The 118,072-nt window shown below is 41.6% G+C and overlaps 1 protein-coding gene across 1 annotated transcript; it reads right to left on the bottom strand.

Annotated features, from left to right (window-relative positions):
• Window positions 1-51,789: 51,789 nt before the first annotated feature.
• On the bottom strand, window positions 51,790-111,431 carry LOC140186138 (uncharacterized). The gene is made up of 5 exons (XM_072240049.1): window positions 111,397-111,431; window positions 82,416-82,528; window positions 75,729-75,907; window positions 73,532-73,687; window positions 51,790-52,822 (listed from the first exon to the last, which is right to left on the bottom strand). The coding sequence occupies exons 2-5, from the start codon at window positions 82,526-82,528 to the stop codon at window positions 52,659-52,661; spliced, it is 612 nt and encodes a 203-aa protein (XP_072096150.1). The 5' UTR covers window positions 111,397-111,431; the 3' UTR covers window positions 51,790-52,658.
• Between the last annotated feature and the right edge of the window lie 6,641 nt (window positions 111,432-118,072).

Genomic DNA, 118,072 nt, shown 5'->3' with positions numbered 1-118,072 from the left:
AGTCGCTGGATCGGAAAGGCCTGTTCCACGCTGTATCAGTAAATAAAATAAATCAATAAATCCCCAACCTGTTTCATAACAAAACTACAACAGTGGGATAGAATGGGCTGGGATCTCACAGTACCATTCTCTATTAACTACGTCAATTCTAAGTTAAAAAATTAAATTGTATAGGGGATATAAATATAATAATTTAGGGTCGAACAATATAATTAAAATGATAACTTATACTGTTAATGAATGTTCTAGTAAATGTAAATTCTTAATAACCCAATATAAAGTATGCCTGTCAATAAAAAGTAAAATTCCTTATCTAAACTGAAGATTAAATTTAATTCAATGTTGTCCAAGTGATAGTGGGTCTGTACCACAGGAATAGTCTTGTACCTTCTTTTTCATCTCTGTTCACTTTTGAGTTGCTTTCTTAAGAGCTATGCTCTGTGATTCAATCAGTCAGTTAATGAATACATGATATTTGCTTTATAATCATTACCTTTCCACTTTGCAGTCTCTTTCATAGAACCCAGTCAAAAGCTTATAGCATCCAGGCAAACTCCATTACCGATTTTCTTGAAACCAAGTTATATGCTCAAATTATATAACTTGGTTTCAAGAAAGGTATATTTGTCAAGCAAGATCATCCATATTTTAGGCTAATGTTGCATTGCTATTCTTTCTTTTTGGCTATATTTATCGCTATATGTACAGGTATCTGATGCTCAGAAATGGTGCATGAATACAAAATTCCTCCAACTCATAAGCTTCTCCTCACCAGCAGCCCCTTGACTAGGCTCTGACATTGGACTCCACATAAAGTACAAAATTGCTGCAGTTTTCCATTGTTTACACTTGTTGAATTGGATTGCTGTACTTCTCCTAAATTTAACCCGGTATTAGAACATATCTGCTCATTTGAATGGCGAAGATCGAGGTAAGTATGGGCTAACTCTAGGAAATGAACTGCTTTCACTTTTATAAATGCCTATAAGTTGATTTTCAAAATCAGATTCAGATTTAATATCAACAGGATATGTTGCGAAACTTGTTGTTTTACGGCAGCAGTACATTACAATACATAATAATAAATACTATAAATTACAATAAGAAATATATATTATAAAGAAAATTAAATTAAATTTGTAGTGCAAAAGCCGGCTGTGGCGTAGTGGCATCAGCGTCGTACTTCAGATCGAAGGTTCCCGAGTTCGAATCCAGCTGGCTCCCTTGCACGCTTTCCATCCATGCTGGGTTGAGCATCGAGCTAGCATCTCGACCTCATAAAAATAAGAAAGCCTGCTAAAAATATGCTATCATATTGGCATCTCGATGACTCCACTTGGAGTTAAAGGCTTTCTTCTTCTTCATGTAGTGCAAAAACAGAGGAAAAATTACTGAGTAAGTGTTCATGGGTTCATTGTTCTTTCAGAAATCTAATGGCAGAGGGGGAGAAACTGTCGCTGAACATTGAGTGTGTGTCTTCAGGCTCTGTAACTCCTGCCTGATAGTAGCAATGAGAAGAGGGTATGTCCTGAATGATGAGGGTTTTTAATGATGGATGTCACCTTTTTGAGGCATCTCCTTTTGAAGATGTCCTGGATGCTGGGGAGGCTAGTGCCCATGATGGAGCTGGCTGAGTTTACAACTTTCTGCAGATTTTCCTGATCCTGTCCAGTGCCTCACCCTCCCATGCCAGATGGTGATGCGACCAATTAGAATGCTGTCTACAGTACATCTGTATAAATTTGTGCGTGTCTAGTGACATACTAATTCTCTTCAAGCTCCTAATGAAATATAGCTGCTGTCATACCTTCTTTGTAATTGCATCAATATGCTGGGCCCTGGATAGACCTTCAGAGATGTTGACACCCAGGAACTTAAAACTGCTCGCACTTTTCGCTAACCCATGATGAGGACTGATGTGTGTTCCCTCAACTTCCCCTTCCTGAAGTCTACAATCAATCCTCAAGGATGCATGCTTCCTTGAGGTGCGCCAGTATATATTGAGAGCGAGGAGGAGATGTTACTTCCAATCCGTACAGAACCAGTGAGGAAGGATCCAGTTGCAGAGGGAGGTACAGAGGCTCAGGTTTTTGAGTGGGGCGATGATGGTGTTGTTCAGAAGTTAGAAAACTTGCAATGGTAACCATACCTCCATAGTATCATAATGAATGGCATCAAAAGTACACAAGACTGAAAAGAAAAAAATACTAAAAGTTGAAGGAGATGGGAGAATCCAATTCTGATGATCATATGTCAGAATATAGAAATTAGTAATATTATGCAAGCTCATTCAAATGCAGAGATGTCTATCACTTGGGTATTCTTAGCTCAGAGACAGCCTATATTTATGTTAACTTCTTATGTGGGCATTGCTGGCAACCTCAGTGTTTATTGACCCAAATGAAGAACATAGTTAAGTTCTGGTGTGTCACGTGTTAAATATACTCCGTATATGATGGTAATTTTCCTTCCCTAGATGGCATTGTGAATCACATGGCTTTTTACAGCTGGTACACACATCATTAGTTACACAGATCTAATTATTTGAATTTAAATTCAACTCTTGTATTTGTGAGGTTCAAACTTGAGTTTAATTTGATACTAATTTGTATGTGATGGTCCCTTTAAAGAGCACAGTGGTGAAGGGAGGAGACTGGACGACTGCCTGGTGGGAATATGAGTAGAGGTAGAGGATGAGAGGAGGATGTAAGAAGTCCTGGCAGTTGGTTATTGCATGTTCAAGCATGTAAGCTTAAGAGCTGCTTTGCTAGGGGCTTTAAAAAAGTGTGGATGACAACTTAATATTGCATATACATTAACGTCATAGTCTGCTGTTCTGGATACTTTCAGTGACTCTTAATTATATCTCGTCTAACGTCTTAACTAAAGTAACAAACAGAATATACATATGACTCTTAATTGATAGCATCCTATGCATCAGAAGTTTTCATACAATGGTAAACCTTAAGAAATCCTAGAGCAATTGTAACTCAAAAAATCTGAGCCTAATTTTTCATTGCAATTTCATGTTCTTACATAAAGGAATTCTGACCTTGTATTTATACAGAAGGTTCCATGGAATTACAGAGAACTGCAGAAATGATGATTTGTATTTAGTCTTCGTTTCCTTTGTGCCAAAATCTGTCATTTGCACCTGCGACTTCTATGAGGTATGGAGGATTCCCTCAGTTGTCAGAAGCCACCTACACATAACTGACATTTGATTGAGTCTGGTTTTGTGTAATTTGGGTCATATTTGTCTCAAAACGACATCTGACAGCTGAAATCAGATATCTTGATTTTCTCTGTAAAAGGAAGAAAACCATTTACAAGAAGCCACTGCCTTGAAGTCAACATTTAGGGGCAAAAATAAAATAGATTTGCTATTATACCATATGTCTACCCTTTATATCTTCACAAATACATTGTTGAAGATGCACATTAAAATCCAAGCATCATAGCTACAGAAATTAAGTTCAATTAAATAAATCTAGATTTATTTTCAAATAAAGCACTTACGCTAAGAATACAGTAGCTATGAAATCCCTACCCAATGTTGGCAGAGCCCAGCAATGTAGTTTTCTCTTAGCTGTCAGGCAAATTCTGGGATAATTAGTCATAGTGTATCAGGATGCGCACTGATTGATGGCCTAGCAAGCAACATCCACATCCTGTAACCAAATCAATTTTAAAAATTGAAGTCGATATGCATATACCTCGGTTTAACTACAATCTACAAAAGCCCACGTTATATACATTAACTCCACACTTATGCCGACTGATTTTTGTTTTGCTGTGATGTCAATTGCCATCTAATGATAATGTTTCCTACTTTCTGGTAAAGGTTGTGAGAAGGATGATGTACCGTTGAGCGCTAGCATTCACAATTTACATATATTTGAACTAGCTGTTTAAATTCACCAATGAAGACAGAGTTAGATTAGAGTGGAAAATCTAAGTCTGATTTGGACTCACGACGATACAGCAATGATATCTGGGGATTCCACTTTTTTAAAGCCACCCTTGGGAAATATTTCTGCTGAGGGTTCTTTCTGGACTTTGGAGTTTTTCTAAGTCTCAGTATTACATAGGGTTAGCCATTAGCGCACCACATTACAGTGCCACTGATCACAGATTGGGGTTCAATCCTCACCGTTGTACTTAAGGAGTTTGTGTGTTCTCCCTGAGACTGTGTGGGTTTCCGCTGGGTGCTTGAATTTCCTCCCACATTGCAAGGGTGTAGGGTTAGGGCCAGTGAGCTGTGGACATACTATGTTGGTGACAGTAGCAGAGTGACACGCCTGGGCTGCTCCTATCACAATCATTGGACTGTGTTGTTCATTGACGCAAACAACGCATTTAGACCATAAGACTGTATGACATAGGAGCAGAATTTGGCCATTCAGCCCATTGAGTTTGCTCTGCCATTCCATCATGGCCGATCCCAGATCCCACTCAACCCCATACAACTGCCTTCTCACCGTATCCTATGATACCCTGACCAGTCAGGAAACTATCAACTTTTGCCTTAAATATACCCACAGACTTGGCCTCCACTGCAGTCTGTGGCAGAGCATTCCACAGATTCACTACTCTCTGGCTAAAAGAATTTCCTTCTTACCTCTGTTTTAAAAAGTTTCCCCTCATTTCTGAGGCTGTGCCCTCTAGCTCAGGATACCCCACCATAGGAAACATCCTCTCCACATCCAGCTTACCTGGTCCTTTCAACATTTGGTAGGTTTCAATGAGATCCCCCACCCCCTAATATTCTTCTGAATTCCAGTGAGTACTGGCCCAAAGCTGCCAAACACTCCTCATATGTCAACCTCTTCATTCCCAAAATCATCTTCGTGAGCCTCCTGTAGACTCTCCCCAATGACAACTCATCCTTTCTGAGATATGGGGCACAAAACTCTTCACAATACTCCAAGTGTGGCCAGGCTAGCTCCTTATAAAGGCTCAGCTTTATGTCCTTGCTTTTATATTTGATACCCCTTGAAATAAATGCCAACATTGCCTTCTTTACTACAGACACATCCTGTAAGCTAACCTTTTGGGAGTCTTGCATGAGGGCTCCTAAATTCCTCTGAACCTCTGATGTTTGAACCTTCTCCCCATTTAGATAATAGTCCACACTATTTTTCCTTTTACCAAAATGCATTATCTATACATTTCCAAACACTGCATTCCATCTGCCATTTTTTTTACCCATTCTTCCAACTTGTCTAAGTCCGGCTTCCTCAGCACTACCTACCCCTCCACCTATCTTCATATCATCTGCAAACTTTGCCACAAAGCCATCAATTCCATTATCCAAACCAATGACAAACAGTGTGAAAAGTAGCAGTCCCAATACTGACCCTTGAAGACCATTAGTCACTGGCAGACAACCAGAAAAGGCACCCTTTATTCCTACTCGCTGTCTCCTGCCTTTCAGCTATTCCTCTATCCATGCCAGTATCTTTCCTGTAATGGCATAGGATTTTATCTTGTTTAGCAGCTTCATGTGTGGCACCTTATCAAATATCTTCTGAAAATCCACGTAAATGACATCCACTGCCTCTCCTTTGACCACCCTGCTTGTTACTTCCTCGATGAACTCTTAAACAGATTTGTCAGGCAAGATTTCCCTTTACAGAAACCATGCTGACTTTGACTTATTTTATCATTAGTCTCCAAGTACCCTGAAACCTCATCCTTAATAATAGATTCCAACACTTCCCTAACCACTGAGGTAAGGCTAACTGTCTATAATTTCCTTTCTTTTCCTTTCCTGCCTTCTTAAAGAGTGGATTGACATTTGCAATCTTACAGTTCTCGGGGACCATGCCAGAATCAAGTGATCTTGAAAGATCATGATCAATGCATCTGTTATCTCTTCAGCAACATCTCTCAGGACTCTGGGATGTAGTCCATTTGGTCCAGGTGACTTATCCACTTTAAGATGTTTGAGTTTTCCTGGCACATTTTCCTTTGTAATAGGAATGGCACTCACTCCTGCTCCCTGACACTCACGGACCTCTGGCACACTGCTGGTGTTTTCCACAGTGAAGACTGATGCAGAGCATCCATTAAGTTCATTTGCCATTTCTTTGTCCCCCACTACTACCTCACCAGCATAATTTTCCAGTGGTCCGCTATCAACTCTCACCTCCCTTTCACTCTTTATAAAACTGAAAAAAACTTTTAGTATCCTGCTTTGTATTATTGGCTACTTTGCCCTCATATTTCATCTTTTCCCTTCTTATACATTTTATAATTGCATTTTGTTGGATTTTAAAACTTCCCAATCATCCACTTCCCACTCATTTTTGTTACCTTATATGCCCTTTCCTTGGCTGCTCTGCAGTCCTTAATTTCCTTGTCAGCTACCGTTGTCTAGCCCTGCCAATTGACAACTTGTTCTTCTGTGGGACTTATCTATGCTGTGCCTTATGAACTTTTCCCAGAAACTTCACCCATCCCTGCTCTGTCATCATCCCCACCAGTATGCTCCTGCAATCCACCTGGGCAAGCTCCTCTCTCATGCCTTTGTATTCCATTCTGATACTGATACATCTGACTTATGCTCCTCCCTCTCAAATTGCAGTATGAATTCAATCATATTATGATCACTGCCTCCAAAGGACTCCTTTACATTAAGCTCCTTATTAAGATCTGTTACTGCACGACACCCTATACACCCTGAGTAGGCTCAAGCACAAGCTGCTGTAAAAAGCCATCTCGTAGGCATTCCCTCTCTCATGATCTGACACCACCATGATTTTCCCTATCATGTGTATATTGAAGGGTATGACATTACCCTTATTACATGCCTTTTCAAGTTATCTTTTTTGCAATCGCAGCCCCACATCTTGGCTACTATTTGGAGGCCTATAAATGGTTTCCATAATTTCTTTTTTTACCTTTGCAGTTTCTTAACTCCATCCTCAAAGATTCAACATTCCCTGACCCCCATGTCACCTCTTTTTAAAGATGTAATTCCGTCTCTCACTAACAGAGCTACACCACCACATTTGCCTGCCTGCTGTCCTTTCAATACAAAGCATATCCTTTGATGTTAAGCTTCCAAATATGGCCTTCCTTCATCCATGACTCAGTGATTCCCACAATGTCATACTGACCAGTCTGTAATTGCACCAAGAGTTCATCCACCTTATTCCAAATGCTACACACATTTAAGTACAGCATCTTCAGTCCTGCATTCTTTGCCCTTTTGAATTTTGCCTCTGTGGTACAATTTAACTCTTTGCTCTCTCTGCATTTGTACCCAGTTATTGGCTTGTCCTTCCTTACATTCATGTTATATTCATCATCTACTTGTCAACCTGCTGGCTCATGCTCAGCTCTATCATCCTGGTTCCCATCCCCCTCCATAGTAAACCTGCTCGCAAGAATATTGATCTCCCTCTCATTCAAGTGTAACCCATCTCTTTTGTACAGATCACAACTGCCCCAGAAGGGGTCCCAGTTGTCCAGAAATCTGAATCCCTGCCCCCTGCTCCAATTCTTCAGCTACGCATTTATCCGCTACCTCGTTCTATTCCTATCGCGTGGCACAGGCAGTAATCCTGAGATCACCACCCTTGAGGTCCTGCTTCTCAGCTTCCTTCCACACACCCTGTGTTCTTTTTTCAGGACCTGCTCCCTTTTCCCACCTATGTCATTGGTACTAATGTGTTCCATGACTTCTGTCTGCTCACTCTCCCTTTCAGGATATTATGAATGCATTCAGAAACATCACGGACCCTGGCAACTGGGAGGCAAACAACAATCTGAGTTTGTTTTTTGCGTCCACAGAGTTGCCTATCTGTTCCACTGAGTCCACTGTTACTGCTGTCATCCCCTTCAGTTCCCTATCCTTTTGAGCCTCAGGGCTAGACTCAGTGCCAGAAACACAGCAGCTGGCACTTCCCCCAGGTAGGTTGTCCCCCCAACAGTACTCAAAATGGAGTGCTTATTGTTGAGGGGGACGGCCACAGGGATGCTCTCCACTATCTAATGTTCTCCCTTCCCTCTCCTCTCCTGACCATCAACCATTTATTTGTCTCCTGTAGCCTTGGGGTGACTACTTACCTGTAGCTCCTGTCTATCACTGCTTCACTTTCCCTAACAAACTGAAGGTCATCGAGCTGCAGCTCCATATCCGTAACATGGTCTCTAAGGAGCTGCATCTCAATGCACCTGTGCAGATGTGGCCAGTGAGGAGGCTGGGAGTCTCCTGGAAATCCCACATCTGACACCCAGAACACAACACTGGCTCTGTAGACCCACCCCCCTATTCTCAGTTAATTCAGGAAAAAAAGAAATAAGAAATAAGGAATGAACTCACCTGCTTACCTTGCCTCCACCTGTTCTCACCAAAGCCTTACTATTTTGACTCAGGCTACTCCAACGATGACTGCCCCCATGATGACTGCTCCACTAGACAGTACCCCTCCTTTATTGAGACTGGGCTCTTAAAGTCCTTCGTCAGAGCTGCGTGGGAATGCTTCTGTTGCGTCCATGCCGTACTCCAATCACTGTATGTTTTGATGTACATGTGACAAATAAAGCTCATGTCTCTAACATCTTTAATGATGACATTTCAGCTGGATCTCGGGAGCAGTAATTTGTGTGGTGCAGGATCCTGCAGCCGGATGGCTGAGAGGGAAGCAAATGAGGGGGAATTTGGAGAGGGATGCAGATTGTAAGATGCTTCACTCACTGCACAGACTGTAAGGCAAAGGTTTGGTTTGGTTGTTATTTCCAAAAATCTATGTTTTACTAGTGACATCAGGCTGTTGCAGGTATTGGCAGTACTCTGAAGACTGCAGGACCTATGTCCATATGTTCTGGAGGTATGTGCAGTGCCTCAGTCTTGGCGGCCAGCAAGAATATGAGACAAGCTATAGATAAATTATTTGTAATTATTTGAACGTTATTGTAATAACACTAACTAAGAGGAGCATGGAAGTTCTAGCAGTTCTGGGGGACTCACCATGTGGTATTCTTGGTGTTATCAGAACAACCATGCACATTGGTCAAAGGCAAAGATTTTTATCAAGGTGCTGCAACGGTAAGCTATTTTTGCAAGCTTCCTCAACTTTTGTGGGAACCTGCTGTAATGTTTGCATCCAACCTCTTTGGGTTCCTTGGATCTTCAAACAGAATGATGAGGTGATGACCAGAAGATAAGTGAAATCATCTTCAAACTTTCCTGTGCCTGCTGTCAGAACCTCAGCTGTACTTTGTGGCCACTTTATTAGGTACACCTTTACAGCTGCTCATTATCATAAGTTTCTAATCAGCCAATCATGTGGCAGCACCTCAATGCATGTAGTCAAAGTCAAAAGGTTCAGTTATTGTTCAGGGCAAACATCAGAATGAGGAAGGAATGTGATGTAAGTGATCATGACCATGCAATGATTGTTGGAGCTGGTCTCCTAGGGTTTTCACACATAAGTCATTAGAGTGTTTATTATTATTTTATTTTTTCTTAGCTCGAGCTGATAAAACCTGAGTTATGGACATAGACAAACATAGAAACATAGAAATCTACAGCACATTACAGGCCCTTTGGCCCACAATGTTGTGCCGACCATGTAACCTACTCTAGAAACTGCCTAGAATTTCCCTACCGCATAGCTCTTTATTTTTCTAAGCTCCATGTACCAATCTAAGAGTCTTTTAAAAGATCCTATTTTTAGCCACCTTCATCACCGCCGCTGGCAGTGCATTCAATGCACCCACCACTCTGTGTGTGATAATCTTACCTCGACCACCTCCTTTGTACCTACTTCCAAGCACCTTAAAACTATGACCCCTTGTGTTAGCTGTTTCAGCCCTGGGAAAAAGCCTCTGGCTATCCACACAATCAATGCCTCTCATCATCTTATACACTTCTATCAGGTCACCTCTCTTCCACTGTTGCTCCAAGGAGAAAAGGCCAAGTTCACTCAACCTATTCTCCTGAGATATGCTCTTCAGTCCAGGCAATATCTTTGTAAATCTCTTCTGCACTCTCTCTATAGTATCCACATCCTTCCTGTAGTGAGGTGACCAGAACTGAACACAGTACTCCAATCGGATCCAACTAAGGTCTTATATATCTGTAACATTACCGCATGTCTCTTGAACTCAATTCCACAGTTCTTAACAACACTGTCAACCTGCGCAACAGATTTGAGTGTCCTATGGGCATGAACCACAAGATATCACTGATCCTTCACACTGCCAAGACTCTTACCATTAATACTATATTCTGTCTTCAAATTTTACCTACAAAAATGAACCACTTATGAGTTGAACTCTGCATCCTATTGATATCATGCTGTAACCTCTGACAACCCTCCCAGACTATCCAAAAAAAAAACCCAACTTTTGTGTCATCAACAAACTTATTAACCCACCCTTCTACTTCCTCATTCAGGTCACTTATAAAAATCGCAAAGAGGAGGAGTCCCATAAAAGATCCCAGTGGAACTCCACTGGTCACTGACCTCCATGCAGAATGCAAACCATCTGCAACTACCCTTTGCCTTCTGTGGGCAAGCCAATTCTGGATCCACAAAGCAAAATCTCCTTGGATCCAATGCCTTAGTACTTTTTGAATAAGTCTCACATGGAGAACTTTAACAAATGCCTTACTGAAATTCATATAGAGTCCATCCACTGCTCGACCTTCATCAATGTGTTTTGTTACATTCTCAATCATGTTCGTAAGGCATGACCTGCCCTTGACAAAGCCATGCTGACTATCCCTAATCAGATGCTGTCTCTCCAAATGCTCATAAATCCTGCCTCTCAGGATTTTCTCCAACAGCTTGCCCACTACTGAAGTAAGACTCACTGGTCTATAATTTCCTAGGTTATCTCTACTTCCTTTCTTGAACAAGGGGACAATTTTTGCAACTTTCTTTCCTCTGGTTCTTCTCCCGTCCCTATTGATGATGCAAAGATCATTGTCAGAGGCTCAGCAATCTCTTCCCTCACTTCCCACAGTAGTCTGGGGTTCCCGAGTTCCTGCCTAATAGCATCATATTTCTCCCTAGCCCAATTAAAAGTTTTCCCAAACTGTCAGCTCCTATCCCTCTCTAGTGCTATGGTAAAGAGATAGAGTTGTAATCATTACCTCCAAAATGCTCTCCCACTGAGTCTTCAGCCTCCTTCCTAACTCCCTAAACTTACTGTGCAGGACCTCTACCCCTCTCCTGCCTATATCATTGGTACCAACATGTACCACAACCTCTGGCAGCTCACCCTCCTCTTCAAGAATTTTCTGCAGACATCCTGGACCCTCACACCTGGGAGGCAACACACTATCCTGGCATCTCTTTTGCTGACACAGAATCTCCTGTCTGTCTCCTAAACTATCGAGTCCCCTATGAGTATTGCTCCGCCTGACTTCACCCTAGCCTTCTGAGGCTCAGAATCAACCACAGTGCTATTGGTCTGGCTTCTGCTGCCTTTTGCAGGTAGATCATCCCCCTCAGCAGTATCCTGTTGCTGAGGGGAATGGCCACAGAGGGACCCTGCGCTGATTCCTTTCTCCCTTTACCTCTCTCGGTCTTCACATATCTACTCCCCGAATTCTGTACTCTTGGTGTAACCACCAGCTCAAAAGTCATATCTATCAATTGGTGTGCCTCCTGGATGATCCTTAATTCATCCAACTCCTTAATGAAGTCTTTCATGAGCTGGAGTTGGCTGCACTTCCCACAGGTGTAGTCATCAGGGAGACTATCAGGTTCCATAAATTCCCACATCCTACAGGAGGAGCATTCCACTGCCATATCTGCCATCCTGCCTGCACTGAACGATGGACAACCAAAACCAAATCTTCCAAGCTGTTTCTTTGGTCTCAGCCTCTTGAGTCAAAGCCAAACAAACTCATTTCTCAATTGCTAGGAACTTTCTTACTATTTTAGTGGTGTTTATTATTGTGGCTTTCTGGAGATTCATATAAATATTTTTGTGCAGGCCGAAGTGTTTAATGCTTTTGTGTAGTGAATTTGGGATGATACCAGGTGTAGATATTACTACCGGGACAATGTACAACCTGTTCATGTTCCATGGTCTTTTAATTTCCTCTTTTAATTTAGCATATAATTCAGTGTTTTATACCCGGACAGTTATTATGCATTGTCCTATCTGTAATAATAGATCAGTTGTAATATAATTTTGATTGTAAGACCATAATATACAAGAGTAGAATTAGGTCAATTGCTCCATCAAGTCTGCTGCAGGATCTTGTAACGTTTTGGATTGTGTCAGGTTTCTCTTGGCATTTTCTGCATTTATTGTTTTGAATTTGTTGGCCAATTATTATGTATTTTTGATAATTTTTTGTGAACCACCTGGGCCTGTATTGCCACAGGGAACCCTTCTGTTTCTGGGAAGTGGTCTCCAACTCTGAACCAGGCATTATTCCACTTCCTCCTTCTGTCCTAGATAGGCCTAAATCAAGTGGTGATATAGAAAACTGTTCACTGTTCTCTCACTGATCCCAAGCCACGTTTGAGTGTCCATTTTTTTCTAACTCTCTGGATGTCTATACAGTAGTAAACTGCGTGTCTCTATGTATATAAGTTGAGATGTGTTCTATATTGAGTTGGAGTTTATAGCTAAGCTGGGAGGAGTGTAGTGTATTTAATATTGCTATAATATTTCAGTAATATTGTAAAAATGTTGTATTTTTTGTTTACATAATTCATTTGTGGGTTATATGTAAAGGTACATGAATAGCATATGTCATTATGCCACCATATCATATGCATGCATCTCGCTTAAGTTAAAATGTAAACTAATGTACATGTGAGATTGTGGCTCCATGTTTTCTCTCAATTAGTTTTATGTTTTGGTGTTATAAAATATAACACTGTCTAGTTCCAATAACGTACTGCTTTGAATATAGAAAAGATGCTTCTTAAATTTGTAATAAAAAATCTTTGCAAGATTGGACGTTAAGATGCCTGGTCAAAAATTTGCAGAGCAGGTTTAAGGAAGATTTTAAAATAAGAGGAATGGAGGTAAAGGCAATATTTTGTTCAATAATTTATAAGGTAGTATTAAAGGGCCCAGTCTATCACAGAAAAATTCCTCCCCACTGTTGAGCACATCCGCAATGAGCGCTGCCACAAGAAAGCACCATCCAAGTCATGCTCTGCCATAGGGAAGAAGGTACAGGAGCTCATCACCAGGTTCGGGGACAGTTATTACCATTCAACTATCAGGCTCCTGAATCAGCGTGGATAACTTCATTCACCTCAATACTGAACGAATCACTAAACACAAGCTTTGGCTCACTTTCAAGGACTCTGCAACTCATGTTCTCAGTATCTATCTAACTGTCTATTAATTATTTGTTTTCTGTGTATCTGTGCAGTTTACACTTTGAAATCTAATTGTCCTGGAATTTTAAAATATGGTGACATATATGTACTTTGCTAATAAATTTAAATTGACTTGGACTTTGGATGGGGCTTTGGGTATCTCAAGTAAAAAAAAGTGTCGTCATTAAATTTGCAGGAGTCAAGGACAGCAGCATCCGCTGCAGGGTTTTCCAGTTCTTTCAGCAAAGTTCTAAATGAAAAAAAACTCTGCTTTACACCACCAAGCAAAGATAACAAAGAACTGAGAACATATTATGCAGCTCATTGGTTTTTCATCGCTTGACCTAGGTTATTTGATAAATCTGGATTAAGATTTATGCATACAATGTCATGCCACAAAGTAAAAGAAGAATGTTGTTAAACTAGGAAATTGTTTCAATAAACAACTCTTATATTATTATTATTTCTGTGGAGAGATTCATCATGCAAGACCCTAGAGAGTTTAATGTCTTCCTAAAAAACTTAAAAATGCATTTTTCCTTCTTTAGCGTAAATATTATTCATGCCATTATAAAATTTATTATCCACATTCCATTATAAAATATTTTAACTAGGTTCAGGGAAACTGACCAAGAATTTCCATTGAAAATTAGCTGGGATTATGAGAATGCAACTCCCAAGTCAATAATAAAGTTCCTAGAATTACTAGTAACAAAACCTTATTTAATTACTGTCAGTTGTTACATGATGTGATACCGATTAGCCAACACCATTATTATAGCTAACACATGTTACTGTAGTAACATATTGTGCCACAGAACTAAGAGATCAAAATGTTTTTCAAGAAAATGAAACAGCAAGAAGTAAAAGGGGACTCTTTGAGGCTTGGTATCAATTTTGGGCAAGGGTCTAGCCTCTGATTTTCAACTGCTGAGTTCCCTGGTCCATACAACAAGCTTATACAGTATACAGTGGCATGTAAAAGTTTCGGCACCCCTGGTCAAAATTTTTGCTACTGTGAATAGCTGAGTGAGTAAAAGATGACCTGATTTCCAAAAGACATGAAATTAAAGATGACACATTTCTTTAATATTTTAAGCAAGATTACTTTTTTATTTCCATCTTCTACAGCTTCAAAATAACAAAAAAGGAAAAGGGCCCGAAGCAAAAGTTTGGGCATCCTGCATGGTCAGTACTTAGTAACACCCCCTTTGGCAAGTATCACAGCTTGTAAACGTTTTCTGTAGCCAGCTAAGAGTCTTTCAATTCTTGTTTGGGGGATTTTTGTCCATTCTTCTTTGCAAAAGGCTTCTAGTTCTGTGAGATTCTTGGGCCGTCTTGTATGCACTGCTCTTTTGAGGTCTATCCACAGATTTTCGATGATGTTTAGGTCGGGGGAACTGTGAGGGCCATGGCAAAACCTTCAGCTTGCGCCTCTTGAGGTAGTCCATTGTGGATTTTGAGGTGTGTTTAGGATCATTATCCTGTTGTAGAAGCCATCCTCTTTTCACCTTCGGCTTTTTTACAGACGGTGTGACGTTTGCTTCCAGAATTTGCTGGTATTTAATTGAATTCATTCTTTCCTCTACCAGTGCAATGTTCCCTGTGCCACTGGCTGCAACACAAGCCCAAAGCATGATTGATCCACCCCCGTGCTTAACAGTTGGAGAGGTGTTCTTTTCATGAAATTCTGCACCCTTTTTTTCTCCAAACATACCTTTGCTCATTGCGGCTAAAAAGTTCTATTTTAACTTCATCAGTCCACAGGACTTGTTTCCAAAATGCATCAGGTTTGTTTAGATGTTCGTTTGCAAACTTCTGATGCTGAATTTTTGTGGTGAGGATGCAGGTAAGATTTTCTTCTGATGACTCTTCCATGAAGGTCATATTTGTGCAGGTGTCGCTGCACAGTAGAACAGTGCACCACCACTCCAGAGTGTGCTAAATCTTCCTGAAGGTCTTTTGCAGTCAAACGGGGGCTTTGATTTACCTTTCTTGCAATCCTACGAGCAGTTCTTTTGGAAAGTTTTCTTGGTCTTCCAGACCTCAACTTGACCTCCACCGTTCCTGTTAACTGCCATTTCTTAATTAATTTATGGACTGAGGAAACAGCTACCTGAAAATGCTTTGCTATCTTCTTATAGAAACATAGAAAATAGGTGTAGGAGTAGGCCATTCGGCCCTTCGAGCCTGCACCGCCATTCATGGCTGATCACCCAACTCAGAACCCTGTACCTGCCTTCTCTCCATACCCCCGATCCCTTTAGCAACAAGGGCAATAAAACTCCCTCTTAAATATAGCCAATGAACTGGGCTTAACTGTTTCCTGTGGCAGAGAATTCCACAGATTCACCACTCTCTGTGTGAAGAAGTTTTTCCTCATCTTGGTCCTAAAAGACTTCCCCTTTATCCTTCAACTGTGACCCCTCATTCTGGACTTCCCCAACATCAGGAACAATCTTCCTGCATCTAGCCTGTCCAATCCCTTTAGGATTTTATATGTTTCAATAAGATCCCCCCTCAATCTTCTAAATTCCTTCTAAATCAATCTTCTAAATTAACTTTTGCCTGCTTTGTGGGCATCATTTATTTAAATTTTCAGAGCGCTAGGCAGCTGCTTAGAGGAGCCCATGGCTGCTGATTGTTGGGACAGGGTTTGAGGAGTCAGGGTATTTATAAAGCTTTGAAATTTGCATCACCTGGCCTTTCCTGATGATGACTGTGAACAAACCATAGCCCTAACAAGCTAATTAAGGTCCGAGACCTTGGTAAAAGTTATCTGAGAGCTCAAATCTCTTGGGGTGCCCAAACTTTTGCATGGTGCTCCTTTCCTTTTTTTCGCTCTAAAATTGTACAAAACAAAAATAATACACTAATCTTGCTTAAAATATTGAAAAGAATGTTTCATCTTTAACTTTATGACTTTTGGAGATCAGTTCATCTTCTACTCACTTAACTATTCACAGTAACAGAAATTTTGACCAGGGGTGCCCAAATTTTTGCATACCACTGTATATACATATATATATATTAATCGATATAAAATTCCCATAATTACAAACATAGGGCAGAGAGGGGTGTGACTAACTAATGGAGCCCAAAAGGTTAAAATGGACAAAGAAAAAAGATCAGGGAATATTGGGAAGACGGGATGGAGCAAGGAGAGAGGATAAAAATGAAAGGGAGTACTGGGGGAATGCATAATAGTGCAGCTCCTGAGGATCAGAGGAGAGAGTTAGGAGAAGATCCAAAGGACCACAAGGATATCAGTGGGATGAAATGTAAACTAAGTCTATTTTCAGAACACTTTTGTCTCCAAGGCTGCAGTTCTAAGTCAGACCTTCCACCCTCACCACCGAAGAGGCCCCAGCCTTCCACTTAAGACCTGCTTCAGTAACAGTATGAGCTTTCACAACATGATAAAACTTTTGCACAGTCCCCATCACTCAAACATTCTACACTGATTAGTGTCATTGCATATGCTTTGACATTCATACATACATGCATCTTTTATGCAAAAGGCTCAGATTCAGTATCCATTGTGCAACCTTGCACAGGGAATATCAAATAGCATTTAACAATTAGATACTTCATAAAATTCTTAGGCCTAATACATTGAAATATATTATTCTGCAATAGAATTTAAAGTCCCATTTTTTTTCTGCTTGGCCAAGGCAGGGAATATAAGAAGTTGCATTCTCATACACAGAATAAATTATGGATGTTAATACCTGCATAATAAGTTGTGTTCCATCAACCACATATTCATTCACGTCTTCAGTTCATACTTGAAGTTGGAGAACACAGCGTACTTTATAAACCAGGAATCTAGCTGTACCAGGTACATTCACCCAGCCCCTGCCAGTTTTTTATCATCTGTCATTTTCAGCTGAACTTCACTTTAAAGTTGTCAAAGAATTTTTACATACATAGAAACATAGAAAACCTACAGAACAATACAGGCCCTTCGGCCCCCAAAGTTGAGCTGAACATGTCCCTACCTTAAAAATTACTAGGGTTACTCATAGCCCTCTATTTTTCTAAGCTCCATGTATCTATCCAAAAGTCTCTTAAAAGACCCTATTGTACCTGCCTCCACCACCATTGCCGGCAGCCCATTCCACGCACTCACCACTCTCTGTGTAAAAAAACTTACCCCAGACATCTTCTCTGTACCTACTCCCAGGCAGCTTAAACCTGTGTCCTCTTATGGCAGCCATTTCAGCCCTGGGAGAAAGCCTCTGACTAGCCACACGATCAATGCCTCTCATCATCTTATACACCTCTTTGAGGTCATGTCTCATCCTCCGTCGCTCCAAGGAGAAAAGGCCAAGTTCACTCAACCTATTCTCATAAGGCATGCTCCATAATCCAGGCAACATCCTTGTAAATCTCCTCTGCACCCTTTCTATGGTTTCCACATCCTTCCTGTAGTGAGGCAACCAGAACTGAGCACAGTACTCCAAGTGGGGTCTGACCAGGGTCCTCATTAATTTAGTTTCTAGAGGTACCTGACTGAACACTTGTTTTAAAGCAAACACTATGAGGGAAGATTTTATTTTTTTATTTCTGCAAATAAGTTATTCAACATGATTTCTTAAAAGTGGGATCTCTGTTAGCCAAGTTGGGAAAAATTAATGAGGAAGGAACAAAATGCTGGTGGAATGCAGCAGGCCAGGAAGCATCAGAGGTACAGTCGACATTCCGGGCCGAAGGATCAGGACAAAGGGTCTCAGCCCGAAACATCGACTGTACCCCTTCCTATACATGCTGCCTGGCCTGCAACGTTCCACCGGCATTTTGTGTGTGTTGCTCGAATTTCCAGCATCTGCAGATTTCCTCGTGTCTGAGGAAGGAACAAGATGCTGGAGGAACTCAGTGAGTCAGATGACACCTGATAGGGGAAATGGACCGTCAACTTTTCTGGTCAAGATACTGCAGCTTGGCAATACCAATGCTGTCATCAATATAGTGGAAGTAAGTGGGGAAACAGTGCCGGAATAGGTTTGGAACATAAACTGCTTCACTTAGTCATGGAAAAGGCAGGGGTAGCTACAACCCATATGAATTCCCATGGTTACTCCCTTGATTTGGAAAAAGTGGGATGAGTCAAAAGTTTAAACATGAGGATGTCTGCTGATGCTCAGAGTCCAAAGCAAAACACACGAAATGCTGGGGGAACTCAGCAGCAAAGGCAGCATCGATGGAAATGAATAAAAAGTTGACGTTTTGTGCCAAGGCCCTTCTTCAGGATGAAATGGAAGGGGGGAAATGCCAGAGTAAAAGGTGCAGGGAGGGGAAGGAGGCTAGCCGGAAGATGATAAGGGAAGCCAGATGGGAGGGAAAGCGCTGGAGAAGAAGGAATCCAATAGAAGAGCAGAACAGACCATTGGAGAAAGGGAAGGACGAGGGGACCCAGGAGGAAGTGATCGGCAGGTGAGAAGAGGCAAAAAGCCAGAGTGTGGAATAGAAGAAGAGGGGATATGAAGGGAAAAAAATACCAGAAAGAGAAATTGATATTCATGCCATCAGATTGGAGTCAAATGTTTGCTCTGGATAAACATAAGTTGGGCAGAATTAAAGATAGACCTTTAATTATTGACAAGATTTGTTCTGAAGTGATAAATTCTCAATTTACTTTTATGTACAGGTGGTGTTGAATATTTTACCTTTTGCATCCATTGAAAATCATAAATTGCAACAACCAAGGAACTCTTGCAAATTTAAATCCTGAGCGATACATACCTGAATCAAGCACAAGATCAATTAATTTGAAAACATTGTGGATATAGGGAAGATAAATTACCTGAAAATTGACAAAAAGGATCTTCATGTGGAAACGTCAATAAAATATTGATGTTTGTTAATTGGCCTTAAAGTTCAATCTGTTTTTCAAGCTCAAATGTTGGAACAAGAAGGACTTAGACAGATTAGGGGCATGGGCAAGAGAGTGGCAAATGAAATACAATGTTGGAAAATGAATTGTCATGCACTTTGCTAGTAGAAATAAATGTGCGGACTATTTTCTAAACGAGGGGAAAATCCAAATATCTGAGATGCAAAGGGACTTGAGAATCCACAAAACCATAAGACCATAAGACATAGGGGGAGAATTAGGTCATTCAGCCCATAGAATCTGCTCCACCATTCCATCATGGCTGATCCCACTCAACCCCATACACCTGTCTTCTCGCCATATCCTTTGGTGCTCTTTGAGTCATTGTACGGTACACCCTAAATGTTAACTGGCATGTTGAGTTAGTGGTGAGGAAGGCAGATGCAATGTTCACATTCATTTCAAGAGGTCTAGAATACAATAGCAGGGATGTGCTGTTGAGGCTTTATAAGGCACTGGAGAGGCCTCACCTTGAGTATCGTGAACAGTTTTGGGCTCCTCATCTAAGAAAAGATGTACTGGCATTGGAGAGGATTCAGCAGAGGTTCACAAGGATGATTCCGGGAATGAAAGGGTTATCATCTGAGGAACATTTGATAGCGCTGGGGTTGTACACACTGGAATTTAAAAGGATGAGGTGGATCTCAGTAAAATCTTTCAAATGTTGGAAGGCCTGGACAGAGTAGATGTGGAAAGGATGTTTCCCATGGTGGGAGAATCTAGGACAAGAGGGCACAGCCTCAGGATAGAGGGTCATCCATTTAAAACAGAGAAGCAGAGAAATTTCTTTAGCCAGAGGGTGGTGAATTTGTGGAATTTATTACCACAGGCAGCTGTGACCAGGTTGTTGGGTGCATTTAAGACAGAGCTGGATCGATTCTTTATTGGACATGGCATCAAAGTTTGTAAGGAGACGTCTGGGGAGTGGAGCTGAGGAGGGGAGAAAAGGATTATCCATGATTGAATGGCAGAGCAGACTCGATGGGCCAAATGGCCAAACTTTGCTCCTATGTCTTATGGTCTTCATGGTCTAATTTCATTATAAATTCTCAGTTGTTATGGACATTAGTTAGTAAATTCGCCATAATTTAGTTGTCTGTGCCTCTTAGCAATAGCACTTTTCTTTCAAAGGTCTGTGTCCTCCAGATCTTCAACTAAAATATTTTACACTTCATCAAAGTCTGGCATTCCAATTTTTTTTGTAAAGGTTACCATATAATAGAAAATAAAGTTAAAATAACATATTACACAAATAAAGAGAACATATAAAATGGTAGGGGATATCTGAATGGCTAACTCATTTCTGACTGACTTTATTTCATCTCAAAACTGTTTTCTCTCTTACTAGTATGGGATATCAACAACATAATTTAAGCATCGTCAATTTTACTTCATATCATCAGCATTTAAATCTTAAAGGAATCGTGGAAGTATTTATGAATTGAGTGGAAGTACAATGTAAATATAGCATTGAAAAAGATAAGGCCAGTATCAGAAATGTCTGTCCAAAATTATTTTTGCATTAATCAGTATGAATTTTGATAAATCTTATATTACAATGAATGAATCATCGATTTGTCTCCCAAGATCAGATTGAACTTAATTTCCTGTTTGGCAGCAGTCTCCAAGTGTCTTAGACCACTCCCTTTCAGGGTGTGTAAGTGTCTGTGTTTGCTGAACTTTAGGCGCCATTCCATACAATGCCCAAAGGCAAACATGTTGCTACACATTCACAGCTTCAGTATGTAGCTGATGTTATAGTACGTTGTGTTTTCTAACTAGACAGAGGAAAACGCAGTGATTAAAAATAAATGACAGAGTCAAATGTATAGTTTCCAATAGAAATATTTATGGTATCATTTGCTGGTACAATTAATTGAATGGAATGGATTGTGATAGGATTAAATGCTATTTAGACATGTACATTTACAGAGTATTCATTCTGTGCTCTAGTAGCTAAATTATGAAGTAAGCTTTCCTTCCCAAGTATGCTTTGCTTAACATCCCTTAGTCTTGCTATTGTCCCTACAATTACACATGCCTCCAGTGACATAATCTCACTCACAACTCCCTTCACCCATCTTCGCAATGAGCTGGAGAGCATCAGGGTTTAAAAAAATGATATTCACACAAAACAGCCCAACACCCACACATGAGTAAATGTTCAAGTTGTAAATATATAGTGGCAACTATTGCATTGGAGAGGGAGATTCTTTAAATTCACCTACTCCCTGGATTCCTGTGGGTCAGGAAACTCAGCAGTGACAGTAAGAAGGGAGCTGATTGCTTCTCAGAATAATTGGCCCACTGTACTGGATACAGAGTTTTTTTTCAGCTGCGATCTTCATAACGTTCTCTGGCCTAAGTTACCAGAATTAAATTGTTTCATATGGAGTGTCAATGAGAACAAGAACATCAAGTTCCTCTCCAGAACACGTCACCCAGCTGAGACATATTTCCTCATTCTTCCCTTACCTCTGCATCATAATTGTGCAACTTTCTGACAAGTATCATCATGATAGAGCATCTTCACTCTTAGTCCTGTTCTTTCTGACTAAATAATAGAGCATAAATTCATCTTCATTAATTTCAGAAAAAATGTACACATAAATAACAAAATATATATTAATATTAATCTCAATAGAGCATAAATTCATCTTCATTAATTTCAGAAAAATGTAAACATACATAACATATATTAATATTAATCTCAAAATATCTGGTTTTCAGTAATTGTGTTACACTTGTCAGCCTGAGTTGAAGCCAGGCTCAATTATAGAGCACATCAGACTTCAAACTTCTTTGCTAAAGTTCAGGACAGACATATCAAGTTCATTCCCTCCACACCTCCCTATCCCATTAGCAAAAGTTTCTGGTTTCCTTCTGCCTTATTAATGAATCCAATTGCACCCAGCTTTCCTTTTATTCGCACAATGCTTTCTTTATCATTTAAAATTGGTTAACAAAAATGGCTATTTGCTCAGAATACAATCTTCTTGATAAGTATGATATTTCTTTTTTAGTCCTTACATTCCTTCTAACAATGGGAATAGATTTATCAAGTGGATCCCACTACTATCAGATAAATCAAATAGAGTAAATTTTATCAGAGTAAACTTATCTTCTGTCTCCTAATCGAAATAAGACCAGTGTATGTAATGCAGGTATAACATCTTAGGTAATAATGCTGTGTCCTAATCTCTCTTTCAGTGGTGTTTATAGTGCTAACCAGCCAAAACGAAACTATAGGCTCCTCTCCTTAGCTCTGACTCCCCTTCAATTCAAACTTGCTTTTATCATTCCTTTAATCAAACAAACCTTTGTCTTTGCAAGCTCCTACATCATGCCCATCCTTTTTCTCTGCCCCAATGTTCTTGAACATGTTGTCACTACCCATATCCATTATCATGTCTCTTTTGGTCTTTCTTGATACTTCCCACAGCATTGAAATGCCCTTGACTAAATTCATGAGCAATGTGCTGTAAGATTCCAATACATGACCCTGGTTCTTCTAGTTGGATTCTCCACCGTCTTTGATATGTACTTTTAAATAGATAGATGGATAGATAGATAATTTATTGATCCCAAAGGAAATTACAGTGTTACAGTAGCATTACAAGTGCACAGATATACAAAATACATAAAAATACAAATACTAGAGGACAAGTAAGAAAGAATAAAAAACTAAGTTACCTCAAATAGTCTAACAGGAGGGAGGCCATCATTTCCCCAGCTATAGAGCGTAATGACCAGAAGTAAGAATGACCTCATATATCACTCTTTGGAGCAGCCCAGTTGTATTAGTCTATTAAAAGTGCTCCTCTGTTTAGCCAAGGTGGCATGCAGAGGGTGAGAAACATTGGCCAGAATTGCCAGGCTTTCTGTAGGATCTTTTGTTCTACCAGCCTCCAGTGTGTCCATTCTGACTTCTATAACAGTGCCAGCCTTTCTAATCATTTGATTGAGCCTGTTGGCATCACCCATGTTGATTCCATTACCCTAGCACACATGCATTGAAGATATAGTGGTGACAACAGATTGGTAGAATATGTGGAGGAGAGGCCTGCATATTCCAAAGGACCTCAGTCTCTTCAGGAGGTAACAAACATAAGAAACAAAATGAGAGTCATCCAATCAGCCCCTCATACCTTACCTGCCATATACTAGGTTCAGGAATAAGTCAAATCTTGAACTCAACATCACTGTTAATCTCCATAATCCTTGAATTTCTTTTCAATATGATGCCAAGGTGTGGTCTCTATTGGAGTCACAGCTCTGACATTTTTTGTTTAGTTTTTATTAGGTCATAGAGAAGGGTTTTGGTATGGGAAGTTAGGGGTAAGGTTAGAGTTTAGGGACAAGGCTATGGGGGGAATTAAATGACAGCAGTGTGGGTGTGATTGGATGTTGGGCCCACAGACCAGCAAGGCATTTGGATTCCTGTCATTGGTGAGGCCTGAGTTTCAGGTGTAGTTTTCAGTGTCCCGTAATCCAAGGATCCGGCATTCAAGGCATAGTTTTTGGAGTCCCATCATTAATGAGTCTGGTGGTCAAGGCCTGGAGTTTTGGCCCTCATCCAGGGTCCTCATCTATTGTCATTGGGGAGTTCTAGGTTGATACTGAAGATCGGTCCAAAAGCCGCTCAGAAGTCTGGATGAAGTTCAAAAGTCAATTGGAGGTTGGAATCAAAGCTCAAAGGTTGATTGGAAGTCCATACTGTAGTCTGAAGGTCATTTGGAAGTCCAGAGATCAAGGCCCAATGACTTCCAGACTTGCATGGATCACCAGCCTCTGGATCTACCAAACTAATGGGTCACCAGTCCTTTGTCCTCAGTGTCCACCATTCAAGGTCGTGACCACGGGGATCACTGGTCTTCATCCTCAGTGCCTGACGTTCTAGAATCCAGTTCTGGAATCTAATCAGTCATTGTCAAACCAATCATAAAGCAAAGGATCCAAAAAAACCAACAGATTAGAAGTACAATTCTGAAGACGCCAGTCTGGCTGTGGTAAAGTCATGTCAAACCCTTTACTAAAAAAATGAAAATTACACCATTTCAGTTCTTTCCCACTTCCCCTTTGAGGTTTCTCATACTTTGCAATGTGATTGTTTAGTCATCTGCAGCAGATCTGCCTGTACCTTGAAGGCAAATGGAGGTGTTTTTGTTAAATAATTTGATTAGCAGTTATTTTATCAGTACCTGAGCAATGAATACCATAATGGTAAGCTTCCTGTAATGAAGTTTATACTGTGTTAAACACATTTATAATTCACTTCTCTCAAAATTGAACGTAATTTAAAACATTTAAGATGGGAGTAAATGCCCTTTATAGCTTGTTGATATCATAACACTAAAATGATATTCTTGAGTAAAGCAGGCCATTTAGCTTTAACCTGGATGGAACTGCTTCCAGTTCGGTTCTGAACCAAACATTTCAGTTTCTGAACTGGGTGTCATTTAGTGCAAATAGTGTATATATTTTTTGGTGTAAATATAGTCATGATCTTCCATTTCTTTCTATGTGTCACAATATTAAGGCCTCTTTTATTTAAATTCATTTTTAATCATCAGTGAATTAATTTATGATGCCAGCCTTGTAACTCTTTTATTCTTTGGCAGTCCCTTAAGGTTCTGTAGTTCCAAAGTAGGTGATGAGACTGATATGGGATCTGGAGACTCTATCGTGAATGTGCAAAAGGAGCTCAGTATGGTGGCTCTTAGGAGATAGTGCACAATTTCCAACATTTTGCTGGGCTTCTGCTCTTTTTGAAGGGAATGAAGGATGTCAATGTGATTTTGATTGGCCTTCCTCCATTTAGAGCTGTAATTGTCCAAGGATTTCCACAAATTGCATGCTTTCAAGGAATGTTTGAGAACATTCTTGATAGGTTTTCTCTGTTCTTCTAGTATCCTTGCCATAATATAATTCAGAATACTGTCTGCTTCTGACATGGTCTGCACACCAGAGTTAGTGTAATATAGTTAGAGCTTCAGTGCTGGGAATGCTAAGCGAGGTGGCTGACATTGGTTGACTTGCTTTGCCTGTGGAGATGGAGGACTTTGCAGAAATACTGTTGATGGAACCTATGTAATATATGTTTTAGAAGCAGAGGTTATTACTACCCAATTGAACATACACTTTGTGGCAGGTTTGAGATGTTTGCACACTATTTTCCTTAGACATCCGAAGGATTTGCTGACACTGAAAGTGATGGTGAATTTCATTATCAATGACTACCTTCACCGAAAGGTGACTATTGACAGTGGAGAGGGCTCTACATTTCTCAGTATCTCTTCCTGGATCTTTACTGTCAGGAGGCATTGGAGTGTAATGGGTGAAATGGGGAAGAGAGTGGTGGACAATTGGTAAAAGAACCTTTATGTTGTGGATATTTAGTGTATGGCCATGTCCCACACCTTTAGCAGATCAGTCAACAATGACTTGTTCATCCTCTGGAATAATTATATGCAAGCATCACTGACAACTGAAGTTGTAGTTGCCTTGGTCCTAGAATGGAGTTTCCCACTTTTTCTGTAGCTTGGGAAGCTTGTTGGAATTGAAATGTTACATTGTGGCAAGGAAGATTAAGGAAAGTGTTGGGAGTGGTGAAATAGTCTTGCTTGACACTGGTTTGCACTGAAACTGAGTCTGTTGTAAACACGTTGGCTAGGAATCACAAATTGCATACTATCATGTGACCATGTGTCTATATTTTGTCACCAAAGCCACATGTTCTGAATTTCAACCAACTTAGACACCATTCAGCTACTAAATGAAAAAAATCCACAATATAGTCAGCAAAGGAGTGATATTATAAACTTGTCTAGGTTTGGAGCTGAGGCCAGTTTGTCCAATGTTTTCACTGTTAAATGCAGTCTTACTATTCAGGATCTTCACCATCTTTCTCAAACCTGATATATTTTTCAAACATAATGAGCTTCTCTAAAGCATCAAAGCCTACATTTCCTCAGCTGCTTCATGAAAAGGCTTGATTATGGATATATTCATTTTCCAGTTTCATTATGATGATTCTTTAAGTCATTTAATATAACATGTCATGAAACTCGTTGTTGTGTGGCAGCAATACAGTGCAAAACATAAACATTGCAATAAACTACAAATTAATAAATAGTACAAAAAGTGAACGGCAAGGCAGTGTTAATAGCTTCACGCACCATTCAGAAATCTGATGGTGGAGGGGAAGAAGCTGTTCCTAAAACATTGAGTGAGGGTCTTCAGGCTCCTGTGCCTCCGTTCTGATGGTACTAATGAGAAGAGGGCATGTTTTGGATGGTGAGGGTCCTTAATGATTGATGTTGCTTTCCTGAGGTACCACATCTTGAATATGTTTTTAACGATGGGGAGGGTTGTGCTCATGGTGGCACTGGCTGAGTCTACACTGTTTTCATACTGTGCATTGGAGTTTCCATACCAGGCAGTGATACAATCAGTCAGAATGCTCTCCCTAGTGCATCAGTAGAAATTTGCCAGGGATTTTTGGTGACCTACTAAACCTCCTCAAATGCCTAATGAAATATAGCACTGTTGCACTTGCTTCATGATTGCGTTGGACCCAGAATAGATCCTCTGAGATGTTGACACATAGGAACTTGAAGCTGCTCACCCTTTCAACTGCTGATTACCCAGTGAAAACTGGTGTTTATTCTCATGAGTTCCCCTTCCTGAAGTCCGCAATCAATTTCTTGATCTTGCAGATGTTGAGTGCAAGGTTGTTGATGAGACACCACTCAACCACCCTATCCGTCTTACCCCTGTACACCTTCTTGAAGCCATCTGAGATTCTGCCAACAATAGTGGCGTTATTGGCAAATTTATAGATGGCATTTGAATTGTGCCTAGTCACACATACATGGGTGTAGAAAGAGTAGAGGAGTGAGCTAAGTACACATCCTTGAGGTGTGCCAGTGTTGACCTGTTGACCAGAGACAACCAGCTTCCCTACCATCAAGGACATATATACAGATAGGTGCCGGAAGGGGGCCAGTAACATCATGAAAGATCCCACCCACCCTGCTCATAGGCTGTTTGTATCACTCCCATCAGGAAGGAGGCTGTATAGAATCCACACCAGGACCATCATACTCAAAAAGCAGTGAGCTTCCACAAGCAGTAAGGCTGTTTTACACTTGTGTGGAAATGATATTAAGCAGTCTTGTATCTTGAACCTTGTATCTTTATCAGTGAGAAGGAGCTGTCATTACCAGTCCACACTGACTTTGGCCTCCTGATGAGGAAGTCAAGGATTCAGTTGCAGGGGGAGGTACAGAGGCCTGGGTTTTAAATCTTATTGTTTAGTGTTGAGGAGATGATGGCATTGAATGCTGAGCTGCAATCAATTAACAGCAGACCGACATATATATTGCTGTTGTCCAGGAGCTCCAAAGCTGAGCGGACAGTCAATGAGACTGTGTTGTAGACCTGTTGTGGTGGGTGGGCAAATTGCAACCAGTCAGCATCCTTACTCTCACAGAAGTTCATTCTAGCCAGGAGCGCAACCTCTCGAAGTATATCATTGTTGTAGATGTGAGTGCTATTGGGAGATAATTGTTGAGGCAGTTCACTCTGCTCTCCTTGGACACCGGTATAATTGATGACCTTGTGAAGCAGGTGGGATCTTCCAACTTGGCAGTGAAAATCTGAAGATCGCCTTGAATACTCCAAACAGCAATCAGCACAGGTTTTCAGTATCCTGCCAGATACAACATTGGGGCCTGATGCCTTGCGAGGATTTGTCCTCTTGAAGAATGGTCTGTCATCAGTCTCAGAGATGTGTTGCAGAAGATCTCCAGCAACTACAGAATCTCTTGTGTTTGAGTTCTAACTTATTTCTGCTTTATACATAGAATAATGTGACAAACATGAATTAAGGAGTTAATTCTATTTAGACTATAAAATCCAAAATCTCTGCTTAATTTAGTCCAAATATTAATTTTTGCAAAGGTATCAATTTGTTTAGTGGTTTTAACTAATAAAAGCAACATGTTTCTAATGCTGAAATTAAACCAGAAAATACTGGAAAACGGAATAGGGAAGGGATATACGACAGTGGCATTGGATTGCAACCGTTCTTGGTACATTAAATTAATGCTGTGTTTAACTCGAACACCCATTGTTGGTAATAGACTCATACAGCATGAAACAGGCACTTTGACCCAATGTGTCCATGCTGAGCAAGTTTTCAACCTGAACTAATTCTATTTGCCAGCATTCTGCCCATATCCCTTAAATCTTTCCTATCCCTTAAATTTTTTCTATCCATCCACTTAAACATCTTTTAAGCATTTTAATTGTTTGTGCTTCTACTACTTCCTCTAGTAGTTTGTTCCACATACTCATCACCCTCTTTGTGTTTCAGGTCTCCATTTAATCTTTCTCCTCTCACCTTGAAACTATGTCCTCTAGTTTTAGATGCTGAGGAAAAGACAGTCACATTTCACCTTATCTCTGTCCCTTATGATTTTATATACCTCTGTGAAGTCATTTCTCACCCTTTTACATTCCAGGTTCAACCCAGATAAGTGTGAGGTGGTTCATTTTGGTAGGTCAAAATGATGGCAGAACATAGTATTAATGGTAAGACTCTTGACAGTGTGGAGGATCAGAGGGATCTTGTGGTCCAAGTCAAAGTAGTCCAAGGACACTCAAAGCTGCTGCACAGGTTGACTCTATGGTTAAGAAGGCCTACAGTGCATTGGCCTTCATCAGCCGTGGGTTTGAGTTCAAGAGCCGAGAGGTAATGTTGCAGCTATATAGGACCCTGGTCAGACCCTATTTGGAGTACTGTGCTCAATTCTGGTTGCCTCACTACAGAAAGGACATAGAAACCAGAGGAGATTTACAAGGATGTTGCCTGGATGGGGAAGCATGCCTTATGACTGGATTGGGAAGCATGCCTTATGAGTATTGATTGAGTGAACTCAGCTTTTTCTCCTTGGAGCATTGGAGGATGAGAGGTGACCTCATAGAGGTGTACAAGATGATGAGAGGCATTGATCGTGTGGATAGACAGAGGCTTTTTCCCAGGGCTGAAATGGTTAGCACGAGAGGGCATAATTTTAAGGTGCTTGGAAATAGGTACAGAGGAGCTGTCAGGGGTAAGTTTTTTACGCAGAGAGTGGTGAGTGTGTGGAATAGGCTGCTGGCAATGGTGGTGGAGGCAGATACAATAGGGTCTTTTAAGAGACTCCTGGACTTGTACATGGAGCTTAGAAAAATAGGGGTCTATGGGTAACCCTAGGTAATTTCTAAGGTAACAACATGTTCGGCATAGCTTTGTGGGCTGAAAAGCCTGTATTGTGCTGTAGGTTTTCTATGTTTCTGTTTCAATGTTAGGGAAAAGAGCTCCAACCTATTGAGCTTTTTCTTATAGCTCAAGCCACCCAGTCTTGACAACATTTTTGTGAATATTTTCAGAACCCTTTCCAGCCTAATGGCATCCTTCCTATGGCTAAACTAGCATAAATGTACTCAATACTGCATGCGAGTCACCAATGTCTCATACAGTTGTAACGTAGTGGCCCAATTCTTGTACTCAACACACTGACCGATGATTTACGTGTGTCAAATGCCTTATTTGCCGACCTGTTTACCTGTGTCACCAATTTCAGGAAAATATATACTTCTATTCCTCAGTCTCTCTGCTAAACAACACGCCAGGGCCCTGCCTTTTACTGTGTAAATTCTGCCCAAGTTTAACTTACCAAGGTACTTGACTTGGCCCTTATCTGAGTCAAGCTCTGTCTACCATTCCTTGGCCCACTTTTCCTGTTGTCCTAAATCTTGTTGTTATCTTACATTCGAACTTGTTCACTCTCCACTATACCACTGTTTTTGTGCTATTCACAAACCTAATAACAATGCCAGTTACATTGTCATCCATGTAGATGGCCAATAAGAGTGGAGCAAACACCTAATCCCTGTGGCACTCCTAGTGTTGTGGGCCTCCAGTCTGAGAAACAACTCCCCACTACTATCTTTGTGATCTCTTTCAACCCTTCAACCTTCAACTTCTTCAATTCTGATTTGATTATCTTTGAATTTAATCGTGCCACTAAATGGCAGGTGCATCTTTAGTTTCTCTCACGAGGCAAGAGAAGAGATTGCTGAGCCTCTGGCTAGGATCTTTATGTCCTTGTTGTCCACGGGAATGGTACCAGAGGATTGGAGGGAGGCGAATGTTGTCCCCTTGTTCAAAAAAGGTAGTAGGGATAGTCCGGGTAATTATAGACCAGTGAGCCTTACGTCTGTGGTGGGAAAGCTGTTGGAAAAGATTCTTAGAGATAGGATCTATAGGCATTTAGAGAATCATGGTCTTATCAGGGACAGTCAGCATGGCTTTGTGAAGGGCAGATCGTGTCTAACAAGCCTGATAGAGTTCTTTGAGGAGGTGACCAGGCATATAGATAAGGGTAGTGCAGTAGATGTTATCTATATGGATTTTAGTAAGGCATTTGACAAGGTTCCACACTGTAGGTTTATTCAGAAAGTTAGAAGTCATGGGATCCAGGGAAGTTTGGCCAGGTGGATTCAGAATTGGCTTGCCTGCAGGAGGCAGAGGGTCATGGTGGAGGGAATACATTCAGATTGGAGGTTTGTGACTAGTGGTGTCCCACAAGGATCTGTGCTGGGACCTCTAGTTTTCGTGATTTTTATTAACGACCCAGATGTGGGGGTAGAAGGGTGAGTTGGCAAGTTTGCAGACGACACAAAGGTTGGTGGTGTTGTAGATAGTGTAGAGGATTGTCAAAGATTGCAGAGAGACATTGATAGGATGCAGGAGTGGGCTGAGAAGTGGCAGATGGATTTCAAACCAGAGAAGTGTGAGGTGGTACACTTTGGAAGGACAAACTCCAAGGCAGAGTACAAAGTAAATGGCAGGATACTTGGTAGTGTGGAGGAGCAGAGGGATCTCGGGGTACATGTCCACAGATCCCTGAAAGTTGCCTCAAAGGTGGATAGGGTAGTTAAGAAAGCTTATGGGGTGTTAGCTTTCATAAGTCCAGGGATAGGGTTTAAGAGTCGCGATGTAATGATGCAGCTCTATAAAACTCTGGTTAGGCCACACTTGGAGTACTGTGTCCAGTTCTGGTCGCCTCACTATAGGAAGGATGTGGAAGCACTGGAAAGGGTACAGAGGAGATTTACCAGGATGCTGCCTGGCTTAGAAAGTATGCATTATGATCAGAGATTGAGGGAGCTAGGGCTTTACTCTTTGGAGAGAAGGAGGATGAGAGGAGACATGATAGAGGTGTACAAGTTAATAAGAGGAATAGATAGAGTGGATAGCCAGTGCCTCTTCCCCAGGGCACCACTGCTCAATACAAGAGGACATGGCTTTAACGTAAGGGGTGGGAAGTTCAAGGGGGATATTAGAGGAAGGTTTTTTTTACTCAGAGAGTGGTTGGTGTGTGGAATGCACTGCCTGAATCAGTGGTGGAGGCAGATACACTAGTGAAGTTTAAGAGACTACTAGACAGGTATATGGAGGAATTTAAGGTGGGGGCTTATATGGGAGGTAGGGTTTGAGGGTCGGCACAACACTGTGGGCTGAAGGGCCTGTACTGTGCTGTACTATTCTATGTTCTATGTTTGAGATATGGGGTTTCCATCCTGAAGCTTAACATCTGTATATATTTCCTTAAGGAAAAAGATTCTTTCTATCCTTAAAGCCTTCTTCTTTAAACGAGCTTATGTCACTCATTGCTAAATGTTTTGTGATTATGCTCCTGAGAGGTGGAACATTTTGCTGCGTTGAAGAATCTATGAAAAATGTTCTTCTGTTTGTTCTTGATATGCCGAAAAATGCCCTGCTGAGTCTAATCCACACAAGATCAGTAGTTTTGACCCTTCATTTACTAATTGCTGACTTCTTACCCAGTTCTAAACCTGAATCTTTATCTGGAATATAAATGTTCCTCAGGAGCCAAGGTGTTTCCATCTCATTTCTCAATGTCTTCAAAAGAAATGCGGAACTTGGAACACAATTCCCTCTTATTTTACAGGTGCCCTTTTAAGTTCACCCAGAAGCAATGAAAATCAAATTGTACTTCCAAAAATACATAATATAGTTTTTGTTGTGTTCCAATCATAATGGCTTTTTTTTGACATCTTTCAAGTGTAATGGAAAATAATGGTGGCAGATTTTTGAATTTACATGTTAAAATAATATCAGTATATGTTAATACATTACATGCATTGATTTGAATTGATCGTATTTATCCCTTTAAAAGTCCCCCTGATTCTGTACTGAGAGTATATACAAAGGTCAATGTATTATGTTACACATCAGCACAGAGCTGATCAGATTAGTTAAAACAACTTAGGTAGGGGTGTGTTTTGACAAACTACATAAAAGTGTGAGAGAGACATGTTTAGTCAAGTCATGTGCTATAATTTCGTGTGAGCCCCTTTTCAATGTACCTCCTGTTCGGGTGAGTCATTTTTGCCTACAGCCGTATCACTTGAGATAGAGGACGAATTATATGTTAACCTGCAGGTATTCTTCAGTTTTGTTCCATTTGACTCAAATACCCCAATTACAACAACGATTGAAAGAAATAATATGAAGACAAGGCAGCTCTCTGCAAACGCTAAAATTTATCAGCTTAATCTGGAGTAGATAATTGCTAATGTAACAGAGATGTTATCCACTACTAGGTACGTTAATGTCATGTGAAGTGATTCATAAAGCATGAAACTACTAGTCAGGTTCACAAATGAATTCTTTATATTGTTTCTGACCACTCCTCCCTCCTTCTGCCTAGATGCAAATCAGGTTAAGTACACACAGAGTGCATTCTACTTGACCAGAGTTGAAACTCTGCATTTCCGTTTCGAGAGATTACAAGGCTAAAGACACACCCAATTTAAGAAGTGTGGGAGAGAAGGACCTTTGATCGCTACATCTGATTTCAAATTTAGTGATGGTAGAGGGTGTGAAAATTCGTAAGGGATATTTGGTAAATAACTTAATTGAGGTCAATTACCATGCTGTTTAATATTAAATAATACATCAAGTGTCCTAAAACAAAAACAGATAATGCTGGAAATACCCAGCAGGTAAGGCCACTTAGAGGAAAGAGAAAAGGGTCATTGTTTCAAGTGGAAAATCCTTCATCAGAACAGAAAAGGAATGAATAAAGAATATAAGATACAGATAGATGATTGTTACAGATGAGAAATCAAGTTGCCTGATGTTGTAAAATTGAGCATTGATCCAGAAGGCTGCATTATGCTCAGATGGAAAATGAGATGCTTGCAGTGAGCTTACAGGAGGCTGCAGACTGAAAGATCAGAATGGGAGTAGAGTGTGATGAGGAATTCAAGTGGCGTCAATGGGAAGTTCAGGGTTGCCTCTGGTCTAATAATTCTTCAGCTAATCATTCTCCAGTCAGTCACATGGGAGAAAGGTTAAGGCTGACCTTAAGTAACTTTATATTGAAGAAGTTTTGAAGTAACAAGTTGTAATGTACAAGATTAAAAATAAGCCAATGAATTAAAATTTGTTTCTAAGGGAGTGAGACTGAGGTCATTGATCAAATGTAATGAGTGGGTGAGGGTATCACAAACAAGAGAAAATCTGCAGATGCTGGAAATCCAGAGCAACACACACACAATGCTGGAGGTACTCAGCAGGTCAGGCAGCATCTATGGAAAAGAGTAAACAGCCGACATTCCTGATGAAGGGTCTCGGCCCAAAACATCGACTGTTTACCCTTTTCCATAGATGCAGCCTGGCCTGCTGAGTTTCTCCAGCATTTTGTGTGTGAGTGGATAAGGGGTTACTCTCTTGATCGTAAAGATACAGTATAGTTTTTGAATAAATTATGCCAATATTGTACAAATTCAAACTATGTCTGACCATCTCTATTAATCCCCACAGACTATTATGAAGATTTCCTTTCCAATTTTTTATTATTAATTTTACATATAAGAATACAGAGTACAAGAAAAAAAATCAATACAATATACTAAATCGCATATAAAGACTCCTTACCCTATATTCATACAGATTAATTAATTCGTAACACTGAAATATAGTAATTTTATTATATTAAAAAATCTAACCCACTACCAAGACTGAAGCTGATTAGTAAAGAACAAAAGGGAAAAATATTATTAGTCATCATCTGTGCTTTAACAGCAAATCAAAGGTTTTGAAAATAATTCAAAAAAGGTCCCCACAATGTTTGAAAGTCTTGGCTAGATTCAGAGATTTAAAAACAATCTTCTCTATATTTAAACATGTCATCATATCATGTAACCATTGAGTGTGAATAGGAGGGGCCACATCTTTCCATTTAAGCAAGAGTGTCCTTCTGGCCATAAGAGAAATAAAAGCCAAAATGTTGCAAGTCAGATGACTCCAAAATAATATCCTTTCTTCCAACAATAGCAAATAAAGCCATCAAAGGATTAGGCTTAAAGTTTACTTTGAAAAGTATCGAGAAAGTTTGAAATACTTCTTTCCAATATTTTCGAAGGTTCGGACATGTCCAAAACATATGAATGGGTGAAGCTTCTCCATTATTACATTTATCACAATACAGAGATATATCTAAATAAAAATAAGCCAACTTATGGGCCCTATGGACCACTTTAAATTATAGGAGAGAGTGGCAGGCACATAACGATGAAGTGTTAACCAATTTAAAAATTTGATTCCAAGTTTCCTCAGAAATTGAAGTCTGTAAATCTTGTTCCCAAATATTTTTAATTTTATCTAAAGGAATATTTCTCATTCCCAACAGCATATTATAAATATTAGATATTGATCCATTATAAAAAGGTTTCAAATTAAAAATTACATCTAGTAGATTATTATCAGGACTTTTAGGAAATGTACTTACTTGAGACCATAAAAAATCTCTTATTTGTAGGTATCGAAAAAATTGAGTTTTGGGTAAACTATATTTAGTTGACAGTTGTTCAAACGAAAAGAGACATCCCTCTACAAACAAGTCCTGAATCTATCCCATTCTTTAAAAGCCACATCAATCATAGAGGGTTTAAAAAAAAATTAGAAAAAATGGGACTCGGAACAGAAAATCTCAATAAGCCAGAAGTATTTTCACAATTGTATCCAAATTCTCATAGTGTGTTTAACTACCAGATTATCAGTTAACTTACTCAGAGACAAAAGAATTGAGGATCCAAGAAAAGAAATAATAGAAAATTTATTAACAGAGTTAGCTTAAAAAAAAACCCACATCGGGCAACCCTCACGATTAATGTAATATAACCAAAATGTAAGATTTCTTATATTAACTGCCCAATAATAAAATCTAAAGTTTGGTAAGGCTGATCCTCCATTCTTTTTATCTTTCTGAAGATGAATTTTATTTAATCTAGAATGCTTATTCTTCCACATATAAGAGGATATGATAGAGTCAAGAGAATCAAAGGAAGATTTAGGAATGAAAACAGGCAATGCCTGAAAAAGATATATAAATTTAGGTAATATATTCATTTTAATAGAGTTAATTCGGCCAATCGGCGATAACAAAAGAGGCGACCAATATGATAGCATCCTTTTTACGTGAATCAGTAGGCTAAGAAAATTTTCTTTAAATAGACGCTTATAGATTTTAGTAATTGTTACAACTAAGTAGATAAATTGGTTTCTTAGAATTTTAAAAGGAAGTTTAGAATTTGTTGGTATCAAATTATTCAAAGAGAAAAGTTCACTTTTATGTAGGTTTAATTTATAACCTGAGAACTGGCTATAACAGGAGAGTAAAGAAAGCGCATGGGGTAACAAAGTCTCAACATTATATAACCATATAACAGTTACAGCATGGAAACAGGCCATCTTGGCTCTTCTAGTCTGTGCCGAACGCTTACTCTCACCTAGTCCCACCGACCCGCACTTAGCCCATAACCCTCAATTCCTTTCCTGTCCATATAGCTATCCACTTTAACTTTAAATGACAACATCGAACCTGCTTCAACCTCTTCTGCTGGAAGCTCATTCCACCCGGATACCACTCTCTGAGTAAAGAAGTTCCCCCTCATGTTATCCTTAAACTTTTGCCCTTTAACTCTCAACTCATGTCCTCTTGTTTGAATCTTCTCTACTCTCAATGGAAAAAGCCTTTCCACGTCAACTCTATATATCCGCCTCATAATTTTAAATAACTCTATTAAGTCCCCCCTCAACCTTCTACACTCCAAAGAACAAAAGCCAAACTTGTTCAACCTTTCTCTGTAACTTAGGTGATGAAACCCAGGTAACACTCTAGTAAATTTTCTCTGTACTCTCTCTATTATGTTGACATCTTTCCTATAATTCGGTGACCAGAACTGTACACAATACTCCAAATTTGGCCTTACCAATGCCTTGTACAATTTCAACATTACATCCCAACTCCTATACTCAATATATATATTTATAAAGGCCAGCATACCAAAAGCTTTCTTCACCACTCTATCCACATGAGATTCCACCTTCGGGGAACTATGCACTATTATTCCTAGATCCCTCTGTTCTACTGCATTCTTCAATGCCCTACCATTTACCATGTATGTCCTATTTTGATTAGTCCTACCAAAATGTAGCACCTCACATTTATCAGCATTAAACTCCATCTGCCATCTTTCAGCCCACTCTTCTAACTGGCCTAAATCTCTCTGCAAATTTTGAAAACCTGCTTCATTATCCACAACTCCGCCTATCTTAGTATCTTTTTTTTACCGTGCCCATGGTCTGTTCTTTATCAAATTATGGTATTGTTTTGCACTGCTGTAACTATATGTTATAATTATGTGGTTTTGTCAGTGCTAGTCTTTGGTTTGTCCTGTTTTTGTGTGATATCACTCTGGAGGAACATTGTATCATTACCTAATGCATGCATGCATTTCTAAATGACAGTAAATGAGTACTGAGTGTCCTCATAATCTAATCTAATCTAATCACCTGCATATTTACTAATCCATTTTACCAGCCCATCATCCAGATCATTAATGTATATGACAAACAACAGTGGACCCAGTACAGATCCCTGAGGCACACCACTAGTCACCAGCCTCCAATCTGACAAACAGTTATCCACCACTACTCTCTGGTGTCTCACATCCAGCCACTGCTGAATCCATTTTATTACTTCAATATTAATACCTAACGATTGAACCTTCCTAACTAACCTTCCGTGTGGAACCTTGTCAAAGGCCTTACTGAAGTCCATAAAGACAACATCCACCGCTTTACCCTCGTCAACTTTCCTAGTAACCTCTTCAAAAAATTCAATAAGATCTGTCAAACATGATTTTCCACGCACAAATCCATGTTGACTGTTCCTAATCAGACCCTGTCTGTCCAGATAATTATATATACCACCTCTAAGAATAGTTTCCATCAATTTACCCACCACTGATGTTAAACTCACAGACTGATAATTGCTAGGTTTACTCTTAGAACCCTTTTTAAACAATGGAACAACATGAGCAATACGCCAATCCTCCGGCACCATCACCATTTCTAATGACATTTGAAATATTTCTGTCAGAGCCCCTGCTATTTCCACACTAACTTCCCTCAAGGTCCTAGGGAATATCATGTCAGGACCTGGTGACTTATCCACTTTTATATTCCTTAAAAGCGCCAGTACTTCCTCTTCTTTAATCATCATAGTTTCCATAACTTCCCTACCTGTTTCCCTTCCCTTACACAATTCAATATCCTTCTCCTTAGTGAATACCAAAGAAAATAAATTGTTCAGAATCTGCCCCATCTCTTTTGGCTCCACACATAGCTGTCCACTCTGATTCTCTAAGGGACCAATTTTATCCCTCACTATCCTTTTGCTATTAATATAACTGTAGAAACCCTTTGGATTTATTTTTACCTTACTTGCCAAAGCAAACTCATATCTTCTTTTAGCTTTTCTTATTTATTTATTAGAAATAAGTAGCAGTAGATCATCAGCATACAGCAAGACTTTGTGAATAGCGTCTCTCCTTAAAATATTGGTGATATCATTAGATTCTCGAAAGGCAGTGGCTAAAGGTTCTAAGGCCAGATCAAAAAGCAAAGGGCTCAACGGACAGCCTTGTCTAGTGCCACATTATTATGAGAATTAGTGATAACCCTAGAGGAAGGAGCTAAATAAAGTAATTTAATCTATTGAATGAAAACAGGTCCAAAACTGAATTTTTCTAAAGTTTTTAATAAATAATTCCATTCAACTCTGTCGAAAGTTTTCTCAGCATCTAGGGATTCCACACATTCTGATATCATGTTAGAAGGAGAATAAATAACATTTAATAACCGACGGATATTAAAGTGAGAATATCGATTTTTAATAAATCCAGTTTGGTTGTCGGAAATGACAGATGGTAAAATATTTTCAATCCTATGGGCCATGAAAATTCAACTGTGATTACTCATAGATTATCTGAGGAAATACTTTTGAGCTTAAAAGTTAACTGGCATCCCCATAGTGAAGGGTCTCGGCCTGAAATGTTGACTGTTTATTCCTTTCCTTAGATGCTGCCTGACTTGCTGAGTAACTCCAGCATTTTGTGTGTGTTGCATAATTTAGAACTTAATTGTCAGAAAAAAATGTAGATCAATAATAATCAATAGACTAGGCATAGAGATTAACTATTATCTATCAGTAAAATAGAACATAATCTCTATCCTTTAACCTTTTGTTGCACTGCTAAATAAGAAAGTTATGTTGTGAAACATTTTAAATTGCATAATTGATACCTTGTATTTAATGTAAGGATTGTAAGGGATAAAATTGGTCCTCTTGAAGATCAGAGTGGTCGGCTTTGTGCGGAACCAAAGGAAATGGGAGAGATCTTAAATAGGTTTTTTGCGTCTGTATTTACTAAGGAAGCTGGCATGAAATCTATGGAATTGAGGGAATCAAGTAGTGAGACCATGGAAACTGTACAGATTGAAAAGGAGGAGGTGCTTGCTGTCTTGAGGAAAATTAAAGTGGATAAATCCCCGGGACCTGACAGAGTGTTCCCTCGGACCTTGAAGGAGACTAGTGTTGAAATTGCGGGGGCCCTGGCAGAAATATTTAAAATGTCGCTGTCTACGGGTGAAGTGCCGGAGGATTGGAGAGTGGCTCATGTTGTTCCGTTGTTTAAAAAAGGATCGAAAAGGAATCCAGGAGATTATAGGCCGGTGAGTTTAACGTCAGTAGTAGGTAAGTTATTGGAGGGAGTACTAAGAGACAGTATCTACAAGCATTTGGATAGACAGGGGCTTATTAGGGAGTCAACATGGCTTTGTGCGTGGCAGGTCATGTTTGACCAATCTGTTGGAGTTTTTCAAGGAGGTTACCAGGAAAGTGGATGAAGGGAAGGCAGTGGATATTGTCTACATGGACTTCAGTAAGGCCTTTGACAGGGTCCCGCATGGGAGGTTAGTTAGGAAAATTCAGTCGCTAGGTATACATGGAGAGGTGGTAAATTGGATTAGACATTGGCTCAATGGAAGAAGCCAGAGAGTGGTGGTAGAGAATTGCTTCTCTGAGTGGAGGCCTGTGACTAGTGGTGTGCCACAGGGATCAGTGCTGGGTCCATTGTTATTTGTCATCTATATCAATGATCTGGATGATAATGTGGTAAATTGGATCAGCAAGTTTGCTGATGATACAAAGATTGGAGGTGTAGTAGACAGTGAGGAAGGTTTTCAGAGCCTGCAGGGGGACTTGGACCAGCTGGAAAAATGGGCTGAAAAATGGCAGATGGAGTTTAATATTGACAAGTGTGAGGTATTGCATGTTGGAAGGACAAACCAATGTAGAATATACAGGGTTAATGGTAAGGCACTGAGGAGTGCAGCGGAACAGAGGGATCTGGGAATACAGATACAAAATTCCCTAAAAATGTCGTCACAGGTAGATAGGGTCGTAAAGAGAGCTTTTGGTACATTGGCCTTTATTAATCAAAGTATTGAGTATAAGAGCTGGAATGTTATGATGAGGTTGTATAAGGCATTGGTGAGGCCGAATCTGGAGTATTGTGTTCAGTTTTGGTCACCAAATTACAGGAAGGATATAAGTAAGGTTGAAAGAGTGCAGGGAAGGTTTACAAGGATGTTGCCGGGACTTGAGAAACTCAGTTACAGAGAAAGGTTGAATAGGTTAGGACTTTATTCCCTGGAGCCTAGAAGAATGAGGGGAGATTTGATAGAGGTATATAAAATTATGATGGATATAGATAGCGTGAATGCAAGCAGGCTTTTTCCACTGAGGCAAGGGGAGAAAAAAACCAGAGGACATGGGTTAAGGGTGAGGGGGGAAAAGTTTAAAGGGAACATTAGGGGGGGGCTTCTTCACACAGAGAGTGGTGGGAGTATGGAATGAGCTGCCAGATGAGGTGGTAAATGCGGGTTCTTTTTTAACATTTAAGAATAAATTGGACAGATACATGGATGGGAGGTGTATGGAGGGATATGGTCCGTGTGCAGGTCAGTGGGACTAGGCAGAAAATGGTTCAGCACAGCCAAGAAGGGCCAAAGGGCCTGTTTCTGTGCTGTAGTTTCTATGGTTTCTATGTATGCTTAATGTATCTCTCAAAAGCTTACAGCCCGGAGCAATCAATCTATGACTTGACAGGAACTGCCAACGCATCCGTTCATGAAAGGCCTATGGATGCTCCATGAATGCAATGTTTTGTACACAGTTTAAAGTATTTGCTCGTACGCAAATTGCCAGAACCTTACATAGATAGATCTTGATTCCTATAAAACATGTCTAAATTTTGTTTTCTCTAACTGATTTGAAAACCAATTTAATTTTAGTATCTCATCATAGACATTATTTCAAACTATTGTTTACTTTAAAGAACCAGCTTCCTATATCGTACAGAAAGAGAACACGAGGACAAAGAGAAAAGAGATATTGCATCATCTCTGTTTCTTTTTGATATCCTTCCTAACCTAATCCAAAAATGGCTATTCAACAGACCACATTCCTTTGCCTCAGATTAATGTTAAAAAGCTGTCTTACTTCTTCTTTTAAATTAAGACTGCAGTCTCTTTGTATTCTGGATAATTTAAAAATAACCTAGAAGATGTATAAAGGGAACAATGTCCATAGAGTATTACTCAATGTATCAATTGACCTTAAAAAGAAAAAAATATATAGATAGAACTGTTCCCATTAATTATATTTGAACTTCAATGAAATTTTTGTATGAACATTTTGAACAGTATAGATTTCCTAGTCATTCAAAATGCATTTTTAAAGCTACATTTATAGGAATGTGAGCATCACTGATAAGGCAGCATTTCTCTAAAGATTGACGAGCTTCCTTCTTGAACCGTTGCAGTCCTTCAGAAACCACTATAGGAACGGTGATATACAGTGGATTCTGGTTAATTGGGAAACATTGAAACTAGTACGTTTAAGCAACAGTCCCAATTAGCCAAAGTTTCATGGAAATACTTAAAAAGGTATATAGAAGAAAACAAACTACAGCTTAACTAAGTAACAAATTAGGTACTTAAATGAAATACAGAAAAAGTTAGAACAGCGGTCCCCACCCACCGGGCCGCAAAGGATGCGCTTCCGGGCCGCGAGGAAGCAATATGATTTGGCGATAGGAGTCAGCTGCACCTTTCCTCATTCCCTGTCACGCCCACCGTGGAGCTTGAACGCACGCGAGGTCATTACGCATGCGTCATCCGTGTCAGCGCGGGAAGGAGATCAACTCTTTGAGCTTACAAATGACGGCCGGCTGAAAAGCATGTTTGATATAACATCTCTGACGGCATTCTGGATCAAAGTCAAGGTTAAATATCCTGAGATAGCCACGAAAGCACTGAAAACGTTGCTTTCATTTCCAACATTTTTCTGCGAAGCGGAATTTTCTGCAATGAATGCAACGAAAACTAAATTGTGGAATAGACTGGACATAAGGAACCCCCTTCAAGTATCACTGTCTCCCTCCACCCCTTGATAGGACCATCTCGTTGCAGGAAAACATGCCCAGGGCTCCCAGTGATTCAGCGATATTGGTGTGTTGCAATGATTTTATATGTTCATACGGGGAAAATATGCGCTGTGTGTTTAATATCCAAACTTTACTTAAAATGTTATGATGCTATTGACTTACTTATATAACCATATAACAATTACAGCATGGAAACAGGCCATCTCGCCCCTTCTAGTCCGTGCCAAACGCTACTCTCACCTAGTCCCACCGACTTGCACTCAGCCCATAACCCTCCATTCCTTTCCTGTCCATACACCTATCCAATTTTTCTTCAAATAATATCGATTCTGCCTCTACCACTTCTACTGGAAGTTCGTTCAATACTTACTTCACGCTCCCCTGTCCTCCCCGATAATTGACTTATCGCTATATTCATGCGAGGAAAATATGCACTGTGTGTTTAATATTAAATTCGTTAGATAAATCCTTTTAGAAACGAAATTGAGTGTATTATCCACTTATCACCTATATTCTGGTCGTGATTAACACCCCGGCCCCCCCCCCCAACAGAATCGCCAAAAACGATTTACAGGAAAAAAAATCGGCAGGTACACGCATACACACTGGTGCCCGCGCAAGGCTTCATGGTCATTGTAGTCTTTCTCTGAGTAAACACAATGTGTTTGACTGCTGCTCTTGTCCGTTGGCAACCTTCCCCTCCCCCCCCCCCGGAGGTCGGCCGGTCCACAAGAATATTGTCAATATTAAACCGGTCCGCAGTGCAAAAAAGGTTGGGGACCCCTGAGTTAGTACACTACCAATGCTACTACAGTACTATGAAACTGTGTATAACTTCCCAAGTTCCTAATAGTTATCAAGGGAGGAATTATCCAGTGTACGCTGACATGTATGGAGACTCCAGGGAAGGATAGCACCTCTGGTGAAGGGGCTTGTTGTGTCCATTCTGGGGCAGCTCACTCATCGTTGGCCCCCACCAACACCCAGCTCTCACCTGTAGCTCCAAGTAATTGTTTGCATGCGACTGTGGCCACATCCCAGTACGTTGCTTCAACAGGTGGGCTAAATCTGGTGAGAGTTGTTGGCAGGCCTCATACCCCGGTGAAATCGGGACATGCTTGTCCTAACACATGAAGGCAGTTCCAGTGGACTGGGCAGATGATATCAGCAGTGAGATCCAATGGCCAAGACAGCAGTTCTGCAACAATTTGTGAAGAGTGACAGGTATGTTAAGGCATAGAAAAAGTCATGGTTATCAACTGCAACCAAGGAAGACCTCAGTTGTGACAACTGTTCGTACCACTGGACCTTGACTGAAAATTGAGAGAGTGGAACTGTCCCAGTGCAATGGCTTTTGCACTTTAAAAACTCTCTGTACAGGTTCCACTGTCATTGTCAGATATGATGGACAACCAACATGCTGCAACATGTTCTTTTGATTGACTGTAAATGAACAAAATCAGAGTAGACACCTAGTGCAGATAATGGACCGCCTTCATACAATGCTTTAAATGATTGTATACTCCAAATTTTCTTGTAACGTTCAAGGCAATAGATGATATCTTCAAATTATTCATAGTTCTTAACTTGTTGAAGTATTGAAAATATTTCATTTTCACTCCAAGCTGTTTCTGGCATCTCCATGCCTGAATGCCTGAAACCGCAGTGAGCAAAGCAATTCTAAACAGTCTCATTGCGTATTTTTTGCCAACTATCAGTGACAAAAATCACTGTTTTTTTGAACACAAACAGTGACAACTGACACTATTTAAAAATTGTTTGCTCTAAGCACAGTGTAGTTTCTAATGGCCTCAGAAGTTCACCATCTAAGAGGACTACAATGTTGTCATGGCTTGGAGGCTTGTGTGCCTCAATGACCTGGAGAGCTATGTTGGCTGGAGTCAGGACTTTATTGTTTGGCTCTTGGTAGGATCATCCAGGCCAAACAGGTCAAAGGGTAGAGGCCAGACTAAGAGTGGTCCACCGGTCCTCTTGGTTCGGGCATTCAGCTGACTGTTAAAACAAACCTGTTACGGAAACAGCATGAAGAATCCTTCAATGTCTGAGTGCAGTGGTATTCCTGAGTCTCCACCTGGGACTTGCGTAGCTGACAGTAGTGAAAACTGAGAGGCAGCTACTGATGTGAAGGAGGAAGCCCTGGGCACCACCAGAGGTGGAATTCCTTCATGCTGTCCTAAATGCCAATGGCGTAACAGGCAGTAAGTAAGCCACAAGTTCACTCGACTGATGCTGTTTAGAAACTGTTTGGCAACAGTCTCCTGTCCCAATTAAGTGGCATAGTGCCCAAGTAAATGAAGGGAATCCCACCTATTTTCTCGATTAGTTTTTATTCTTTAAGAGTTGCCCCAAATAAGCAGCTTCCCCAATTAACTGATGGACCAATTAACCAGAATCCACTGTATTGTCAATTAGATGCTGGAGACCTGCAGGTATTGTGCTCATCCAGCTATTGTTCATGTTCTTTTTAGTGACAGAGATGACAGATTTGGGATGTGCTAGGAAAAACCTGAGCAATTGACATCAGTTCACTTTGTAGATACAGCCACTGTCAAGTGCATGGTGTTCCTGCTGTTTAGTATGCAAGTGTGGCTTTTCCTTTTTAGATATGCCTATGTACTTCCTAGCATGCCCTTACTGAGGAAAAAATTGCAATGCAACAGAGAAAGGACCAAAAGTGTGGAAATTAAGGCTTGTCTGATAGAGAACTGGTACAGATATAATGAGTCAAAAGGTTGCCCCTCCCAACTAATCTCTCTCCAGACACTTATCCCTGCAAGCAGCCAAAATACTGCACCTGACCATTCACCTCCTCCCTCACCCTCCATTCAGGGCTCCAAACAGTCCTTCCAGGTGAGGCAACACTTCAGCTGCAAATCTGCTGGGGTCACCTATTGTATCTGGTGCTTCCGCTGCAGCCTCCCCTACACTGGTGAGTCTCAACATGAATTGGGAGACTCTTCGTCAAGCACCTCCACTTCAACTGCCAAAAGTGGAACTTTCTAGTGGTCAAAGATTTTCATTCCGATTCCCATTCTTGTTCTGATGTCAGTCCACAGCCTCCTCTTGTGCCATGATGAGACCACCCTCAGGAGGAAGAAGCAACATTTTATATTTCAACTGGATATCACAAATACTGATTTTACCTTCTGGTAAAACAAATTATTTTCCTTCCCCTCTTCTTCTATTCCCCATTCTGGCCTTTTACCACTTCTCATCTGCCTATCACCTCCCCTTTCTCCTATGGTCCACTCTCCTCTCCTATCAGATTCCTTCCTCTCCAGCCCTTTACCTTTCCCACCCACCTGGCTTCACCTATCACCTTCCAGCTGTCCTCCTTCCCCTCTCCCCTCTTTCTTTATTCTGGTATCTTCCCCCTCCCTCTGCAGTCCTGAAGAAGGGTCTCGGCCTGAAAGTCTACTGTTTGGATGCTGCCTGACCTGCTGAGTTCCTACAGCATTTTGTGTGTGCTCTAATTGAGCAGATCTTGACTGACTACAGGACTTCATCTGCCAAAGGACTGTGCAGACACCTCTTCCATGTTCTATCTTTTGGGGACAGAAGTTAGTTCACCAAGTATGAGGCCAAATAGGTTTATCCCTGAAACCCTGCTGGTTTCCTTGGCTGCATAAACCTAGGGAATACACAATCCAATCTCGCCAGCTCTCCCACCCCAAATCCTAGTTTGTGTGGATGCTGGGTAATTTGCTTCCCTGATACAAATCAGTGCCAAGAAACAACAGACAGCACACTGCATACAATTAAAGGAATTATATTTATGAATCTAACTTAACTAAAGGGTTACCAAAGAAAAGAAAGTAAAAAACCAAAAAAAGGCCCATTATAATTAAACAGTTAAGTATGCCCAAGTTGGAGCTCAACACTTCCAAAAGTCACACATATTCACTGGTCCTCAGAGACCCCGGCACCTTGCTCCATCAAGTCACGGTCCCCTACAACCAGTTCTCTCCAGTGTCTTCTCTCTTCATCTCCTGCTAAACAAAAAAAAAACAAAGACCAACCTTAGTGTTCCTCACAAAACCTCCCAGTTCCACCATCCTAATTAGATGACACACATTCCTCCATATCCCTTATCTTCGACAATAACCCAAACAGGCTGCTCTTACAGAACTCCTAAAATGAAATACCTGCAGCATAGCAATAAAAATGTGAACCAGGGTGTTACATCCCTGTATTGGTTAATTCAGTAGCTTCAGTGGTGTCTCAGAAAGGCAGCGTCCATTATTAAGGACCTCCAGCACCCAGGACATGCCCTTTTCTCACTGCTACCATCAGGTAGGAGATACAGAAGCCTGAAGGCACACACTCAGCGATTCAGGAACAGCTTCTTCCCCTCTGCCATCCGATTCTCAAATGGACATTGAAGCTTTGGACACTACCTCACTTTTTTTTAATATGCAGTATTTCTGTTTTTGCACATTTTTAAAAACCTATTCAATATATGTAATTAATTTACTTGTTTATTTATTGTTTTATTTTATTTATTATTGTTATTATTATTTTTCTCTCTCTGCTAGATTATGTAACGCATTGAACTGCTGCTACTAAGTTAACAAATTTCACGTCTCATGCCAGTGACAATAAACCTGATTCAGATTCTGGTGCAGTCACAGCCAGCTCAGTAAGTGGTGGAGCCACTCCTGCTGTTGATACGTGTCCTTTCAGCGTTACTTCCAAGTGTTGCTCAACATGTAAGCACACTGATACGTCAGCTGACAGTATCCAGTAGATGATAATAATGAGGATTTATTCTTCTTCATATTTGAGCAGATGCAGTGAGACTCCATGAGGTTTGGACTTACCGACACGATTTGCGATAAAAAGCGTGGAAGTATCAACATTTATTACATTTTTAAATCAAAGAATTCTGAAACATTGAACTGTCAAGTAAACCATAGATTTACTGCTTTTTTTGTTTGCCTTCTGTTATTGCTGCTGGCATCAGGACTGCTGATTTATAAGATTAACATGTCTTTCAGTCAGTTTATTACTTTTCATTACCTGGTGGGAGCACTAATGCAGTGCATGAAGCAAACACTATGGAATAATTCTCACAAAGAAGGATGTGGATTAGGGGCCAAGGTTTCAACAAGTACTGTTTCAAATTGATTTCCCACCCATTCCCTACCAGCACAGTCACGAATTCCTCCTAAACCCATCCAATACACCAGTAGCTCGTTAAAAATTCAATAAGAACTTCGTTGTCACAATGCACAGTTTCTTCATATTTGTTGAATGCACATTCACCTCCTCTGCATTGATTGCTCCCGTGAGGTAGAGGATTTCCTTCTTCCCAGTCTCAGAACCACAATTAGGTATGGAATGGTGAAAGCATACGAAAAGACTGAGAGATATTATTGACAATGGATAAAGAAGCTGTTAAGATGCATACAGTGTCTGAGGGGAGCTTAAGTGCAAGAGTCAACAGAATACAGAAAACATTAAAGTTATCAGCCACTATTTACAACAGACTTCTTTTTAAACATCCAGACAGTACTCGATTGTAGTAATAAAATGGACTTCAAAAAAGCTGGAGGAAGAAAATTATTTCTTGGTTCCCTCTTTGAGAATGTAGCTACTATTTATATTATTTGTACACTGAAGTATATTGAACAAATGTCCATTATAGTTGCAAAGAGTAGCCAGTACAGCTCTGGCAACCAAAGACAAAAATCTCCTGCTGTTGGTTCAACAGACTTGTTACTACATCACATCTTTTGTGTATTCATCAGGAGAGAAGTTTCTACCCAGTGACTTTTTAATATTAATATTACCCCAAATCAAAATAATTAGATCTAAAACCTTAGTACCACCTGAGCAAGAATCTCACCTATTATGAAGTGTACAGAATAAATAACCTGTGGAAAGTTCATGATGTATTTTCCATATCTCCTACTCAATGAATTTGATAGAATCTGATTTTGCTTTCTCAGTTTTCTCACCTTTCTTACAAAGGCAAGCAATTTATTTCACCCTGTAAATGGTTATGACGTGAAAACCTTTTTGTCCAATTTTCTGCATTTTGAGCAACTAAGACTGAAAAGGATGCTATTATCATAAGCAAATTACACAAAATATTTCATTAATATTTTTCTTTTTATGCTTGTTTTTTTCTTCCTGTGCCCTGTGTGGCCAGAAGATCTTAGATGTGGCCCCATATTAGCATCTGGAATAAGCAGGGAAGCCCAGCTTGACAGCGGTGGGAGCATGTGGAGTGCAGGTTAACGATATGCATTATGGAAGAGGAATAGGAAGCCAAAGGAAAAGGCAGAAAATAATCAGTTCATCATAATCACAATAAGTTAAATACATATGAAATTATCTGATTGTTTGTTTATAATCGCATAATTGGTAATAGAAATAAATACAACTTTTCCATTAAACCCTCTCCCCCTGCAGCTTTCTTACCAGATGCTGCCTGGCCTGCTGAGTTCCTCAAGCATTTTGTATATTACTAAATTGATGTTTTGTTAGATATTTGTGCGTGGTATTCATAGGTTGCAAGAATAGGTCATTATCCCCATTCAAATTTGTCAAAGATTGTTGGAAAGATGGTACTCTAAGTAGCTAGAGATACTTCCAGATTACACTGAAATAATGCATTTGACAAGTTCTCTAATATTTATTGCAATGTGCACTCTTGTATCCTCCTAGCCTTATCTCGTCCCAATTTAGGTTTTGTGCAATAGCACATGAATCATGCAAACTTTGGACATTGATTCTAAATAAAGAATTGTTTATGTCAGCTCTGAACTACTCACAAGTGCTTCATCTTACTTCCCAAATTATGAAAGTGTGGCTTTCACACACGTATTTAGTTCATCACAGCATAACTATCATGTATACCATAATAGTCATCTGCTAATCCCTCCCCTCCCAAAACCTTCTGTTTTTCTCATCTCAATTCTTACACATAAATTAAAGTTTCATATCCCTAGACCATAAGACATAGGAACAGAATGAGGCCATTCAGCCCATCAAGTCTGCTCTGCATGGCTGATCCCAGTCTCATTCATCCCCATACACCTTCTCATCATAACCTTTGATGCCCTGACCGATCAGGAAACTATCAACTTCCGCCTTAAATATACCTACAGGCTCCATCTCCACCACAGTCTGTGGCAGAGCATTCCACAGATTCACTATACTCTGGCTAAACAAAATTCCTCCTTACCTCTATTCTAAATGGTTATCCCTCAATTTTGAGGCTGTGTCCTCTGGTTCTGGACACCCCCACTATAGGAAACATCCTCTCCACATACACACTATCTAGTCCTTTCAACATTCTGTAGGTTTCAATGAGATCCTGCCTGCATTTTTCTAAATTCCAGTGAGTACAGGCCCAAAGCTGCCAAATGCTCCTCATATGTTAACCCCGTCATTCCCAGAATCATCTTCATGAACCTCCCCTGGACTCTCTCCAATGACAACATATCCTTTCTGAGATATGGGGCCCAAAACTGTTGACAATATTCCAAGTGCAGCCTGACTAGTTTCTTATAAAGCCTCAGTATTATCTCCTTGTTTTTATATTCTATTCCCCTTGAAATAAATGCCTACATTGCATTTCCCTTCTTTACTACAGACTCAACCTGTAAATTAATGTTCTGGGAGTTTTGCGCAAGGACCCCTAAGTCCTTCTGCACCTCTGATGTTTGAACCTTCTCCCCATTTAGATAATAGTCTGCACTATTGTTCCTTTTACCAATATGCATTATCATACATTTCCCAACACTGTATTTCACCTGCCTGTTACTTCCCATTCTTCCAATTTGTCCAAGTCCTGCTGCAATTTCATTGCTTTCTCAGCACTACCTACCCCTCCACCTACCTCTCTATAATCTTCAAATTTTGCCACAAAGTCATCAATTCCATTGTCCAAATTGTTGACAAACAATACAAAAAGTAACCGTCCCAATACTGACCCTGAGGAACACCACTAGTCACTGGCAGCCAACCAGAAAATGTCCCCTTTATTTCCACTCGCTGTTTCCTACCTGTCAGGCATTCCTCTGTCCATGCAAACAACAGGAATTCTGTAGATGCTGGAAATTCAAGCAACACACATCAAAGTTGCTGGTGAACGCAGCAGGCCAGGCAGCATCTGTAGGAAGAGGTGCAGTCGACGTTTCAGGCCGAGACCCTTCGTCAGGACTAACTGAAGGAAGAGTGATAAGGGATTTGAAAGTTGGAGGGGGAGGGGGAGATCCAAAATGATAGGAGAAGACAGGAGGGGGAGGGATAGAGCCAAGAGCTGGACAGGTGATAGGTAAAAGGGGATACAGGAGGATCATGGGACAGGAGGTCCAGGAAGAAAGACAAGGGGGGGACAAGGGAAGACAAGCTTCATATGTGGCACCTTATCAAATGCCTTCTGAAAATCCACGTAAACGACATCCACTGCCTCTCCTTTGACCACCCTGCTTGTTACTTCCTTGAAGAACTCTTAACAGATTTGTCAGGCAAGATTTCCCTTTACAGAAACCATGCTGACTTTGACTTATTTTATCATTAGTCTCCAAGTACCCTGAAACCTCATCCTTAATAATAGAATCCAACACTTTCCTAACCACTGAGGTAAGGCTAACTGGCCTATAATTTCCTTTCTTTTCCTTTCCTGCCTTCTTAATGAGTGGAGTGACATTTGCAATCTTACAGTCCTCAGGGACCATGCCAGAATCAAGTGATCTTGAAAGATCATGATCAATGCATGTTATCTCTTCAGCAACCTCTCTCAGGACTCTGGGATGTAGTCCATCTGGTCCAGGTGACTTATCCACTTTAAGACCTTTGAGTTTGCCTAGCACATTTTACTTTGTAATAGCAATGGCACTCACTCCTGCTCCCTGACTCTCACAGACCCGTGGCACACTGGTAGTGTATTCCACAGTGAAGACTGATGCAAAGTATGTATCCACCATTTCTTTGTCCCCCATTATCACCTCACCACCATCATTTTCCAGTGGCCCAACATCAACTCTCACCTCCCTTTTACTCTTTATATATAACTGAAAAAAAAACTTTTAGTATCCTGCTTTATATTATTGGCTAGTTTGCCCTCATATTTTATCTTTTCCATTCTTATGGCTTTTTTAGTTGCCTTTTGTTGGATTTTAAGAACTTTCCATTCATCCAACTTCCCACTTACTTTTGCTACATTGTATGCCCTTTACGCAGTCCTATATTTCCCTTGTCAGCCACAGTTGTCTAGACCTGCCATTTGAGAACTTGTTCTTCTCTGGGACATATCTATCCTGCGCCTTGTGAACTATTCCCAGAAGCTTCAGTCCTCTCTGTTCTGCCATCATCCCCGCCAGTTTCCTTCTCCAATCCACCTGAGCAAGCTCCCCTCTCATGCCTCTGTAATTCCCTTTATGCCATTGTGATACTGTTACATCTGACTTATACCTCTCCCTCTCAAATTGCAGAATGAAGTCAATCACTGCTTTTTAAATCTTATGTTCATTTATTTTTTTCCTTTCCATATTAGTGTGAAATGATTTGAATAGTGCATTCTACTGCCTTAATGCTCACAGTAAAATTTAATGCCTTTATTTTCTAGGTTAAATAATGTAAAAAATCACCGCATTTCAAAATCATCTGTAACATTTAAAGTTTAATGAAATAACAATGATACAAAAACACTGGACACTTTATTCTGTTTATGGAAGTTGGTAGCAAATGTTCAACAGTACTGCCAAAATGAAGATAGAAATAAAAGACTGAATACTGGGGTCATCACAGAACTCTGGAAGTACTGTGAAAGTTCAGCAGTAAGAAAAGACTTGTAGTCCAGACTCTCTAGTCAAGATGGCACCTCTGTACAAGGCTCCTTCAGTCGACATCTTCTGGATAGATCATGAAACCATATATTTCATTTCTTTTATGTCTTTTACATTTGCTTTTCGTCTTGAATGTGACTCTGAAACCGTTGGAGCCTGAGATTTGCAGTTTGGATATCGTTTGCGTGTTCCAGCACTCCACAGTCTCCGAGAGGATTTCAGGAGGCAGAGGTGGTGAGTGCGGGCAGGATGCAGGATGGGGCATGAGCCAATGTTCAGTTGCAGTAAATGTTCCATTAAAGCAAAGAAGGAGATTGAAACATCGAAGCGAATGCAGAACTTCGGAGATTGTTTGGGTGTTTCACTGCTCTACAGTCTCCGAGAAGATTCCAGGAGACAGAGGCAGCATGTGCAAACTTCATGACAAGCAGGCTGTGGGATGGGGCATGAGCCATTGTTCGACTCCACTTTGCCAATTAAAGCTTCTATTGTCGGCTCATCAAAGTGACGAGGGAGATCGAAACATCAAGGCGAGTGCAGAAGGTGAGTGCTGGCTGTCTGGCATTTGATCACTGGGGATCACTCTGCAATCTGAGAGAGGGGAGCCTGTTGCTGTGCCTGGAGAGTGTTACCCAGGTTTTCTGTGTTTTAGATGTGGACTTTTTTTCCAGTCTTACAGTTTTTGTTATTCTATATTTTTCGTGTGTGCTCTTTCTCATTTTTTTGAGAGTGCTGGTGGGAGATTTGGGGGCCAATGTTCTTGTTCCATCTTTGTTCATTTTTTGGTGCGGGGGTGGGATTTGAAGGTTGCTGATTGTGTCGCTGTTCTTTTTCTTTCTTGGTTTCATGGCTACCTGGGGAGGAAGAATTTCAGAGTTGTATACTTTGATAACAAATTAACCTTTGAATGATAGCATTCTGAGGGAGGCTTCAATGTTAATGAGCAGCTCGAGGATGGGTCTGAAGGTTCATGGAAAGCTAAATATGCATGTAGAATCTTGCAAAATTCATGCTGATTTTAGAATCTGGTGTCACAGATAAAAGAATGTCTGAGAGTCTGGCAGCAATGGGTGGGCCTAAGATGCACTCTGAGCAATGATATGTGAATCTGGGTAGTTTCTTTTTCAAGGTGGCTGAAGTCCTGTAGAAGCCTGTGATCGACAACGGCATTCAAATTGCAGTTCTGCACAGTGGCACGTTTCCATTCTTGGAGTAAGAATTTCAGCTTGTACATTGTATACATTCTCTGATATTCAATGGAACCATTGAACCACTCTTTCAGTGGGGAATATCCAGAAGCACAAAGATAATAACTTTAACTTTGGATGCAGGTGAAAGTGTGCAGATGTAATACCTCATCTGATTTGACTTCAATAAAATAAAATTCATGGAGGTAATATAACAAAAAAAATCCAAATCCAACAGTAAAGCTGAAAGTTATTCCCATATTTGATTAAATGCTGGTCCTAATTATTCTGAGATTTATCTCCACAGATTTATTCATGAACAACTATGTCTTAAAGGTCCTCACCCTGTTATGAACTAATTGATTGCAGCCAGAAGACCAAAAGACCAGGATGGGCCATTTGGCCTATCAAGTCTGCTTCAACATTCAATCATGGTTGATTTATTGTTCCTCTCAACTCCGTTCTCCGCCTTCTCTCCATAACCTTTGACTCCCTTACAAATCAAGAACCTATCAACCTCCACTTTAAATATACCAAATAGTTTGGCCTCCACAGCTGTCTGCTGCAATGAATTCCACAGATTCACCACTCTCTGGCCAAAGAAATTCATCCTCATCACTGTTTTAAAGGGACATCCTTCTATTCTGAGACGGTTCACTCTGGTCCTAGATTCCTCTACTACAGGAAACATCTCCACCTGCATAGTATCTAGTCCTTTCAATATTTGCGAGGTTTCATTCAGATTCCCCCCCCCCCCCTTCTAAATTCCAGCAAGTATGGTCCCAGAGCCAACAAACACTCATGTTTTAACTCTTTCATTCCTAGGATCATTCTTGTGAACCTCCTCTGGATCATATCCAATGCCAGCATATCCTTACTTAAATAAGAGACACAAAATTGCTCCCAATACTTCAAGTGCAGCCTGCCCAATGCCTTATAAATCCTTAGCATTACATCCTTGCTTTTATATTCTAGTCATCTTGAAACGAATACCGACATTGCATTTGCCTTCTTTATCACCAACTCAATCTACAAAATAATCTGCATGGAATACTGCACAAGGACTCCCGAGTTGCTTTGCATCTCTGAATTTTCTCCTCATTTAGGTAATAATCTATACCTTTATTCTTTCTACCAAAATGCATGACCATAAGCTTACCCACACAATATTCCATCTGCCACTACTTTGCCCATTCTCCTAATCTGTCCAAGTCCTTCTACAGCCCCCCTGCTTGCTCAACACTACCTGCCCTCCACCTATCTTCATATTGTCTAAAAAAGTGGAAAAAGCCATCAATTCCATCATCCAAATCATTGACGTATAATGTGAAAAGAAGTGGTCCCACCAGCGACCCCTGCAGAACATCCTATTCACCGGCAGCTAACCAAAAAAAGGCCCTTTTATTCCCACTTTTTTCCTCCTGCCAGTTAATCAACCTTGTATCAATGCTAGTATCTTTTCTGTAATACAATGAGCTCTTACCTTGTTAAGCAGTCTCATGTGTGGCATCCTGTTGAAGGCCATCTGAAAATCCAAGTAAACAATACCCACTGACTTTCCATTGTCTATCCTGCCTATTATTTCCTCAAAGAACTCCAATAGATTTGTCAGTCAAGAATTCCCCTTAAGGAAACCATGCTTACTTTGGCCTACTTTATCAATGTGCCTCCAAGTACCCCAAAACCTCATCCTTAATAATGGGCTACAACATGTTGCTAAACACTGAAGTCAAAATAACTGGCCTATGATTTCTGGTGATGCTTGAAAGATCACTGCTATTGCCTCCATAATCTCTTCAGCTACCTCTTTCAGAACCCTTGGGTGTAGTATATCTGGTCCAGATGACTTACCTACCTTCAGTTCTTGCAATTTTACAAGGACCTTCTCCTTAGTAATAGCAACTACATTAATTTCTGCCCCACAACATTCTCGAATTTCTGGGTTACTGCTGTTGTCTTCCGCAGTGAAGACTGATGCAAAATTCTTATTGAGTTTGTTCGACATTTCTTTGCCCCCCATTACTACCTTTGCAGTGTCATTTTCCAGTAGTCCAATATCTACTCTCAGCTCCCTTTTACACTTTATAAATCTGAAAAATTCCTTTGTTATCCTTTTTTATATTATTGACAAGCTTACCTTCATATTAAGGGACTGCTGTGTACTTTGCTTCGTGGAAATATGGCTCAGCCCCACTATTTTGGATGCAGAGCTGTAGCCTGAGGGCTTCAACATCTACCAAAAAGACAGGACAACTGAGAGGAAGTGGAGTATGTTTTATGATGAACATCACGGTGCACAGACATAACAGTTCTGCCTCAATTCTACTCACCAGGTCTGGAACATATAGCAGTCAAGTGTAATTTAATTTATCTGCCAAGGTGGTTCTCTGCCATAATCTTGGTGGCGGTGTAATTCCTGCTCTGAGCAACGTCAGGCAGGCACTACGGAGCTGAGCACGGTGATCGACAGTCATGAAACAGTGCTTCAACAAGGCCAACTTGAAGAAGTCTCCAAATACCTACCACCACCATATCACCTGTGGAACCGGAGCAGCCAACACGCTTGGCCACTGTTATACCACTATCAGGAATACTGGCCGTGACATCCCACACCCACACTTTGGAAAGTCCAATCGCTGTACTTCTACTCCCAGCGTAGGGACAGAGACTAAAGACCACAGCACCAATTGTGAGGACTGAGAAGTTATGATCAAAGGAGGTGGAGGAGTGCTTACAGGATGGCTTTGAGTCGAAGGATTGGACAATATTCAGGGTTTCATCTTCAAAATTGACTGAATACACCACAGGGGTCACAGACTTCATCAAATCCTGTGTGGATATGTGTGTGCCTTCGAGAACATTCTGGACATACCCGAAGCAAACACATGGATGAACCAGGAGATTCATAGTCTGCTGAGGACTAGATCTGTGGAATGGAAGAGCAGTGATCCAGAACCAAACAAAAAACCCAGGTACGATCTACAGAAGGCTATTTTAGGTGTGATAAAACAATTCCAATTGAAGTTATAGACAAAATCTGATGCACACCAGCTTTGGCAGGTTTTACAAATGATTATTTCCTACAGGTGAAACGTAACATGATGAATGGCTGTAATGCTTCACTCCCAGATGAGCTCAAAGCATCTTATGCACACTTTGAAAGGGAGAATGAAATTGTGCCTGTGCAAATCCCTTCAGCAGATGGTGACCCTGTGATCACTATCTTGGAACCAATGTCAGAACATCTTTCAAGATGGTGAACCCTCACAAGGCATCAGCCCCTGATAGTGCTCCTGGTAGGGCACTGAAAATCTGTGCCAAACAACTGGACGGAATGTTCAAGAACATCTTCAATCTTTCACTGCTGTAGTTGGAGGCTCCTACATGCTTCAAAAGTGTCACTATCATACCAGTGCCCCAAAAAAGAAGGATGAGCTTCCTCAATGACTATCACCCAGTTGCTCTCATGTCTACAGTGATGAAGTGCTTTGAGTGGTTGGTCATGGCCAGAATCAACACCTACCTAAGCAAGGATCTGGACCCACTGCAATTTGCCTTTCGCCACAAAATCCCCTGCACAGCTCAAATGCTATCCATCAATTTGCCAATGACACCACGATTTTCGGCAGACTTTCAGATGGTGATTTCTACGGATATACCGTGGAAGGCATTCTAACTGGTTGCATCACCATCTGGTATGGAGAGGCCAATGCATTGGATCAGAAAAAGCTGCAGGAAGTTGTAAACTCAGCCACCTCCATCATGGGCACTAGCCTCCCCAGCATTGAGGACACTTTCAAAAGACAATGCTTTGAAAAGGCGTCATCCATCATTAAGGACTGCCGTTACCCAGGACATATACTCTTTTCATTGCTATCATAAGGAGGAGGTACAGGTGACTGAAGACACATAGTCAATGTTTCAGGAACAGTTTCTTCTTCCCCATCATCAAATTTCTGAATCGATAATAAACCCACTAACTCCACATCTTTTTCTCTGTTTTTGCTCTCAATTTACACTACTTAATTTATTTAATTTTTATATATATTTCTTACTTTAATTTATAGCTGATATCCCTCCACTCCCTGCCTATTCATCTGTCTGTCTAAATCCTCAGAGATGTTGAATGATACTTGCTTCTATCACCAACTCTAGCAACGCATTCCCAGTACCTTAAACTTAGAAGCTTTGTCTCAGCATTCCCCACCTCACCTTAAATCTTTTCATTCTGTATTTTACATCTCCAACCGAGGGAAAAAAAGATTCTTTCTCACCTATTTAATGTAATATACTTTTTAAAATCTAACACTTCAGAGAAAACTATCCAAGTTTGCCCAACTTCTCTAGATAACTAACACTCTCTAATCCAGTCAACATCCTTGTGAACTTCTTTTGCACCCTTTCCAAAGACCCCACATCCTTCCTGTGGTGAGTCAACTAGAACTACGCACAAACTCCAAATATGATCTGGGAAAGTTTTATGTAACCCTAACATGACTTCTCAACTTTTATACTCAGCACTTCAGTTGGTGAAAGGCAAGCATGCTCTGTGCTTTCTCTACCAGTCCTTCTACTTGTGTTGCCATGGGAGCCATAGACTTACACTCCAAATATCTCCATACATTGATGTTCCTAAGCCTCCTGCCATTTGTTGTATACTTCCCTTTTACATTTGACTTCCCAAAGTGTACCACCTCACACTTATTTGGATTAAACTCTGTTTGCAATTTCTCCAGTACTGTGCAAAAGTCTGAGGCACTTAGAGATAGCTAGGGTGCCTAAGATGTTTGCACAGTTCTGTATTTGTCAACGTGGAGCGGAGAGTGTGTATTCAAATCCGGCAGGAGTGAAGAATGTTGTGAATAGTGAGGGTGGGGCAATGCGGGAGGGGTGAGGGACAGGTGACAGAAAATGCGTGCCAGGGGTGTGGTGTGGCACGGGCGCACACACTGGGCAAGATCATTTGATTGCAAACAATTGGTTCATTGATCATTACAGAATGCCTCTCTGGTGCTTCATGCTCCATCTCCTCTCCCTCTTCCTTTTCCAACCATGATTCCCCTCTCCCTGTCCCCTTTCCACTCTCAGTCCACAATAGAAACCCATATCAGAATCAGGTTTATCATTCCTCACATATGTCATGAAATTTGTTTTTTGAGGCAGCAGTACAATGCAATACATAACATTACTACAGTACTGTGCAAAAGGCATCCCAACTCTATAAATAAGTAAATAAATAAATAGATATGTGCATCTGGTTATTGCACAGTACTATATTACTATACTGTATTTCCAACTGATCTAAATCCCTCTGTACCCTTTGACAACCTTCTTCACTATCTACAACCTTGCCTGTTATTGTACTATCTACACACTAACCTATCAGTCCATCATATTTTCATCTAAGTCATTTATATATACAGTGCATCTCACAAACAACAGAGGTCCAGGCGCAGGCCCCTCCAGAACAAAACCGGTCACAAACCCTACATTAAAAACTAACGTAACACCACTCCACCACTGTCAAATCCATTTTGAATTCAATGTACCAAGCTTCTGTGAGTCCCACTTGTCTTAATTTTTTGGATCAGTCTGCTATGAAGGGCCTAGTTAGATGCTTTAGTCAAGTCCATGCACACAACATCCACTGCCACAGCAGTCAACTTTCTCACCTCCTCCAAAAACTCAGTCTCCTCTACAAAACGTCATGCTGACCATCCCTGACAAGTCCAACTTTTTCCAGATGCAAGCAAACCCATTTCTAAGAATCTTTTCCAATAGTTTCCCTATCATTGATGTAAGGATTTTTAAGCGATAGAGGGAGATTTAAAAGACACTTAGGCACATGGATGAAGAAAAAATGGAGGGGTATGTGGGAGGGAAATATTGGATTAACCTTAAAAAGTTAAAAGTTAAAAAGTCAGCACAACATCATGGACCGAAGGATCTGTAGTGTGCTACACAGTTCTATGTTCTAAGTTCCACTACCCTATAATTTCCTGGTTTGGTTCTATTGACCTTCTTAAACATTCTCCAGTCCCCTGAGTCATTACCTGTGGCTAAAGAAGATATAACATTCCCTGTCAAGGCCCCAGCAATCTCCTCTCTTACCTCTTTCAATGACATGGGATAGATCCCATTATGCCATGGCGACATACTGATTTTGCAGAAGATCAACATGCTCAAGAATATTGGCATGCTTTGTGCTGATCTTACTAGCCCGCATGTTTTTCTCTCTGGTGAATCCCAATGCAAAGTGTTCATTTACTATTTCACCTATTATTACCTCTGTGGAAAGAGGAACAGAGTTAACATTTCAAGTCAAATATCCTCGTCAGAACAACTTGTAATTTTGTTTTGATTTTCAGTGACATAATGAATTATTTTTCATGTGTGCTTCTGTCTCCTTTATTTAAAGTTAAAGTCAAAATCAAAATAAAAGTCTAATTATTATATACACTAGTACACTTATGTACAGGTGCAATGAAAAGCTTAGTTGCAGCTGAATCGCTGCATATAGCAGCATATAAGCAGCACTCACAAGAAAAATGGATTAAATTTAAATTATACTCAATGTGTACAGGAAACAAAAAAATTATTGCAATTATTAAAAACGAAGTCCATTGCATGCAAAGTGTTGTTGAACTGTAGTGAGTAGGGTCATGGTTTTGGCTCCAGAACGACACATCTGAAGGGAAGTTGCTGTTCTCGAACAAGGTGAAGTGGGACTTCAGATGGTAGCTGTGAGAAGAGGCAGGGCCCAAAGGGGGGGGTGGATCTTTGGTGATGGAAATTGCCTTCTCGAGGCTGCGCTTCCTGCAGATAGTACCAATGGTAGGGTGAGATGTGTCCTTGATGTATTGGGTTCAGCCCATTTTTCTCTGCAGCTTCTTACTGTCCTGCCATACAGGAGCATGATACAACCAGTTATGACACTTCCACAGTCCATCTGCAGAAGTTTATTAGAGTATACACTGACAAGCCAAACCTCCTTAAACTCCTAAGAAAGTGAAGATGCTAGTGGGCCTTCCCTGCAATTGTATATATGTGCTAGAAGCAGGACAGGTCAACCGATAAGTTAACACCCAGAAATCCAGAGCTGTTGACTCTCTCTACTGCTGATCCTTCAATGTAGCATGTTCACCCTCTTATCCCTCCTCAAGTCAAAAATCAGCTCTTTAGTCTTATTGACAATGAGCAAGTTGTTGTTGTGTGACATAACTCAAGAAAGTGTTCTATCTTACTCTAGTAAGCTGATTCATGTCCACGTCGCCCAACAACAGTGGTGTTGGCGGTGAGCTTGAAGATGAAATTGGAGCTGTGCTTAGCCACAGAGTCATATGTACGTAAGAAAGTAGAGCAGGGGGCTAAGCCTTCAGTCTTGAGTTGCACCCGTGTCAGTGGTGCATCTATGTCGAACTTTTTCATCTATTAGGAAACATTCAGCAGTTGCAATGTTATTTTACAATTAAATATATTGTGGGATCATAGGCTGTCTAGGAAAAACTTTGATTCTGCTTGAACGTTGATGTCAATGGATATGAAATGCAGTCCAAATTGACGGATAACTGGTTGTAGAGCAGAGAACAATAGTGTTGCAATGTAGGACAACAAGAGATCTCAGAATCAGAATCAGGTTTAATAAAAGACCATGGGACCATAAGCTATAGGAGAAGAGGTATGCCATTTGGCCTGTCGAGTCTGTTTCGTCATTTCATCATGGGGGATCCAATTTTCCTCTCAACCCCAATTTCCAGCTGTTTTCCAGTATTCTTTCATGCCCTGACCAATCAAGAATCTATCAGCTTCTGCCTTAAATAGACATAAAGACTTTGCCTCCACAGCTGCCTGTGGCAAAGAATTCCACAGATTCACCAGTTAGACAAAAGAAATACCTCCTCATCTTTGTTCTAAAAGGACACTCCTCTATTCTGAGGCTGTGTCCTCTGGTCTTAGGAACTATCCTCTCCACATTCACTCAAGTAAGGCCTTTCACCATTCAATAGATTTCAATTAGGTCACCCATCATTCTTCTGAATTTTAGTAAAGGCCCAAAGCCATCAAACCCTCTTCATATGACAAGCCATCCAACACTGGAATCATTTTCGTGAACCTCCTTTGAACCCTGTCCGGCTTCAGCACATCCTTTCTAAGATAAAGGGCTCACAATACTCCAAGTGAGGACTCACCTGTGCTTTATAAAGTCTCAACATCACATCACAAACAAGAGAAAATCTGCAAATGCTGGAAATCCAAGCAACACACACAAAACGCTGGAGAAACTCAGCAGATCAGGCAGCATCCATGGAAAAAAGAAGAGTCAATGTTTCAGGCCAAGACTTTATGTATCTTTTGGTATCCTCTTTAATACTATTGGCTAGCTTACTTTTGTATTCCATCTTTATCTTCTTAATGACTATATTAGTTGCTTTCTGTTGGTTTTTAAAAGCTTCCCAGTATTTTGACTTCCCACTAATTTTTGCCCTCTCTTTGGCTTTTTTGTTGACTTTGACTTCTCTTGCGATCCATGGTTGAGTCACCTTTTCTTCAGAAAATTTCTTCCACTTTGGGATGTATGTATCATGTTCCTTTGAATTGCTTCCAGAAATTCCAACCATTGCTGCTCTGTCTTCACCCCGGCCAGTGCTCTTTTCCAATCAATTCTGGCCAACTCATCTCTCATGGCTCTGTAATTCCCTTTACTTCACTGTAATACTGATACATCTGACTTTAGCTCCTCCTTCTCAAATTTCTGGCTGAATTGAATTATATTATGATCACTTTCCCATAAGGATTCTTTTACCTTAAGTTCTCTAATCAATTCTGGTTCATTGCAGAACACCCAATCCAGATTAGCTGATCTCCTAGTGGGCTCAGTCACAAGCAGCTCTAAAAAGCCAAATCATAGGCATTCTAGAAATTCTCCCTGCTGGAATCCAGAGCATCAAACCAATTTTCCCAATCTACCTGCATATTGAAATCCCTATGACTATTGTAAAATTGCCCTTTTGCCATGCATTTCCTATCTCCAGTTATCCTTACAACTGTTTTGGGGTCTGTATACAACTCCCATTGATGTACTTTTACCTTTGCAGTTCCTTAGCTCTATCCATAACGATTCAACACCTTCCGACCCTGTGTCAGCCCCATCTAATGATTTGATTTCATTTTTTACCAACAGAGCAACGCTCCCCCTTTGCCTTCCTGCCTGTCCTTTCGATACAATGTGTATCTTTGGACATTAAGATCCCAGATATAATCTTCTTTCAGCCATGATTCAGTGATGCCTACAAATTCATACATGCCAACCTGCAACTGTGCTACAAGTTCATTGACTTTGTTCCATATACTGTATGCATTCAAATATAACACCTTCACCCTTTTTGAATTTGTCCCCTTTTACATTGCAACTCATCCTGTTGACTGCAATTTTGCCTATCAACAGCCTCTCCTCTCTTCATATTGCATCTGTTTGTCAGCCCGCTACCTCATCTTCAGCACTACCATCCAGCTTTCCGATGATACTTCTTACATTGAAATATACACAGCTCAGGACACTAGTTGCACCATGCTCAACCTTTTGATTCCTGACCTTGTCTGAGGTCTTACCAACATCTGCAACTGTTCTGGGACTCAGGTTCCCATCCCCCTGCAACTCTAGTTTAAATGCCACCATGCAACATTAACAAACCTTCCTGCTAGGATTTTAGACCCCTCCAGTTCAGGTGCACACCATACCTTCTGTACAGGTCCCACATTCCCTGGAAGAGAGCCTAATGATCCAAAAATCTTTATGCCTTTTCTCCTACACCAACTTCTTAGCCACACATTAAACTGTATAATCTTCCTAGTTCTGACCTCATTAGCACGTGGCAATGGGTAGCACTCCTGAGATCACAACCCTGGAGGTGCTGCCCTTTAACTTAGCGCCTAACTCCCTGAATTCCCTATGGAGAACCTCATCACTCATCCTACCCATGTCATTGGTACCTACATGGACCACAACTGCTGGCTGCTCACCCTCCCACGTAAGAATGCTGAGGACTCAATCCAAGATATCTTGGACCCTGGCAGCCGTGAGGCAACATACCATCCAGGAATCTCGCTTCTTGTTCTTGCCCACAAAACCTCCTGTCCATTCTTTTAACTAGCGTATCCCCTAGCACCACAATGTGCCTTTTTCTATCCCCTTCCCTCTATCCCCCTCCCTTCTGAGTCACAGAGCCTGACTCAGTGCCGGAGACCTGACCGCTGTGACTTTCCTCTATTCGGTGAACACCGTCACCCGTCCCGCTAACAGTATCTAAAGTGATATACCTGTTGTTGAGGGGTATGGCCACAGGGGTACTCTGCACTGCCTCATTAACCCCTTTCCCCTTCCTGTCTGTCCCCAGTTTCCTGTGTCCTGCACCTTGGATGTAACTACATCTCTATATTTCCTGTCTATCACCCCTTCAGCCCCCCAGTAATTCGAAGTTCACCCAGTTCCAACTCCATCTCTTTAACATGGATTGTTATAAGCTGCAGATAGATGCATTTCTTACAACTGTAGTCGTCAGGGACTCTGGAGTTCTCCCCGCCTTCCCACATCCTGCAAGATCCGCTATCCTGCCTGGCATCTCTGCTATCCTAGCTTCAGCAGATATAAAGACGGAAAGAAGAAAAAACAATAACCTTCAGCTTTCAGCTCTTGCAAGAACGCCATCCCCTTCTCGCAATTCCTCCGTCTCCGCCACATCTGCTCTCAGGATGAGGCTTTTCATTCTAGGATGAGGGAGATGTCTTCCTTTTTTAAAGAAAGGGGCTTCCCTTCCTCCACTATCAACTCTGCTCTTAAATGCATCTCCCCCATTTCACGTACATCTGCTCTCACTCCATCCTCCCGCCACCCCACTAGGAATAGGGTTCCCCTGGTCCTCACCTACCACCCTACCAGCCTCCGGGTCCAACATATTATTCTCCGTAACTTCCGCCACCTCCAACGGGATCCCACCACTAAGCACATCTTTCCCTCCCCCCCTCCCCTGCATTCGGCAGGGATCGCTCCCTACTCGACTCCCTTGTCCATTCGTCCCCCCCATCCCTCCCCACTGATCTCCCTCCTGGCACTTATCCGTGTAAGCGGAACAAGTGCTACACATGCCCTTACACTTCCTCCCTTACCACCATTCAGGGCCCCAAACAGTCCTTCCAGGTGAGGCAACACTTCACCTGTGAGTCGGCTGGGGTGATATACTGCGTCCGGTGCTCCCGATGTGGCCTTTTATATATTGGCGAGACCCGACGCAGACTGGGAGACCGCTTTGCTGAACATCTACGCTCTGTCCGCCAGAGAAAGCAGGATCTCCCAGTGGCCACACATTTTAATTCCACATCCCATTCTGACATGTCTATCCACGGCTTCCTCTACTGTAAAGATGAAGCCACACTCAGGTTGGAGGAACAACACCTTATATTCCATCTGGGTAGACTCCAACCTGATGGCATGAACATCGACTCCTCTAACTTCCACTAATGCCCCAGCACCCCCTCGTACGCCATCTGTTACTTATTTTTATACACACATTCTTTCTCTCACTCTCCTTTTTCTCCCTCTGTCCCTCTGAATATACCCCTTGCCCATCCTCTGGGTCCCCCCCACCTCCTTGTCTTTCTTCCCGGACCTCCTGTCCCATGATCCTCTCATATCCCTTTTGCCAATCACCTGTCCAGCTCTTGGCTCCATCCCTCCCCCTCCTGTCTTCTCCTATCATTTTGGATCTCCCCCTCCCCCTCCAACTTTCAAATCCCTTACTCACTCTTCCTTCAGTTAGTCCTGACGAAGGGTCTCGGCCTGAAACGTCGACTGTACCTCTTCCTAGAGATGCTGCCTGGCCTGCTGCGTTCACCAACAACTTTTATGTGTGTTGCTTCAGCTTTTCTGTTGCTTTTGCTTTCTCAGACAGAAGCCTCAAGATCACCACTCTGACCCTATTCACCGCTGTGCTTGCTCCTATCTTCCTTTAATTGGTTACTGGTCAAAGCTCTACTGCTCCCCTTTCTACTCGAGCCATTGACCCTCCTCTCAAAACTTCTGATGTCTGGATTGGTCACTGGTCAAAGGTCTATTCACTGGCATATGTCATGCATTTCTTTGTCTTTGTGGAAGCAGTACAATGTCATACATAATAATGGGGAAAAAACAGTGAATTACAAAATATTTATGATTTAGATAAATTAAATCGGTAGTGCAAAAAAGTAGTGAGGTAATATTTCTGTGTTCAATGTCCATTCAGAAATCGGATGGCAGAGGGGAAGAAACTGTTTTTGAACCATTCAGTGTGTCTTTAGGGTTCTCTATCTCCTTCCTGATGGTAGCAATGCGAACAAGACATGTCCTGGGTGGTGGGGATTCTTATCAATGGACGCCAACTTTTAAGGCATTGCTCCTTGAAGATGCCATGGAGGCTAGTGCCCACGATGGGCCGACTAAGTTTACAACCCTCTGCAGCTTATTCCAGTCCTGTGCAGTAGCAGCCCCTCCCCACACCAGATGGTGATGCAGCCGGTTATTAAGACACTGGTATTTCAGGAAGTTACACAAAAGATGAAGGATCATTTTAAATGTCATTCTTTATTCTAATTATGAGACCAAGGTGAAGAATAATAGAGTGAATGATAAGGGTGGTTATAGCCAAAGTACACTGCTTTGAAATGTAATAGTATTCAGCAAAATACAGCTTTAGAAATGACAGATGTGCTCATTTCACACTGTTTGTGAAAGCATGAAAATATGAGACTTGTATTGCTCAAAAATTGTGAGAATGATTTAAGCCAGTTTTTGTTCTAAAATGCACAAACAGGAATTACACTTTGACAAGAGTAATAATTTAAATATGTCATGGTATTCACATTTGTTCATTAAAGATAGATCACAACAATTTATTATTTACAGCAAGCTGTTATCTATCAGTATAATTAACATTTTGAATGAAGGGTCAGTTCTACATATCTTTTTATTTCCTAATTTAAATCAGTGATGATTACGTCCCCTCTTTTTTTTCCCTTTCTTGCTTAGTTTAACCATCAGGCTTTGGCCAAGTATCCTGTGTGGCTGTAATAGGTCCACAGGTGAATAGGTGGCGTGCATCTTTTATAAAGTAGCTAAGCTAAGATGGAATATACCCAAGTCTGGGAGAACAACATAGTTCTCAGGTGTTTGAAGTAGAAGCATCCTGCATTTGGGAATAAGAACGGTTATCATTCAGACAGAAGCCAGGCAAGGAATACTTAACATGGTTCTATTCCTTCACTCATTGTGCCTATTATCTTCCACACTAACTCTCACAGGGATTCCACAGTCTCATTACCAAAAACGCCATTGTCACCCATTTTTATTACTCCAAGATCCCCACAAAGTTGTAGCAGTCAGAGTTGATCTAATTATTAAGATGGTGAGATTAATGTCTAGCCCAGTAATGTTTACCACCCCTCCCATCACCACCAGTTTAATCTCCACTCTTCAAGTGACACTGAATCACACAAGCAGAAAAAGGAATTCAGCTTAGATACATTTTAGGAGTTGAAGCCAGAATTCAATAAGTACTGTAAATAAATAAGAAAAATTGAATTTTATGCAGAGGAGGTCAAATTCTCCAGGCATTTGTAAAGAAATATTCATTTAGCTCCATTCCTCCGCCCTTTGTTGTAGCCCTGTCTGGTTTTCCTCTTAGAGTCCATGACACTCAGTTCAATGTCACTGCTGTTTCAGCTAAAATCAGCAGAGACCAACACACTAAACTGTTAAATAATTGAGTGCAACCTTGCATCTGATATTAATTCAGTTAGTCTCATCTTAAAACATTACAAATTAATTATAGTCTATTTCTTTGCTAAATTCAACTTTAAACTAGTTAAATCTGAAATAGGGAAGTACATCACAGTGTTGACCCTAAATTGGCAGACTCAGTTAAAAAGCTTTTCCTCTCAAGTTCATAGAGCAGTTACTGTTAATCTTGCTTAACCGAACACAAACCGTTGCTTAAATAAAAGGAACAAAGAAAATGCCAATCATTTCCGCCCCAACTTTGTGGCCTGATGTGTTTTTTTTCTTGAACTTTGAGGGGGAGGGGGATGGGAGCAAGTTTCATTGTGACCCCAGCAAATTCATTATGCAAACTCCAGACCAAGGAACATTTTACAGGATGTACTGCTGAGAAGTCAGCTGATTAGTTGATGGGAAACCCAATCTTTTTTATAACTATGGGAGTGGAGTCAGCAAATTGTAATAAAAATGAAGTTTGAACCACTGGATATGACCAATTGGACAATTGCTACATTGTTTCCTTCCCATACCCCAACAATCACATTTACTGGAACCAGAAGTATTTCTGAAATGTACACCAAACTTGAACTACATTAGAATCGAGTGCTTATTTTGCCATATCTTGATATGCTGTAGAGACCAAAGTGAAGTTAAATTTTAATTAATCTGAAACAAGACTGCCATTTCCCTCATTGTATTCATATTTTCGTGGTGGTCAGCTAATCTTTAAATGTCTAATTAAAATGCACCAAAACATGACACTCTTTGTGGGTGACATGTATGGTCATGCATTGATTATGATTGGGGAAACACAATAGGTTATAATGATCTAAATGCCATTGAATCACTTAAAATTCAAATTCCAAAACAATTCTGCCAGAAATAGCCATAATATTTGTAGATTAATTAATATATACTGGGGACCCAGTAATCAAAAAATAAAGCCCCAAGTGCACAGGCATCAGTCCAACCTTCAGACAGATGACACAACCAGAGAATTATTAATGCATTTACTCTTGTGAAATGTCTTTGTTGAGGAAAATCAAAGGTTGTAACCCATTATATGCTCTAATATCATACAAGGCCTTCATTTTGTTGCACATATAATCAGAGGATTTAAGATCGAGGAATTGGCTGGAACATTTTTTTAAATCTTTGGCATCTGGTGTCAAATCCAACCCAGTCATGCATGATGAACATCAGCTGTTTATTGAGTGTAATGGGTTCAATATGAAAGTGCATATACAGTAGGCTGTCTTCATCCAATTCTGAGTGAAGTTCAGCCACCTGCATAAAGCTGGTAAGGATGGGATGGTAGAGTGGCACAATAGATGACGAGGGGTCTCATTTCTATCCTCTAGAGATACAATTGATCAAAAATCCAAAAGCATGACTGTTGTATAAATCTACCACTGTATAAAGAATTCTGTTGAACTAATTGCTTTTTTTTTCCAAGCTGCACTTAAGTTATTGGGATTTTTCATGCTATTAATAAGTTTCTGTTGTTTTTTTTTGGTTGATAGGAATGGAAATATCACAGCACCTCAGCTGAATTTTTTTAAAAAGTCACTGGATCTACTATTACAGTTTCTAAATTAATCTATTTGCATCTCTAGCAGCTACAAAATCATCCTGATTGAATTCCATACCTGTTTAATTCCCATCCTCAGCCTTCTCTCCTCTGTCTTGCAGACATACTTCTGGGGATACAATGCATTGTATGCGGTGATATAATCAGGGGAAAAACAATGGAAATGAATATCCAAATGATAAAAAAAGTACAAAATGTGAGCTCTCTGGATGTTTTCGAACCTGTAACATATTGTTAAATATTGCAACAATCATTTTTCAGAATTTTACTTAGGGTAAGATATTAGTTTCTCTAATATGTAATCTATTTTTCATACTTCACATATACTTCACTTTTTTTTTCAAATGGGTTTGTAATCTGTATCATTCCTGGTAACCATAACTCTCAAAATCAATAGCATAATCTTTGTTTTAATACATGTGCTTGCAGTGCATAAACAATTTTGGATTGTGTTTGACATGAAATTGTGGCATGTCTGACTTGGCATTGAAGGGCAAAGTTACCTGAGGTCCAAAGCTCAGAGTTTCTGCTGATTACTCTGAAAGTAAAGAGCAGGAGAAATGTCTACAATAAATTTATGGCAAAGCATACCCCAGAATGAAACAACATTTGAGTTTTTCCAAGCAACTGTACCACAATCAGCAGGTCAAACACTCCTGGGATGGAAGTCTCAGTACCCTGAAATGTGAGGCGCAGGCATCTGCTAAGCTACTACATCACTGAGTTCAATAGTGCATTGCAGTCCCATCATCCCCAACAGTGACCTGCTGCGGAGAGAGCTCAGCACATTATCTGTGATTTATTGGAAAATAACAAGGACAACACATTGGCACAGATGGTAAAGATGCTGCCTCAGAGCTCCAGTGAACATGGTTTAATCCTGACTTCCAGTGGTGTCTGTGTGCAGTTTTCATATTTCTTGTGGCCTTTTGGATTTCCTCCAAGTGGTCTAATTTCTTTCCGTAACCCAGAGATATGGGCATTGGTGATCTAATTAACCACTAATATTTGTGCATAGGTAAATGACAGAATCAAGAGAATAAATGGGATTGGTGTAGGATTAGTGTGAATGTGTGCATGACGGTCAGCATGTACTTGCTAGGCTAAAGGGCATGATCGATGATGCATAACTCGATTAAGTCTATGACTCACAAATGGAACTTTCTAAAATGAAAATTAAGATATGATGATACATGTATTAAAACATTGGAATATTGACAGAGTGTCCAACAATTGGAAAGTTTCAGTTTACCAAATCTTCCTTTCTTAGCCCTCTTTGAAAAGTTTCTGACAGACTAATGGAGTAGAACCATCAAGACACATAAAAAATGGGCAAGATTTTCAAATGTGATTAGTTGCACCGGTCATTCTGGGAAAAACCTTCACTCGTAAACACTTCAGTTATCTTCCACCAGCAAAAAAGTGGATTATATTTTACTTAGCAAGTTGAATGGTATAACTATTGTATAATCCAACATATAGAACCATAGAACACTACAGCACAGAAAACAGGCCATTCGGTCCTTCTAGTCTGTGCCGAAACATTATTCCGCTAGTCTCATTGACCTGCATCCAGTCCATAAACCTCCAGACCTCTCCCATCCATGTACCCATCCTTTTTATTCCTAAAACTTAAGAGTGAGCCCACATTTACCATGTCAGATGGCAACTCGTTCCACACTCCCACTCACTCTCTGAGTGAAGAAATTCCTCCTAATGTTCTCCCTAAACCTTTCGCCTTTCACCCTAAAGCCATGTCCTATCGTGTTTATCTCTCCTAATCTAAGTGGAAAGAGCCTATTCACATTTACTCTGTCTATACCCCTTATAATTTTGTAAACCTCTATCAAATCTCCCCTCATTCTTCTACACTCCAAGGAATAAAGTCCTAACCTGTTCAATCTTTCCCTGTAACTCAACCCCGAAGACCCGGCAACATCCTAGTAAACCTTCTCTGCACGCTTTCAATCTTACAGATATCCTTCCTATAGTTAGGTGACATAAAAATTCATAGTTATAGGATGGAAACAGGCCATTTGGTCTACCACTTTCACACTGACCAAATCAGTTATTAATCCTATCTTCCAGCATTTGGTCCATAATCTTCCATGCCTAGGTGGTTCAAGTACTCATGTAAACACTGTCATGTTTATTAAAATGCTGTCAACAACTCTGCTTCCAATCCTCCCTCAGGTAGTACCCTCTAGATACTTGTCATTCTCCATGGAAAAAGGCACCCCTCAGATCCATTCTAAGTTTCTTCCCCCTTATCCTAAATCTATATCCTCTTGTTTTATCGACTCAGTCGCTCCGTCCTTGTCAATCTCTCAAGGCTGATGCAATTATAACCATGTTTTAGAATCATTGAACTGACGTGGGCCTTTTCAACCCACATGATCCATGTGCCGTCTATCTAATCACATTCCTATTTAAGTATCTGTTCAAATGTTTTTAACTGTTGTAGTTGCATCTGTCTCTACCACTTCCTCTGGTAGCTTATTGCAAATAACCATTGTATTCTGTTTGAAAAATTTATCCCCCAGAGCTCCTTTAAATTTCCTCCCTCTCGCCTGAAACCTAAGCCTTGTGATTTTAGACTCCCTATCCATGGAAAAGACCATGACTACCTATCCCACCTGTGCCCCTCATAATTTTATAAGCCTCTATAAATTAACGCCTCAGCTTACTACATTCCAGCCAGAATAAACCCAGTTAATCTAATCTTTCCTTATAACTATAGCGTTCCATTGCAGTCAACATTCAAGTTAATATGTTCTGCGATCTGTCAATTGTGACCAGATCTTTCCTGTAGTGTGTAGACCAGAACTGTACACAATACACCAAACATATTCTAACTATTTGGATCTAGTTTGTACAGCTATAGTATGATGTCCCAATCTTTTCCTTTATATCCAGCCTATGATGGGAGATATTTTGAATAAGGAAACATTACCTATTCTCCCGACTTCTGGTACCTCGTCCAAAGATGGAAACATCTCTATCAAAGCCCCAGCATTCTCCTCCCTTGTTTGTTTGCTCTCCTGGGATAGATCCCATCAAGCCTTATGGACTTGTCCACTTAATATGCTCCAATATTTCTAAAGCTTCCTTTCTCCAGATAGAGACATGCTCCAAAATATAAGCATATCCTCACTTACCTCTCCAATGTCTATATCCTTCTCCCTAGCGAAGGATGAGATTACTGAGGAGAAATATTCATCAGACTCACTGGCTCCATACATATATTACTATTCTGGTCCCTAAAGAAGTGACCCACTCTTTCCTTAGCTTCCCTCTTGCTTCCAATAAACTTATAAAATGTTTTAGGATTCTCCTCCAATAGACTGGTCCTGGACTTATTTTCCATCTGGCATAGTTTGCATTTTGTTGTTTGATTGTTTGTGGTTTTTGTATTGCTATATTTATGCTCTATTCTTGGTTGGTGCGGCTGTAACGAAACCCAATTTCCCTCAGGATCAATAAAGTATATCTATCTATCTATTTCTATTTGCAAAGGTCATTTCATGGCCCATTTTTGACCTCCTAATTTCTTTATTAAGTTAACTCCTACATCCCCCCATAACCATCACTCAATACAAATTAACTACACTTGGCATACACTTCCTCCTTTTCCCTGACCAAACCTTCAATATCCTTGGTTAATGGAGGTTCCTCACTGGTAAATGGGTAAATTGGTTTATTATTATCGCATGTTCCGAGATAGAGTGAAAAACTTGTTTGCATACTGTTCATAGAATTAATTCACACAATGGTGCACTGAGGTAGTACAAGGTAAAACATTAACTCAATGTAAAAAAGTGTTACAGGTATAGAGAAAGTGCAGTATAAGCAGGCAATGAGATTCAATAACATAATGAGCTAGATGTGAAACCAAGAGTCCATTTTATTGTGCTATAGAACTAGTAAATAGTCTTATAATAGTGAGATAGGAAATGTCCTTGAGGCTCGTGTTGACTCCTTTCAGACTTATATATCTTCTGCCAGATGAGTGGATGGGAGCTTCGATTGTCCTGGCTGCTTTACTGAGGCAGAAGGAGGTGTAGACAGAGTCTGTGGTGGGAAGGTGGTTTTTGCGATGTACACAACTCCACAACTCTCGGCAGTTTTTTGCAGTCACTGGCAGAACTGTAATGCATCCAGATAGGATGCTTTCTGTGGCACGTTGTTAAAAAATTTTTCAGAGTCAAAAGAAACATGCTAAAATTCTTTAGCTTCCTGAGGAAGTAAGGGTGCTGTTGTGGTGTCTATGTGGTTGGACCTGGACAGTCTGTTGTTGGTGTTCGCTCGAGGAAACTGAAGCTCTCCACTCTCTTGATCTCAGTACAGTTGATGTAAACAGGAACATGTCCTTCAACCTCCCTTTACTGCTGCCGCACCCCACCCTGACTAACAGTAGCCAAAGCGGTATACCTGCCAGGGAGGGGAATAGCACGGCCTGCCTATCCTTCCTTTTAGTCACCTACCTATCATCCTGCTGAATGTTCAGAGATGTCACCTCGCTGAAGCTTCTATCTTTGACACAGTCTGCCTTCTGCATGCTCCTCAGTGAATCCATCTACCCATCTATGAAAACTAAACAGAACTGCAATTGGTCACACTTCCTGCGAGCCTGACCTCTTTGAACTCTGAACGAGCATATCAATGTCATTTTCTCCTGTGATCTCCATCTTAAGACAAGCCAATCACATCAGCTATTATCAAGCAATGGTTAAGAACACAAGGGAGCGCATAAATACAGCTAAGTCTAAGGAGCCAGTTCTAGTATTCATGCCCTGAACTCAACCAAGCAGCACCAGTATATTTACAACACTGGCACCTGTCCAAGTGTGGAAAGTAGCTCAGGTATATCCCATTTACGTGGCGCAAAATTCAGTCCAACTAATTACCACCCAGTCTACTCTTAATCAATGAAAGATAATTGAAGTTTTCATCAAAGTGTTAATAAGTAGCACCTACTCACCAATAATCTGCTTACCCATGGCTCTTTTTAGAATTTGCCAGCATTTTATTTCCAGGTTCATGTCAGACTTTAGGTTAAATACGGACCCAAGGACAGAATTCCTCTTGACATCCAGATCACACTGATCAAGCAAGGTATCGAGGAGCCTTGGTATAACTGAAGTCAACAGACACTAATTAGAAACCATTCCAAAAGATAAAACCATAACCACAAAAGGACGCAAACACGAGGAAATCTGCAGATGCCAGAATTTCAAGCAACACACATAAAAGTTGCTGGTGAATGCAGCAGGCCAGGCAGCATCTCTAGGAAGAGGTACAGTTGATGTTTCAGACCAAGACCCTTCGTCAGGATTAACTGAAAGAAGAGCTAGTAAGAGATTTGAAAGTGGGAGGGGGAGGGGGAGATCCAAAATGATAGGAGAAGACAGGAGAGGGAGGGATGGAGCCAAGAGCTGAACAGGTGATTGGCAAAGGGGATATGAGAGGATCATGGGATGGGTGGGAGGCCTAGGAAGAAAGAAAGGGGGAGGGGGGAAGCCCAGAGGATTGGCAAGTGGTATATTGAAAGGGACAGAGGGAGAAAAAGGAGAGAGAGAGAGAAAAAGAATGTGTGTGTGTGTGTGTGTGTATGTATGTATGTATGTGTGTGTGTATATATATATAAAACGGATGGGGTACAAGGGGGAGGTGGGGCATTAGCAGAAGTTTGAGAAGTCACTGTTCATGCCATCAGGTTGGAGGCTACCCAGACGGAATACAAGGTGTTGTTCCTCCAACCTGAGTGTGGCTTCATCTTTACTGTAGAGGAGGCCGTGGATAGACATATCAGAATGGGAATAGGATGTGGAATTAAAACGTGTGGCCACTGGGAGATCCTGCTTTCTCTGGCAGACGGAGCGTAGGTGGTCAGCGAAATGACTCTTCATCTGTGAGTTGGCTGGGATGATATACTGCGTCCGGTGCTCCCGGTGCGGCCTTTTATATATTGGCGAGACCCAACACAGACTGGGAGACAATTTCGCTGAACACCTACGCTTTGTCTGCCAGAGAAAGCAGGATCTCCCAGTGGCCACACATTTTAATTCCACATCCCATTCCCATTCTGATATGTCTATCCATGGCCTCCTCTACTCTAAAGATGAAGCCACACTCAGGTTGGAGGAACAACACCTTACATTCTGTTTGGGTAGGCTCCAACCTGATGGCATGAACATTGATTTCTCAAACTTCTGCTAATGCCTCACCTCTCCCTCATACCCCATCTGTTATTTAATTATATACACACATTCTTTCTCTCTCTCTCCTTTTTCTCACTCTGTCCCTCTCACTATACCCCTTGCCCATCCTCTGGGCTTCCCCCCTCCCCCTTTCTTTCTCCCTGGGCCTCCTGTCCCATGATCCTCTCATACCCCTTTTGCCAATCACCTGTCCAGCTCTTAGCTCCATCCCTCCCCCTCCTGTCTTCTCCTATCATTTTGGATCTCCCCCTCCCACTTTCAAATCTCTTACTAGCTCTTCTTTCAGTTAGTCCTGACGAAGGGTCTCGGCCTGAAACCTTTTCCTAGAGATGCTGCCTGGCCTGCTGCGTTCACCAGCAACTTTTATGTGAGCCACAAAAGGAAATGGATTTTGGTTGAGAGTGGCCCTTGGACATCAAAGGATTCAAAGGTACATTTAATGTCAGAGAAATGTATACAATAGATATCCTGAATTGCTTTTTTCTTCACAACTATCCACAAAATCAGAGGAGTGCCCCAAAGAATGAATAACAGTTAAATGTTAGAACTCCAAAGTCCTCCCGCCGAGCTCCCCTCCTTCCCGCATATAAGTGGCAGCAAGCAACAATCCCCCCCTCCCCCCACTGGCAAAAAAAGCATCAGCACCTGCCACCGAGCACTCAAGCATAAGCAAAGTGACAGTAAAGACACAGATTTGCAGTTACCCCAAAGACTACATTATTGACCTGGTATTCAACATACTACAGGCTTGCTCTCTCCCTAATAAGGGAGAAAGAGGTGTCTCCATTTCACAGCAAGTGGGGAGACATAACAAACAACTTGCTGGTTTACGATGTTAAAAATTTGTTATGTCTCTTTTTTCGAGCATCGTGCCCAAAGATCTCGAATCTCTGGGCACAAAGTTATAGATCTGCTGACTCCCCTGACGACACACAGTTCTCCTGCCGTGACACCGACCTTTGATCTGCCTGTCTCCAGAGCCCCAAGATCCTAGGCCTCCAAAGGCGAGCCGAACTCTTAGGCCGAGCCCTTGGCATGCCGAACAATGGCCAGATATGAAACCCCGAGGGTGGGTCCCATTTCCACAAAGAACCGTAGACAGCGCGTAACTCCAGGTCAGGGTCTTCAAAAGAACCCTGAAAGGGAAAAATGGTGATATTAAAGATGGAAATAGAGCTGCTTCCAAAGATGCAAGCAAATGAGACACCGTTTAGCGCCATCATCACTTCGCTGCACCACTGGTGAAATTCCTCAGGGAGCACCTCAGCTCTTTGCCCTCCAGTGTTTCATTCCGTCATAAGGTCAAGTGAGTTTGCTTACTTACTGCATCATGTTCAATTCCACTCGCAACTCCTCAGCAAATGAATTTATGCCTGCCTGTGTGCAGAAGGACCTTGAAACAATATGGCGTGAGCTGGTAATGGCAAATAATAGTTGTGGCCAAAAGGGACAGGAAATGATCTCCTCCAATAGATGAGCGCCTAACCAGACCATCACGATAAACAACCTGATCTTTGCCATCTGGTTTGCTCCTGTGATTCGATGCCATAAGAAAAGTCAGTCTAGGTTTGCAGTCAACCACATACCACCCAGGTCTGCATCTCTTGCAGCAAGGGATCCACCCCAACACCCTAAAACATATCCAGGAGTGTGTTGTAATGCTTTTCTCTTGGCTGGATGTGTGTACTTCTCAGGTGGTGGAAAAAAGGCATATAGGAGTGAGATAGATCAGTTGGTTGAGTGGTGTCACAACAACCTTGCACACAACATCAGTAAGACCATTCAGAAAGAGCAGTCAACGGAATGCACACTAGTCCTCATTGAAGGGTCAGCTGTGGATAGGGCCAGCAGTTTCAAGTTCTTGGGTGTCAACATCTCTGAAGATATATTCTAGCCCCAACATATTGATGCAATTATGAAGGCGGCATGCCAGTATCTATATTTCATTTAGAGTTTGAGGAGATTTGGCATGTCACTAATTACTCTAGAAAATTTCTACGGATTTACAGTGGAGAGCATTCTAACTGGTTGAATTACCACCTGGTTTGGAAGGGTCACTGCACAGGATTGGAAAAAAGGCTGCAGAAGATTGTAAACTCATCCAGTTCCAACATGGGCACTAGCCTTTCCACCGCCGAGGATATCTTCAAAAGGCAAAGCCTCATAAAGGCAGTATCCATCACTGAGGACCACCCCCCCCACCACCACCACCTAGGACATGCCCACTTCTCATTACTACCACCAGAGAGGTTGCACAGGAGCCTGAAGACACAAACTCACTGTCTGAGGAACAGCTTCTTCCCCGCTGCTATCAGATCTCTGACTGGGCAATGAATCCATGAACACTACCTCACTATTTTTGCTCTCTTTGAACTAATTTAATATTTCATATATAATTTCTTATTATAATTTATAACAGTGCACTGTACTACATCTGCAAAACAACACATTTCACAATATATGTCAGTAATAACAAACCTGATTCTGATGTCTTAATCCTCAAAAAGCTTGACAACATAGGACGCAGTCTAATTAATTGATAGCACATTTATCTCCTAAAGGTCGATTGTTTCCACCACCAGAGCACAGAGTATAGCATCTACAAAATGCACCATTGTTGTCAACTAGGTTACCCCAACAGTACCCCCCAAACTTGCAATTTCTATCACCAAGAAACAGGTGGACTTGAGACCATGGGAGCACAATTGCATGCAAGTTCATCACAAGAAGTCAGAATTACATTACTTGTCTTTCATCAGCTTTGGCTCCAAATCTTGGAGCCTCTGACCCAACAGCACCTCTCTTAGAGGACAGCAGCATTTCAACAAGACACCTCATCGCTAGCATTGACAGGAATAACGCTGGCCTTGCCAGTTCCACTCATCTGCCAAAAAGGTGAATAAATAAATTATACAAGGCCAGCATTTACTACCCAGCTTTAACTGCCCTTGAAATGAGACCTGGTTAGCAGGATCTAAATATATTATTAAAATGTCATGGGTCTGTCTGGAGTCACATATGGTAATGGCAGGAAGGATAGCTTAAGTGAGGTCTCTGAAAGATACATCAGAATCAATTCGATATTTGTTACAATCATAGAACATAGAATAGTACAGCACAGTACAGGCCCTTCAGCCCACAGTGTTGTGCCGACCCTTTAAACCCTGCCTCCCATATAACTCCCCACCTTAAATTCCTCCATATACCTGTCTAGTAGTCTCTTAAATTTCACTAGTGTATCTGTCTTCACCACTGACTCAGGCAGTGCAACCACTCTCTGAGTAAAAAACCTTCCTCTAATATCCCCCTTGAACTTCCCACCCCTTACCTTAAAGCCATGTCCTCTTGTACTGAGCAGTGGTGCCCTGGGGAAGAGGCGCTGGCTGTCCATTCTATCTATTCCTCTTAATATCTTGTATACCTCTATCATGTCTCCTTTCATCCTCCTTCTCTCCAAAGAGTAAAGCCCTAGCTCCCTTCATCTCTGATCATAAACCATACTCTCTAAACCAGGCAGCATCCTGGTAAATCTCCTCTGTACCCTTTCCAATGCTTCCACATCCTTCCTATAATGAGGCAACCAGAACTGGACACAGTACTCCAAGTGTGTTTTACCAGAGTTTTACAGAGCTGCATCATTACCTCGCGACTCTTAAACTCTATCCCTCGACTTATGACAGCTAACACCCCATAAGCTTTCTTAACTACCCTATCTACCTGTGAGGCAACTTTCAAGGATCTGTAGACATGTACCCCCAGATCCCTCTGCTCCCCCACACTACCAAGTATCCTGCCGTTTACTTTGTACTCTGCCTTGGAGTTTGTCCTTCCAAAGTGTACCACCTCACACTTCTCCGGGTCAAACTCCATCTGCCACTTCTCAGCCCACTTCTGCAACCTATCAATGTCTCTCTGCAATCTTTGACAATCCTCTACACTATCTACAACACCACCAACCTTTGTGTCGTCTGCAAACTTGCCAAACCATCCTTCTATCCCCACATCCAGGTCGTTAATAAAAATCATGAAACGTAGAGGTCCCAGAACCGATCCTTGTGGGACACAGCTAATCACAACCCTCCAATCTGAATGTACTCCCTCCACCACGACACTCTGCTTTCTGCAGGCAAGCCAATTCTGAATCCACCTGGCCAAACTTCCCTGGATCCCATGCTTTCTGACTTTCTGAATAAGCCTACCGTGTGGAACCTTGTCAAATGCCTTACTAAAATCCATATAGATCACATCCACTGCACTACCCTCATCTATATACCTGGTCACCTCCTCAAGGAACTCTATCAGTCTTGTTAGACATGATCTGCCCTTCACAAAGCCATGCTGACTGTTCCTGATCAGACCATGATTCTCTAAATGCCCATAGATACTGTCTCTAAGAATCTTTTTCAACAGCTTTCCCACCACAGACATAAGGCTCACTGGTCTATACTACCTTTTTTGAACAAAGGGACAGCAGTTCCCCCTCCAATCCTCCGGTACAATTCCCATGGACAACCAGGACATAAAGATCCTAGCCAGAGGCTCAGCAATCTCTTCCCTCACTTCGTGGAGCAGCCTGGGGAATATTCCGTCAGGCCCTGGGGACTTATCTGTCCTAATGTATTTTAACAACTCCAACACCTCCTCTCCCTTAATATCAACATGCTCCAGAACATCAACCTCACTCATATTGTCCTCGCCATCATCAAGTTCCCTCTCATTGGTGAATACCGAAGAGAAGTATTCATTGAGGACCTCGCTCACTTCCACAGCCTCCAGGCACATCTTCCCACTTTTACCTCTAATCGGTCCTACCTTCACTCCTGTCATCCTTTTGTTCTTCATATAATTGAAGAATGCCTTGGTGTTTTCCTTTACCCTACTTGCCAAGGTCTTCTCATGCCCCCTTCTTGCTCTCCTCAGCCCCTTCTTAAGCTCCTTTCTTGCTACCCTATATTCCTCAATAGACCCATCTGATCCTTGCTTCCTAAACTCCATGTATGCTGCCTTCTTCCACCTGACTTGATTTTCCACCTCACTTGTTTCATGGTTCCTTCACCCTACCATTCTTTATCTTCCTCACCGGGACAAATTTATCCCTAACATCCTGCAAGAGATCCCTAAACATCGACCACATGCCTATAGTAAATTTCCCTGCAAAAACATCATCCCAATTCACACCCGCAAGTTCTAGTCTTATAGCATCATAATTTGCCCTTCCCCAATTAAAAATTTTCCTGTCCTCTCTGATTCTATCCTTTTCCATGATAATGCTAAAGGCCAGGGAGCAGTGGTCACTGTCCCCCAGATGCTCACCCACTGAGAGATCTGTGACCTGACCTCGTTCGTTACCTAATACTAGATCTAGTATGGCATTCCCGCTAGTCGGCCTGTCAGCATACTGTGACAGGAATCCGTCCTGGACACACTTAACAAACTCTGCCCCATCTAAACCCTTGGAACTAATCAGGTGCCAATCAATATTAGGGAAGTTAAAGTCACCCATGATAACAACCCTGTTATTTTTGCACCTTTCCAAAATCTGCCTCCCAATCTGCTCCTCGGTATCTCTGCTGCTACTGGGGGCCTATAGAATACTTCCAATAGAGTAACTGCTCCCTTCCTGTTCCTGACTTCCACCCATACTGACTCAAAAGAGGATCCTGCTACATTACCCACCCTTTCTGTAGCTGTAATAGTATCCCTGACCAGTAATGCCACCCCCTCCTCCCCTCCCTCCCGCCAATCCCTTTTAAAGCACTGAAATCCAGGAATATTGAGAATCCATTCAAAGATACAGTCTTTTAAAAAAATCTTTGCTGACACTAGCTCCTAAATTTAAAATTCATTTAATTAACTGCATTAAGGTTCCTCAACATGATGAGGTAAGAGATCATGTCATTAGATCATTAAATATGATTTCTGGATTATTTAATCAATCTGTTACCACATATTATTTAAATTTGGTTTTATCATAAATAAGATATCAATAAAGGAACATACAGGGACAAATAAGCATTATTTGCTTGGAAATGCAAAGATTTCTGCCCTTACAGTGTTTTACATGGAGGGCTTCTGTGGTAGCTTTTTATTTATCTGAAGGAATGATTAACCTCATTTGTCCAAAGAGTCTGGAAGCAAGTCTTTGATGATAAAGACAAATTTGAAAATTTTCCAGTCTCTGCTTCAGAGAGACATATGTTTATTACAATTACTCTGGCCTTGTTGATAAAGGCAAGCTGTCAAGGACGGTGAAGATCTCTTGTCAGGAGCAGCCATCTAGCCTAAATCAACAGGGCAAATTCCAGAATTTCATCACCAACCAAACTTCAGCTATCATGCTCTCACGTAACTCTCTCAGCTGGAATATTTCACAAATGGGGATAAATCATGTAGTTTAACAAAATAGTTATTCTGTTTTGATTTTGTTGGCAGTGTCATATCAGCCACAAATCAACTAGAGACAAAATACTTACACTTGGATCAGGCACGATGATCTACAGCGAACACTGTCTTTTTTCTGATTAATTAATTATTGCAAGCAACATTAAACAGATGACAAGTAATGTGGAGAATCTTCTTTGTTAATGCAGTTACCACCAGTTCAGAAAGTGTTATTACTACTTTTTAAAGTCGATGGTTATCACAACATTATTACTAATACTATTGTTTTCCACTTCTTTGCCTGTCAGACTAATACATCCAAGCAGATTCTTTTTATACTCAGAAATATATCTCGAATAGTCAGCATATATAGATTTTATTCTCTCCACCCAAGTGGGCAGTAGAAATAAGGCAGTCCTTGGAAAGAATTTACTCCTACCCATTCTAAAAAGTCAGCTGTATGTTCATGGAAATGACTTTTGTAATTCAGTAAGGCAGAGTTGTTATATACAGCATCAATAAAATATTCAACAACAGAGGAAACACTGTGGTTGTTTACTGTGAATTTGATAATGCTTATGAATCTTCTTTCAAGGGATAGAGAAACTTAAACATGGAGAGCAGCATCCTGGTCAATTCCTGATTTAGATTGATATATCCTTGTTAAAAAAAAATGGTCCATTCAAGCAAAAGCAAGCTCTCAAAACACATGAGGATGACTTCATTAATATTTAACACAATGCTTATGGTGAGGGACTTGGTGATGATAATGCTATTGAGTATCAAGGAAAGGCGTTTAGGTGTTTAGCATCTCTTGTAGGCTGAAGTCATTGCCTGGCTCTATAGTAGAACATTCAGTGACATTTATCAGCTCATGGTTGAATGCTGTTGTTTTGTTTTGTAGAGTATGAATGATCCAGAGCTTCCAAATGCCCACCATTCAAATTCAACATCCCACTTCCACTCCTATGCCTCCTGTTCAGCTGTAATGATACCTAACACAACCATAAGGAACAACTCCGTTTCTTCTATTCGGCTATGTTGCAGCCTTCTGGGATTAACATTGATTTTATCTAAGTTTAGTTATCATAGTCTGTCTTCCTGTCCATGTTAGAACCATTTCTACCAGCCATCTTTTATTTTCTTTTCCTATCTGTGCATAGTTTGGCCTGCTGAACATGTCCTGGTACACCAGGCCCATATTGCACTTTATTCCATCTACCAAATGTATTCAATATATTTTAGATATTCTCTTGGATTCACCTCATTTTTCTGCCATTCAGTGTGATGGAATCAGAAACAGAAAATCTGCAGATGCTGGAAATCCAAAGCAGCCCACACAAAATGCTGGAGGAACTCTGCAGGTCAGGCAGCATCTGTGGAAACAAATGAACAGTCGGCATTGCAGGCTGAGACCCTTCTTCAGGACTGAAGCTCCTAAAACTAGAGCTAGAGCTCCTAGAGCTCTTAAAGATAGCAGACTCAAGGGATATGAGGAGAAGGCAGGAAAAGGGTACTGATTGTGGATGATCAGCCATGATCACAGTGAACGGTGGTGCTGGCTCGAATGGCTGAACGGCCTACTCCTACACCTATTGTCTATTGACTGGGGAAAAAAAAGAAGTCTATGATGGTTGGGATCTTAGGAGGGAGCTAAGATCGATGATTGATCTGGTACTTCTGTTGATTTTGATTTCAAATGCTTCGGTTCACTTGCTATCACTTGGGTTTGGGATATTCCCCCAGCCTCAGCCAACAACTACCTGTTTGATTGTCCTCCACCATTCATGGCTAAATGTGCTTTAAAAATATTTAGGCTTCAAAGCACAAATATCAACAAAATGCATTTAAAGAATAAAAGAGCAAGGAAGAATGTGGCACCAATATCAAAATAAAGGATTTTCTGTGGCAGCAAGTAGGGAAATCTAAAAAATAAACTGAATCATAGGAAATATAGGCATTTGACATAGACACTGTAGAGGGGTTAAGGATGGAAATGTTAGATAACTTCCACAGATTAAGGGCAATGCACATTTTTGAATGTAAACACATCAAGACATTGAATTGCCTCAGTTTTTACTGACCAGTTTTGCTTGGATACCACAGCCACTCTAAATGTTACCAACTACTGCCTTTACTCAAATACGTTGTAGGCATAAGCCCTCTATTTCCTTAATCATGCAATTGATAAGTATATTCCCATGCAATTACATCTAGCAATATTTGCAAAGTACTCATTACCTAATCAGTCTCACACTGATTGAGAATAGATATACTGTCTACAGAGTGAGGTATACTTAGATTGTTTGACATGGGGTCTGTAGAGATAGAATACAGAAGCATCACTCTCATGGGTTAAAGGCTGGTACAATTGTTATTGGGATCTTTATTCATTAATATCGATTCACCACTTTACTTGTACCACCTACCACTTAAAAATAAGAAAATAAGACAATATTTAATGAAGTGAATATTTAAAAAATGCAGATCCTGGAAATCTGACATAAATACAGACAATGCAGGAAACACTCAGCAGGTGAGATTAGATTAGATTAGATTCAACTTTATTGTCATTGTGCCGAGTACAGATACACAGCCAATCAAATGCAGTTAGCATCTGATCAGAAATGCGAAGAATAGTGTTATTTACAAAATAACTGTGAATAAAAAGTAAGTGCTGCAGCACACAAATATGAAAGTATTGAGACAGTACAATATAGGTGCAATACTGCGTAGCGCTGTGATGTGAGGTTCAGCAGGGTCACAGCCTCAGGGAAGAAGCTCTTCCTGTGCCTGCTGGTGCGGGAGCGGAGGCTCCTGTAGTGCCTACCGGATGGGAGGAGAATAAAAAATGGTTAGGGTGAGATGCATCCTTGATAATGTTTTTAGCCCTGCCCAGACAGCGTTTATGGTAGGTGTTCTCAATGGTGGACAACTGGGTGCCGATAAGCTGTTGGGCCGTTTTCACCACACGCTGGAGTGCTTTGCGGACTGATATGGGACAATTGCCATACCACACTGAGATGCAGTTGGTAAGTATGCTCTCAATGGTACAGCGGTAAAAGTCCGTCAGTCTCCTGGGACAGAGGTGAGCTTTCTTGATGCTCCGCAGGAAATAAAGGCGCTGTTGTACCTTTTTGATCAGGATGGAGGAGTTCAGGGACCATGTGAGATCCTTGGAAATGTGGACACCAAGGAATTTGAAGCCTGATACACGCTCCACTACAGATCCGTTGATGTAGATGAGGACGTGAGTGTGGCTCTTAGCATGCCTGAAGTCCACAATGATCTCTTTGGTCTTCTGGGTGTTCAGGGCCAGGTTGTTGTCGGCACACCACACGGCCAGGTGCTGGACCTTGTCCTTGTAGGCCGTCTCGTCATCCCCTCTGATCAGACCAACCACTGTGGTGTCGTCTGCGAACTTGATTATGGAGTTAGAACCATGTACAGCAACACAGTCATAGGTGAAAAGGGAGTACAGAAGAGGGCTCAGCACACAGCCTTGAGGCACGCTGGTGTTCAGGGTGAGAATGGAGGAGGAGAGGTTGTCTAACTTAACTGATTGGGGTCTGTTAGTTAGAAAGTCCAAGGTCCAATTGCAGAGGGATGAGCTGATACCAAGCTGGTGAAGTTTGGCGATCAGCTTGGAGGGGATCACAGTATTGAATGTCAAACTAAAGTCAATGAATAGCATTCTGACGTAAGAGTTGGGGCTGTCCAGGTGGGTCGGCAACATCCATGGAAAAGGAAACAGTTGAGCTTAACTTGTTTCCTTTGCACAGCCGCTGCCTGATCTACTGATCATTTACAGTACTTTCTGCTTGTATAACTTTTCACAAAAACTATTTTATGCAAGGCTCAATCAATGTTTCTGGGGTTTTTTTTTCATTTCATGGATAACATGGGTGCAAATTCATCAGCATTCTGCCTCAGCCCTTCTTAGCACTTCCCTGCAGCTCATGTCATTTATTGAGGGGTGGACTCCCTTTAATACCAGAAAAGGCGGTGCTCAGACAAGACACAAAATACATTTAAGAGGAAACAATAGTTGAAACAGAGGAGCAGAATTGTCATGGCTACCCTTGAAGCTGTCAGAGGTCATGAAACTCTTCAAATTCCTGTGATGATCAGAAAGTTCTAAAAGCTTTTCAAATGGCTTTCAATAATTAAAAAAAACAGACAAAATAAAAACACCTTTAAGTGCTAGAAATGAAGTAAAGTAGTTATGATTAAGAAGATTATAAAAATGAAATTGCATTGATCGTGTGGATAGTCACAAGCTTTTTCCCAGGACTGAAATGGCTAGCACGAGAAGGCACAGTTTTAAGGTGCTTGGAAGTAGGTACAGAGGAGATATCAGGGGTAAGTTTTTTACGTAGAGAGTGGTGAGGGCACGGAATGGGCTGCCGGCGACGGTGGTGGAGGCGGAAATGATACTGTCTTTTAAGAGACTCCTGGACAGGTATATGGAGCTCAGAAAAATAGAGGACTATGGGTAACCCTAGGTAATTTCTCAGGTAAAGACATGCTTGGCACAGCTTTGTGGGCTGAAGGGCCTGTACTGTGCTGTAGGGTTTCTATGTTTCTATGTAATTACATTTCATTCCTGGATGATGACCCATTCAAGTGAATGAGGCCATATTACAGTGTATGACTACAAGATGTGTGCCACAGTAGTGTAATGCTTTGCGCAATGCTTTTACAGCTTTGGGCATCAGAGTTTGGAGTTCAATTTGGATGTCATGATAGAATGGCGGAGCAGAATCGATGGGCCAAATGGCCTGATTCTTCTCCTATGTCTTATGGTCTATGGTCACATATAAGGAGTCCCATGGGATGTGTGGGTTTTTCCGGGTGCTCTAGTTTCCTCCCACAGTCCAAAGGTGCACTGGTCAGTAGGTTAAAATTGTCGTGTGATTAGACTAGGGTGAAATTGGCCATTGTTGGGAGGTGTGGCTCAAACCAGGAGGGCCTGTTCCAAGCTGTATCTCATTAAATAAATAAATACTTACATACATTTGCCAGCCATGCTGACATGAGTGTGAGGAGATGGATAGGCAGATCAGATGCTGCAGCTAGCCAGTCGTTCTCCACATAACCACTCTCTAAGCACCGATAGAATCTAACATGCTAAACACATATGGTATTTCATATTTCATTATAACAAAAAAACTGGCTATTCATCCCTTCTAGTCTATGCCAGTTCTCAGAATGTATAATATTTTCATTATACCATCAACTAAGTATTCACCTTAGTGTAATAGGGTCCTATGCTTTATAATAGCTATTACAGACAAAGTGGTGCTTAATACACTGTAAAACAAATTGTTTCACCGATCAGTGGGCTCCAGTCAATTTTTTAACCTCAGAAGCATACAAAAAAGTTATTTGCATGTTTGGTGGAATGAAAATGGTCTTAAATGTTGCCCAGATAATAAAACAAACTTTAATACATATGTTTTAGCAGTGGAATATCTTGATGTGTGGATTTTATAATAGATGTAGTCTTGTATTTAATTATTAAATGGCAAAGACTTCCTTTTCTCCTCTCACGATACCATTCAAACTGAACTTGCAATCTCTGCCTTGGATTTACACTTAGTTTGCAGTGTCATTTCCTTCTTTCAAATATTTTGCTTGGCTTAAATTAGTTATTGGGAAAAAAACTGAGGCAGGCCTCGATGTCCAATATCAGTGGGAGTCAAAGTATTAAAGCATCGTTTTCATGAGGGGGAAATACGCACTGTAATCTTTACTGTAAGTGAAACCATAATATTACTTTAATTGAAACCAAAATCCCATGAGAACATCTGACATGTGAAAATAATAATTTCTATTTGTAGGCACTTTGAACTATTTGCCATCTGTTTTTCATTTTATCTGCTGAGTACCTTCAGTGTGTAGAGTGCAGAATGGAGGGGGTCTTGATTTTACTGAATTTACAGTACATGCTGCCTTTTTGCTTCCGGGACCAATATTTGAATCAATTCCTAACCGATGCAAGTCTCCACTATCTGCCAACAGAAAGTGCTGAAAGTAAAGACTCTCCATAAAATGAACTCAGGCTCCACTCACTGTGTGAACCCACAGAGCAAAACGTCCCAGAAATTTCAACTTCATTTCAGAAAACGTTAGAGAATTCTCCCTCAAGCTGCAGAGGTGATGATCTAAGAATATAGACAGCGATGCAGTCCATCAATCTTGGGTCACAACTCACAGATCAAATTCCATCTTCGATCTCCTGTGATGCAGCCTATAACACTGGGCACAGAGCCAGCTAGAGTTACTGTAAATTTCTAGGCATGGTGAAGTGTAAAGTTCTGTGCCTTCATTTGTGTTTTTCGACTAATCAAGAAGCAGGTTTTACCAGTCTCCAGATGCAGAATATTTAAAGGCCTTGTGCTTTCAATCTTTCAGGGTTTAGAAGGAGGGGAAGGGGAAAGGATCAGAGACTTCAATAGATACAACAATGGTAATTCTAATTGAACCATTAGAAGCATAGAAAACCTACAACACAATACAGGCCCTTCAGCCCACAATGCTGAATCGAACATGTACTTACTTTAGCAATTAACTAGGGTTAATTACTAAAGTACATAACCCTCTATTTTTCTAAGCTCTATGTACCTATCCAGGAGTCTCTTAAAAGACCCTATCGTATCTGCCTCCACCACTGTCGCCGGCAGCCCACTCTATGCACTCACCACTGTCTGCATAAAAAACTTACCCCTGACATCTCCTCCGTGCTTACCTCCAAGCACCTTAAAACTGAGCCCTCTCGTGTTAGCCATATCAGCCCTGGGAAAAAGCCTCTGACTACCCACACAAGCAATGCCTTTCGTCATCTTATACACCTCTATCAGGTCACCTCTCATCCTCCACCGCTCCAAGAAGAAAAGGCCGAGTTCACTCAACCTATTATCATAAGGCATGCTCCCCAATCCAGGCAACATCCTTGTAAATCTCCTCTGCACTCTTTCTATAGTTTCTACATCCTTCCTGTAGTGAGGTGACCAGAACTGAGGACAGTACTCTAAGTGGGGTCTGACCAGGGTCCTATATAGCTGTAACATTACCTCTTGGCTCTTAAACTCAGCCCCACAATTGATGAAGGCCAATGCACCGTATGCCCTCTTAACCACAGAGTCAACCTGCGCAGCAGCTTTGAGTGTCCTATGGACTCAGACCCCAAGATCCCTCTGATCCTCCACACTGCCAAGAGTCTTACCATTAATACTATATTCTGCCATCATATTTTACCTACCAAAATGAACCACCTCACACTTATCTGGGTTGAAATGCATCTGCACTTCTCAGCCCAGTTTTGTGTCCTATCGATGTCCTGCTGTAACCTCTGATAGCCCTCCACACAATCCACAACACCCCCAACCTTTGTGTCATCAGCAAATTTACTAACCCATCCTTCCATTTCCTCATCCAGGTCATTTATAAAAATCACAAAGAGAAGGGGTTCCAGAACAGATCCCTGAGGCACACCACTGGTCATCAACCTCCATGCAGAATATGACCCGCCTACAACAACTCTTTGCCGTCTGTGGGCACCAGTTCTGGATCCACAAAGCAAGGTCCCCTTGGATCCCATGCCTCCTTACTTTCTCAATAAGCCTTGCATGGGGTACCTTATCAAATCCCTTGTTGAAATCCATATACACTACATCTACTGTCATCAATGTGCTTAGTGACATCCTCAAAAAATTCAAACAGGCTCGTAAGGCACGACCTGCCTTTGATAAAGCCATGCTGACTATTCCTAATCATATTATGCCTCTCCGAATGTTCATTGTGTGGATCTGCTGTAGAACTACAATTTAATTTGGCGTACTTGCTGTGTATCTAGGACTAGCTCCAATAAGATTTAAGAGTTATCTTATTCTGCCCATGGTACTTCTGAACCATGAGTCTCAAAGCAAACAAATAATGATAAATTAAGAGGCCCATTGCAATAAACTATAGAATGTAAATAAATATAAATGGGTAATAACTAGGAGACATTTCCATCCCATTGGTAGTCTGCTACACCACTAGTCAGGGTAAGCCATATAATATTAATGTCTTTAGAATAAACTGGCAATTAATGTTACTGAATGGAGTTCCCATAGTGCGAAAACTGCCTTTCTCTGCCGCAGAGATATGGGCATCAAAAGTGTAAATTAAAATGGACTCTATATGATGAACCAGGATTTGTAAAACTGGCAGCACACATCAAAGTTGCTGATGAACGCAGCAAGCCAGGCAGCATCTCTAGGAAGAAGTACAGTCGACGTTTCAGACCGAGACCCTTCGTCAGGACTAACTGAAGGAAGAGCTAGTAAGAGATTTGAAAGTGGGAGGGGGAGGGGGAGATCCAAAATGATAGGAGAAGACAGGAGGGGGAGGGATGGAGCCAAGAGCTGGACAGGTGATTGGCAAAAGGGATATCAGAGGATCATGGGACATGAGGCCCAGGGAGAAAGACAAGGGGGGGGGGGAACCCAAAGGATGGGCAAGGGGTATAGTCAGAGGGACAGAGGGAGAAAAAGGAGAGTGAGAGAAAGAATGTGTGTATATAAATAAATAATGGATGGGGTATGAGGGGGAGGTGGGGCATTAGCTGAAGTTAGAGAAGTCAATGTTCATCCCATCAGGTTGGAGGCTACGCAGACAGAATATAAGGTGTTGTTCCTCCAACCTGAGTGTGGCTTCATCTTTACAGTAGAGGAGGCCGTGGATAGACATGTCAGAATGGGAATGGGATGTGGAATTAAAATGTGTGGCCACTGGGAGATCCTGCTTTCTCTGGTGGACAGAGCGTAGATGTTCAGCAAAGCGGCCTCCCAGTCTGCGTCGGGACTCGCCAATATATAGAAGGCCACATCGGGAGCACCGGACGCAGTATATCACCCTAGCCGACTCACAGGTGAAGTGTTGCCTCACCTGGAAGGACTGTCTGGGGCCCTGAATGGTGGTGAGGGAGGAAGTGTAAGGGCATGTGTAGCACTTGTTCCACTTACAAGGATAAGTGCCAGGAGGGAGATAACTGGGGAGGTATGGGGGGGACGAATGGACAAGGGAGTCGCATAGGGAGCGATCCCTGCGGAAAGCGGGGGGGAGGGAAAGATGTGCTTAGTGGTTGGATCCCGCTGGAGGTGGCGGAAGTTACGGAGAATAATATGTTGGACCCGGAGGCTGGTGGGGTGGTAGGTGAGGACCAGGGGAACCCTATTCCTAGCGGGGTGGCGGGAGGATGGAGTGAGAGCAGATGTACGTGAAATGGGGGAGATGTGTTTGAGAGCAGAGTTGATGGTGGAGGAAGGGAAGCCCCTTTCTTTAAAAAAGGAGGACATCTCCCTCGTCCTGGAATGAAAAGCCTCATCCTGAGAGCAGATGCGGCGGAGATGGAGGAATTGCGAGAAGGGGATGGCACTTTTGCGAGAGACAGGGTGAGAAGAGGAATAGTCCAGATAGCTGTGAGAGTCAGTAGGCTCCAACCTGATGGCATGAACATTGATTTCTCTAACTTCCGCTAATGCCCCACCTCCCCCTTGTACCCCATCCGTTATTTATTTTTATACACACATTCTTTCTCTCACTCTCCTTTTTCTCCCTCTTTCCCTCTGACTATATTCCTTGCCCATCCTCTGGGTTTCCCCCACCCCTTGTCTTTCTCCCTGGGCCTCCTGTCTCATGATGCTCTCGTATCCCCTTTGCCAATCACCTGTCCAGCTTTTGGCTCCATCCCTCCCCCTCCTGTCTTCTCCTATCATTTTGGATCTCCCCCTCCCCCTCCCACTTTCAAATCCCTTACTCACTCTTCCTTCAGTTAGTCCTGACGAAGGGTCTCGGCCTGAAACGTTGACTGTACTTCTTCCTAGAGACGCTGCCTGGCCTGCTGCGTTCACCAGCAACTTTGATGTGTGTTGCTTGAATTTCCAGCATCTGCAGAATTCCTGTTATTTGTAAAACTGGTTTGTTTTTCCATAAGCTTAGATGCTCCCTTTCCAAGAAATGCCAATGAATATTGATAAGTTCACTGCATGGAAGCTCAAGCTCAGTAATGAAGATCAGCAATAGTTTAATACAGCAGTCACCCTCTCATTCTCTATTTCCCCAAAGGCTGAAACTTGCTCTTAGAGCAACAAGGAGCTTTCACCTATTCGCAAAAGCATGAATGTCATAATCAAGTAACCCTGGTGCTCATGTCTGTACTAATTGCAATAGACAGGCTTGAACTAAACATAGGTAATCATTGGTGTCTGACAGGACCTGAACCAAACACCCACAGAAGAACAAACACACTGATTAATATAAAATCAAAAAGACAGCCATAGCACAATTTTCCAACCTGTCCATCTCTCATAATTTTTCCTGTCATAAAAAATATGAAGAAGGACTTGTGACCACAAATGCATTACCTATTTTTTTTGCTGCAATCAGTTTTTATGACACAAATTAAAACGCATAAAACATTTTACCAAGGAAGGGAACTGGCTCCCAGTCACTGCTTATGTATAAATGTTGCAATGATCACAAAGAGGAATTCCAGAAATCCAATACAAGCAATTAAAACAAAGTTTTGGTGGTGGCAAATGTTAAATCAGATTTGTATTCAACTAGTTGCCAAGAATTTGCCATTTTATTTCAGAGTTGTGCAATTTAACTTTCTTTCCAAAATTAAGCACAGCAGTTCCCCGATCCTTGTTATCATTAAAACAACCTTTGCCTTCCCAGCACAGCACTGACTGGTTTTCCTATCAAGTATAATCCTTGTTTATCTTTCATCCTTTGGATCTTACCCAGCTACTGCACTGTCATCCCAGTCTCTCTGGTCTCGATCCAGACTTTCACTAGTCCTGCTTCTAGGTACCGCTCCCCAAAGCTGTGAGCCTTCTGAGATCAATGTAACACACCTGTCACAGGTATAACTGGTTGGAACAATCATATTTGTTCTAAGCCTAAACACCTGGAAAATTGTATCATGTGACCAGCTGTTCTCTTTTACAGCCGTGCTGAGCATGGAAGGTCTCTGTTGTTGTGGAGGAATCTAAACTACAGATGGTGTCTTGACCCTCTCAGCTTTTGTTTGAATTTATGACTGCCTTCCTGTTTCTTACAGAAAGAGTGAGAAATACTGAGAGAGAATGTCAGAAGTGCCAGCTGGTGAGACTGTGAATTCAGACACCATGTCTGAATTAGAATAGTCAACCCTTCCTGTACGAAGAGACAGTGAGCAATGGGATTCAATTAGAAATAGCACAATGAACATAAAAGGTTGGCTAAGCCGTTGGGTTTGCAGGCAAGTAGCTTGTCTAAAGAATGAAAAACAATGGCAAAAGAGTTTAAACTGCACAGTGGTTTAGCCTTATAACTGTTTATGGTTATTCACACTAAAGGCTGTGGTAGGTAAACCAGAACAAAGAAAAGATAATATTAGACACTAGACACTAGAATCCTACTGCACAGTACAGGCCCTTCAGTCCTCGATGTTGTGCCGACCCATATATTCCTGAAAAAGGTACTAAACCCACACTACCCCGTAACCCTCTATTTTTCTTTCATCCATGTGCCTGTCCAAGAGGCTCTTAAATACCCCTAATGCTTTAGCCTCCACCACCACCCCTGGCAAGTCATTCCAGGCACCCACAACCCTCTGTGTAAAAAACTTACCCCTGAAGTCTCCCCTAAACTTCTCTCCCTTAACTTTGTACATATGCCCTCTGGTGTTTGCTATTCATGCCCTGGGAAACAGGTACTGGCTATCCACCCTATCTATGCCTCTCATAATCTTGTAGACCTCTATCAAGTCCCCTCTCATCCTTCTACGCTCCAAAGAGAAAAGTCCCAGCTCTGCTACCCTTGCCTCATAAGACTTGTTTTCCAACCCAGGCAACATCCTGGTAAGTCTCCTCTGCACCCTCTCCATAGCTTCCACATCCTTCCTATAATGAGGTGACCGGAACTGAACACAATACTCTAAATGTGGTCTCACCAGAGATTTGTAGAGTTGCAACATGACCTCTCTACTCTTGAACTCAATCCCATTGATCACAGATGGAAAGGACAATAACATACCATCAGTCCTTTATGTGAGATGTGAGGGAATGCCCCGGATGCTGAGCTACCCACCCAGAAATGAAACAGCTGACCATCACAGAAAACCAGTAAAATAAAAAAAATTGATACTTTCTTAGCAATTTAATGCTGTTAGGAAACATTCACAATTCTGCTATTTTGAAAGATGCCCTCAAGGAATTTGGGAGTCCAGTTGGAGGGAACAGGTACAATGAACTCTTGAGATAAGTGAAAATAGACATTTAATCTATAGAGCCATTCAAAGTCAAGCTGGAGCTGCAGGATGGCCAACAGCAGGAAGTACATGTGATGAAGAATCTGATAAGCAACTGAAATGAGGAAGTACTACCAAGCTGGTTTAGATGTTGCAAGTATTGTGGATGGCAACAGGAGCAGCTGAAAGAGAAACACCCTGTAGATGGGAAAAAGTGTTTGCAATGTCATCTCAGAAATCATCTCTACAAACAGGGAACAATGCAAAAGATATTTAAAGTCCATGCAATGCCTAAGATCAGCCTTGAAGAGACCAAGGAAAGATCAGATGCAGAATATAATGTATCTGGTGTCAGAAAAGTCAATTCTATGGAAGACGTATGCATTAGACCTCTACACCAAGATGTTGACAAAAAGACAATCAGAATCAGTGATATCTCCAATCGAGTCCAAAGCATTCTCAAAGGTGAGCAGCCAGAGGTCAGGGTCCAAGTCAGTACCAATGACACAGGCAGGAAGGGTGATGAGGTCCTCCAAAGCAAATTCAGGGAGTTAGATACTAAGTTAAAGAACAGAACCTCTGGGGTGGTAACCTTAGGACAACTACCCATGCCACAAGCTAGTGAAGCAAGAAATAGGAAAATGATACAGCTTAACATATGACTGAGGTGACCGTGCTGGTTGGAGGGCTTCAGATTTTTGGATCATTAGGCTCTATTCCAGGGAAGATGGGACCTATACAAATGGGATGGTTTGCACCTGACCTGGAGGAGAAGCAACATCCTTGCAATTAGGTTTGCTAGTGCTGCTCCAGGTGGTTTAAACTAGAGGGATGGAAATCAGAGTGCCAGGGTCGCTAGTGGAGTGGTTGTAAAGAAGGTAAGTATTAAGCCTACGTACAAAGACAGGAACCAAAAGGTTGATCATGGTGGGTCTAATGTTCTGAGTTGCTTCTATTTCAATGCAAAGGGTGTTGTAGATAAGGAAGATGAGCATAGAGCATGAATCAACATGTGGAATTATGATATTGTAGCCATTAGTGAGATGTGATTGGAGGAGAGGCAGGACTGGCAGCTCAATATTCCAGGCTTCTGTTATTTTACACATGACAGAAGGGGAGTTATTAAAGGGGGAGGGATGGCATTACTCATCAGGGAAAATGTCACAGCAGTGCTTAGAGAAGACAGACTGGGGGGTGCAGTATGGGTGGAACTGAGGAATTGGAAAGGGATAACCACATTAATGGGATTATTTTATGAACCTCCCAATAGTTAGCAGGATTTGAAAGAGCAAGTTTGTTGACAGTGAAAGAAGATTAAGGTTGCAATAGTAGGTGATCTTAACTTTCCACATATTGACTGGGTCTTCTATATGGTAAAAAGACTGGATGAATAGAGTATGTCAAATGTGCTCAGGAAAGTTTCCTTAATCAATATATAAAGGTCCCAACTGGATAGAGAACAATGCTGGATCCCCTATGGAGGAAGAGATAGCGCAGATGACAGAAGTGTGTGTAAGGGAACACATTAAATCTTGTGATCACAATTCCATTAGTTTCAAGATGATTATGAAGAAGGGTAGGACCGGTCCTCAGGTTGAGATTTTAAAATGGAAGAAGTCCAATTCTGATGGCATTTGGAAAGGATCTGGCAAGTGTGGATTGAGACAAGTTGTTTTCTGGCAAAGGAATGCTTGTAAGTGGTAGGCCTTTCAAAAGTGAAATATTGAGAGTATGGTAAATGTATGCTCCTTTTAGAATAAAAAGCATGACTAACAGGTCTAGAGAACATAGGTTTTTGAGAGATATGGAGGCTTTTGTAAAGAAGAAGGAGGTGCATAGCAGATGTAGGCAACAAGGAACAAATGAGACACTTGGGGAGTATAAAATGCAAGAGAGCACTTAAGGGGGAAATCAAGAGGGATAAAAGAAGTCAAGAAGTTTCAGTAGCAGACAAATGGGATTAAATTAGATAGAAATCTTAGTCAGCATGGACCAATTTGGAGCATATACTGGCACTTTCACATACTATGTCAACCAGGAGGAGCTTAGGAGAATGATGGTGGCTAATGGTGACTCCTTTGCCTGCATCTTCGGAAAAATCTCTATTTCTATCTTTAATATCTCTATTTTTCTCTTTCAGGGTTCTAGTGAAGACACTGACCTGGAGTTACACACTGACTTTGGTTCTTTGCAGGAATGGGACCCGCTTTCAGGGTCTCACAACTGGCCGTTATTCGGTATGCCAAGGACGTGGCCTAGAAGACTAGTGCACCTTCAGGGTTCCAGGGTCCCGTGGCTCTGGAGGTGGTGGACAAACTCGAGCTCAGTGCTGCTGCAGGAAACTGATGTGTCATTGGAGGTGGAAGATCGAAAGCAACAAGCTGGCTGCTGGCTGGGTGCCCAGAGACCCAAGTTCTTTGGGCACAGAACTCAGAAGGAGAGACACAATAGACTTTTAACATTGTAAGTCAGTGAGTTGTTTGTTATGTCTCCCCTCTCACTGTGAAATGGGGACATCTATTTTTCCCTTATTAGCGAGAGAGAGAACCTGTGGTATGTCGAATTACCAGGTGAATGAGTAGTATTTGGGGAACTGCAAGTCTGTGTCTTTATTGATGCTTTGCTGTATGCTTGAGTGCTTGGTGGGGGGAGCCAATGCTTTTTTTGCTGGTGTGGGAGGTGGGGTCATTGCTTTGCTGCTGCTTATGCTTGGGTGGGGGGAGCTGGGGGGGTGTTGAGATTCTAACATTTAAGTATCATTCATTCTTTGGGGCACTCCTCTGTTTTTGTGGATGTTTGCAAAGAAAAATAATTTCAGGATGTATACTGTATACATTTCTCTGACATTAAATGTACCGTTGAAACCTTTGAGGTTAGACCATTACATTATCCCAAGATAAACAATCTAGATTGCTTCTATATAAGGAAACACTTCTGCAACAAACCTCAGAGATGAATATGCAGATGTCTATCATAGAGCAGGAAAATTATTAAGCTGTCATAACGGGGGCATTGGGAGCAGACCCAAATGAAAGACACAGACACTGAAGTACTAGGAACAGGACTTGACTAGAGAGCTGGGACAAGAACACAGACTTGGGCTAGGACATTGGCTAGGCACGTGGGACCAGGACAAGGAACTGGGAACTAGGAGCCTGGGCTTGGACTCTGAGCCGGAGCCTGGACAAGGACCCAGAACCTGGGTCTTGACTCGGGCTCAGACCCCGGAACTAGGCAAGGACATGATGTGGCTACAGGACTGGACATGGCTTGGGTTCTTCATGACTTGGGCACTTCAAGGCAAGGACACTACGGGGCTTGAGTTCAGACTCCGAGCCAGAGACTGGACAAGGACCCAGAACCTTGGTCTTGACTCGGTCTCGGACTCCGGATCTAGGTGAAGACATGACGTGGTCTTGGGAGACAGGACTAAGCGAGGCCACAGGACAAAACAAAAGACTCCTGTGCAAGATGAGCGAACTCCAGCACAGGTCAAGGCACATGGACAGGACGAGAACACGAAGCCTTGACTTGGTACTCAGGAACAGCCGAGCCTTGGACTTAGGATGACAGGAACCTCGGAACCTTGGACTTGGGACAACAGGAATGCAGAACACAGAGCCTTGGTCCTGAGGAGGACAGGAACACAGAGCCTTGGTCTAGAGAGACAGGAACACAGAGCCGGGACCCCTCCTTGGGAACAGGCCTTAGGGCCAGGACTCATACACAGAACACAGAGACAGGCACCCTCCTTGAGAACAGGACTTGGGGCCAGGGCTCTACACAGAATGCTGAACACGAGATAGTTCCCAACACTAGGCAGTGGCAAACAGTTAGACCTACCTAGCGCAGGCGTGGACACAGAGACGGTTCCCAACACTAGGCAGCAACAAATGGCCAGACCTACCTAGCGAAGGTGTGGAAACAGAGACAGTTCCAACTCAACGATAGACAGTACCTTATCAAGGCTCTGGTCTCGCTCCAGTGGTAGAGCTTGACAAGGTTGCAGGGCAAGTCTCCAGACACAGGTTTCAGGGCAAGGTTCCAGAAGGAAGGGGAAGGGAAGGGAAGGGAACAGAACAGTCCAGCCTCAGGGTAACGGCAATGACAGCCTGGCTTACCCAACAGAGGCAAGGACAGGAAGGGACAGATCCAACTGCAGGGTAATGGCAAAGAAAGCCTGACTTACCCCACAGAGGCAAGGATGGGATACTGACAAGATGAACCAGCAACCACACTCAAACCCAGGGCCACTTATATTCCCAGCCTCAAGACGAGCATCAGGTGCCTATGATTAAGCCCAAATGAAACAAGGGACAGCTGGAAGACCCGGAGTCCGGAGTCCACGGACCGGACCGTGAATCAGAACGCAGACTTCACAGACTGGACCATGACATAAGCAAGTACTATTCAGAACTAGAGCTGCTAATGCTATGGTAATACAGGACGTAGTGAACAGGGCATTTTCTGAAGACTCTCAAAACTAGCAAATGAGGCAGAATTGTTCCACAACTAGGAGATGCAAAGATGCAGAAAGACTCAATTGACCTTGTATGGGGAGGGAGGGACCGTTGACTCAGACCATGAGAGGCCTGCGTCGGGCATTTTCATGCCTTACAAGGCGCATATTTGAAGTCTATGTGGGGCACTACTCCTCGCACAGACTAGAGCAATGTGTGATTAAGTGCCTTGCTCAAGGGCACAAACACACTGCCACAGCTGAGGCTCGAACTAGTGACCTTGAGGTTACTAGATCAATGCCTTAACCACTTGGCCACGTGACCTTGTATGAATCAAAGTTCAAAATGATTACCACCTGATTACTGGTGATGATCTGAAACTTGATCCAAATAAAGTCAAGCAATGAAGGAGATGATGATTTCAAAGGAGGTTTCAGACTACTATCTTTTCTGGGACTTGTCAACTATTTGATCAGGCTTAGCTTCACTGAAGTGAGAGGAATGTGTCACGACCTGATGGCTGAACATCGATATAGAATATGAGTGAGCAATCAAATGATTCAAAAAGACGGTCACAGTAGAGTCTGTTTTGAATGATAAGAAGGAGCTCATATTACATGAGAAATCCTGGAGCTATGGTCTTTCAGAGGAATGAGACTTGAGGGACTGAGTATGAAAGATTTTGAACAGACATCACTCTGCCTGAAGTAAAAAGTATCTACTTGGTTTGATTTTTGAAATGGGAAGATTCAACTAACACTGATAGAATCATAGAGTCATATAGGATGGAAACAAGCCCCTTTCCCAACTGGTCCATGCCAGTCAAGACTCCTACCTAACTTGATCCCATTTGCCAGCATTTGCCCACATACCTCTAAACTTTTCCTATCCACATTCCTGTCCAAATACCTTTTAAATGCGTTAATGTACTTTCTTCAACTACTTCCTCTGTCAGCTCATTCTATGTACTGTCCATTCCCTGTGTGAGGACATTGGCCCTCACATTTACTATTATTTAAATATCTCCCCTTTCACCTTAAACGAATGTGCTCCGGTTCTTCATTCCCCAACCCCAGGAAAAAGTCTGTGCACATTCTCCCTATCTATGCACCTCATAATTTCATACAGTGCTAACAGATCACCAGTCCTATGGTTGAATTAAAAAGGTACCTGCTCAAAATCTTCCTATACTCAGCCTTTCAATTTCTGGCAACATCCTTGCAAATCTACTCTACACTCTTTCCAGCTTAATGGCTCTCTTCCTACAGGATGGTGACCAGAAATTAACACAATATTCCAAATCTGGCCTTGCACAATGCAACACCCCAGCTTCTATACTCATGAAATCCCGCATGCCAGAAGCCTTCTTCACCATCCTGTCCACCTGTGACACCACTTGTACTCTTAGGTCCTTCTGTTCTACAATACTCCCTGTTCATTGTGAATGTGTTACCCTGACTTGACATCTCAAAATGCAACACCCCATTCTCAGTTTGTCATTCCTTGGTCCATTTCCCAAGCTGATCAAGCCCCCTGTAAGTGGTGACAATTATCTTCACTGTCAATGACATCGCCTATTTTAGTATCATCTATGACTTAGTGACTGTGCGTTGTACAGTGTCATCAAAATTATTGATACATGTGACAAATAGCAATGGTAGCCTAGTACTAAACCTGAGCTATTCCATTAGTACCAGGCTTCCAGTCCAAAAACCAACCTTCTGGTATCACCCTCTGGTTCCTACCACTAAGCTAATTCAGTACCCAGTTAGCTTGCTCTTTCTGGATATCATGTGATCTAACTTTCCAAAACAGGCTGCCTTGTGGAACGTATCAAAGGTTTTACTTTAGACTATGTCTAGTGCTCTGCTCTCTTCAACCTTCTTGGCTACTTTTTTAAAAACTATGAGTCAAATTCATGAGAAATGATCTCCTAAGCATAAATTCATGTTGACTAATCAAATTACCTCCGTCTTTCCAAATGCTTGTATACCTTATCCCTCAGAATCCCTCTTAGTAACTTAACTACCTCAGGTCTTACTGATCTAGAGTTCCCGGGTTCAGATTCAGATTTATTTGTCATATGTACATCAAAACATACAGTGAACTAAGTTGTATGTATTCACAACCAGCCTAAGCATGGCCACAAAATTCCGCAGAACTATGCAAGCTGTAGCAACAACAATAAAATAAAGCAACAACAGCAAAATAAGCCCTTTGCCCCATCCTTCCTACCCAACCACTCACACAATAGTGCTCAAACCCCAGAACAGACCACCTCTGGATTCTCAGACTCGCAGACTTCAGGCCTCCAACTTTGCACTCCATCCCAGGCCTCTCAAATGACGGGTTTGTTTTAATGTTGTTGTTCCAGCTTGGATTGTTCTGCAGAACATTGGGGCCATCCTCAGGTTCATTGCTAATCATACAACCTATTTCACTGTATGTTTTGCCAATCACAAGTCTGACATTCAGTCCTCAACTATACAGTCCTCCGATACTGGTGACCCGAGCAATCATGACTCCTTTGGTCTTTGACGTTAAGGCTTCTACCTTTGGAGTCGCCATGCTCCAGACTTCAACTTTCAGCTTTGCCCTCTAGTCTTTGCTAGGTTTTACATTCAGGCATCAACTTCCAGACTTGCACTGATCTCCAACCCTAATGACCTGGGGTGTCACCGGTCCTCGTGATTCTTGCCCATACCCAGGACTTGCCACCCATACAGACCACAAACTTTGGACCAGTCTATGACCTGGGGACTATAGGTCTACTCAGCACCTGCCAACATAACCTCTAGGATCACTAACATGTAAATACAGAGCACTTTGACCTGAACTTGAACTCCTCCAGGCTCTTCATTCACTACCCCTGACCTCCAAACCCCCTTCATCCATGTCCCTAAACCTTAACCTGACCTCTTACTCCTTGCGCTAAACCATTCCATTGAACCTAAAAGAATTAAGTCGAGGCCACGTCATGAACAGTCGTTGCAGCTCATGCCATTCTTTGCAGCCCTTCTTAAATAAAAGCACACCATTAGCTACCTTGTAGTCATTTTGCTCTTTACAAATTGCTTAAGATGCTGCATATATCTCAGCCAAGGCTCCCACGATTTCTTCTTTAGCTTTTCAGAATGTTCTTGGATATAACTGATCAGGCCGTGGCAAATGACTTCTGTTAGCTGGGTTGAGACTGGGAGGGGACTGCTTGTGTAGGCCTGACAGGATCCTTCCCTTGCTATGTCTGGCACCTGACATCCCACGGCGATCTGGATAGGTTTGGTGGAACTATCTGATGAGTGATGGAACCAAGATGAAGCGGGATGGCATCCATACACTTCCAGTTGACCAGTTACTGAATGATGATGTGAATCCATCAACCAGTGAACCAGGTACACTGGGCCACCTTCCATTTCACTGGGTCCGGAGGTGCAGGGCTCAGATGGGTTGAGTGGTTCATGGACAATGGGCTTGAGATGGGCTACGTGGAAGGTAGGTGTGATCCTGAGGGATGATGGCAGCTGGAGATAGTAAGTAACTGAGTGGATGTGATTAGTAACCTTAAAGGGATCAAGGAACTAGGGTGAGAGCTGCAGGAGACAAGGGCAGATCTCAGGTGGACAACCAGACACAGTCCCCAGGCCAGAGCAGTATGGCTGGGTCCAACGATAGTTAGCCTGGTGGCAGGGGGCAGGTTTGGCAGCTAGTATGGCTCTCTGTGCCTTCTTTCAAGATTTCTGACATCAGCGAACCAGAGCCCTGGTGGACGGGACCTCCTCCATTGTCTCATCCGTGGGGTACAACGTGGTTGGCAGCCATGAAACACTTCAAAGGTGACATACCTGTGGCAGAGGAGGTGTGTAGATTGTGGGTCAGTTCGGCCGAGAGCAGATTCTTCTTCCATGTGGAAGGGTTAGAAGTGGTGAAGCTTTTCAGTAACTACTCCGTCAGCTGTTTGGTTCTTTCTGACTGTCCATTTGTCTGCGGATAATAGCATGAGGACAAACTCACCGAGTTGCAGAGGAGGGAGCAGACGGCTCGCCAGATGAGGGAGATGAATTGTGGACCCCGCTCCAACACAATGTCCTATGAGAAACTGTGGAGACAAACTACATATTGGTGAACTGGGTCCACTATCTTAGCAGCGTATGGAAGTTTGGGGAGATTAATGAAGTCGGCCACCTTGGCAAACTGGTCCACCACGGATCACCGTTGCCCCATCGGAAGGTGGCAAATCCATGATGATGTGGGATTATGGTTGTCAGGAGACTGACAGGGGCCACAGAAACCCCCCAGGGACACTGGTTAGAGGTTGTCAGGAGACTGAAAGGGGTCACAGAAACCCCCTCCAGACACTGGTTAGAGGTCGTCAGGAGACTGAAAGGGGCCACAGGAACCCCCAGAGCCACTGGTTAGAGGTTCGAGCCGTAGGTTAGAGGAATTGTACTGGGCACATTGAGGGCAGGCAGCAATGAACTGATGCACATCTGCAGCTATCAGAACCAACATTGCAGGAAATCCAGGGTCTGTCCTGCACCTGCATGGCCAGAGAGGGGTGAGGATCGAGCCCACTGGAGTGCTTCAGCATCCACAGCTGCCAGCAAGTACATAGGGCCGTCAGAAGTGTCGGCTAGAGCAGGCTTATGCTGTACGGATTGGCGGATCTGCTTCCCAAGGTCCTAGATGATCTGAGAGAGGATCTGTGAGGATGGAATGAAAAGCTGAGGGTCAATCTCCATTCCAGTTGGATAAAACTGTCATGACAGGATGTCTGCCTTAGTGTTCTTGGAGACTGGGGGTAGGACATGGTGAAATTGAATTGCTTGAAGAAGAGGGCCCAGTGAGTCTGACATGGGTTGAGTTGGTGGGCCTTCTGTATGGATGAGTTTCTGGTGCTCAGTCCAGATCAGGAAGGGCACAGTGTTTCCCATTAGCCAATATCTCCATTGCTCCAAGGCACATTTAATGACCAGTAGCTCCCTATCTACTTCTCCATAATGGTGTTGTGTAGGGTTGAACCTGAATGAGAAGGCGACACAGGGGTGTGTCTTCCCATCTGCTCCTCATTGGGCAGTTGGCCCTGGCACCCATGTTAGATGTGTCCACCTCAACAAGAAAATGTGCAGAGGGCTAAAATAGCAAAGAAAGGGGAAAGTAGTGAAGCATCTCGAGCTCCTCAAAAGCATGGCCCATGGCAGCAGACCAGGTTATCCATGAGGTAAGTGATTTGGTGATGGAGGTGAGAGGAGCAGTGATTTGGCTGTAGTCCTGATGAAACAGCGCTAAAAGTTAGAGAAGCCCAAGCAGTGCTGTAGCTGTTTGGGCCATTAAATGACAACATGCTCTTTCTGTTGGTCCATGGATCCTCTTTGCGGTGAAAGGTCATAACTCAGAAAGGAAAAGACTGGGTGTGGAACTGCAATTTCTCTAACTTACAGTACATGCAAGTTTGAGGACATGCTGAAGGACTGAATGGATGTGACAGACCTGGTCTTGAGGGTCCTTGGAGACGATGAGGATGTCGTTGAAGTAGACAAACACATACCTGAGTAGCATGTCTCGAAAGATTTTGTTGATAAAGCCTTTTGAAAATGGGGGGAGGGCATTGGAAAGTCTGAAAGGCATCACCAGGTATTCATAGTGGCCAGCAGGTGTTATGAACGCCGTCTTCTACTCAGCTCCTTTGTGGATGCTGACCAAATTGCATACAGTCTGTGGCGAAGATTTGGGCCTTGCAAAGTGCTCTGAATGTTCTGTCCATCAAGGGAAGAGGGTAATAGTTATTAATGGTGATCTTGCTGAGTCCACGGTAGTCAATGCAGGGGCGAAGACCCCCATCTTTCTTCTTGATGAAGAAGAATTCTGCACCAGCTTGAGGACCGGAACAGTCAATTGAAGCTGTGCTGTAGCACTTCGGCAATGCAGTCATTCAGGAGGGGAGAGAGAGAGAGAGAGAAAATATACTACCTTGGGGAGGGGAGGTGCCCAGGAGGAGGTTAATCGCACCGTTGTGTGCTCCGTGAGGCAGCAGGGTGCTGGCTCCCCTTTTACTGAAGGCAATTCCTGTGGGCGTCTGGTGAGGTCAAGTTCTTCTTCAGTCTACTCGAATTTACTGGTTGAAGTCAACTGAGTTGCGGCAGATGGTCAGGCAAGTAGGCCCCCAGCTCAACAGTGAACCGATCACAGGCTGAAGAGAGGTTCTTGAGTGGAGAGCCAGAGCTAACTCAAGATGAGAGGAGCGTGGGGTGAGTCACGGTGCCCTCCAATGCCCACAGGCACGGTATGTGTGCAGGCTCCGATCTATCCCCGATCCTAAAGGATGTCTGTCAACTGCAGCGATGCAGATGGGATGAGAAATAGGCTTAGTAGGGAGTCCAAGCTGCACACAGAGTCTGAATTCAGAATCTACCAGAGCCTCCTATATGCATAGAACCATTGCATAAACAGAGTGAGTCAAGCTATGGTGTTGGAATGAGAGTCCAGTAACAGCTGACCGGCTAGAAAGCTCCTTGTCTCTACCTGGTGGTTCCACTTTCTCAGACACAGTGGGCATTTGATGCATGGGTGATTTGGTGCATGGGTGATTTGACTGCAGTAAGTAGACAAGATGTTTCTCCACCGACACTCTTGAATGCCTCAGGGAGATCTCCCTCACTGCATGGTTCTGGAGGCATTAATGATGAGGGCCCATCAGCCTGAAATGGTTTTCGGAATGAAACTGGGTTTCTGGCTGATGAGATGAGGGCTCATTCTATAAGACACTTGCCAAATTGGAGGGCCAGGATGATGAGGTTTTAGAGGTCAGTGGATAGACAGCTCATCATTCAAGCACTCTAAGAGGCCACGTTGGTAATGGGCCAGCAACGCCTCTGCATTCTAGCCACACTACGCTGCAAGGGTCCTGAATTCCACGGTGTAATCTAGTATCGACCGTGAACCTTGATGCAGGCAAAGTATCCAATCCACTGACTCCCATCCAGTTCCTGGATGGTTGAAAACCCAGCATACCTCAGCAGGAAAAGCTTCATATTTATTGCAAATGGTGTTTTGTTTAGGTCCCAATTAGTGGTGGCCCAGATTAGAGCTTGCCCGATCAAGGGAGAGATGAAGAAGGGAATGGGATATTGTGAACTGTTGTGGGTCCCTTATCTTAGAAAGGATGTGCTGAATCTGGCAAGGGTTCAAAGGAAGTTCATGAAAATACTTCCAGGATTGAATGGCTTGTGATATGAAGAGCATTTGAAGGCTCTGGCCGGTATTCACTAGAATTCAGTGAACTCATTGAAACCTATCAAATGGTGAAAGACCTTGATTGAGTGAATGTGGTGAGAACATTTCCTATGGTGGCAGAGTCTAGGATCAGAAGACACAGCTTCAGAATGGAAGGGCGTCCTTTTAGAATAGAGATGAGGAGGAATTCCTTTAGCCAGAGAGTGGTGAATTTGAGGAATTCTTTGCCAAAGGCAGCTGTGGAAGCCAAGTCTTGATGTATATTTAAGGTAGAAGTTGATAGACTCTTGATTGGTCAGGGCATGAAGGGATACAGGGAAAAAGCAGGAGATTGGGGCTGAGAGGAAAATTGGATCAGCAATGTTGAAATGCTGGAGCAGACTTGATGGCCTAATTCTGCTCATATATCTTATAGTCTGTTAGTCTTACGAAATCTTGGCTCAATCCATAGAATACAGAGATGGCTACAGCTGGAAAGTGCAGGATGCCAGATGTTGGAAGCTGCAGCATTGGGTTTGGGATCCGTTGAGGCATTCAGGCACTAGAATCGGAGGCTCCAAGGGAGAGGGTTGACTTGTACAGGGTTGCTGTAATGAGACACAGTTGACTGAGAGTGGCAAGAGGATGATCAATGGTTTCCTGCTGCTCTGGATCACATACTTGTGTTGGCAGACAACTTCTTGTAAGTGAGCGATCTCTGCAGGATCAATTGCTGGTTCACTCATCTTGTCAGGAAATGTAGAGGAGATTTGACTCGGATGCACTGCGATGAAGACAGTTTAGTTCTGAGAAATTACTCTAATAACAAATTGAAAAATAATTCAAGTTCTATTTCAAGCTTAATTGCCGTTCACCATATACAGTGTGAACACCCACAAATACAGCCAAACGAAACAGTGTTGCTCTGGGGCCTAGATGCAAAACACAGCACCAACAGTCATACGCAGCACAAGACACATACAGCACGTGTACGATAGTAGTCAAATACAGTCACACAAAAAAGTATAGTCCAAGTCCCCGAGTCCATGAACGTTGTAGCAGTCTGTAGTCGAACGCAATAGAGGTTGTCTTCTGCCCAAAGAACACTGGAAGGCAGCACTGGCTCCACTGTGGACATCGCAGCACACCGTCTCCAGCGCACCAGTGGAGCGCTTGTCTCCAATGGCTCCCCCTGGGTGGCTGCATACAGGCTTGACGTCTGGTCCTCACCATGACCAAGGACACGCAGCTCCCCTGCAGTTCACCAATAAACCAATGAATTGGACTTGAAGCATTCCACACTACCAATGTCCAACTGAGTCTGGTGATCTTAAGAAAAGTGATTAAGGTGATCACTCGTTGTTAGACTTCACACCTCCTTTGCCCACCAACACCTTTCTGTAGCAGGCAGAATCAAAATCTACACCAAGCCCTGATTCTTCAGTTTCTTCAACAATGAGCAACTCACTGATGGGGTAGCCGTGCCATACTTTAAGTCTAGCAGAGTCTTGCGATTGTAAACATGTGTTTAAAAAGACAATAACACCTTTGGTTGACCCCATAGAAGCTGCTGCATCCAACTATGCCATCCTTACTTTAAGATGAGAAGCCATGAGGGGACATAAAACAAGAGAGAATAGATACTTAACATGAGATGGCAACAAGGTAGCTGAAGGCTAGAGGCAACTGGTTGAGATTGGCAACTCCATATGTGTGAACAAGGATTGTGGATGAGAGCTAGGTTTAAATAGGCTGCAGGTGATGAATTGGAAACATGTGGTAGGTGAATCCTGTTAGCAGGGTGGAGACTGGGTCGTGCCTCTCTGTGCTGGCCAGACACATAGTAAGCAGGTCACTGGTGTCAACAGTGGCTTGACAGCTCAGATGATGATCATTCAGTTACTTTGTTCTCTCAGAACAGCTAAATTAATGTTCCATATCTGAGTGATTTTGCTCTTTGTCAAGTAAATGTCAGTGATGTAACTACACTAAAAAAAATTTAAATGCAGTTCAAATTTTCAGCATTTGAGTTATTTGTGCAGGAGCTGTTCACTTGCTTCACAACGTGACACGGAGTTAGTCAAATAAACGATGATTGACTTTTGGAATCATGGAGACCTCAGGAGTCACATCTCCTGCACCAGATTTTTGATGCTAACTTGATACTTTTAATTTGAAGTACCAAACCAGGTTCCAAATAAAGTATCTATTTTTGAAGCAGAACTACATAATAATTCATCATAAATTATAATGTGAAGAAATTAATTGGAGAAAAGAAGATCCAGCTAGAAATGTCAACTGCTAAAATTCTCCTCTGAACTGACAATTTAGTGAAGCATTTTCTTACATATAGTAGTTAATGCTTGGTCACTAATGCAAATGGGAAACCAAGAAGTATAGAGGGTTTTGTTGTCATTACTTTTACTGAGAAATTCTGAAACAAGGAAGCGACCCAACTAGCCATAATATACTGGAAAGCATCTATACATGAAGCAAAACCAGCATTTTTTGTCTGGTTACTGGCAGTGAGCTATAATTATACAGAAATTTTCAGGATGTCACTTCCTATTATTGCTTTTATTCTCAATAATTAACTCATTGTTTCAGTTTTAATGTGCAAAATATACAATTTTCTTCGAAACACATTAGATTGCTAATGCATCAAGTGTATATTAAACTTCAAGAAATATAAATATCCTCAAATCTATGTGAACAACTTCCAATTTCATCAGTTGCATTTCACCACAGCCAAGAGATCTCGAACAAAGTGTTCTTTTTTTTGCTAAGTACAAAAATATTTAAGCAGAAAACATTTTATGAAGAAATAAATTAGGAAAAGAATGATTTTGTTTCTTTTGGTGTATATTTGTTATGATTATATTATCAGATGACAATTTAAGCAGAAGGTTAATTCATTTTAATAAGCAGGATATTGTTTATAAAATGTAATATAGTTGATACGAAACACAATTGTATATTCTGTCTTACCATGCTCATTTTAATTCACTAAGTAAGGATCAGATCCTGGCAGGAAATGTGGAAGTGTTTCAGAAAATGATCCTGCTGCTGATAATTTGGACTTTAAAGATACAGTATTGGGTGTGTTAAATGTACACTGCATATGCAAGCACCAACTTGGATCTCACGAATAAAATTATTTTTAAAAATTACGATACCTTTGTATTAAGAAATTGTTTCTTCCTCTCTGCACCTTGTGGCACATCGAGTGGCAAACTTAACATTTCTTTAGCAATTGTCTGATTTTTTTTACAAGACCGAGCTGCTAGCTTGATGCTCAACCCAGAATGGATGGAAAGCGTGCAAGGGGCCGGCGGGATTTAAGCCCGGTCTGGGCCACTCGACTCGAAGTCCAGTGCAGATGCAGCTACACCACTGGCCAGCATATTAAGAAATAGTTAATTATTAACTATGTAAAGGTTTCCTCCTCTTTAAGAGCATTAAAATCCACTAATTACACAGTTGCAACACCAAAGAGCAAACATTGGAATCAAGAGTACATATGTTAATGACTGTAATATAATTATGAAAAAATATCCAATTTCCTGCGTCAGACCTGCAATTTAGCATCTCAACTGTCCTCCAGTCAAAGACTGAATGTAACCTACAATTGAATTCAAATTAGAAAGCACGATATACTATAATTTTATTGTAGCTGCTGCCTTAAACAGGTTAAATTTGTGGATTCCTGAAAATGAAGTAAAAACTTTCAGCTTGATCTATATACCATTGCAAGTTGATCTATACTTGGTTTTGAAATTATTGTTTCCTCTTCCCTCAATCATGAGAGAATTCTTGACTGTTGCTTATGAAAAAAGGAAAGGGCATACAACATTCAAAGGGGATGAACAAAAAAAACTTTAGATTCAGATTCATTTTCTTATAACATGTACATCAAAATTTGCATCATTTGTGTTTACAACCAACACAACTTGGGACAGCCCACAAGTGTTACCACACATTCCCGTACCAACAAAACATGCCTTCAGTATATGCAAAACAATGCAAGCAGCAGCAACACCGCCAACAACAGAGCAATAAAATAAAAACAACAACAGCAAAACAAGTCCTTTTCCTCCCTCCTACTCACCCACCCATGCACACACACAGATGGTCTGTGTGCTGGTGTACACAGGCCTCCAGCATACTCGCAGACTTGCAGACATTGGTCCTTTGAATTCCCCAGAGGACCCACAGACCCAGGGCTTTGGCCATCGGGCCTCAACCTCCAGGCTTCTGATCGACCTACAGGCACTCATGCCTCCTTCCTGCATGGAACTCTGTTTCTAGAACCTGCCGACCCAAGGGCACTCACTGACCCTCATTCTCATCCATAGCCCTCACTCGCCCGACATCCATACATGTCCTTCATCACATGACCACATCACTGGCCTTTAAGCAAGGAGTGTTGAGCACAGGCCTGAGACCTAGATTCTGTCCTGACCTCTAACTCCGCAACATCCTTGTCACTTTACACTAACCTGAACCCTAACTCTCCTCTCCATCCCCCAAACCACCTCTACGACCCTAAAAGAAAACTAAGTCTGAGTTACGATCTTGACCACAGCTTAATGCTATTTTGATCAGGTTACTTAAACAGCACCAGTTCATATTGTTCCCTTTTTTTTTTGTAAATTGGTATCTATCTGTATAATGTAAGGCTCTCTGTATTGGAATGAACATGGTTGGAACGTTAATCGTTTCCAATGCAACATTTCTGATGAATTATTATAGAACTGAAACCTTAATTCTATTCTCTTCTCCTCTTTCTACAGATACCATACTGCCAGAAGTTAATGCATTAATACAAAAGTTGAGAAATTCCAATTCGATGTCAGATCAGACCTAAAAATTGTTTCAGCATAATGTTAGGATAACTCCACCGAGGAAGGTCCCAAGCCTGACTGCAAAAAGAGAAGGGTTGAGCATGGGACTAGCAACTCCATCCCGTAAAAACCCAGTGTTACAGAAAGGACAACAGGAGCTCCAAAGTCCTCATCTCTGTGAGAGGAAGGATCTTCGGAGATGGACTGTACCTGGGGACAATTTGAAAGACAGGCCTAGGACAGAGGATTCTGATGATATGCCGTCAGCGACCTTTGCCCCAGTAGAGGTGACAGGCTAAGAAGAAGAAGACAACATTAGTATACTCATAATTTACATTAATTTTTTTTGGCGGCAGTCTATGTAGTACCAATCTACACTTAACAAATACAGAGTAAGGTAAAGCTCACAGACCAAAAGTAACTTACAAGATTACTAGATGATCTGGTAGCTCAAAATACCCTTTTGTTTTTAGACGATTCCACCTACCTCTGTGAAAGCTCTGCAAATAAATCAATTCAAAATAGGTCTGCTTCTTTGGTCTATTGGCAAATGAATCTAAATTGATTGTGATTGGTGACTAACATGTTATTGATTTTGCTATTGTATAGACATCTCCTGTGAAAAAACATATTCATAGTTTATACTTCTACAAGTGAATGGTTTAGCAGTATTGATTCATCTACTTAGGTGTCATGGTTGGGTGCTGGAAATTTTATATGAGGGGTGATTGATAAGTTCGTGGCCTAGGGTAGAAGGAGTCAATTTTAGAAAACCTAGCACAGTTATTTTTCCTACATTTACACACACAGTCCAGCGGTCATGGAGCATACGGATCCCTTCCTTGTAGAAGTCAGCATCTTGGACCTCCAGAAGTGGTCCACAGCAGGGATGATTGATAAGTTCATGGCCTAAGGTAGAAGGGGACGAGTTATTAACTCCAAACTTTCCGCATTTTCACTCAAAGAGTTGAACTGCGTGTGCATGTAACGGGAGCTGTATAACTCATCTCCTTCTACCTTAGGCCATGAACTTATCAATCACCCCTGCTGTGGACCACCTGGAGGTCCAAGATGCTCTCGTTACATGCACATGCAGTTCAATGCTTTGAGTGATTATACAGAAAGCTTGAAGTTAATAACTCATCTCCTTCTACCTTAGTCCACAAACTTATCAATCACCCCTGCTGTGGACCATGTCTACAAAGAAGGGATCTGTATGCTCCACGACCGCTGGACTAAGTGTGTAAATGTAGGAGAGGACTATGTTGAAAAATAAATGTGCTAGGTTTTCTAAAATTGACTCCTTTTACCTTAGGCCATAAACTTATCAATCACCTTTCGTATAATGTCTACAGGCAATAAATCGGTTTACTGTTTGCTCAAGTAAGCTGCAACATAGTATTTCAAAATTCATTCTCACACTAGTTTGAATGAATTCAAAAACTAACCTTAACACTTGAAACAAATGGAGTATCTGGAGGAACTGGTATGGTCCAATCAACTGGTTTATCTCACAGTACCTTTCACAGTACACAAACTAGAATGAACTGGATAGGGAGGGATTTAGTCAACAAGGCAGAAAGGTAGCAAAGACAAGGAGATATTTATTGCTCAATCCTAATTATCTCAATTTAAAGCTAACTGGCTTGCAACTTGGCAGGATTTGAACTCTCAAACATTTGAGTTGCAGCTTGTTGTGTTAACCACTATAACATTTCAAAACACCATAATTATTCAGCTAAGTAACATTGTGTAATGATTTACAGTGAGATGATTTAGACAACTACGTTACAGCCTGCTTTTCAAATTTGCACGTGGGGCATTTACCAGAACATCTCCTGAATCTGGCAGATAACCCCTACATACTTTAGATGAGGGATTTAAATTCTAAGACAATTGCACATTTTTATCAAAACACCTCTTGCATCATTTTCCTGTGCTTCTGCCTGATGGACACACAGAGGATAAAAAAAATGTCACCGTAGGAAGTGAGCGTTAGAACTTGTGGCTAGCCCCATTAGATTACAGAATCTGTAAATAGGCTGCTTTCAACCGCTTCAAGATTGCAGCAAGGTAAGCTTGAAATTCATTTAAGCCAACGAAGTCCAAATAAAATGGTTACTGTTTCTGATGTGCCCCACTGGAATGTTCTTATTGACTAAATCACATTCGGCCATTCATTTCTAGAATGGTTTCCACCACAGTGGTAGACTGGGCATGAGAGATAAATAGATACTTTATTGATCCCAAAGGAAATTATAGTGTCACAATAGCATTACAAGTGTACAGATATATAAATATACAAACAAATGAAGAGAAGTAAGAAAAATTTAAAAAATAAGTTACCTCAAACAGTCTAACAGGAGGCGGGGGGGGGGGTCATCACTTTCCTGGCTATAGGCTGACTCATCATAGAGACTAACGGCGGGGGGTAAAAATGACCTCACGTACTGCTCTTTGGAGCAGCACCGTTATCTTTGTCTATTACTAAAAGTGCTCCTCTGTTCAGCCAAGGTGAAATGCAGAGGGTGAGAAACATTTTCAGATTTGCCTGGATCTCCAGGGGGTCCTTCATTCTACCAAAGCCTTCAGTGTGTCCAGTTTGACTCCTATAACAGAGCCAGCCTTTCAAATCAGTTTATTGAGCCTGCTGGCATCACCCGAGTTCATGCCATTGCCCCAGCACACCGCCGCATAGAAGATTGTACTGGCGACAATAGACTGGTAGAACATGTGAAAGAGAGGCCTGCATACTCCAAAAGACCCTAGTCTCCTTAGGAGGTAAGGGGCGACTCTGGCCCTTCTTGTACACAGCCTCCATGTTGGTGCTCCATTCAAGTCTGTAATCGAGGTGCACCCCCAGGTACTTACAGGTCCTCACCACATCCACATCCTCACCATCAATAGTAATAGGGAGCAGTGCAGGCTTAGTCTTCCTAAAGTCCATCACATCTCCATTGTCTTACTGATGTTGAGCTGCAGATGATTCAGCTTGCACCTTTGACAAAGTCCTCCACCAGGGCCCTGCATTCATCCACCCATCTTCCCTTTATACGCCTAACTATTGCTGAGTCATCAGAGAATTTCTGCAGATGACATTACTCAGTATTGTACCTAAAGTCTGAGGTATCCAGTGTAAACAGGAAGGGAGCCAATAAAGTCCATTGTGGGACCCAGTGCTGCTTATAGCCATGTCTGACACACATCTCTGAAGCCACACAAACTGTGGTCTGCCAGCCAGGTAGTCCATTATCCAGGATATAATGGAAATGCCAACCTGCATTGAATGGAGCTTCTCCCTCAGCAGTGAGGGCTGTATGGTATTGAAGGCACTTGAGAAATCAAAAAACATGATCCTCACAGTGCTGCCCTGCTTATCCAAATGGGCATAGGCTCTGTTCAGCAGGTAGATAACACCATCGTTGACTCCAATGTGCTCCTGGTAGGCAAACTGCAGGGGATCGAGGGCTGTTCTGACCAGGGGTTGAAGGTGAGCCAAGATCAGCTTCTCTTGGGTCTTCATGATGTGTGAGGTCAGGGCCACTGGACAGTAGTCATTCAAGACTTTTGTTTGGCCCTTCTTGGGTACTGGGACCACACACTATGTTTTCTGCACTGTCAGGACCCTGTAGGCTGAGACCCAGATTAAAAAATGCTGGAGAACTCCACACAGCTGCTCAGCACACTCCTTCAGGGTTCACACCATCCGATCCCAATGCTTTGCCATCTCTGAGTTTCCCCAGAGCCCTTCTCACCTGCTCAGTAGCGAACCAAGTAAAGCCAGTATGAAAATTCATGTAGGTTTCACGCTATAGAAACTCCAGCCTATGCGTCCTTGACAAAAAGAAGCCACATACCAGAAAACAAATCTGCCTGGTTGATAGACAGAGGCATATTCAGCAAGTAAAGGGATTTCTGAAATGTCCATGAAAAGGGTTTCCCAATGTTTCCTGAAGCACATCTCCAAATGTAAAAAGATAGAACATAGAACGTAGGTTCAAAGGTTTATTTATTATCAAAGTATACAAATCTGAAAATTCTCCTTCTCTGGGTAGCCATAAAACCAGAAAGAAAACAAAGCAGCACAATCATCAACCCCTAAATCCCCCCTCCCCACACAAAATAATGACCAAAAACAGAACAGGCAGATCGACCCCCAAATCCCTCCTCCTGCACAAACAAAGTGAACTAAAACAGAACAGGCACATCAACTCCCAAATCACTCTTCCCGCACAAAAAAAATGAACAAAATGGAACAAGTACATTGACTCCCAAATCCCCTTCCCATGCAAAATAACAAGAAATCTGGGGAGAGAAACACATAATATAAAAAACTCTAAGACGGAAAAGAAAGTCTATAGTCCAAGTCCACACCCAAAACACAGAAAACCTGGGCAACACTCTCTGGGCACAACAGCAGGATCTCCCCTCTCCGGTACAAAGCAATCAAAAGATAGGCAGCTGGCACTCGCCTCAATGCTTCAATCTCCCTCGTCACTTTAATCAGCAACAATTATAGTTTTAATGGGCGAAATGGAGAGAAACTTTGGCTTGCAACTGTCCCACAGCCTTCCCACCATGAGGTTCACATACGCTGCATTTGCATCCCAGAATCCTCTTGAAGACTGCTGCATGCTGGAGCACCTAAACGATCTCCAAACCCAGAATCAGGTTTTCTGCATTCACTGTGATGTTTCAATCGCCCTTGTTGCTTTAATCAGCAAAATGGAGTCGAACATCAGCTCACGCCCTGTCCCACCACCCGCACACCATGAGGCTCATGCATGCTGCCTCTGCCTCCCGGAATATCTCGGAGGCTGCAGAGTGCTGGAACACCCAAACGATCTCCAAACAGCAAATCACAGACTCCAACAGTTCCAGAGTCACATCCAAGATGAAAAACAAATGTAAGAGACATAAAAGAAGTGAAATATATGGTTTCATGATCTATCCAGAAGATGCTAACCGAAGGAGCATTATACGCAGGTGCCATCTTGAATGGAAGGGCCCATTTTGACTGGAAAGGCCAACCCTATATTTATATGTACTCCCATGTTTGTACTTACTGAGCTTAGGAAGGAATGTTGTGATTAGTATGAATAAAGTTTGCTAGTTTTTTAAGACAATGCCTCCTACACTCACTGAGCAAGATTATAGATTTGATGTGGAGCAAGTGTTGTGGGAACCAAATCTAGATCCAGATCTAAAAAACAATGAAAATGTAGTTTCATTATCAGAAGTGTATGCCAGAGATTTAAATAACTGAAATTAAAGTTTGCAGCTGCAGTGGTGAGATTTCAATTCATATCTTTAGATCATTTATCAGGTAACATAACTGGTGTTGTAATACCACTCATTCATGAACATTTATGAATGATGATAACACATAAATGTCACTGAGGAGGTACAGCTCAAGCAGATTTTATTCTTAAATATTGGTTGAAAAGCGTTGGAGTGACTTTTAACAGAATCATCTATTTAACCTTGTAGTTTGTTAGGACTACAAAAAACCTTACAGATTATTGTGCAAGAAAATTCAAGTGTTCATTAAAGGGTTTTTATCTTTTATTAAATTTGAAGCACCTCTGATTTAAAAAAAAAGATAACTGGCTTATTATTTCAAGTTCCAATGGCTTTAATGAAATGGAAATCAAAAGGGAATATAATAGTTGTCTCAGGTTATATTACCTATCCATCCTTACAGTCAAAAGATACATTTCTCCCCTACCAAATGAAAGCCTATAAAATAAGCAATAAATTGCATAAGTTTAGCTTTACTGACATTTTTTTCCTGTAGATTATAACTGACTGGCAGTTATACATTTTGCTTGATAGGGCAGAGTACTGCATGCCTTCTTTGCTATGATGGCTATACTCTATAAATTTGAATTGTTTACTCTGATTAAACATAGCACTATTTTTGAAATAGCAGTTTTCTTATAATTAGCATTAACATTCTAATGTTGTCCTTAAATAAGCCTGAAAGAATGACCTATCGGTTGCATAACTGTATTTTATAGTGAGCAACCAAATATGGCACATTTTTAAAACAATAGCCACAGTAATTTTAAGGAATAATTCAAGATACATAAATTAGTAAGGCCACGATTAGCCAACACGTTATTATTTTGAAACCATGATTTCAAAGGTAATATTTGCACAACCTTGTTACTAGTTGTGCTTAGTTAATGATTTGTCCTTGTAATCTTATGTAACTGAGAATATTCAGAGACATCAGTTTTTTCTAGTTTTCTTTAATATTTTGTAATTATATGTGTACATTTTTGTTTTATTGCATAATCTGTATGTGTCCCCATCCTCCCTCTCTCATGACTGAAGTCAGACAGCTGCCTCTTCAATAGTAAAGATGTGACCTGGAATCACTTACATGGCAAGATTTCATTCATTGTTTTACGTATATCATGGTCATTGCCTCATCAAATAAGGAATATAACACGTGGCATACTTTCCTCACACAATTCCTCATACTAGGGTTTGAATCAGACTTGTGTGTCGTGTAGTCCTTTAGTCATTACCCACTACCATGAATGATTGTACAAATCATGCTATCTTTTCCATGTAATCAGTCACTGGAATATCATTACAGCAGTCTCAGAATTTGTGGCTACCCTCGGTATCACCATCGCATCAAAGCCACTTATCCATAGACCAATGTTTTTTGGTTTCAAAACCATGTTTTTCACTTTTAAAACAATATCCCCAGCATCAATATTTTGTTTCCTCCAAGGGCTCAGCAGATGAACATGATGTGTCACCCAGCCTCCTATTCATGTGATGCCTTCACAAGACCACAAAAGAATCATTCATCGAACTGTTTGTACTTCAGATCTAACCACCGTATCCCTCAATCATCTAGAACCAATTCTAGATCCCATACAATTAATTAACTTGTAAACAGCTACTTTATTTCCATCTAACTATTTTTAAAAATATTCCTTTCTATCTCACTTCTATGTAAAATTCATTTGCATCCTTGCATAATCTGTTGCTGTCCTCTGCTGGCAATTAGTCTTCAGCAGTAGGATTAGACTGCTTTAGAATCTCATACAATGCATTAAATTCTCAGAGAAAAAGGCTGTGAGATAACTTCTGCACCCCTAAATTTCTACATGCAAGGCCCAATGTTCATCCCAATGTGTTTTGACAATCAGAGGAGGGTTTTATTTAACCTTTTGCTGCTAATTTACACATGGATTGGACTTCTATTAATAGATCAAAATCAGGCCCTTATTTAAAACTTTAGTTTCATTTTCATGCAAAATAACACCACAAATGTTAAAAGTGGCACTACCCAATGCCATCAAACTGTCTTAGCTCCGTAACAGACAGCATTAACAGCTGCAACCCACCTGCAAATAATCAGATCTCCTGAAAATTCTAGGAAATCTTGCAAGGATATTTTGTGGTTCAAACTGTAGTTTGGTCCTATGGTATTGTATCCATTATTCTGTTAGCACAAGGATATGAATTATCAATACAAAAGTCCATAAGACATAGGAGGAGAATTAGGCTATTTGGCCCACTGAGTTTGCTCCACCATTCCGTTATGGCTGATTTATTATCCCTCTCAACCCCATTCTCCTGCCTTCTGCCCGTAACCATTGACACCCCTACTAATCAAGAACCTATCAGCCTCCACTTTAAATATACTCAATTACTTGGCTTCAACAGCCATCTGTGTGAATGATTTCCACAGATCCATCACCCACTGGCTAAAGAAATTCCTCCTCATCGCTGTTCTATTGGGACATCCTTAGCATTGGCCGACAGACAGACCTTTCTGGCTGTAGGAAGAAATGGACCAACAGGAGCAACAAAATCATATAAGAGAGCTTCAAGTGTTACCATGAGGCTCTGCTGAAGAGATCAGAAAGACAGGGAAGTTATTCTGGTCAATGGTTCTGCTGGCCTACTTGAACATTAAGCGAAGAATAAAGCAAGAGCTGTTTGTTCCTCTCATGAGTGTTACAGCTGGAGCTGCAACACACTAGCAGAACAAGAATAGTTTTGCTGTGGCAGCTGGGGACACCGTTGGCTTCAATTTCTGTGTAACAATGAAACTTCAGGCCGATTATGAAACATCAAGTTGCAGTACCCTTCCCA

The sequence above is a fragment of the Mobula birostris genome, chromosome 2, assembly GCF_030028105.1.
Source record: "Mobula birostris isolate sMobBir1 chromosome 2, sMobBir1.hap1, whole genome shotgun sequence".
Lineage (NCBI taxonomy): Eukaryota > Metazoa > Chordata > Chondrichthyes > Myliobatiformes > Myliobatidae > Mobula > Mobula birostris.
The sequence above is the reverse complement of the archived record's forward strand: the minus strand, read 5'-3'. Positions and strand labels throughout refer to the sequence as shown.

Bases quoted from the DNA above. Each gene is read 5' to 3' on its own strand.
- LOC140186138 (XM_072240049.1), bottom strand. From the start codon at position 82,528: ATGCTGCCTGACCTGCAGAGTTCCTCCAGCATTTTGTGTGGGCTGCTT. The intron at 75,908-82,415 runs GTGAATCCAAGA...TTTCCCTTTCAG, and splicing joins CTGAATGGCAGAAAAATGAG to GGTTCTTTTGAAGACCCTGA. The intron at 52,823-73,531 runs GTGAGTAGGTGC...CTTCCTCCCCAG, and splicing joins CATGGGTAAGCAGATTATTG to GTAGCCATGAAACCAAGAAA.